At 45.0% G+C, this 121896-nt stretch overlaps 2 protein-coding genes and 2 long non-coding RNA genes across 6 annotated transcripts; 1 reads left to right on the top strand and 3 right to left on the bottom strand.

Moving 5' to 3' along the window:
* Positions 1 to 835: 835 nt before the first annotated feature.
* Positions 836 to 16849, top strand: CCSAP (centriole, cilia and spindle associated protein). Of its 2 annotated transcripts, XR_012659955.1 has the most exons (4): positions 836 to 1227; positions 10639 to 10922; positions 11174 to 11280; positions 12757 to 12846. XR_012659955.1 is itself a non-coding variant. In XM_075089508.1 (3 exons), the coding sequence occupies exons 1-3, from the start codon at positions 924 to 926 to the stop codon at positions 12928 to 12930; spliced, it is 762 nt and encodes a 253-aa protein (XP_074945609.1). In that variant the 5' UTR covers positions 836 to 923; the 3' UTR covers positions 12931 to 16849. The 2 variants fall into 2 exon arrangements, 1 of the variants encoding a protein (XP_074945609.1); XM_075089508.1 differs by lacking the exon at positions 11174 to 11280 and having other exon boundaries at positions 12757 to 16849.
* Positions 16850 to 17922: 1073 nt separating this feature from the next.
* On the bottom strand, positions 17923 to 37308 carry RAB4A (RAB4A, member RAS oncogene family). Its single transcript, XM_075089509.1, has 8 exons — positions 37063 to 37308; positions 28977 to 29057; positions 27643 to 27757; positions 27160 to 27222; positions 25789 to 25943; positions 24760 to 24855; positions 22632 to 22792; positions 17923 to 21279 (listed from the first exon to the last, which is right to left on the bottom strand). The coding sequence occupies exons 1-7, from the start codon at positions 37091 to 37093 to the stop codon at positions 22677 to 22679; spliced, it is 657 nt and encodes a 218-aa protein (XP_074945610.1). The 5' UTR covers positions 37094 to 37308; the 3' UTR covers positions 17923 to 21279; positions 22632 to 22676.
* A 19161-nt stretch (positions 37309 to 56469) lies between these two features.
* Positions 56470 to 65680, bottom strand: LOC142055833 (uncharacterized). The gene is made up of 3 exons (XR_012660080.1): positions 65512 to 65680; positions 65226 to 65398; positions 56470 to 59153 (listed from the first exon to the last, which is right to left on the bottom strand). It is a non-coding gene; the product is annotated as an uncharacterized LOC142055833 (long non-coding RNA).
* An 823-nt stretch (positions 65681 to 66503) lies between these two features.
* On the bottom strand, positions 66504 to 80261 carry LOC142055493 (uncharacterized). Of its 2 annotated transcripts, XR_012659953.1 has the most exons (4): positions 80157 to 80261; positions 67790 to 67961; positions 67496 to 67657; positions 66504 to 67002 (listed from the first exon to the last, which is right to left on the bottom strand). It is a non-coding gene; the product is annotated as an uncharacterized LOC142055493 (long non-coding RNA). The 2 variants fall into 2 exon arrangements; XR_012659954.1 differs by lacking the exon at positions 67790 to 67961.
* Between the last annotated feature and the right edge of the window lie 41635 nt (positions 80262 to 121896).

The raw sequence follows: 121896 nt of genomic DNA, 5'->3' as shown, positions 1-121896 counted from the left end.
CCTTCCCTTTCCCTTCCCCCTTCCCTTCCCCCTACCCTTCTCCCTTCCCTTTTCCCTTCCCTTTTCCCTTCCCTTCCCTTTTCCCTTCCCCTTCCCCTTCCCTTTTCCCTACCCTTTTCCCTTCCCTTTTCCCTACCCTTCTCCCTTCCCTTTTCCCTTCCCTTTTCCCTTCCCTTCCCTTTTCCCTTCCCCTTCCCCTTCCCTTTTCCCTACCCTTCTCCCTTCCCTTTTCCCTTCCCTTTTCCCTTCCCTTCCCTTTTCCCTTCCCCTTCCCCTTCCCTTCCCCCTTCCCTTCTCCCTTCCCTTTTCCCTTCCCTTTTCCCTTCCCTTTTCCCTACCCTTCTCCCTTCCCTTCTCCCTTCCCTTTCCCTTCTCCCTTCCCTTTTCCCTTCCCTTTTCCCTATCCTTTTCCCTTCCCTTTCCCTTCCCCCTTCCCTTCCCCCTTCCCTTCTCCCTTCCCTTCTCCCTTCCCTTTTCCCTTCCCTTTTCCCTACCCTTCTCCCTTCCCTTCTCTTCTCCCTTCCCTTTCCCTTTTCCCTTCCCTTCCCCCTTCCCCATTTATCTTTCCTTTTCCTTTATTTACCGTGTTTTCATCCCCCTTCATTTAATTCCGGTTCCCCGCCCCTCTCCCCCCGCCCCCGCTCGGCGGCGCTGTGGCCGCTCGGGGCTGCGCAGCGCCCCCGCCCCCGCCCCCGCCCCCCTCCTTGGTCCCCCCCGCGTGACGGGCCCGCGCGCGCCGTGACGCCAGCCGGCTGGTGACGGTTGGGGAGGGGGCGGCGGCGGCGGCGGCGCGGCGCGATTGGCTCGGGGCGGGCGGGGGCGGGGCCGGGCGCCGCTGTTTGGATTTAAACGTTGCAGCGGGAGGGGGCGGCCTCGGCCCGCGGCGGCGGATCCCGGCGGTGCAGCCCGATCCCGGCCCCGCCATGGTGGTGCCGGCGCGGCGCGTGAAGACGGAGTACATGAAGCGGTTCAAGGAGCCCAAGTGGGAGTCGTGCGGCGCGTGCTACCTGGAGCTGCTGCGCTACCGCCTCAGCCGGCGGCTGCTGGAGCAGGCGCACCGGCCCTGGCTGTGGGACGGCTGGGAGCAGGACAGCGGCGGCAGCGGCGGCGGCAGCAGCACCGCCGGGTCACCCTCGCCACCGGCCGCCGGCAGCCCCGCGGCCGCGCAGGAGGAGGAGGAGGAGGCGGCGGCGGCGGCGCCGAGCGAGGCGGGACGGGCAAGCCCCGGTACGGAGCGTGGGTAATGGCGGGCGGGGGGGGAGACGACGCACGACCTGCTCGTTCGTTGCGCCCCCCAACCGAGGGGCGAGGGACAGCAGAGCCGCGGGGGCCCGGGGGTGAAGCCTCCCGTCGGCCGGAGCCCCGGCGCCGGCCCCCGGGGCTCGCTCCTCCTGGCGGCGCCGTTAGTCGGGCCTTGCTGGGCCGGCGGAGCAGCCGTGGCTGCGGCACCGGGGGCGTCTCTGCGAAGAGCCGAGCGGCGGTAGCTGTCACCCTGAGTCACGGCCGCTTATGTAAACCGTTGCCATGGCAGCGGAGCATCCCTGCCGTTATGTAAACAGGCCCTGTGGCGACAGCGGCCGGCGCGTGACGCCATCGCCGTCCTGGGTCTGCACGCGTGGTCGGCCTCGGCCCCGCACCTGCTCTTTAACGCTACCCGAGGCTTGGTCTTGCGTTTGCAGCTGGGTGCGGGCGGCTCCGTCGGCCTGAGCGGGTGCAGAGCTAATAGGATTTTGCGCTCTTCTAGTGTATCTCGCCTTTTTTGCTGTCTCGAGAATTAACTGTGCGGAGTGGGTAGACAGGCGACAACATTGTCAAGCTTCTAAAGTTGGTCATTTTTAATCCCATAGGATATTGTCCCTTCCCTATAATGAAAGAAATCTTTCTCTGGCAGCCACTGGTCAGTGTTTTGCAATGTATTTTGAATCAGCTGTTTATCTGTTGCATGCTAGCAGGGAAAATCCTTGAGAATTGCTCAGTTAAGCCTCATGCTGCCTGAGGACTGTTTTGGGGTTAGAGGTGCTTGTTTGGAGTGGGAGGACTAATCGGTTTCCATGTCCCTCAGGGCCTGAGCTTACCAGAGTGATCTGTATTCCCATATTCCAGGCCAGACTGCATCCATTGTCCCCAAGAATACAGTGTTGTACAAAAGCTCTAGCCATGCTGTTGTCTGCTCAAGAGGCCTGGTGCTCCAGAGCGTGCTGGTTACATGGGGTTTGCAGTGGGAGCTGTAGCCCTCGTGGCTGGGCAGGCCTGGGGTACCCAGACCCCAAATGGGGGTGCACACAGCTGCTGGCTGCTGCGGTAATGCACTCTCCCTCTCCAAAGCTGTGCAGTGATGGAAGCCCCCTCCCCAGTATGTAATGAAGTATTAGTGGCTCTCATCTTGCTTTCCTCACGCAGGCCTTGAGGAAGCTAGACTGGGGAGTGCATATGGAAGAAGTATGTATGTCACATCTGAGTGAGAAGCAGCACTAAGGAATTGCAGAAGAGGAGGGGATGGTTGCATGGGGAAAGGCAATATGTTCTGATGGGCAGTCTAAAGGCTTGGCTTCTAGTGAGAGGAGAGTGGAAGCTGTTGAAGCTGCACTCGGAACTTGGCTCTTCCACCTTTTCTAATGCAGTCTGAACACTTGCTGATCTTGGGCAGTTGTGGTAGGGGCCAGAATTTCCTCCTTCTGCTCACTGAGCCAGCGGGGTAGGTAGCCTGCTACACTCTAGTTGTGACCGGCAGTTGCTGAGGCTAGAGGCTGCTGGCCAGGGCACCCTGCTCAGCCCCATGCCTGCTCCCTGCTGCTCTCTCTCACTCATCTCTGCAAAGAGATCTGTCTGGTGTTATTTGGTAGCCTGATTCTGGTAGGACTGGTTTTGGCAATAGATAAAAGCTTGATGGTTGTGGATGTGCTGCTCATGCAGGCCCTTTCTGTGGTCAGCAAGGGCGTGTGACTCCAGTGTGTGCATGGTTGGGTCCTCACTTATTGTATCCCGGTGGCGAAGGGACTGTGCAGCAACAGTGGCCTGTCAATCTATGGGGTTTTGGGCAATTGTACCCCTATAACGGATGCAACTGTGCCATGGCTGCTGTAAGGGGATGCCTCATGTTCTATTAGGTCTTTGTTGTTTTACACTTAATGTGAGAAAAAATGTCTGCCTACCATGCATGTCTTTGCCAAGTGACTTAGGATAAATGTTTTTCTAAGTTACAGAATCACAGAATCCCAGAATGGTGGGGGTTGGAAGGGACCTCTGGGGTTCATCTTGTCCGGCACACCCAGAGCAGGGGGCACAGGCCCACGTCCAGGCGGGGGGTGAATGTCTCCAGGGAAGGGACCCCACAGCCTCTCTGGGCAGCCTGTGCCCCTGCTCTGGCACCCGCACAGGGAAGGGGTTTGTCCTCATGTTCAGGTGGGACTTCCCGTGTTCCAGCTTGTGCCCGTGGCCCCTTGGCCTGGCATTGGGCACCACTGAAAAGAGCCCGGCCCCATCGCCCTGACACCTGCCCTTCAGATATTTATAGGCATTGATGAGATCCCCCTCAGGCTTCTCTTCTCCAGGCTGAACAGACCCAGGTCTCTCAGCCTTTCCTCACAAGGGAGATGCTCCAGTCCCCTGATCATCTTGGTAGCTCTCTGCTGGACTTGCTCAAGTGGTTCTGCATCCTGCTCAAACTTGGGGGCCCAAAACTGGACACAGCACTCCAAACGTGGTCTCACCAGGGCACAGTAGAGGGGGAGGATAACCTCTCTTGATGTACTGCCAGTATTTAAGAGCTTTGTAAGTCCTTAGCAAAAGGACTGAAGACAACTCTGCTTAGGCAGCTGGATTAAGTGGAAATTTATTGTATACTAGTGTGCATGCTAATATGTAAGCAAGCAGCTCCTTCAGCATTGGACAATTATAAGGATGTATTTTTCTTTTGCTTAGCAGCTGGCTAATTAAAACATGCAGAGGAGATAACATAGAAGCTACCACTCTGTGAATCTTCCATTATTCAACTGCTTTTTTCCTGGAAGAACTTAATTACACTGAAGTGCTGTGGGGGGTAGCTGAGTGTGCTCATGTTGACAACACCTTTTGTCATCTTGAATCTGATTCCAACCCACACGCTGCGGCATCCCAGTTGTTACCTGGCTACTGCTGCTTCCCTCTGTTCTGTGGGGAACCTGATTTCTGGCTGGGTGGTATCGACAGCACTTGCGGCCATGTGTGTTTGGCCAGCTCTAATATTGCGTAGCACCTGAGGTAAAGCCAATCTGTAATGGTGTTTGTGGCCGCTGCTGCTTTGCCTTATCAAGGTGAGCCTGTGTGTGTTAGCAAAGCAGTTTGTAAATGCTTCTGGTGTGCATAGAGAAAGCTGACGTGAAGCTTGACTTTAAGGTTTAGTGGTGTTGGTCAAAAATACTACCAACATGAACATCTGAGCATGTAGTGACAAAATATTTGTCCTATCTTGTGCTTAAGGTATAGCTGAGTGACACTAAGGTGTGCTTGGTGGCAACTATGGGTTAATTCCTTATGGCCCTTCACTGGTAGCGACTGTTCGTGGGACTGAGCTGTAGAATGTGCCCAGGCACACACGTGCTTTAAACATAATCCAACAGAACCTTGACCTAAATCAACTGGTCTAGTTGACACATCCTCAAAACTGTCAACAGAACCCAGTGGGCTGGTTAAGTGAAAGACAGGAGCTCTTGGCAGCAGCACTGCTGTCAGACCTGTTGCTTGTGAAATGATACTGCTGCACACGCAGGATGAAGGCATCTTTCAATCCTTATTGCCATTTTGCCTTTGGCATTTTTGTGCAGAGATTTTAAATGACAGCAGTGACAAGCTGGTATCAAAGCAGTTGCCATACAGTAGTTGGAAAGTGACTGATCCGGATTAGTGCAACTCAGTAGAAGATCCAATCTCAAACTTGTTCCCAGTCTTGTCTGCTGTGATGTTGCAGGTGTGAACGTGGGAAGGAGTAGCTTGTGATGGAAGAAGGCAACAGTGACAGTTAAGGGTTTATTAGTAGTGATTCAAAGTTGCTCCAATCTTTTTAGCTGGAAAGAAGCTTTGCGATCATGTCAAGCCAGTCATTGCTTTCTGAGCTCTGCAGATGAAGCTTGTGTGAGTCTAAACTCTGAACTGCTGTGTTGTGGGTAGCTCCAATACTGCCTCATACAAGATCTGTCCTGAAGCAATGATGTTGCAATGTTTCAGCTGTAGTAACTATTTCAATTGCTACTTCAGGAGGCCTTGGACACTGGCCCTGTTTGGAGAGGTGTTTGCACTAAAGCAGAAAACTCTTCTGAGTTCTGCCCATGGCAGTTTAAGCACAAAGTGCTTCTGAACCTGAGGTAGTGCTGTAAGGAGCGAGCATCTCTATCGAGATAGTACTGTTGATCCCTAGGACCTGTGGGTCTAATCAGAAGGCTGTTGATATTTCTAGTAAGTCAGCAGAGCCTTCTGAAATGGGGTTCTGGTCTGCCCTGTAGAGCATGCAGTCTTGTGGGGGAGAGAGAAGGTCCCCTTGAGCTTTTCCTGCTTGAGCCCTGGAGGGGACCTGTTATGCAAGCTGGGCAATGCAGCAGGGTTAAGTGACCTCTTCTGGGCAGGAGCTTTCAACAGCCATATATTGGGTGGGCCTGGCAACCTTGTTTTGCCTGCTAAGCACTTAATCCCCTCTGTCCAGTATGCTCTGCTTAGCATCCATGATGCAGTTTTAAATGTTCCTAGCTTTTTTCCATCCCCCTCCTGTTTAATCCCTGTAATGCTGCAGCCAGTCAGTTTGGTTTCCTGTGCCTGCTGGAGCTGGCACACTGCATGGGAAGGAGGTGGGTTGGTGTTGCTGGTGGTTGGGCTCCCCTGAGCAGCTGGGTCTAACTCCTTCCCTGCTATCAACTGCTGCTTCTCTACCTCCCTGTGAAAAGGGGTGCCTAACCAAATGGCTTGGATGTAAACTATAGTTTTAAATAAAAGGCTTAAATAACTGTTTAAGATATCTGTCTTGTGCCTTCACCAGCTGAGTTCTGTATAAATGCACTGTAGGAGTGAATTAATGGAAATACCCGCTGTAATAACAGGCGCTTATAAGGTGCTATAGTACGCTCTGGCATACAGCACTTACTGTAAGACCGTGCACAGGACTCTGCGTGCCATTTACCCATATGCTTTTAGTGCTATTTTGGGACAAGCTGGCTTGATAATTTCTGCACCAGCTGGAACTATATCCTAGTGAGCAGCATCCCCAGGCAAGGCTGTTGCCTTGAAGTAGTATCTTAAAGCTAGAGTATCCATGCAACTGCAGAGTCCCCACTTCCCTGTATTTTTAAGTCCCTAAATGCCACCCCTGCTGCTCATGAACTCCATGTTGCTCCGTTCCCTTTTGTAGAGAAGGAAGACGCCATTTTCCCTTGAATGGAGGATGGAACAGCTTCCCAAATAAAAGCACTCCTGTTTCAGAATTCACAGTAATATGTTTCTGTCAGTGATTTAGTTTCTCAAAACAGTGTTTCCTTCTGATAATGCTGTCCCTTACACAGAAAGGCCAGCCCTTTCTTAGGCGTGGGCTGTGCAGGGAGATGCATGGATAATACTTTGCAAGGTGGTAGCTCTGTGCTGCCTGTGGCAGCTGTGATGAATGAGCTGCCTTGTTAGAGGTGAGGCTGTGTGTCACAGAGCCCAGGATGCTATGCAAAGCTGGTCTTTTACCATGCTGAGGTCACTGCTTTTTATGCAGCCTTGGCTATAGTGACTGAAGTGTTGGGCACCCAACACTTAGATATGTGAAATTTGTCTGGCCTTTCTTTTGTTCTCACTCTGCTCCTTTGGTCTCAACTACTCTTTGTTGTTTTGTGGGGACACTCGGCTGAGTTCTTAACAAATACAGCTCAAAATACTTTAACACTGCTGGCTGCTCTTAACCAACTACTCAGCTGTAGTGCAGTAGCATCTGTAGCTGAATGCTGCACCTGCATGGCTTAGAAGGCCTGTGTGTACAGGCTAGCCTGAACAGGGCCCAGCACCAGGGCCTCTGTGCTGGTTGGCAGCCAGTAGAAAACATGCTGGCAAGACTAACAGCTAGTAAGAGAGCATGAGGCTTCCCTTATGGGAATGCTGGGCACGGGGCAAGTTGTCGTGTCCTTGCCCTACAAGCTCAAAGTGAATGCAAGAGTAAATGGATGATTAACCAGTGTGCCAGGCGGGTACCTTCCATTTCATCAGAGCTGGATGGATGCAAAAACAAAATCAAAGCAGTGTCAGATTGGGCACGTACTTGCTTGACTAGCAAAATCATAGCAATTAGCAAGAATGATTGCTGTTGTGCAACAGGATTCGCAAGCCCTTCTGCTTTTAATGAAGGCACTTAGGTAAAATTTGTTCTAGTTACTTGTGGTCAGCCTCTCAATCTGTAAGCAAGCCTTAAACTAGATGAACCCCTTCACACTAGTGGAGGAATTCCCTCTGCACACACCAGCATATACTGGTGGTGGCTGAAAGCGCTGATACTTGGAACAGAGGTAGTTTGCAGCTGGTCCCTACCACAACCAGAAATAGATGGTGTGCCAGAAAACTTGCAAGTTCAACATGATTGTTCAGCAGAGTTTGAATGTACCACTGTGTGTCTACCAGAAGGCAGCATCTTATGCTTAAAGGTAGACTCTTGAAGAGAATCACTAAGACTGCTGTGCCGTTAGTTTAATAAGACCTTAGTTGCCTTTTAAATAAAAAAGGCATGGTTGGCCTAAAAGTCACGGACTTGAGATGACAATGTCTGCTTGTGCCCACAATGCTTAGGGGTCATGCTCAGTGTCTAGCATATACCTCCAACTTGTCCAAACTACTGTTGAAGATTTGCAGGATGGAGAACTAAAAGAGGGTTCTATGTATTTAATTTTTTCAAAGTCATATTCACTAATGTACTGTAAGCAGTGTATTTGATCAGAATCATGGACCTTTAAGTTCATCAAGTCCAACTGTAAACCTAACACTGTAGTTCACCACTAAACCATGGCCCTTAGCACCACATCTACAAGTCTTTTTAAACACCCCCAGGGATGGTGACTTGGCCACTTCCCTGGGCAGCCTGTGCCAATGCTTGACAACCCTTTTGCTGAAGAAATTTTCCCTAATATCCAGTCTAAACCTCCCCTGACACAGCTTGAGGCCATTTCCTCTTGTCCTATCACTAGTAACTTGGGAGAAGAGACCAACCCCCACCTCACTCCAGCCCCTTTCAGGCAGCTGCAGAGAGCGAGAAGGGCTCCCCTCAGCCCCCTCTTCTCCAGGCTAAACCCCCCCAGCTCCCTCAGCCGCCCCCCAGCACACTTGTGCTCCAGACCCTGCCCCAGCCCCGCTGCCCTTCTCTGGACACGCTCCAGCCCCTCAAGGGCCTTCTTGTCCCGAGGGGCCCAAACCTGAGCCCAGCATTCGAGGTGGGGCCTCCCCAGGGGCCCCATCCCTGCCCTGCTCCTGCTGGCCACACCAGGGCTGACACAAGCCCCGGGGGCTGGTGGCCTCCTTGGCCACCTGGGCACTGCTGGCTCATGCCCAGCCGGCTGTCAGCCAGCACCCCCAGGGCCTTCTCTGCTGGGCACTTCCCAGCCCCTCTGCCCCAGGCCTGGGGTGTTGCCTGGGGTTGGTGTGACCCAAGGGCAGGACCAGGCACTTGGTCTTGTTACACCTCACACAATTGGCCTCGGCCCATCGATCCAGCCTGTCCGGGGCCCTCTGCAGAACCTTCCCACCCTCAAGAGGATCAACACTCCTGCCCAACTTGGTGTCATCTGAAAACTGAGGGTGCACTTGATCCCCTTGTCCAGATCAATGATGAAGAGATTAGATTAGTATTAACAGAGTAGTTCAAGACCTCTTGTCACCAGTTTGTAACACCTTACAGTTCTCAAAGGTGGGAAAAATATTTGGCTGTTCTTTTCCAGTAAGTAACTGTTATCCATGGGCATTCACTTGACTATATTTAATGATGCTATAAACCAGACTTGTTCAAAAGAACTTATAACCTTTTCGTAAGGCTTGCTTACAGCCTTTCTTACCAGCCTTACCCTTGAATGTATGAAGTATCGCAGTGCTATACCAGATACTGGCTTCCCTCATCTGAAGCTGAAGGCCCAGACTTTTGTATGTAAGAACTAGCATGCAGGAAACATCAAGAACTGCTAACTGGGAGGCACCACAAACAAAGGAAAACTAGTTCCTTTATACCTCTATAATGCAAGAAGATTAGATCTTATGGAGCAGTTGTCTCCTGTTGTTTTTATTATTTAATGTATTATATAATGCTGATTCAGCCCTCAGTGTTGGTCTGTATCTGCAAATTAACAATGGTACAGACTTTGTTCTCTCTTACAAACCCTACTCTACGTACCCAATGCCTGGAGGACTGTTGTGGTTTAGCCCCAGTCAGTAACTTAGCACTATGCAGCTGCTTGCTCACTCCCCACCCCAGTGGGATGGGGGAGAGAATTGGAAGGGCCAAAGTGAAACTGGCAGGTTGAGATAAGAACAGTTTAATAATTAAAATAAAACAGTAATAATAATATAATGAAAAATGAGATTAACCCTTGGGAGGAGGAAAAAACCCAAACAACAAGTGATGCAACCGCTCACCTCCCACCCACTGATGCTGTTGGTCTCTGAGCTGTGATTGCTCCCTGCCCCTGGCCAGCTCCCCCAGTTACCGTACTGGGCATGACATCACATGATATGGAATATCCCTTTGGCTGATTTGAATCTGCTTTCTTAGCTGTGCCCCCTCCCGTCCCGGCTTCTTGTGGCCCCGGCAGAGCACGGGAGGCTGGAAAAGTCCTTGACTAATACAAGCCCTACTCAGCAACAACTAAAACATTGGTGTGTTATCAACGTTATTTCCATGTTAAGCCCAAAGCACAGCACTGCATCAGCTGCAGTGAAGAAAATTAACTCTGTCCCAGCTAAAACCATGACAAGGACAAGTGCTGGACCCATGTTACGGAAGGTTTAAAAAGTACGTGTGGGGGAAATGAGCCTCAGTGAGAATTGCCTGTGGAGTGTGGTACTTTAAATGTAAAACATGCTCACAGAACAGATAGCAAGGGTGGTGTCTATCACTTTGTCTTTGCTTCATACTCCCCTCTCCTCCATAAACAGAAAACCATAATCAAGATGTATGTATAATCAGGGAGCTTGAAAATGAATCACTTCTTTCTTTCAGTGGAAGCTTATAATATGAAGGATTTAGTATTGCACAGACTCTTATCAGACTTCATCTCTGACTGGCTGGCAGCGTCTACATGGCATTCAGCAGTCCATCTGTTTGCTGTCTGAAAGATGGGAGGATGAAATAGTGAAGACAGAAGATGACTGGAAACAGTCTTTAAAATACTGCCTAGAGCTACTGGTTATCCGTAGCCTCACTAGTGAAAGGCACGTTTAACTACGTGAAAGCTGATGTACAGAGGGATGGGCTAGGAAATATTGTAGCCACTAAAGAACGAATGAAGGCATTTAAGAAAGGTACACGTCTGTTGCTAAGGCAGTACTGACTACTTCCATTTCTAAAAAAAAGCACAGCTTCAATGATGTATTAAGAGAGGCTCTGTGAATCAGACATTAGTATCTTGTTATTGGGAGCTTAAAGCATACCTGTTTTTTCTTTAGAGAAGGAAAGAGAAGATCAAGAAAAGCAGCAGAAGGAAGAGCAAGAAAAAACTGTAGAAAACACTTCTGTAAAGGAAGCAGACAAAACCAGCCGTACAGGACGACGTCCAAGTCGAAGTGCCTTGTCCAGTCGTAATGATCGAAGATCAGCCAAAAGTCCTCAAAAGACAGATGCACCAAAGGAGAATAAACATCCATTTGCTCTGTATGGGTGGGGAGAAAGACAGACAGATACTGGAAGCCAGAAAACTCACAATGTCTGTGCTTCTGCTTCAGTGAATGAAGTAAGTAAAAGCCTCTTGTTAAAGGGCGGTGACTACTTAATGCCTGGATAAGACATATGGCTAACATCTAGGTAAAACTTCTCAGGGATGCCTTTATTTGAGTCCATGGAGATTCTAGCAATAAACCTCAAGAGGTTTGACGTGTCAAAATGAAATAGGTCTTGACTGTTAATTGCTTTTGAAACTACCCATGTTTGACTAATACTTGCAAGTTCTGATTAACTTGGCTATCTTGTTTCTGGCTGTTACAGTGCTACCAGCAAAACTGGCTGTTATAAATGTATTTCTGCATTCTGAACTTCATGAAAACAAGAGAAAAGCAGCAGGCAGTTAGCACCAGGCATCCCCCAGCAGGCAGGTATATATAAACACTGGGGTAGCACTTGGGCTGTAAGAGTGACTTTTCCTGGGGCACTCCCTAGGACTAGGAGCCTCGCTGAGAAGGTACGAATGCTTTGCTGCTAAAATGTCTGCCTGCCTAGCAGCTTGTTTCAGTGGGTTGCCAGCAGGGAACTTTTTGCTGACAGTAGAATGGTCTATTGGATGGCTGATGGATTGCGTGGTTGGTGTAAATATTAGCAAAGTAGCACAAATGAAATTCATGGACAGCACCATGCAGTAGTGGGGTTTGTTGCCTGGCTTAGCAAGAAACACTAAGGTTGGAGTGTTACAACAGATCCAATTCTATAACTCTCCTAGGTTGGTAAAACATGATCATTAATGTATCCCTGCCAGTGTCTTGTCTTTATCTTACTGCTAACGTAGAGTCTGAATCTATGGCCCAAGACACCTGAGGATTAAGGTGGGTGGTGTTCTTAATGTCGAAGATAGAGCTGGCTTCTGATGGGCTGTTGTGGAAGGGGCTTGAAGTCTTCTCCTTCCTGGACAGCTCAGTCCTTTGAGGGAAATGAGGAACTTGGGCCTTGCAGCTCTTGAAATAAGCTGCCCTTTCTGATAAGCTTTGGTCAGTGGTGGAAATACTTGACTGGTGCTTTACGCTGAAGCCTAATAGAGGTTGATGTCTGACTTGAGCAGAGATATTTATACTTTCTAAGACTTTAACATTCCTTTAAACACTTGTTATGCTAGAAACATTTACAGAACCCCTACGATCAGGTCTTGAGTTTGGAGTGAATGGGCAGCACGCTTCTGAAACATTTCCAGTTTTGTAGTGCTTTGTCACTAAGGATGTTTTTTTAACTGGGAACTGACTACGTACTGCCTGGCTAGGTCACTTTTCTTGAATGTTTAAAAGAGGGCTTACTTTCCCCTAACCGAGATGGGAGACAGGGTTTTAAATCCGGAGATAGAAGCAAGTGAACATAGAAGCTGGCTCTTAAGGTTAAATTTGGGGAAAAAAAAGATAATTGAGTCATATAAAAATGTATGTATGTGCGCCTGCAGCATGTTCTCAAAATTAAGTTCTTCAGCCTCTAGTAAGGGGTCTCTAGGGATTTGTCTTACTACTGCGGCTTTGGTTTTAAGGGATGCTTGGGCATACTGAGGGATGTTTAAGAATTTAAAATGGTAGAAATAGGAGATCTGAGGTTTGTATAATATGTCAGAGTAAGACTGAGAAACACCCAAGATTTTTTGGAATCTTTTAATAGCGTGAAGTGGGTAAGGTAATGCAGGATAGAGCTTGAGGCATTTTTAAACAAATATCTGTGCTTCCCTTCTGTTGGTAGTACAAATTAAAGAAGAAAACATAAACTTGCTAGCAAACCCTGTTTCTTTGGGATGGCTACTGGGACAAATACAAAGTGATCCTCAGCTTTCTTAGGGGGGTTCCTAGGCTGTTTTTTTGCTATAATACTAATTCTGGTCTTTTCAGATTCATGAATCTGCTCTACGAGCAAAGAACAGGAGACAAGTGGAGAAAAGGAAGCTTTCTCAGAGGCGAGTGCGATCAGCAGAAGCAGAGAAAGCTTGGCGAATAAAGCCCTCCCCACCAGATAACCCTTGGATGACAGAGTATATGAGATGCTACTCGGCAAGAGCTCGGTGAATTTGGATTCCCTTACGCATCTTCAAAAGAAGTTACGCATATCAGGACACTGGTGCAAGGAACCAGACTACTTATGCAAGGTTTTTATAGGGAGTTTCCAACTGTTAAAATATTTGTTACAATATTTTTATCTTGGCTACCTACCTCACAGTGGGGTGTATCGTTGGAGCCATAACATTTGAAGAGGCTTTTAGATATAGCTACCCAAGCTTTTAAACAATTCCCCTTTTGGGAATCTTTCTAATGCTTCAGTTGACTTGTTTTGGGCGTGGGAGGGGGGAACCTTAGCATTACAGGGAGTCAAAGCAAACACTTTCTTCATCTTGGTTACAAATAATCTGTTGTCCCTTCTTTTAAAAGCCTGAGTCATGGGGAGGTGGTGTTGGGGAAAGAATTTAAAGGTGTGATGGAGGTGCCTTTGCATTTATAGTACTATTTGATTTAATACTCCTACCAAAATAAGTACATTAAGACAGGCAACAGGAAAACCAGTGGATCTGGTAAACAGCACTAACAAATGTAGATGCTTTAGGCAGGTAAATACCAAGTATTGTCTGTATATTGAAACTTTCAAAAAAACCTTGTTTGATTAGTGAATCTGCTGATGCTAACTTTTATTGCTGTTTCTAAGGTCATTAGGAAAAAAATTACTAATTTTCAGGGCAAGGAACAGCTACAGGATTGTTTTGCTGTGTTGCTGTGCCTGTCGTACCAAATAACTGATGTAGACAATCATTATCTGAGAGCTGCTGCTCAATAAGCAGTTGCTTGTTCTACCCGTATCAAGTTGTACCACTGTATTAAGCTTGTGGTCACACTTTATGCTTAATCATGTAAACGCCAGTTTACTGAAGGAGAGGGCGGCTCCTGCCTAGTGAAGTCTGTTGTTAGCACTTAAGAATATCTGTTATGCTCAGCGGGGGTCAGAGCGCAATATGCATTCCATTTGGTGGTACTGTACAAGTATACTGTTCAAGGTTTTAAAGTTGAAGATCATGTTGACCAAACTTGTAGATGAGGTCCTGAGCAGCTTTCTGCCTCTCAAAATTGGTACAGAACTCACTGTGGGGGGTGAAGGCTAGGGGAAGAAGTAGTAACCCTTTAGTAAACAAGAATTTATAATGGCGTTTGAACACTCTCACCCTGTAGGTCCTACTTCCAAACAGTAAGACAGTCATTGTTTGTAAGATCCTCAGTGTGGTTTTTTTTCCCCTCTAAAGCTGCTGTAAATTAATTTTTTTTTTTTAGTTTGACAACTAAGCTTTAGGCAGATATTGCTGTAGTTGTGAGCTTCAAAGTTTTGCTCAGATGTGTTGCGTGTTAGTTACATGCATTGGCTATCTCAGTTTAACTGTTTTGAAGCTTGTGTTTTACAGACTGGACACCTTCCCACAGGAAGCACACTTGCACTTCTGCAGCAGAAGCCTGCACTAGTCTTAGCTTCATTCCACAATCTCAGCGAGTAAGCAGGACTCTAGAATTACTGCCACAGCTCAGAGTTAGATGCTTAGTGAAAATTTTGATTTGTAAGTATTACTGAAAGAAAGTAATCATGCAAAGGGACCAAGCACTGCTGCCTCCTAGCGTTAATTGCATTACATTGGTAAAGGTTTCATTACTCTCAGTTGTAATCTTACTAAGATGTCCTAGAATGCATGATATTATAATCTGATTTTTACCTGACTTTTAAGCATAAAGCTATAAAAATACAGACAACTCTTGTTCAGGCTACCTACTAGAGATCTCACAGCTTTTAAGTCTGGGAATGCAAAGTATGATTAAGTACGTTTTAAACATAGCAAAATTATTGTATTCCAACTTTTAAGTAAACCAAGGCTAGAACTTACTAAAACTTTAGGACAGTGGCCAAAACTGAGGCAGATGATTCCAGATGCCTTTATTCCATATGAGATTCTTCTGATTTCCTTTTATGCTGTTTTCCTCTTTAAATAGCTGCTGTAAATATGCTTAAGTTGCTTCTGATGCTGTTTCAATTCAGAAACCCACCCTAGCTTTGAACAACAGTATCAAAGCAGTAACTCAGTAGTGTTTAACAGCCTTATTCACTAAAAACTGCCTGTTCCTGTTGCCCACAGGCTTTGTAGGCTTTGTGTAACTACAGCAGATGGGCTGTGCCCTTAGTGCATTCTGTCACATTGAACAGTTTCCTTGACTGTCTAGGGCAATGCCTAGGCTTGTCTAGGACTCATCTTGCCATGCTTTCAGAGACAGCTTCTACAGTTCTCTCTTCCCAGTGAGAACGGAGGAGCCCAGATGACTATGTGCCTGCCTTAAGTACCCATTTTTGGATAAGATGGTTCTCCTGTTAGATGTTGGTCTTTCAAATAATTATAGAAGGCTTAAATGTCTTCTGCCTTGGGTACAGGGTACCAATCTTAAAACATCTCCAACAGGCTTGTTCAGGTGTTCTACAGAGCACGAGAATCTTCAACAGCATCAAGGCTGCTGTGTACTGAGGAAATGAGCTAGTTCCTATCCTTGTCTGGTCAAGCGCTGTTCCCCACTAAAAGTTTGTGAGAAGACAGCAGTTACACTAATCAGGTCATGTGAGTCACTGTCACGCTTTTTCAAATGGTCTGTAGCTAAAAATAATCCTGGGTGCTATGTTGATACTAGCTTGGTTTAAGAAATATAATGCCTGAAGTGAGGGGTAAATTATTCTGCAAATCAGGTAGCCTTCCTGCATTTGGGCATTATTTGACTAAAGGCTAGTAGGTTTGCTTAGGCCGTGTGAAATAGTATAGTTCTGATCGCTGCAAGTTGTATATGCAAAGTATTTGGCACGTGCCAAGCTGAAGTTTGGAAAACTTATTTTAGTGTGTTTGACGTTAACAAATGAAGAGCCCATTGACTTGGAAAGCAGAACTTCTCAAGTATAAAAGCTTTAACTATAGTCCATAGATTCCTACAGGAGGTGGCTGTTTTGCATCAAACTGGACTTGCTAAAAAATGGAAAACACAGTGAATGTTACCCTATCAATTAAGGAAGTTATAAATTTGTCTTGCATGGACTCTTGTATTCAGCCAAGCCATGAACACTTCTCACTCCTGTTTTAGAAGTAGAACTTTGTAAGAACACAGTAAATACTCAGTTGTCCAAAGTCTTCATTAAAATAATTGTTTATTCCTTTCTGTTTCTGAAAGTACTTAGCTAACTGAAACAAGACCTTTACAGTGTGTAATGCTGCAATTTAACTATAGTGTTGTGAAGAATAGTGTTTACAATGTAAAATGTTACAATGAAAACTGCATAAGATGTCCCTGTAAAATACAGTAGCATGCCTGTTCAGTCACTGCTGTCACATCTTTACAACTATGAATTACAAACTTTTTCACTGGAAGCTGAGAGAGTCAAGGTGATAGCTAAGCTTACAGCCAAACTTAACTTAACAGAAGTGAGGGACAGACCTGAATTTTTGGTAAGAATTTTTATCCAGGTAGCAAATGCACATTTTAAATTTTTAACATGTAGGCAAGTATATCTGTTCTTTTTTTATGGTATAATGCATTGCCACTGAACTATAAAGGCCTCTGACTTTTTTTTTACTGTGATAGGGACCAAAAGCTAGCAAGCTGAGGGCCTTATGTATGGTAACCTGGATGTTCCAGTTAGTTTTCCAGCTCAGTTAGTGCACTCAGCAGCAAAGCCATATATGGAGCCTGACTCAACACCTTGAGAGTGGCCCCTATAAGATTAGGGGTACAATTGAATGGGAAGCTGCCTCAGCTACTGTTAGCACTGAATTCACTTTAAAAACTATAGGGAAATACCATCTAAGCTTAAAGCAATATGTGTTTTTTAAAGTTTTTAAACAGTATTTGTTGTTAATGCTTCTGTATTGTCTATATTTAATAGTGTAGTGTCAACTTCTATATGGGAATAAAATGAGTGACACAAGGTGCCTTGACTGCTTGTACTGTGTTTTGGGGGTCTCAGGTTTTCTGCTACAGGGTGCTTTATTATCTACATGCAAACTGTGGCTTCTGCTTGCCCCATATATTCTCTTCGGGAAAGTGAGAAGTTTCTGTAATGACTGGGGTTGGGTAAAGGGATAGATTACAGTTACAAGCCCAGCTGAGAGCTGAGCTTGTCTCCTATGGTCTTCCTGTAATTCTCCCTAGCTCTCTGAAGTGCTGTGCATGCTGAAGCCTCTGGGAATCTTCATTTAGAACTTTGGAAAAAGAAGGTAACATGGGAAAAAAAAAACAAACAGGAAACTGCATCACTGAGAACAAATATAATCTTGCAAATGACACTATTAAAGGATAGAAACAAAGCTATCTGCTATTTTTATTCTCTGTGGATTTATAATATATTTCTTGATATTTTTATAGTGTTTAATTCTTTCAGCATATAGAATATAATGCAGATGCGTAAGTTACACAGAGTAATCAGCTTTTTTATAGCATTTGTTTTTTTTAAGGACTTATGGAAGCTGTGTACTTTTGCGCCATAAGGTACCCAGTTGAATACAAAGAATGGGCAAGAGATGGGTCAATGTGAACCGCTCAATAGCGTGGAGAAGCTGTATCAAAAAGTACATTCTGTATTTTCCCCTTGCTCTAGGTTTTTAAAGCACTAATTTCTAAAGCCACATTCTCTAAGAGACCTAGGTAATCATCTCAGCCATGAGGAAAGTGCACCTTGGCAGCTGTAACCTCTCAAGGGCACACAGAAGGCAAGTGATACACTCCTCTCTAAGAGGGGGTGGCAGCAGCAGCATTGCAGGGTTGGGGCCCTCCCAGGCCCTGGGCGAAGCTGCTACCAGAGTGTGCAGTGAGGGCCCTGCTCCTGGGAAGTACACTGAAGCATTCTGGCTCCCTCTGCAGCTGCTGCTTTCTTTGCTACATACTATGCAATTAATTTAGCAAAAGTGTTTTTTTCAGGACCTTCTAAGGCTTGTCATGTTATAGACTTCACTTAGCAGGCAAAACTTATACAAGTAAACAGGATTTGCTGTAAGACACCTAGAAAAATCAAGAAAGATTTTTATTATGTGGTGCTAGATACAAGCATTAAATGAAATAGTGTAGGCCAACAGACAGACTCATTAAAAGGCAAGACATGGGCTTTAACAAGACATTTAAATCTTATAAAGGTCTGAACAGCTGATGCTCCATATCCTGTAACTCCTATGATACAGGTACCCAGTATTAGTTCATATAAAACTCTAAGCCATCTTGCTTTGGTAAAGTAAGAATTTTACACTAAAAACATAACCTCTTTATCATTTATTCTTTAAGTGAGCTGTGTGAACTATAATGCTAAAGCTTAAAATCTACTCTAGGGCTGTTATTGGTCTGATGGTTATTCTCAGAAATGAAAAACCCTCAGCTGAGAAGCAGTAAGCAATATAGCTTGCACTGGTGAGAGCTTCTAACAGTATTCCCCTCAGGAGTTATTTTAGAAAGTTTCCTTTTAAAATGTCAGTGAGATGCAGCATAAAAGGTTGTGATACTACAAAACATGCACATTAACCTGATTAATGTGTATACAGTAAGAGTATGCATTAAAAAAATGGTAAAAATATGTAAAAACTTACTACAATGACACTATTCTTTCCTTCCAGGTGGGAAGGGGACAGCTTAAGACAGTTGGTTACAGAAAGAATAAAACTGTGCTTACTGCTTCTTAGCCACAAGACACTTGACCAAAATGATCGTAAGAACCAAGTGTACAAAAGTGGCCAACCTTGTAAAGGGAAAAGGACAGGAAGAAGTATAAGAAAATCCCTGCCAAACCCCTAAAGTTTCTATTTAAAACAGAATTGGCAACAGTGCCCCATTCCTTCAACTGCTACGGTAATAACAGAAATTAGTTTTGATCAACAGCCAGTGCCAGTTCAACCATTGTAACAGTAACAGGAGAGAGACTTTTAGATCTACTTGTGCTATGTCCAGCTGATAAATAAATAAGCGCTCAGCTTTCACTTTTGTCAGCGTGCAAAGAAACCTGATTAGACTGTGGCAAGGTAACAGACTCAAAATCTCATCTTTTCCTAGCATTCCAGAACTGGTCTGGGGTTTTGGAACCAATGCTCTCCCCTGCCCAACTCTGGCAGAAACACAAGACGTCAGTTAATAATATGCCATTTGGATTGGTGGAGGAGACAACGACATCCAACATTTACCTCCCAGGTAATTACTTCCAGTTCTGAATAGCAGAAGCCAAAATAAATTGAGTGAGGATTAAGACAGGTAAGTTTCTTTGGAGCTCTTTGCTGTTCTGGTAAATGCACAGTTAAGCTGCTTAAAAAATACTTTACACTCTTACCAGGAAGAGAATATACCTTGGGAATAATTGTTATCAGCTTCGTAACAAATCCAGTCCTAAATAAAACAAGATACACGGAGAGAGATGTAACATGGAAGTCTTTGGACCCAACAGCCTTTTTAACACTAAACCTAGGCTTTACAAGTACAAAGCAAACAATTCTTTTTAATTCAGAGATGACCTAATGCGTATAATTTTCAGAGAAAGATCCATTTTAACCAAAAATGTCAGGGCAAAGGGGATAGTTTTAAACACAATTCCAATTCCATGAAAGATGGTATACCTATGCGTAGCGTTCTTGCTTTGCTCTTGTGCTTTAATTGCTCTCTGAATTACAGCATCAGTTCAGTTTTCTGGTTTAGTTTTTAAAAGGCATTTGACAAGTGACCCTTAAATAGGAAAGAGTAACATATAGAAAATAAAGCATGTATGACCTTGGAATTTCAATACTGGGTTCTAATCTGATCAGCTATTTCGTGTTAATTTGCAGTTCCAATGAGAGATCGCATTTCTAGTTACACAAGTAAAAACATCACTATTGATTTCCATCAGTGCAAGTGAAATTGCCCCCTCAATTGATTGAATTCAGCTGCCTCCAGAAACACTAGGTTGGTTCTGCAGCTCCTCATCTGGCAGAACAAAAGCCACAGGTCTCTTACCTGATCAGTCATCCTGGCACTGTGAAAGTGATACGCAACACCCATGGTTCAGTCCTCCCTCTTGGACCCTCTACAAGTCTCTTCCTTTTCTGTCTCCAGCTGAGGAATGAGGGCAGGATTCCTAATCTCTTTCCCCATGCCTCTTCCCCACAATACCAAGAGGGCAGGAAAGAACGTCTGAATTGTGGGTTTTAACATAGAAAAAAAAATTAGTACCAAGGCTGAAATTGCCCTTGAGTTTCACTGGAAGCAGTGCACTTGGTTTTTTTTCCTCTCATCACAAGTCTCCTGGGGTAATGTGGACACCATTACATACAGTGCACTCATGTGAAGTTCAAAGGTAGGGCTCCAGCAAGACAGACTGGAGGTTCCCAACTTTAAAGTCTAATTTTAAAATTTAAGTTCTTAATTGTACTTTATGAATGCCTAAGAAAAAGAAATTAGTATTTTAAATGTCATATGTTCAGGATACTTCAGAAAAACCCATTTGGGTTCCGTTTGTATCGCCACAGCTGATTGCTCTGTTTGTGATAAAAGGTTAGGAGAACTCCTACTGTGATAATTCTCCACAGGCCCACGCCCCTGCCCTAGGACTGCAACACACACAGAAGATGCACAGTTCTGTTCACGTATACATTCCGCCTTCATGATGCCAGTGCTATACAAAACATCAGGACCAAGAGAAAAATTCGGGTCAGTCAACAGCCATTTGAGAGCGCGCCCTTTTTTCTAAACTTTTGAAGTTTGATAAAAGAGCTTCAGAAGTTATTTAAGAACTGTGATAAAATAGGATATGTGACCATCAGTAAAAATCACTCTTCCAACTTGACATATTAGTAAACATGCATATGGGTCCTAACCATATGCTGAGAATCAGTCATGCCAACAGCTCGTTAGAACATGGCAAACTAAGTAGGAAAAAATTAAACAACCACCCCTCACTGACAGTGCCAGTGGTTTTATAATTCAGGACATAAATATAAACTATTGTGCTCAAACAAACATGACAAAGCCTACCTCAGTTAAATTTTATATGATAAAAAAATAAAAGTAAACTGCTTGTAGTGCAACATTCTATCAGCATACGTAAGTATACCATGCTTTGTAAATTTACTGTTACATTATTTACAGTATATAGCAATGCTTTAAACTAGAAGTGAAAGAACAAAAAATAGGAAAATGTTTACATACAGGTATGAGTCTTAACATTGTCCACTGAATTATCAAGTTCGCTTTGCAGACTTGTGTGTCACGTGAACATTCCTGCCCCACACCACACGGTACACCTTTCTGTCAGCAGTGCTCTGCTCTGGTTGTAGACAGTGGAAAGATGTTTTTAAAAACTGCATAGCCTTTAAGCTTTTCTGTTTCTTCAAACACCATTTGCAAGGACAGCTGTAAAATACACAAGAACTTCCATCAATTATCTACAGCTCATCAATCTGAAAACTCAACTCCTGAAATAAGGTCAGTAACTACTTACTCCTGCAGAGCTGTACCAAAGCCGGACTAAATTAATGCCCTTTTCCAGCAGTCTCTTAAGGTGAAGGATGGAAAATAATGGACAAAGGCAGTTCAAGGATTCCTATCCATTATTTAGAGTTCTGAGCTCTAATTGGGAGCTAAGCTCCCGGAATACAGAACACAATATGAGAACGTAGAATTATCTGCTGCTTTATTTAACATTCTGCAAAGCTTCTGCCGGTGTGCACTGCTCAAACTGATGAAAAATGAATATAGTAAAAATGATGCAGTAACTACGCCTGCAGTACTTGTTTAATTTGATATTGCTGTCCTTGTGTTAGAGGAATAAGGATTAATGATATCAGAATAATTAACTACTCAGCAATTCCTTAATTACCCTCATTGCGTGAGGGAGAAAGGACTGTCATAACAAGCCACTTACATACTGCAAGGCATGAAGTCAAATCCACGAATACTGAAAGGTGTCTTGAGGACAACTGTTTATAAGAAAGACTAACCACAAAGCTGTTCTTGGGAGTAGCTTATGTGGCCTTTAGGTCTCTTCCCCTACTACTGCTAAAGGGAAAAGAATCTGTTCCTCACTTCCTGTGGAGAATGTCTTTGGAAGACTCCTAGAAGACCGCACACCTGTTGCATGGGCTGCCACAGCGCTAGAAGAGCTACTTTAGGTGACAACTCTGCTTAAGCAGCAAATACTACTGTTCTCTTGTTGACACTTCTGCTTACAGCAGGCAGGAATCAGAACCACTTTGGGCTGCTTTCAGGTGGCAGGGAGGGGCGCGAAGTGGAAGTTTGAAATCCAGTATTATCTTTAATTTTCAAGTCTTAGTCTTTAAATTTCATATTTTCAGAAAAGACTATGTAATAGCTTTGGACAAGGTACTGCACCATACATCTTGTGAATTCTTACTTCTAGTAATATTTCTCCACAATACAACAGAAATGATTCACCTTTTCTGCAGTACATTAGGTAACTATTAGGGCAATAATGCATTTCACGAACACAGAATTTTTCAATTTTTTCCACAGCATTACCCAGTAAGCAAAGACTATAAATACTTCAGTAAGAGTACTAGTCTGATTTTTCTTTTACCATCTGCCCACTAAAGCAAAAGTATATTAAAAAAAAACCATTCTACTGTGCATTATTTCACTTTATTCTATGTCACTTTACAGGCTAACTGCAAAAGCCAAGCACTTGATACAGCACATCTATGAAACATGGCAATTTACCCAACACCCTGAGATTTTTGTAACCTTACCTTCTGTATCTAAAGTCAGTATTTGGGATTTTGTGTTTCGTTTCTTTAACACCCACATTCTTGAGCACTTTGTGCTTGTGCTCTATGTGGTGATCGCAGCTGTCTCAGGGCAGCGTCTCCATACTGAATACCTGAGCCCATTCTTTCTGGATCCAATTCTCCTGATGAGAAACAAAATGGTCACAAGAAGATGGATAGCTTGCAAATTATACATTCCAATTTAACTGGTAACATTAGATAAAAATGCATGATATTCTGCTCTAGTTATGGAGAGGTCTATTCAATTCTATTTACTTTTAGGCAATTGCAAACCTGTAACATTTTCTGTAATTTCAACCATGTGCCCTTAATCATAATGACAAAGCAATTTGTCTCTGAGGCTGGTACAAGAAATGTATTTGCATTAACTACTTCTAACAAAGGAAATGTCAAAAATGTTTTCTGCAAGCACTGTTAAACACCTGCTTTCAGAGACTAGTATGCAAAGAAAGAAGTGCTGTAGACACCAAGCCAAACAAAAATGGATCAATCTGACAGTAGGACTCCATAATGCACTGCCCCCAGAGGAAGTGATATCAACATTCCCTGCTTCTGGTATCTGTTTCTGCCTGCTCTATACCCCGTGCCTTCAGAAATGTCCTTACAGCTGTATGGTGGACTAGCCAAGATTAGAAACATTAAGTTTATTTACAAAAAAAAAAAAAAAAAAGGAAGAATCCTTCTGAATAATTCAGACCACTTATTCAGGTTCATTGCACACACGTGTGCTCTCTGTAAGTCAGCAAATGACAGCATGTGGAGGGGACCCGTTGATAGCTCAAGGGTAGGGCTGCCATTCAGAAGAGAGCTTGGCTGAGCTAGAGCAACAGGCCAGCAGGAACCTCGTGCAATTCAGCAACTATACATGCAGAGCTCTGCCCCTGTGACGGAACAAGCCGAAGCACTGGCACAGGCTGGGGACTGACTAGGTATATAGCAGCAGCTGGTTAGCACTGGGACATGGCACCCAGAGGGGCTGTGGGACCTCTGTTCCTGGAGCATCAAAAAGTGTGCCTCAACAAGCCCTGGGCAACTTGCTCTCACTTTGAGCCTGAAGGTGATTTAAACAGGAGGTTGGACTAGAGACCTCCATAGTTTCTTTCCAGTCTCAATTTTTCCATGATTCAATGCTTGTGTGCTGGCACAAAGGAAACATGAGCTTCTCTCAGAAAACAGAACTTCTGTTATGGTAAAGCCTCTTTAAATCAGTCATGGAACCGCAGTATCGTAAGAAACTAGCTATACTTTGCTTTTTAGTTTGGGTTTGTTTGTTTAAAATGAAAGCCGCTGTTTGGCATTGATTTGATGCAGTAATCAGTAAATTCCTATGAAAATACTATATTCTTTCCTCTAAAAATTTGTGTTTGGCATTCAAAATATGTAATTAGAGTCTGAGACAGACTTTTCAATATGGGCAATACTTAAAACTTTGAATATATCAAACAACTAGAAGATAAGAGAGGAAAACTGGAATGCAAATTAGCTGTAATGACACTCTAACCACTTAGAAGCCTGTCTCTGATAGAAATCTGCCCACTTGTGCTGAGAAGCTTCTGGTATATTTCTAGATCTGCAAAAGCAAAAATGGTTTCAACTGAGAGGCAGAGAGGTCACTTCAGAGAAACACAGTTGCTAGGAAACATCCCTGAAATTTTCAGTATTATTGTTCAAATTTCTCTTGACTGTAAGCTACATATGAGAAGCAGAAGTTATGTCTGCCCTGATAGTAGGTGTTTATTCTGCATTGCTAAAAACTGCCTAATCTCAGGCTTTGTGTCTGCAGGGACACAGCAACCATCAGAATGCACAGCCTACACTCAGAGCTGGCTGGTAAGGTAATCTCTGTGTAAAAATCACCCGTAACTCACACCACCCCCGTTTTTAGATATACAGATCTGGCTTAGACGTCCATTCTTATTAAAACATATGGGAAGCAGTTATAAACCAAATGGGTTATTTTAGCACAGTGAAGTTTTGGTTCTCTGAGTTAATTCTATTAGAGAACTTTGAATGGTGGTATTTCCACAGGTACTTTCAGTTTTCAGAAAAAAAACCCCAAATCATTAAAATAATATAAATCTCAATTTACCCGATTCGATTTTGTTGAGTATTTTTCTTGCACACTGTACAAAGGCCTCTTCAACATTTTCCCCCGTTAGTGCACTTGTTTCCAAGAACATCAGCTCTGCATTTGACAACAGAAAAACAATCTCAAAACAAGTCTGGGTTATCTGATATGGTAATTCAAAGCATGAAAGCTAGCAACAATAAACATCTTTTTAAGGAGAACTATTGGCAAATATTATGGTCTGGAAAAATAGCTTTTGATGGCAAAACCACAGAAGACTTCCTCTGAAATTTATACATTAACCCTAGAAAGTTGGAATCCAAAGAAAAAAACCTGGGCTGTGCATGCAAAGTAGCTCATGAAACCCAAGAACTTCATATAGCTTCCCATTAATAGAAAGTTATATGCAAAAGGACAACCAGCAGCCACAGTTGGTAGAAAAGGCTATTTATAATTGATTTATACAAGCAAAGAGGTTTTACTGATGGCAGGACTGCAGCACGGAAGCTCAGACTGAGACTGGCTTGAGCTGCCAAAGAAACGTGTCCTCAGACTGGAAATTCTGAACGCTACAGTCGAGGTAATAGTCCTATGGATCCATGCCATGCACAGAACTCAGTTTCCCATGAGTAAAACTCATTGCTTCCAACTGCAGCACACCCCATCCAACCTTGTCTACGATCTATAGGATCTATAAGATGCTGAAAACTAGGAAATTGTGCTCTTTGTTTTCTCCTCAGTCCTTTGGAGGCAAGGCAATACCTGAAGCTGCATTACATTCCCTAGGGAATATCTCTCCACATAGAAGGTATTCTTTGTGGTATCCTTATGTAGCAGCTGCAACTGGAAGAATCACTGGTAATGAGACTTAAATAGTACGTGTAGTTCTCACTGCAGGCACTGCCCTCCCTCTATGCCTCGTGTACTGACAGAACTTGTTTCTGTAAATATTTGGCAAGGTACAGTGGGCAAAGCACTCCTAATTGCATGCACAAATATTTTAAGCATTAAGCACCTTTGAATGCTACATGAAGATTTTGTACCACTTACCATTTTCTTGTGCAAACCGGGATGCTTCTAAAAAAGTTACTTCACGATCTGCATCAAGATCCTTTTTGTTTCCACACAGTATTATAACAATATTTTGACTTGCTAACATTCTTGCATCCGCCAACCAATTAGTAAGTGCATTGTAGGTTTCCCGGCTATGTAGAAGATGACATCCTTTATTAGAACACACTCATTTCTAGTGAACAGATCACTGAACTAAAACTCAGAAGGCAAATCCGTGTTTGTGGCAAACCACGAACTGCTGCTAGTCAGGCAAGTCACCTACACATCTCCATATGCCAGCTATGAACTGAGAAGAGTATCAAGCTCCTTCATGAAACTATTTAAAGGCTTAGTTTTTAAAAACCAAAATTAAATCATCCACAATATATAAATCAATATACACAATTACGAAATACCCTGTTAATACGAAAAGCTAAAATTTTAAGCACTAATCTTAATTAAGCACTTCAGTCTTCTGTGCATGAGATTTTGGGATAACAGAATGGGTTATTAACATGGAATTCAACAGATACCTTAGTTTCAGGTGGGATTGTAAGAATTTACTACACTTGCGGAGAACTGCATGCCTGAACTTTCACATTTGTGTCAAGACTAATAATATCTCCAGCAGTTACCCTGCATGCACCATTAGTCATTGAAGGCTTTATCTCTGACCACCACTACAAGCAGTAAGACTGACAAATGAGTCCAAGCCGACCTTAAGCACAAAACACAGATTTCAAAGACAGCTCAGAGAACAGTCCACTCACAGGACAAAAAGCAACAGATCTAGTGAATCATCATTAAGCAACATGAAAATTATCTGACAGGTATCAGTCAACGGTGGCCAGGAAAAAATGTGACAATGTGTAATGGTAATTCTATTGGCTGCCTATAATATTAAAATATTAAAAGATGAAGAGATGAACAGAATTTTGGGCTACAGGTAAGGAATATGCAGGTAGAGCTAGCTTCTCCATAGGATGACCTGTTATACCAGCATACTAATAAGCAGTTTCCACAAATAGAGGTGTACCACCCTGGTTAGAAGTGGCTAAAGTCTGCTCTTAGTTTCTGCTGCAAGGCGTCCTGAGCCAGTGGTTGCATGTAGTCCACTGTGACTAGAAAAGCTACTGGTGGGCCAGTTCCCATGGATTTGTCTAACCCTTTGAGACTGTTTATGACATTCACGATATCTTATCTAAGCAAGTTCCAAAACTTAAATATGTGCTAAAACAGAAGCATTTTATGCTTATTTTCTTTTATTCCTGCCCATTCTCTGTTAGAGGATTAGGTGCTTCAGGATGAATCATTATGTGTTAATAGTATCTGCTAGTCTACAAACAGAAGAGTTGCTAGCTTTCTTACCTGGTTATATCATAGACTAGCAAAGCACCTGCAGCTCCTCTATAGTAACTCCTTGTAACAGACCTGAAACAGAATTACAAATGTACATTTCTGTAATATCGTCATTGTTTCAATCTGGGTTAATATAATGCAATCTATATTATGAAACAGAATTATAATTTACATTTTTAAAATACAATGTGTTTTTTAGACATTATGAGCTGTGCGGGAACAGACTATTTACAACTCAATTTTGATGAAGCACTTCCACTAAATATAGCTGTACAGGGATTCTCAAAGTCCATCATGACCTGTGAGCTGCTGAAGTCACCACATATTGCCATACTATACGGCTAGATACAACTGGGAGCTGAGGGTGGTATGAAAACAGCATAATTAACTTTCGTTTGAACTCTCAGCATTGAGGAGAGAATGAGCAAAGTACCCAACACCCACAGCAACAATATAATAACAAACACTTAATACAATGGTTGACAAGGGTACCTGAATCTCTCTTGTCCTGCTGTATCCCATATCTGCAATTTTACGTATTTACCACCAACATTTATGATCTTTGAACCAAATTCCACTCCTATAGTATGATTTGAGTCATCCTTGACTACAAAAAAAAAAAAAAGAAATAAAACCAGACTTATTTGGAGAATAGTTAGAGTGAATAATTAGTTTTTACATAATCCAACTTAGATATAATCACAACTCCTCAGTATTCAAATTACAAACTACTTCCTGAACCACCAAATCAGTGCCACCCATAAGGCTACCGCCACCATGCAGAAATAAACATTGTTACAATTTTTGAACAGTTTGTTAAATTCAAAATCATTACTAGAAAAGCCTGCCTTAATCAAATCATTCCCAGTTCACATTAATAAGCAGCAAGGTAACTTTTGTAGGCTTTTTTCCCCAACTATGTTTTTTAATACTTTGATGCAATTTAAAATTAAAACTCCTGGAAAAGCAGAACACAAACAGACACAGTCTTGACCGTCAATCAGCAAAAGCTGCTTCTTTAAAGTACGAAGTTAAGATACTCGCTCTAGGTACACTGTTCCTATCACAGATTCTCAGCAATATACAACTGCCCATACAAGAAGCAAGGTCACAGTTCAACCTCAGCCATGGGATCAGGCCATGTTCCTTAGTGATTACACATTATTATCCTAGAGCCATTCCTCAAGAGGTAAGGTGAATTACCACTTGGTTGAGAAAGATAGCAGTTCTAAAGTCATATTATTTTTGTTTACTCATGATGCTAAATGCACTACCTAAGAGGAAATTTTCTTTATATCATCTATTAATCTCTAAATAACATTTGCCATGGAGTTTCTACCGGTATTTATCATAGAATACAGTCCTTAATGAAGAACACGGAGTGCCTATTTATTCAGAAAGAGACTAAATGTTGGGAGATTTGAGTTCTGTCCAACAGGCTTTCAAAATCTACTCAAGCAGTTCAACTCTTCTTTCATCTGCTCAGTATTTTTTCTACAACATCCAAGTCTCTACTAGGTATATAGGGAAGCTTATAGCTGCAAGATATAATTCTTATGAAAAGTCTGTATTTTCATGGATATCCTGTTATGTTTATTTGAGAGTAAGAGAATACTGCTCAGTATCAGGCTTTTGATTAGAGGCAAACAGCGAGCAATAAAGACTCATAGCATGGTTCTGAAAATAATACTCAGTCAAAACCCTCATCTATACAAACAAGAGAATTACGGGAACTTCCATACAAAGAATAGATACCCATGTAGGCAGAGCCTTCATCTGTAGTACAAAGCAATGGAGAACTCTTTACTGTGCTCATATATACTTACATTTCTTTTCAATAAATTGGTGTAGTAAGCAGGATTTTCCAGTTCCAGCATTTCCTATGACCAAGAACTTAAACAGGAAATCTGAAGATTGAAAGGAAAAAAAAATTGCTGAATTTTACCATGCACTCACATTTTTGTCACAAGACCAAGTACACAAGCCAGCTATTCCCTAGTAGCTGTTTTTTTCAAGTAAAAGGGAATAAGTGACAAACTTAGCAAAATAACAATTAATCTGAAGAATATCCCAGTGTATCCAACCCTGATGTTACAAAGAGCTAAGATTGCTGTTTGTTTATGGAGACATAAGAATGACAAGAGGAGATGGAAATGAATGAATTTGAATTCAGTTAAAATAGACTGAATTACAGGTATACGGTTGGCTTGTATTCCAGCAACCTGTTTTAAGGCTATGTAAGCTATTAGCTATAGTCAGTACAAATGCCCTATATAATGATGTCATTTCTTAAAATCTATATGGTTTTGTACTTTTAAAAATTTTTGTATTTTTAAAATTTTATTCACATTACTTGGAACTCACACTTGATTTTAATACTTGTAAAGCTGGAACAACTACAATATTTTCCTAGAAAATTTACAGGCGAGTAGTAATTTTGATTCTGGGATGCCTGCTTTCACATTTCCTCCACGTAGTAAATTAATATACAGGTATTTCCGGCACTGTACCTATTTATGAGCTATTTACATCAGACTTCATTAGTAATACATGTATTCAAGATTTATGTTCCATTTGCATTGTTTTAACAGTTACATGTAATGCTTTAGTACTACCTCCTCCGCTGTGCTTCCAGTTTGGCTAAAGACTGAAGAAAGCTTCCTTGTCTTACCGCTCTCAAACGTACACACAGGTAAACAGTGATTAGAAAGTTTGCAATTGCTTCCTCTAATATACAGCCAGCAAGACAACCTTTAGTTTGTGCAAGATTCACTATTTATTTTTCTACCAGCAACAGCTTTTTTTTCCTTTTTTTTTTTTTACAGTCATCTTTACAACTTCATTGCACAGTTTCTCTTATAAATGTAGCAGGTCTCAAGAAGGCATCAGGTAAGCATGCAATGAAAAGGATTAAGTTTGCAATATCCACAAAAATAAAAACTTAAGATTAATTTCATGAACAGAGTTGTCAATTGGCTATTGGCCCAGGGCATGGCAGAATAAAAAAAAAAATTAGACTATGCTAAGCAAGTCAAAGCACTGATACATTACTCTTAGAACCTTGTTTAAGTCTTTAGTTTTACAAATTTGATTTAACATGCACACAAATCTACGTGCTCATTCCGTTTCATGCAGGAGTTGTTCTTTGTTATGGTACATCATAAACACCCCCTAGCAGTGGTAAAAGCAACAAGCGCGTTTCTCATACAGGAAGAAAATTCCTACTGTTGGAAAGTCAATAGCAAACCAGAGGGCTATGAATCTGGGAATATCTGCCATCCTTCGCCCTTACCTGTCTTTCAAATTTTATTCATATTTATTTTTACTAAGGATTTTTTGCTTTTTTACATTTTACCTTAGCATGATTCTTCTTGTTTCAAATGTTGCAACAAGCTTGGTATAGATTTGATATTCTACCCTTCTCAGAAAGAGATTGCTGTTTCTTGCTCACAAATATGACCATTTACATGCCAAAGACATTCTGTTCCAAACTCCTCTCATTCTTCACGCCCCCACCCAGCTGCTCATGCTTTCTGGATGAAAAATAGTTACAAGAAGGATTTTGCTTCAGAGGTTGCAAAAATTTTGTGTGTTACCTCCCATAAAGAAGGGCCCTTCAAGTCATCTCAAACTGCAAGACTCACTGAAGCTGAGAATGCTTCATTCTATCAAATCTTGACTGTTTGTAGATATCATAAATAGCCCCAAAGCATTAGGTTAAGAGAAAGCCAGCCAAGTTTCTCTTTTATGGGCCAAATATCACTAGTTAGCTGTCTTGTGTACATTTTTGTATATTTAAGCTGCTGTGGGTGTGTGTAATCTCACTGGTTTTATCACTTTCAGAGAGTTCCTCAAAATGTGAGATGTTCTGAGACATAGTCACAATCAAAATAATCTGTTTCTGGTCTCTGCAGTTTTCCAAAAATAAATCTGAAATCCAGTTAAAACTGGTTCTACGTATCTGGTGAGTGCTGTTTGTCAGACTTTCTTGTTAAAAACAACTAAAAAATTCAAGTCTACCTTCCTTTTTTCCATCGAAGACTCATACTATTGACAGTACTATAACAGCTACTGTCAAACTAAACCAGGAAAAGAATAAACCCAAATCTCTATTCCTACACTAATTTGCTCTGTGATTGTAAGCACTGGTTGTTACATGTGGTTCACAAAGCCATGCTCGTGCAACCCACAAAACCACATGGAACAGGACATTTAATACGCATCTCCGTTCTGTGCAGACAGGCTGTAGGTCAGTGAGAAACTGAACCAATGGTGTTGCTGCCAGGGACAGATCTGGAATAGCTTCAGAACAGCAGTGTGTTTTTCCTGAGGTGCTTTAAGTTGAAATGCTTTATATTTTGCTCTGAAAGCAAGAATGACATTTGGGGATTTATATTCATGGCTTTAATTTGATAACATATGCTAGCAGCACTTTATAATAGATTTCCAATTCCTATCAAGATTCTATTGTGCCAGACAGCCTTAAAAGGGAATCTTTCCTACAAATAAATCACTTAGATGCCGATTCAATACTTGCTTACTTAGCAGACAAAAAAGTCCATTTCCCTCTGGCAAAATAGCAAACAGGTTTTCTAAGGTGAAATTTGAAACTGCAGTTACAGTTCACTTGTTTACAGTATGAAAGTAAGAGAAATGTGCTTTGTTCTACCACAGAATGGAAATATTGCAATCTTGTAATAAAAAAATCAAAACCTTTCTGCACCGAAGGCAGCAATGTTTCCAAACACATGCGGACTGGTGGAGCGAATGGCACTTGGAAGTTACATTCACAAATGTTACTGTGCTTCTACCAGTTCAAACTCCAATTTTATGTAAATTGTTCTTTGACTTATGTTAACAGTTTATCCACAAGCACTGGATAACACATTTCAGGAAATATAGAATACTTTGCACAATCAACTGCAAGGAAGGACAAGAAAAGGGATTTGCCAGTACCAAAAGTCACAAATATCCATATTTAATGAGTTATTAGGTTCACAGCCTGGGTAGCGTATTGGTGAGTAAGGTCATACCAGGTAAGAGCAGGGAGAACATTTTTCGTTTTGTTATTCTGGAACTTCTTATAATGTCATTCTGTATGATAACAGGAACCACATCGATTCAACTTTTATAACTTTATTCCTTGATTTAGGACATGAAGTATCTTCTCTTTGAACTGTACAGATGCATCTAAAAATTTAGCACAGTTCAGAAACACAGAAGCTGAATGAGATTGGACAGATAGCTTCTTTTAGCCCATCTGTAACATTAGTGTGTACTCACACTCAGGAAGATATTTTTTGTATTCCTTCTTTGCAATTTCAGCAAACGCAACTCATGTTCTAGTGTTTGCACTACTGCTTAATTGCTTTAGTTTTTCTTTTTGGTGTCCTCCTCCCAGAGGAGTTAAGTCACTTCATTTCATAGCTTTTTTTTTCCCCTTCTGATCGACAAAGCAGCTCTGAGCTCCAACATTCCAGTTAGCTGCCAAGGCTGTCACCCTAGAGAAGTTTTTCTTTTGAATTCTGTTTTTCCTCCTTCACGGAAAAGCTAAAAAGCAACATCATTCAGACGTTACAAATGCTTACTACAATGCTGGCTACTGAAAAGGTCTAGAAAAGTTAAAGTACTTTGCCTGTAAATAAAATCAACATTATACAGAAAGGACTTAGGATGAAAACTGAACTCTGTGTCAAAAGGAAAAAGGGTTACAACACATGCACTAGAGAAAGGATAAAGAGATGAAGATAGCATAGCACGGCTGTTTAAGGAAATAAGGCAGTATAAAGAATCAGCTTACTCCTTCTGTGAGCTACAGATACCACTTGATCCCGAACTGGGTAGTGGGTACAGGGAACAAAACTTATTTTCTAGCATAGGTGAAAAGGAGTAAAACTATGGCTCCACCCCAAAGATGCAGCAGCAGCTACACTACATGTTGGGGAGGGAGGGGATGGGGGAAGCTGAGGGTAAAGGAGAAGGGAGACAATTGTGGGCTTGACTTAAGTACCAGCAAAAACAGATGGTTGATGTGGAAACCACACCCAGACACCCAACCTCCTCCTTTGACTGAAGTTTACTCCAGCAGAACAAATAACTGAACAGCTTCTCAGCTACTGCAGCTTAGTCTTTAAGACGTAATGAGAATCAAATTGTTTCTTATATGCTTGCTAATACAGAAGAAAAAAAAAAAAAGACTAAATTACAGCCTCAATCTCAGTTCAGACTTCTTCCAACTCCTTGATAAAAGAGCAGAACTTATATTCATGAATGCTGACCCTTTGGAAACTCTCATTCCCGCCATGAAAAAGCCTCTTCTAATAGCTAGACATCTTCCATTTTGCAGCAGTCTGCATAAGGAAAGAGTGCTCTGAAGCATTCCTACTGGCATGTGCTACCTCTACATGAGGGAAAAAGATAAGCTTATTCCTTTTTCTAGCAATAGAAGTTAACAAGAAAAGCAGGTAGAACACATAAACCCGGCTCTATTCCAATCTGCATAACAAACACTTGAAAGAGGGAAGATCTGCTTCCTTACAAGCAAAAGAGCTATGCCCTCTAAGAAATAAAATCAGATTTGAAATAAACTGAAGGCCAAGGTGATAAATGCAGAGACCACCAGATAAGGGGGTGGGGGGGATAGGAAGGAAAGAATGAATTTTCCAGTCCAAAAAGGAGTATTTTTACATTGACAGAAAGGCTTCACTTTATCTGACAATGATAGAAATCGATAAACTCGTGACAAGACTGGCAGTAGTAGATACTGGTAGAGAAACACACGGAAGTAGGGACTGAAGAGATTTTACTGGAATCTTACATGCCACATCTACTCACAGGTAGTAAAACCTTTCTTCAATCCTTCTACCATTAAAATCCAAAGGTTGCTTTGCATTTACCTGTTATAAGGGTAAGCAATTCTTAAGTCAGTCTACATTCACCGTAACACAAAACCCTGTACATTTAGCACTGGGAAGCAGGAGAAAGCATGCATGTGCTGTTACATCGTAACTATCTACAGAGGGGTCATTGGACCTCAGAAAACTCCAGTTAAAATAATTTCCCTATGAATAAGAAATTTGTTTCCCATGTTACAAGATAAACTTTTTAAAGAATGACCCTCCTCTTCCAAAAACAGCAGTAAAATATTCTTTCTAAACTTAGTCTCAAAATTCATGGAGTTTTCTTCTGTTCAAGACTGTTTTGGCACTTTGTAAGGGAAATAAATAGATCATGTAGGAAAGGGATAAACAGATTAGAAAGCTAAGAACAGAAGATGTACAACTGATGAAATAGATCTACAGGACAGAAGATATGGTTTGCGAACAAAGAATTTGTGCCAAGACTATGAGAGGCTGCAGACCTTGGTTTGAAAAAAGCCAAGAGATAAGAATCACAGCAAGGGACATAAAGAGTTGATGAGTCTGGATGAACAGAAAAGGTTCAAAGCATACAGAACTTGAGACAGAGAAAAGAACTCAGGGAGAAAGAGACATGTAAATTACCTGAGGTGGATAATGAAGTATTATAGGCAGAAAAGACAGATCAGAGGAAAGACTCTCTATTTCTCATAGGTTGAGTAAAAATACCCTCCCCCCTTCAAAGTGAAGAGAAGTTGAAACCCCACAGCAAAATTAAAGTAATGTAGAAGTCAGACAGCAAAATGACATTAAAAACAGAACAAGCAAAAAACCCAACCGCTTTCTAACAGAGCACACCCAAATTAGAGCGAGTTGTAGTCCAGGTGATAAGAAGAAAAATCCAACTCATGAATAAGCACCTACAAGGGCAGTAGCTACAGGGATTCCAGCACTGAGGCGATACAGGGGCCGCTGATCTCAGTCATGAGGGGGAAACTGCCCTAACACTTCTGTCATCCTTGATGATCACTGTAACAGCTGGTCAGAAACAAACCACTCTTTGTTAGGACAGTGAGCACATTAAATGCCAGAGAGTTCATCAAGCACAGAAGATCCATGATTTTATCACATCATACTGTTTACTTTGAATTGTCAATATGGGGTCAGGACACAGCAAAATTAGGTATTGGTTACTGTTATGGTCAGAGCCGGTATAGCCGTTGTTAAATTTTAAGTTATAATTTAGTTTTTATTCTTTTATCTACTCTAAACCTCTCAAGTATTCTAGCTCAGAATTTTTGTAGCTTGTGTATGAATAGAACAAACCTTGAAACTCAAAAGAGAAATCTACCAAACTAGAATTAAACAAATAAACAGAACAGACCACAACAACTGCAAACCTTTAATTTTAAGGGCTCATTTTCTATGACATCAAGACAATCGCAAAGTATCAACAGCTACAGTAGGCTTACAATTGCTATTTTGCATCACTGGAACAATGCAAAAATGTTGAAATGTACTTGTTTAAGATTCAATCATCTATTTAGCTTGCTTACATTACAGCATTACACGAGGAGCACTGCTGAAATTCTGTCATCTCTGGTTGTCTACCCACTCATTTGCTTAGAGGCCACCAATCCCACCATAAGCACAGCCAAAGTGATCCCAGTTCTTGATCACAAGAGTTCAGAGCATCAGGAATCATTTCAAACTCACATCTAAATCAACTGCTCTCTGGTTTCTATGTAAGTTTTACATATTCCAAGAAAGTATGGAAAAAACTAAGCAGGGTCTTGATATCCTAACATTTGCACTTCAAGGGCTGCCCCACACTCTTGCCTCATTTTGCTCCTTAGTTCTATGCATTTGCTGTACACCAAAGCACTGACAGGTGGGACAAAACATCTTAAGTGCTGGTGACCAGGGTACTGAAAATAAACTGAGTTACATAGCAGAAACAATCAGGTAAGTTAGCCTGCTAGTAAGAACTTCTGAGGGCGATCACAGTTAGCAGAGTTGGATTCAACTTTGCTGTAAATATCCAAACTATTCCTTATTTTCAAAAATCTGCTCTAAAAGCAAGAGGATGCAAGTCCAGCTCTGAAGCGTGAACAGCTACTGAAGATGTTGCAACAGACAAAGCCAGAAAATGACAAGTGAAAGGGTTTATCGCAGTATTCAGTTCTGGTCTTACTCTCCAGTAGCCCATCATATGTACTTTGAAAATGTTTACGTATATGATAGCACTTCTACACTGCAAAATATTACAAAACTCTACGTTACAGAAAGGAGAGGAAAAGAAAATTGATTTAAATAAAAATAATTCCTTCAAGCAAAGTTAGAAAGAAATGAATACTAACCAGCCACTTCCCATCTCCTCCACCTAGCCAGCAATACTAGCTCTGCAAACCTTTTCGACTCCTCACTTCTCTCTGATGCTTCCCGGTAAGGCACTGACACACCCTGCCAGTGCCAGCACTCATACTTACTCCTTCGGATGGTTTTTCTACTGGCAGTAGTTGGACATCCATGCCAACTCAGGGACGTATGAACATATTCACTGAGCTTTTCCCCTCGCTCACTCTCACAATCAGTTCTTTTTATCGCTTGCACATCTGAGAGGAGAGGACTGAAATCCTAACCTGAGCCGCGAAAGAACACAATCTCCAATTAAAGAGGCGGCCAGCTTCTCCCCGGGGACACGCACTGCAACTTTCCTTCCGAATTCACTGAACTATAACAAGTAGTGCCCGAACTCCGTCCCTTAGATTTCACTTACGAGTCAACACCTCCACACCATGAGAGATAACTGTGAGCCCTCATCGCCGTGTCAGCCCGGGGCAGGGGGTTGCAGTGCACGCAGCTCACAGGAACAGGCGAAAAAGGACAAGCACAGGGGTCGCGGGGAGAAACCCGCCTGCGGCCGGGGCCCGCCACGCCACGGCCCCCGCCACACGGGCTCGGCCCCCGCTCCTCAGGAGGTGACCACCCGCGCCCGCTCCCCGCGAGGGGAGGAGGAAGAGGACGGCCCTCCCGCCCCGCCCCCGGCTCCTACCGTAGGTCTCGGACATGGCAGTCTGCGACATTTCGGGAGCGGCGAGCCCCACACACACACACACCCTTCTCCTCCCCTGCCCGGAGACGGCGCTGACCGGCAGAGGCGCCCGGCCCGGCAGCGAAGCGGACAAGCTCCGGCCGCCCCGGCCCGCCTCAGCCCCGCCACCAAGGGCCGCGGCTGCGCACGCGCGCCCGGGCCGCCTCACCCTCGCGGCCGCGGCGGCAGGAGCGGAGGGGTGTGGGGAGCCCGTGAGACCCGCCTCCCCGCGCATGCGCAGCGGGCTGGCGGCCGGCGGCCACGCCTCCGCCCGGGGGCCGTTACCAAAACACGGCGCACGTGCGGAGCCGTTGGGGCGGGGCTGGGCTGTGAGGGGAGGTCGGCGGTTTGTCCCCGTCTCTGTCCCCGTCTCTGTCCCCGTCTCTGTCCCCGTCTCTGTCCCCGTCGTCTCCTTCACAAACCGCTCCCGAGCTGAACCGTGTTTGTGGGGTTAAAATGAGTCCCCCCTCACCGCCGCTCTTCCTGGGCGATGCCGGAGCTGGGGAGGCCGCTGCGGGGAGCGGGGCGCCCCTTCGCGGCCGCTGGTCAGGCCCCCCTCGGGAGGAGCAGTCCCTCGGTTCTGGTGCTAATGAGCACGCAAACGTAAAAAAAGTTTTACAGCGCAGAACCTCCGTGTGACAGTTCCTCCCGAAAACTATCTTACCGTCCAGCTAAAAGCTGGACAGTCCTAAAATGCCTACCTCAGATGCTCTGAAATTCCCTCCCCCAATCACCAGCATTTCAGCCAAAGGCGGAGCCTTTTGCAGCAAATCTTTTTGAAGGACATGGTATATATAACCTAACAGACTGGGATTTGGGTTGTGGGTTGGTTTTTTGGTTTTTTTTTGCGGAGCTCCTGACTGTCATTGCTGTTCTTACCTCCAAGATAAACCCCAAGGAAAGTCAATCGCTGAATAAACTTCCTGAGTGCAATAGCACTTCATTTATAGTATTGTTTCTTTGATGTGTTATTCACTCTGCTGTGATCCCCTTGAGTCTAGCAGCAAGGGGCACTAAGACTCCACCACAACAGCCTGTCCATCTTTGCCCATCCCCCAGACAATACTCCCTGTGTCCCGTCCACATTCATCTTTCTTCCAGTCCTTTTAAAAATTCCTCTTCTGTTGTTTCTGGGATTTAATCTTGTTGCTCACAACTTCTTATTCTTTCCACTTTTTCATCATCTCCCAAGCTGCAGGAAAAGCAGCCTCTGCATGTCCCAGCCATTTCCTTACCCAGTATATTGCTGGTCAAAGGTCAGCTTTTAAGTTCCTATCTCTATTCAGTGAAACAATACATGTTGAGCCGGCACCAAGAACCCCTCAGAAGATCTGCTGGTTATTTTTGATGTTGTGGATCCGTATAGACTTGCTACAGTTTTCAAAGAACCAACTACTTAATGAGTTCATGCTATTAACAGTAATTAGAGGTTATATACACAGGTTCCCAAAGTTATCATAGCCCTGATGCACAGAGGATATTGAGGTGAACATTTGTCTGGGGTATCTGCTCTCGAGAACACTGGAGGAAGCTGGGGGCTCTTCACATGAGCTGTGTGGATCCCAGTGCGTCACAGACCAGGGCTTTGAGGCTGAAAGCTGTCCTCCAAAGCGGTATATTTTGATGGTAAGGTTGGACCTTAAAGATGTTTGGCCTAATGTCACCAAATTCCTGATAGATGGTTACTTTTGCTCAAAAAAAAAAAGGCTAACCAAATGTGTTAGCAAAAAAGTCACCCAAGATTGGTTAACACAGAAGTAGACAGATTTTATTAGAGTACTAAAAATATGTCATGTTATATCAATAAGAGCACATGGAGATTTAGACATCTTGTACTGTATAAACACTACTTTAGGCTGAGAGACAAATTAGTCTTTTCAGATTTTGTTTTTTTTTATGTGCATTTGCAAGGTGAGCTTGCCTATATGGAGGTTATATTTGACAAATATGTCGCTACGCTAATGCCACGCTCCTCTGCCTCCTCCAACCACTCTCAACTGGTTTACATGCACATGCCAATGAAATACATTAAAATTGTAAAGATCTGTATAAAAGCTGTTGGTAATACTGAAGAGGAAGATGGAGGTTGGTAGAATGGTAAAGACAGGAGAACATGAGACATTAACAGGATTGGGTGTTTCAGTATTTCTGCCATACAGAGGGAATCAGAAATAATGAAGAAAGATTGCATTAGGTTAGAAAGTATATAGCTGATAGTGATTTGAGAATATAGGGTACTGTATGTTAAGAAGATCACTCTTTCTTGGTAATCAAATCATGAATAGCTAGAACTGACCTCCTCAGTGTCCATCTTGAGTATGAAGGTGAAGAAAACCAAAAGCCAAGTGTTTAATTCATCTTCTGATTGATGGTTTCTGCTGTTTATACCTGCTACAAACTTCTGGGTCATGTGAAAACTAATATATTATGTCAAATTCTATCTCCAGGTCAGGCTTTTAAATGATATCATTTGTTCCCCATATTAGTTTCACCACAATTATTATGCCTAGAATTGGTTGTGGTTGTGAGATTGCTGACCGGAAGGTCATGTTGACGTTTCTCTAAAAATGCTAATCTAACTTTTCACTAGTTTTTACTAACCCGTGTACCATAATATTAGTGTCTGACACCTTAGGAATGGAAGAGGACCCACAAGATCTGCTCAGAGCCAGAGTCAGGATGGGATATTGCATGAAAGCTTTCTTCCAAAATAAAACAACCCAACTCCTATGAATTTGCAGATTTGGACACGGCTTTAATGACCTAGCTTTGCAAGTGGCCAGATCCTTCTGTTTCCCTTTTCCATTTTGTAGGGAAACAGAGTTCAGCCTGTGTATGAAGTTGGTCCATATTTTGAATCCACCTTTGCTGTGGGCTCGGTGCTATTAAAGGTGGGGGGGGGGGGCTATTGAGAGAGTGATAGGGCATGCCTTGGTTTGGTCTGAAGGTGGCACTACAAGGCCATATGTGAAAGGCACTAGAGTAGCCCCGCACTACATGTTATGTTAGTTATGGCTGTGTGGCACACAGTCCAATCTGAGAGGCTGAGGTGAAATGGGGAATAAAGTATTCTGCCACAGAACACTGTTCCTGGTGTGGTGTGCTGAATAGGGAAAGCAACCCAGTGTAGGTGGAAGCTACAGACTTCCGCTGGATTTGAAGCAGCAATGAATTTGGCTCCAACAACCCAAATGGGATATGAAGACAGGTGATTGATGCTCTGAGAAACCTCTGAGATTTCTGTGAGCTCTGTGTACTTCGTGTCATTGGCCCACTGGCTTTATATGAAAACAACCAACATCATCTGAACACTGTCATCTTTGGGTTCCACAGAAGCTGCCCTCAACCTATGAACGCAGTTGTCAATTTAATTGCAGTTATGCGTGGAAATTTATGGATTGGATACTTCTAAAATCAGGGGTTCATCCCTCAGCTGTTGGCCCAGAGTGACGGGAGCTGGTGAAGAAGGTGTCTGCAAATGCCCATTGGTGCTGTAACTGAACTCCTTTATCCTGCCCCATGGTGAACTTTTCCAAGAATACATATGAAGCCCACAAGCTACAGTACTGCACTGGCAGCTGGTGACGGCTAGAGTCCGGCATGCTGTATGCTAGCTATCTGCTTTTTTCTTTTATCATGCTTTCTTCACCAGTAGTAGGGAGAAGGCAGTCACACTGGGTGACCTGGTATTCATGAAGAATCACCAGAAGCTGCGATAAGCTCATTTTAGGATAGCTTTATGCTATAATGCAGAAGTACAGATTTGCCCTGATGTGGAACTGAGTACCATCTCTTTTTGTCTTGCAGAACCCTCTATAATATTTTTAGACGTTTTGGCCAGGGAAGCATATTAATGAAATTTTACTAGCATGAAGGTTTATAGAAGCCCTATATTTAAAAAAAGAAATGCAGAGAATAGAAAGAAAAAAAAAATTTTAAAGGAAATCAGACTGTAGGCCATAGCCTTCGAAAACAGTGCTCTAATTTTGCAAGAATCATGTAGATAGAGTGAAGGGGCCTAAATACTTATTTCAGCATGTCAGGAGAGGCACAGAAAAACGAAGACAGCAGAAGTTTGCGACATGTTATAAAAGTACATTACTCATTGACAGTGTCTAGAACACGGACAGGTTTGTGTGACACTCACCTGTGGTTTATGAAGTTAGCCTCAGGGTGTCACCGATTAACTGCTCTGTTGGTGAAACACAGTGATAATGGGATGTAATTGGCTGCACTTGTCCACTTTTAACAATAGGGAATGGCTGCAGGTGTTGATATTTTTAATACCACATACTTGAACTAGAAGATTTGTTAATAGATCAGTCAGTGACCCTCAAGGCCATGTGAGTGTTCCCCCTTTCGAGCTCAAAGTGGTTCCCCTGCTTAGGAGAACTCACATATAATGAAAAGGTTGCTCATCTGGGTCCTCTTTCTCCAGCAAATATCCTCAAAGATGCAATAGAGCAGTTTTGATTCAATTCTGCAGCTTCAGTTGCTTTGAATGCAGCACCAGGAAGCGATCAAGGCTGGCTTTGGACACAGGTGTGAACCTTCATGGTTCACCTGGATGGCTCACAAGCAGTGCCTCCGTCTGGGTCAGTGTGTGAGCTGCATGCTTGAGGAGGAATTTGTCTTACATGTCCCATGTTACAGATAACCAAGTGGTGGATGCATGAACTTATGCTCACTGTGTGTTTGTCTCCGAGCCAGCTGAATCAGGGACTTGTCCAGAATGTACCACGATGCCTGTGCCTTGCTGTGGTGAGGGCTGCAAGCAGCAGCGCAGCCGGACCATGGCCATGGAAGTACTCCCATGTGCCTTGTTCAGGTGTAGCCTAAGCACACACCAGTCACCTGGACACCACCTGTATCAGTGCAGGATGAGAGGCACCTCCAAAGAGGGCTTCAGCCAGGATCATCATCATCCCTCTGAGGACAGTGTGGATCACCTTCTCTCTTTTAGCTCTGTTAGAGAGGGAGCCCAAGGTAGACTTCAAAAAAAAATCTTTTAGGCACCTAAAATTAGGAACTGTCAAACTCCACCCCAGGGGGTCTGTTTCCAGGCTTGCACAAATGCAGGAGGGACAGGGATGAGGCACCAGGTTGGGGGGTAAAACCACTGAATCCCCTGGGCCTGTGCCCTTTGGCTGTCCCCTGCCTTCCTGCCTCCCCAGTGACCCATTGCTGCCAGCAGACTCACAGCAGGCTCTGCCTGCAGCTGCTTTTGGAAGCAGCCAGGAGGTGTGTGCTGTCGGCTGATGGTATATAATTTTGCAGCTTCTAGGCTGCTACTGGCAGTCCATCATGCCATTGGAATTATAATGGGCAGCCTTTTGTTCAGGTTTGGCGATTAAAGCCAAATTTTAGTATGCTTATCTTCCTCTCTGAGCTGTTACACACTTTTAAACATGCAGCCTGTAGTGACTTCCTTGCCTCTGAGAGTGGCTTTCATTAAATAATCCTACCAGACTGTGAAGCTCCTGCAACAAGTTTGTTTAGTTCTGTGCACAGATGCGATGCGAGGGAGACCTGGTGAGACACAGGCTGGCAGTGCTAAGCTGTCCCCGGTGGAGAGAGCTCCCTGACCAGCAGAAGAGTCCTCTGGTCATGAGGTGCTGCAGTTTTCAGCCTCAGTGTTGGTAAAATGAGCTCCAATGCTTTCCCACTATTGCTGTCCCTGCTGAACATGGTGATATTATGCCAAATAAGAGGCCAGAAAAGGGCACACTGCATACCTGCAATGGCTGTAAGGAGATCTTGGCAGCTGGAAGAGGCCTGGGACAAGAGAAGGCTGCCATGCGTGAGGGGATGTCTCTAAGGCTAAAATCGTGATGTGGTTTTGCGTGAACATGGAGATGTGATCTGTGCCAAGATGGTTTGAGAAGGCCACTCTGCAGTAAGCGTTAAGCCTTTCACTGCTAAATATGTGCTAAATTTCTCTGAAGCCACAGAATATTTTTGTTTTAAAAGCTGCAAGATTAGCATGTTTCAACTTGCTATCATATAGTTATGAAGCATGCCACAAAAGAAAGACTTTTAGTAATTGGTCACCTATTAAGGGATCAGACTTTGGATTTTTTTTTTAGCCACACATAAAATTCAGAGCATCTGAGGTCTAAAGTTGCATTTTATGCACAATATTTTTGGTATAGAAGACAAGGAATTCACCTTGCAGTTTGCTGGGACAGAGGTGACTGAGCTGCCCCATGTGGATGAGGTGTGCAAGCTCCCTTGTGCTACAAGGCAGAATGCTAGATGTGTTCAAGAGTGCCTGAAGGAAGAATCTGAGCCTAAATATAATAATATCTGTGTAGCAAGTGAATCTCCATTCCCAAAATGCAATTCTGTCTCTGGCCATGCGCATCATTTTTCATGGCTGTGCTTCTGCCAGGTTCACCTTCACTTGGAGATAACCTTGTAGCTAGTTTTGCCTTGCAGCAATTCTTTTCTGTAGTATTTTTTAGAAAAGAAAAAGTTTGAAAATACTTGTGGTCTTTGAAGCAGCTTCCTTCCTTTCTTCTTTTTATTTTTTTTAAATTACGTCATCAAACTGACATGTTGATTGAAATGAACGGGCATGGATTTCCATCCAGCCTAGGATGCTAGTGACTGAATATTGTTATTGATGGCTTGTATAAAATGTGTTTGATGATCTTCTCTAGCTTCCTAGCTGTTGCTGTCACACAAAACCCACACAGATCTGTTATCACCAGTTAGAGGAGAGGTTGAAGACGAATGAGACAGATATGTTTTTCAACAGATGTTACACAATTTTTAAGTCTGTCAGAAGACTCGACCCTCACAGTTTCTCTCTCAAAGCCAGCTGAATGTTTTCGTTCCTTTTAGTCTTTCAGCTGCATTGTACCTACCGCACTGCCTACAGCTGGGTACATCAGAGGCACCAGCCCTTCACATGCCTCTTGCTGCCTCTTACAACTGCCCCAGAAGGGCAAATTCCCTTTCTCGGCTGTGAGTGCAGGTACACTCAGCAGGCAGCACCTCCTTCTGGTTAAAAGCATGCTTTAAGCCTGATTCTCACGAATTAAGGTCCCTTTGGACCACTCTGGCATTATACATGTCCCTGAGGCAGGTCCCTGGAGTGTGGAATTCAGCTCATAGCTTTTCTGCAGCTGCATACTGACTGGGATCAGGGACGGTGCCTCCCTTCAGCCACAGGCACAGAAATTCAGAACAGATGCTTGTTAAGGCACCCCCAAACAGGTACCCTGCCTACATTGACTTGGATGCTTGCACATGTGCCCATCTGTCAGGATGGCACTGGGCCTGGGCTGGTCGGGTCCTCATTGTAGGTGCTGGTGCTGTGCCAGGCAGGGTGTTTGGTACCTGACTTCCATAACCTGGCAAGTGACCTCCTAATGGCATGGTGGCCTCCTCAGACAGCTAACACATATGTATCCGAACAATGTTTTTTCACTCTTGACCACACTTCTTGACCTCCTCTTCAGCAGAGGAGGAACAAGGGGTCAGGGGTCATTTGCCAGATATGGGGTTGTCTTACAGTAGGCAGCTTGGAAGCTCTCACACGCTTCTCAAGGGACAGGGAGCGTACGCCAGCAAAGCTCTTGGGCTGTTCCATGGAAGGTCATGCCAATGTCAGTCCATGGGGATAGGAAGAAAATAAGTTTTTTTTTTAAAAAAGGAGAAAATCCTGCTGAGCTCAAAGCACAAATCGAGTGCTTCGCTTGCTGAGTGGATGAAGTGTTGCCTGAGAATATAGGATGCTCTCTGTATAAACAAAAGAAGAGAAGAGGTTTTCCGTGCTGGAACATAAAGTGAAAACGAAATGGACCCGAGCAAAATCCTAGTGGCAGTGGAGAATATCAGGTGCAATTGATTCTTTACAGGAACAACTCATCATCCTTTAAAGCTATACAAATACATATTTGCAGGCTTTTGTCCATTAAGCCATGAAAGCTCTGCTTGTGTGTTGATTTCAACATTGTCTAGATGGACAAAGTCAATCAAAGCAATTCAGTGTAACAGAAGCAGCGTAGGTCAGCTGCTTCTCGGAGACTGGAGAGGATAATTTTCTGACACCACTTAGCTAATGGGGTGATGCCCATACTTTGCAGATCACTGACTGTACTCAAAGTTTTGGCTCAGGATCAAGTTTTAATACAGCTGAGACATGCAATCCCTCTCTAAGTTCCAGAAATCAGATTTAGGTCTGCATAAGGTCATTAAATATACAGCCAATGTAAACAGCACAGGACTTAATGGAAATCCTATAAAAGTATAAATCCAGTGGATTTACTTCCTGAAGCAGTGGCGAGAGTTAGTTGTGCAGAAGCTACGATTGATCCAGCATGCCTGACTCTATATTTTTTAATGCTTCTTTTACAGCAGTGTTTAAGCACCTTGTACGTTGAGGAGATTCACACTGATTAAGACAGAAAAAGACTGTTTTCCCTCCCTCCTTTGGGGGCCCATGCAAGGTTGTTTTGGATGATCTTCTAGGTGGTTTCTGCTGCATACAATCAGCAAGATAATCTGCATCATGCTCTGAGGGTACACAGTGTAAACCCACTCTTATTTCTCATGGGAGAAAACTCCACAGCCCACGATGCTTTACACTGTGTTCTTCTTTCAGCTTCCACACCTTGTGCACGTTTGGGTACATTTCCTCTGCACGAGGGCTCAGAGTATTTTGGTGAGTTGTAACAAGAACGTCACTCCTCCTGAGATTGTAAAAGGAGATTTTAAAGGAGATTTTCCTACAGCCTGTCAACACTAAAGTTATATTCAAAGACTTGTAACAAGATGTAAGCTCTTGGGCCTAGGCTTCCAGTTGCAATCTTCTTCTAATGGAATAACTCAAATGATGCTTATGGTCCATGCTGATGGGAGAAGGCCCTGGGTCTGAATCAACAGTCTTAGATACTTAATTCCAGACACAAATCACTCAGAAGCCAAGAGGCAGGAGATCGAAGCTTTTTCTGTTGGAGACATTAACAAAGATAGCACAGGATTATCGTCAGATTAAAAACCAGCCAATTAACACTTCTTGCCTTTACCAGCTTCACTTCTGACCTAACATGTAAAAATTATTACAGAAACCCCAGGCATTCATTAAGACTGAAATATAGAGGTGATTTTCTTTATGGCTATCAGCAAAGCAGTGGTTTACCTGGGTTACCCCAACACAGCCAGGCAGCAGTATTGTGGTGGGCAGCCTAGAAGTGTCACCCTGAGGAGGGTTTATAAGAGCCCACCTCCTAAATATGCTGTTTAGGCCCTGCTTTCTCTATTTTACATTCTCCCTTTCTAATTCACTTTTAATCAAAGGAATTAATACCTTGTTGCTCTACAAATGGCTTCCACAAAACATAAATCATCTCTATATTTTCATATTATCTTGTCTTCATGACTAACCAAAAGGAATTCCAGTAAATTTATAAACCCAGCACATTTCCATTTTACTTCCTAACTAGGGAAAAACCTTCCTATGACCTTTCTGGGTAACATACTTACATGCCTACAGTGAAATTCACTGACATTAGGCAAACATCTCGCCTCTAAATACTCCCAACCTGTATTTCTGCAGAATTAGAGTATTCCCTCAGGGTTGGGAGAGACCTTCCTGGCTGGACTGATAACGAGATTACACGCTGATAGGCAGCCTTTCTTTGGAAAGAAATTTTAATACATCTTCAGTGTTTAATCTTGTTGGTAACAACTGTCGTCCTGTAATAGTAATCAGATTTCACTTGTGTCATGTCACTATTAATTTCTGTCGCTAGAAAGATTTCTGTTCAATCAGTTATTAATACAGCAAGCTAAATAATAGCCTATGCAGTTACAATACACTTAGAGATTACTAACATTTTCAATGAAATCTAACAGTAACTGCTGAACCTTTCTGTTGGCCTTTGTTGTATTTTAAACAATAAACACCCACGTGCTAATTATACATCCACTTGGGTGTTTTTCTTTGCCAGTTTTTTTGGGTACATAACACACACTGGACCAGAATTCTTCTAATTAATCTTTCTGATAACTGTTTTTCTCTTAGCTTGCACTGCTTACCTTACAGCTGTCACTGTAAACCCAGCACACCTATGGACAAAGTGAGGCTAGATAGCCATGTTTGTATCTTCCTGCTGTACACTTAAGGGAGGCACTGAATTCATCCTCAGTCTTATAGATGCTCATTTCAAAATGACCTGAAATGTCCGGTTGTGCATAAATAGCAGCATCTCATGAGTCGCACAGGTAAAAAGTCCAGAATGACACAGAAAGTGTCTTCTTGCCCTTGTTTAGATAAAGCATAAGGGCTGCTAAAATGCCAATAGTTCTTAAATTACGTGCTGCAACACCATGGCAAGTAATAAAACAGTGTGAGTATAATAATTTTAAAATTATTTAAATAATAATAAAACGAGAAAGGGATCTTTTATTCTTAAGTTGTAAAACTTTAGCATGTTATCTTAGCTATTATCAACTAAGTAAATTATTTCTTTCCCTATCCATTTATATTTGGCTGAATAATTATTCTAATCCCCTTTCATTAGTCAGATGATGTATTATAAACTGAATCCATTACAAGTTTGTCTTTTGTGGCTGATGCATTTTACGCATAGAACTTTGCCTATTCATCTGCATTTTCAGGTTCTTCTTAACCAGAAACATATACAACGGGTTCTGCTATCTAAAAATCTTTTAAAAGAAGTAAATCCTATACCTCAAAACTAAGCTAAAATGAGAATTTTACTCAGAGAGCATCCATGGGATGTCATGGTGGTTTTGCCTCAAAACATTCGTAGGGTTAAATGGAAACTCACTCCTCATCACACCATCCTATAATGAGTATCTTTTCCTGTTTCAGGCTTTTCAAGTATTTCCCAATTTACAGACTCTTAATACATGTTATCCATATTTGGCAAAACATAAGAAACCCCCACCCCTGCCCCAGCTCATGCTGAAAAAGTACATTCCAGATTGGTGAAACTTTTTTTTTCCCTTGGTGACTTTTTTCTTCACAGTATGATTGAAATTAATAAACTTAGAGAGGCTGCCCACTGCTTGCTTCAAGTAATCATCACAGAAATCCTTTGGGCTTCAACTTGCAAATCCTTATAACATTCTAAACCAACATCATTATTAAAAGAAAAATATTTCTTTATTTCATTCCTAACAAATTGTATAGAATTATAGCCTAATTTCACTGCTAAAGACTAAGCTTGCAGCAGCAATTCAGTCTTTAAAATTTCCACACCACCAGGCCAAGTGGCTATAAATCACAGTTGGTAGGGGCTGGTTGAGACAGCTTCTGGGGAGGCATTCTCCAACTGATACTATTTCAATTAATTAACATTGGAAACATTATCCACAACGTTCTTGCTTTTAATAGCCCTAATAGGATACACGTAAGTCTCATGTATTAACAGCTCAGTGAAATTCAATCATTTGTGGACAATTCAGACTTAAAACTACATAAACTAGTAACGTTACAATATCCCTAGCTTTCCAAGCATTCTCCCACAAAAATGTGTCAAAATAAATATTGCTTTGGCTTCCCCAGTTTAGCAGGTGTGCCCAAGTCGGTTTACAGCAACTGCAATTAATTATCTAACTCTCCCTGGACCAATGCCCTGTGCTTGCAGTCATTGGATTCCTCACCGTTGTTTTAATAATATGATTAATTTGATCCATCCTTCCAAAAAATAAAGCTCATAGAAAACAGTTAATTTCAACTGGGCTTCCGGTAGTTCCAGACATCTGGCCACTATGGTTGGAACCAGGAATCATCAGCGTCACCCCTAACGGAAAGTTCCTCAAATGCTCCTAAAAATGCTCCCAAAAATGCTCCCAAACTTTAGCTCTAGTGATGCCCCGGCTGGGGCCAGAAGCTGCTTTTAAAGACAAGGCTTGCCTCGTCTGTGTACAAAACACACAGATCTCCCCATGTGGATGCACATAATTATACATCTCTTCTACCCAGCACTTCATTTTCAAAGCTGATTGACAAATAGAGAAATAATAAATATATCATCATTCAAATAAACCCTCATAAGTATCCTAGTAAACTGGAAAACCTCTAATAGCATTACATTTATTAAGATCAAAAATGATGCTGCATCTATCTCTTATTAAACATAAATGCCTTAAACAGAATGTCCTTCACAAACCTGCTAGCTCTTGCTTTCTGAAAGGTTTATAGAAACTTAGCAAGCTTAAAGATATTTTTTGATCATACCAAATAAATTATATCTTCATGCGCAAGGAGAGAAAAAGCTTGAAATGAAACCTAAATCTTATTTCATGCAATTTTATTAATTAAGAGGAAGTTGTAAAACTCCTGGGAGCCAGTTTTTCTAGCCTTTGTGAAAGCATATACAGCATATATCATATTCACAAAGTGATTGTATTTAGTCAGTGTTAGTAATTCCCCAGAAGTGAGGCTGTGGGAAAGCACATGTACCCTGCTGCTCCAGCGTCCCCCTGCTCCCTGGCTGGCCAGCTGCCGAACGGTGGCCAGAAAGCAGGCTCGGAAAAGTAAAGAAGTAGCAGCTGCCACAGTGGAGGAGGGAAAAAACACAGCAATTGTCTAGGAGCAGCTAAATTGGGAAGTGTTAATTAGTAAAACAAAAGGCTGTGATTTTCTAGTGGTTATTTTCTGCTCTGCCATATGAGGGACCTGTTTCTGACTGCCCAAGGGGCACAGTCTTCTGCTCTGGGGACAGCGATGCCTTGCTCTCATGTGTGCCTGCAAGAGGTGTCACTGGGGGACAACAAGGCTCACTTCGGGATGCCGGTCGCTCTTGGGCACTGTAAGTGATCTGAATAATCCAGGCAGATAATTGGGGCAGAGTGTGGATCATTTACACCAAAGCTGAGGAAGAAATGCTGTGACTTGTGACAGATAACTGTTTCAAAGTCTGAGTTTGGGCCAGACAGGCAGCAAGGGCAAGCTTCCCATTTTGGAAGAGCTGTTTTCTGGTGGAAGTCGTGTTTTCTTAACCATGGCAAATGCAGAGCTTCTTACCCACTAGAAGAACCCAGCACCTTAGTGCATCTGCCACGCAGACGTCACCTGCCATCTGCTGATCTCGCTGGCATCAGGCCACCAGCACCTCTCTGAAATGTGGGTGTTTCTGTAGCAGGGCCTTTTCCAGAAGAAAGTAACAAGTGATGTCTCATCTTCTGTCTCAGGGGAGAAGACGCTGGTCCTTAGATGGTGTTTTTGTAACGGTTCTGGCATGTCTTGTAAATGTTTCAACAACTTTTTGAACAACTCTTTGAACAACTACCTCTCTTCAGCTGGCACCATGTAGCTGCTCTACCATTTTTCAACCTAGCTGAAGTTATTGGTCTGGGATAACTTGCTGCTGTGGATACACAATCTTTTTTAAGGAAGGTTTTTTCCATTTCCTACTCCATCCCATCTGACTTTTCTGTTGTATGCATTCTTATTTCTCATGCAGAGAATCAGGAATCATCATAGTAGCTTGCAGGAAAGGTAATTTGTCCGAGTAAAATCTGCTGCTAACATAAATGCCAGCTACACACTGGGGCAGGGGGGAGATGGATACGTTAGGAATGTCATAAGTTGTCTATTTCTCCTGTCTTGACCCAGCATCTCCTGGGAGGTTTGAGTTATATCAGAGCATAAATACTTGACGGGCTGGAGCCACAGGTTTCAGTTTTCTCTCATTCATGGTAGTGAGAGTCAAGATCCTTTCCTGCACTGTCTTTGATTCACTGCCCCAGCCTTGTGCCTGAATTACATACCTGAGCATCTGGTTTTCCAAGGCTCGCAGTTCCCACCTCCTGAAGAGGAGTGGAGGAGGCTTGGAAAACATTACTGTCCCAAAAATCTTGACAGCATACGAAGATAGACCCAGCCTTGTATTATCCCACTTTCTAGTGATGTAATGTAGGGCACAGAGCCAGCTGCAGGAGGAATTTTGCTCTGTGAAGTCACAGAGTCACGAAGCAGATATGTTTCCTTTTTGCTGAGGGTCTGGGAAGTCAGAGATGATGAACAGAGACGAGGCAAAGGCAGAAGATGGGCTCACAGACATATCTAGTGGAGCAGAGCTTGTGCTGGAGTCCTGAGCCCACCTGAAGGCTCTTACCTTGAGGAGGGGGAGCATGGGGCTGCAGACCATCCCCTCAGAGAGACCCTTCCTCAGGACGGAGAGGGATGCCAAAAGCCAGGAAAGGCGTTTTCTTCACATGGCCCGATGCTTTGCACGGCGGAGCTCCAGCTGCAGCTGGGGCCTCAGAGCACTATGGCAGTTGTCAAATAACGAGTCAGAATCATCATTTCCATATCCTATTCAATATAATGATTCCCCAGGAACACTTCACTGTGATGCAAGGAAATAAAACCCAATGTATCGTAGGAACTCAGGAGGGCTCTCTCAGAGAGGAGTGAGTGATGCACTGGCATTTGTGTCCAGCCACATTCAACCCAGCCAGTACGGAGCCACTGGACCACATCTATGCTCAGGTTCAATAGTGCATGCCCTCCATTTAGGTTTGTGTCCCAGGAAACAGGATTTGACCTCTCACTGCTCCAAAGAGGTTTCCTCACATTCTCCCATGGCTCTTACTCATGTTTCTCATATTTAGTATGGCCACACACTGGAAAAAAGCTCTTTCGGTCACATAAAACTCCTCCGTCCCCACTCCCTCTCTCCTCCCGGACTATGCAGGGCCACATATTTGGGTAAACTATGTGGAGGGGTTTTCTGTGTTTGCTTTCTGACATTCTCTGATGACAAAATCATGGATTAATAAAATGTACTTTCTGAGTATGTACACGTGCTGCTGACACAGTTGTTTTGGCCAGCAGCCCTTTTCCCATGACAAAGTTCGGGAGCTCGCTCTCTCTGGGAGGCGCCTCCTGAATTTTACTCGCTACCCTTTGCATGTCAAAAGCAGGAATGTTGGCTTCTGGGATGACAGGAACTAGCTCTCTTAAAACACAACCCAGAGCGGCTATGCTGAGCTACGATCCACATGATGACATACTCTTGTGTAATTTAGGGATAGGACAAATACTTCATTGACCTTTACTCTGATATCTGCTTATTTATCTGCACTAGCTGAACAGCCAACGGCTATATCTCACCCTCAGCAAACAGCAAGTTCTGTCAGCACCGCAAATACCATTTGTTGTTTTATTTTATGGCAAGGAAGGAAGATTACCTTTTTATTACTGCTTTCAGGGATGCCTCTCTGCGAGGCCTGCTTTTCTCCACCCTGGATGTTTGGAGCTTTCATACCCTGGGCCAGATCTTGCCCTCTGGCAAAATTCTGCCCTGTACAAGTTCTCGAGCATGTTGCATGTCTGATGAGACTGACAGCAGTCAGCTCCAGGCAGAAAAAGAGGATCCTTATCTAAACGTCTGTGAACTGGGTGGGGGGGAAGGCACTTTTGTCCAGGTCAAAGATGGAGTTTCTAGCAAGTTCCAGCTCAGTTTCTGTACGGCTGTTGTATTCTTGGTATAAGAAGAGGGAAAGAGTCAGCCTTTGACTAGACCTTTGCAAATTATACCTCCGTTATCATCTAAAATGCTAGTGTAGCTAGGCCTTTATTTTATTAGTTGCAGGGAGTATAAAGCAAGCTTGTCTTACGGAAGCAGCTTCTCGCCCCATCAGCACCAGCCTGGCATGAGAGGGGTGTCTCGTTTTTTATTTTCTTGGTTCAGTTAATGTGGCTTATTTCACACTCGGAAGAGCTAGATCCTGGAATTTAGCAGGGGAGAAATTTAATTTCAAGCTTGAACATGAAGTTTGGGATCTGGTGCATATTTCCAGTTTCCTTTAGCTTGTGCTCAGCACCAGTGACTAGATTACTGAAAGGACACCTTCCCTCAGTACTCCCCTTATTTATACTTAGGATAAATGTGAGACAGAATCCTGAACCCAAACGTCTCCCAAATTTTGAGGTAACTTGGACCTGGCTCCAACATTTTCAGAGATTCTTTCTCTAGGAATAAAACACTTCCCTCCAACCTGCATTTTGGAGAAGTTCATACCCCATTTAGCTTGATCCCTAACCTATCAGCCTGCCCTGACAGGGTGTCACTTCTCTACTGAGTTCTGCACGGTCCTTTTTCCAATCAGTGTTTTGTCTGCATTTTGTGACTGAGCCAAAGACCACAAAAGCCTTACAAGGGTGTCTTCGTGGGCTTCAGGGACAGCTGCGTTAAGCTACGACATGTGTTTCCCTGTGCCTTCAGTCGTAGGTTTTGGCAAAGTTGTGAAGAGATTTGGTTCTGTCTTGCTGAAAACAAGGAATCCTGGCGTTTATTTGAGTCACCCTTTGCTTCCTTCTTCCTGTGCTGAGATGTTCAATAACTTATGGACGTCTTCCTAAGCAGTGTTAACATTTGATCCAGAAACCTTTGGTGACAGGCTGATTGATATACAGCCGCAGGCTAAAAAAACCCCCACTTTTCCTGGACTCAGTCCAATAGCTTTGATCTAGAAACTGAAGAAATTTGAAAATGTTTTGTACTAGGAAAGAGAAAGACGTTTTCCAGAACCTTGAGGAGATGTTGTCCAAAATGAACTGTTACACACTAAGGTGGAGATGACATATAAAAGAGTAAATACACAGCAAGGCTGAATTACTCATGGAGAAAGGAAATTGGCTGCTTACCTTTGGGAATGGAAATCTGAATTAACCTAAGGTTTTAAAATGAAATAAGTTGGATGGTTTCAGCCCTCTCCCTGAAGTGTGATAACGTCAGCATCACATCTTGATCTCTTCTGGAAGTGTCCTTTCTTTCTCTCCTTTTCCTTCTCCCACAGCATATTGTTGCAGTATTGTTGTTGTCAGCTTGTCATTCTGATGGTGTTTTCTGCTTCTCCCAAACTTAAGGTGAGCAGAATTGCAATTGGGCAAGCATATATGGAGCGCTCCTGCTTGGTATTCAGTGGCAGGGACAGATGGCTACCGAGCGGCTGGTGGGCATAGATGTTCAATACCAATGCAGTCTGCACAGATTTATTTTCACGGTCTGTAATTCCGAGGTTTCCTAAGATGCTAAATGCAATTCTGAACATTTTCCTGTCACGCTGTGTGCATGTGTGTGCTCGTTGTTTGCTTGTGTGTGCATGTGTACGTGTGCATGCGTGCATGTGCACATGCTTGTGCTGGGGAGCCTCTGGGGTGCCTGGAATTTTCTTGCCTTGAAGGAGGGATCATCACTCCCCTCCTGTCTTCAGAAAATAAGATGGCACTGTGATGAGTCGATAGAGAAGTCCTGGTCTGCTGTGAGCATTTTTGGTCTCAAAACTGGTATGCAGATTCAAAGAGTACTTGAACTCATCTATATTTATTGTTCTTCCCTCTTTGCCATGGCTTCTATTCTCTCTTCTTCCTGACAACCCAAACAAACAATGTTTCACTCCACCTCCTCCCACTTCAGCTTGCACAGTAACAGATATATGGACCTAATTGCTAGCTTAGTTTCCTTCCTATCCTTGTCTCCTTCCTCTCCTCCCAGCTCAATTTCTGGCTTATTTAATCCACCTACTACCAGATGTTTCCAATGTGCAAAAGTAACTTCTAGATACCTGCATGGGAGGCTTGTCTCATTGCAGGGGGAAACCTGTTTGTTCAGGCAAAGGTATTAACTACACCGACATATGCGGCCATGTCTTTTAAAGCGTGGATATCTGCAAGCCACCACTCCGGAAGTCAGGTCTTCATTTTAGTCCTGCTTTCCCTGACAATCTACTGTCAAAAAGACAGCAGAGGATGACCACGCCAGACAAGCAACCCTAGCGTGGAGGGATGGGAAGGGCAATTGCATCTATTCCACCTGGAAATTCTATATTTAGAAAAATAATCCAGATTTCTGGGTACTGGAGATGAACAGAATGGCCCAAAGCAGCTACAACATGTCAGAATTTATCCCATAATAGAAGCTGAATGTCAAGAAGGATTAACCATTTAGGCAGATAATGAAAACTGTTACATTTGATAGGGTAATGGGAAATATAAATCACTGTGCTACATGACCTAAGGCAGCTTTTAACAGACCAGAGTTTGGAAAAGACTTTCCCCATGGGCAAAGGGACAGATTATTCTTCAGTTTTCCATAGCAGAAATTCTCATCTCAAACTCTGAAACATTTGCTACTAAAGGATATGGTTCCCTGAGATTTTAAGCTGGCCTGAGGCTGGACTGCAACAGGCTCCCACTTTCCACCCTTCCTACTTTTCCATGCAGGAGTGTCCATCAAACTGAAAATGAGGGAGTTTCATCCATGGGGACCCTCTGAAGGGTGAGTGGTGACTGGAAAAGGTAACATCCCAGGGGCTGAGGCTGTCCTTGGCACCCGTTCTGGGAAGCGCGTAAGCACCTATGTAACTTAAGGTAGATTTAAACACCTCTCTATTCAGCATCTAGATGCTGCTTTGCCCTTAATCCACACCTCTGGACTGTTGACAACCTTTCAAGCCTGTTTATATGGAATTTGAGCCTGTTCTAGTTGCCTAAGTAGGGCTGCTAGGTCTGGCCCAGTGCCTGAGTTTTGTTTTAATTAGGCCCTTAATCTGCCTGCTCTGCCGTGTGCTGTGCAGTTCCCCAGTGCCACCTCATGGCTCCTCCAGGTTTTATTTATTGACACTTGTCCTGTTTCACTCTGGATTCCCCCACCTGTGTCCTATAAGCCCCTTACCGCTTACCTACAGCTGGCTGGCGCCGGGGCACGGCTGCAGTCCCCAGGGCCCAGGGAGGGAGCCGCCAGCGTCAGTTGTCCCCACCGAGCGCTCACAGGAGCCAGGGGAGCACTTCTAGGCTCGGTGCACTCCTTGCACAACGTGTTTGCAGGCTCTGTAGGTGCCGGAGTATCTCAGAGAGGCTCAAAGAGGGGATCAAGCAGGTGACTACTCAAGGTGAAGAGAGAATTATGCCTCCCAAAGTAAGCATAAACTGACGTTACACCTAGTGTTAAGAGCATGAAGTTAAACACACACTTATGCATTTTGCTGAACTGGACACCTTACCATATCCAAATAGGGACTGTTTCTGCAACCCCTGTGTGTAGGAATAATGCACACACATATATGTATAAGATTAGCAGATACAAAACAACTGGGGGGGACAGCAGAGGAGGATGCTGGGGGAGCTCTAGCCCACTCCACAAGCCCACTTAATTCAGCCCATGCATACACATTCAAACGCTGCAGCAGGTAACGCACAGCTGTGTAGCCTTCTCCATCCTCAGGCCAGGTCCAGCCAGCACCAGCAGATTTTCCTTGTGCAGGGGAACCACTTAGGTGTCTTGCTCTCACTTTTTTGGGTGCCACGGCACACCAAATCTAAGTTCTGGGACTCCCACTTCATCTGTGTTAAAACGGGAGAAAACTGGTACAAACAAGCACACAAAAAAATCAGAGAGTTTATTACACCAGCCAGAGAAGACAATGGAGAAAACGTTCCTTTCTGTCCTGGTTTATACCTTTCCTTCCCCCTCCGATCACCCTGAACCAGCACTAGAGTGATTGTGTTGTGAGCTGGCTCTGAAAGCTAAACAGGCTGAAAGCTAACTGTCCAAAAAGCAAGAAGTGGTTTGTTTTCAGGCAGGATCATATGTGAAAAGGCCACCTTAGGCAGTCCTCAGGTCTTGCTGGGAGGGGAACCTCCACACCGACTTTGCTGGTAGGGCTGATGCGCGCGTTGCTGCAGTCTGGATGGACCCAGCTCCCACTGGATAAAGATCCCCAAGCTCTGCTCTTCCTAAGAAGTTTGGCTGCTTTGTGCTGAAGTCTTTTAGCCAGCAATAGAGACACGAAGAGTCTCAGTCCTGCTCTTCAGCCTGTAATGTAAACACTGCTAAACATGGGTCAGGTACAAAAAAAAAGTTCCTTTTGCAGAAGAGTTGGATAACCAAAGTATTATACACAGAAGCATTCCTATTAACCACAAAATCACAGCACCCATTTTAGCTGTCTGCTGTATATTAAAACCAATAATCATGCCAGAAGTTGCTCACTGGTTGTGTCCCTGATACAGAAGAGAGACGCTTCAGTTCTTGCTCAGAAGTTGTGGAAAATAAAGCAAGCCCCACTGCAGAATGCACTAGAGCCTCTAAGCACCGCTCAGAGCTCCGTTTTCCTGGCCCAGCAGCTCCGTCCATCTGCCTGCAGCTGCCCGGCCGAGAGGGCCTGAAAGGCGTTTCTACACTACTGCCCTTCCTCAAGGGAAATCCGTCTGTGGGGGACAGCTCTCCTTCGGAGTCATGGCCTCGGCATGCCGTGAGTGTCTGTCCAGTCCAGCTTTTCCCTGAAGCATTTCTGTGGAGTCAGGAAGAAGGAGGAATGATATTCTGGTGCCTCACACCTTCTCAAGAGAAGCCCGTGTATCCAACGCAATGGAGATACCAGGGTGAAATAGCAAATACCAGTATCTGGCTTTATAGCTCATTTTTTCTGGATGCCTAACCTGCAAAGGGAGAGTGCGTGCTGTCTTTGTAAAGCAGTAATGGGCATTATTAATGATTTTCAATTAAAAAATAACAACAATAATGTGGACAACAATGCCTCTGGGAGGGAGGCTGCTGTGCCATATGTTGGCAGGCAAACACCAGGGGAATCTCTACCAAGGGCACTGGGAGGCTGGCCTGGATTGTGCTCCTTGCTAAGCCGACGTGAGGTGGCAGTGTTTCAAAGTTCAGCTGCAGCACTAGCACTGCTTAAGCATTCCACTGTCATCCTCCTGTAGGGTAAAGATCATCAGTAATACTCTTCTGTAAGGAGTCATTTGCCTCCTGTTTGTTCTTAGGGTTTATTTAATAAACCCCTTCAAGGGAACAGCCTCTAAAATTTACAGGAGCTGATTCTGAGTCTCTATTTGAAATACTACTGTCTTGTTTGCATGTAAGATAGTGGCGCATGAAAATTTTTGGTATAATTTAAGGTGTAAGTTTATACCAGTCTAGCAATATAAGCTATTTTAATATGAGAAGCCCTATGCTGTTTTATCTTATGTCAAATTTGGAAGTACTTAAACTAAGCCAGATAAAGCCACTCTTACGCTGTTAAGATCGTTCAGCTGGAAGTCTCTAGTATATAAAGCATTGTCATAATGGGCAACTTGTCTTACGTTGACAGTTTTCTCATATCTGCACACAACCACAGTCGCAGAGAGATGCTGTAACACATTTGTTTACAGCATCACCTTATGTGCTCTATGAGATAGCACTGTATTGGGCATCACAGCGGGGGATACATCAGACAACTCCAGTGCAAAGGGATATGGGTCTCAGTTGTCCCTAAGGAGAGTGCTGGCTTGTAGGGTGATTTGCAGGGTGGCCCTTGCAATTGCAAGGCAGCACCTCTCTCTCTCTCCCCCTTCGTGACTGTACAGGAGCGAGATCAGTGTTGGCAGATCACATCAGCCCAGCCTGACGTACAAAGCCCTGCAGCGGGAGACAGGCTGTGTCGTGGGGCCTGTGAATGCACGAGCGGCATCCCCAGCCCCAGGGAGGTGTGAGGCTGGAGCCCACGGCATGCACTTCAACTGCTGGAACGCAAGTCTGTGCTCAGGGTCCAAAATCAGTCACAATGTTTTAGAGAGGCATGTTAGAGCAATGCATATGACATAGCGTGAAATGAGCAGGAGCCTTAAGTGCTGCAGAACTGGCCCCCACCTGCATGTAAGCCTTCATTTTAAAGACCCTGGCATCAGAGAGATTTTCCCAAGTAACTGCTGGTAAAGTAGAAATCGCCAGGTTAGAGGGTCAGAAGATTTGCTGAGTCTGGGGAAATTTGTTGCTGGGTAACTTTAAAAGGAGTTACATGAAGTCAGGGTACTTTAAGATGTCTTCTACAAAGGTCTAGGATCACAAATTTGAATCAAGTCTTGCTGTCTGAGAAAGCTGCTTGGCTCGTAAATCAGTCTCTGTTTACAGCTGCTGGTGACAGATCCCACGCTATTAAAGATGATGTCATTTTGTAGTGAAATATCTGTTTTTCCCATGGCAAAGATGGATCTGCCACCCCAGATCAGCCTTTTGGCTCATCACATCTTGATTTCTGCCTCCAGGGACGGACAGTGGATGGTGCTGTAAAAAACAGTAGTTCTCTTCACTCACACTTTAAAATTCATATATCCCCTGAAATGGCGCTACCTGTTTGCCTCATCGCCTGTACGTGCTCAACTAATGCCCTAATCCATTACACTTGACTACCTTTTCAGTGTCTTGCATCATGTCAGACCTTGCTGACAGTACAAAACATACTGAATTTGTATTTATTCAGCTGTACCACTGAAGATTTAGGTGCCTGATTCCCTGTTGTTCTCCAGTGCATATGCAGGGCTCTCCAGGAAACTGCAGCTAGGAATTTTTATTAGCAGCCTTTATAAAAATCGCTTCTGGCCCAATCGGTAAGCGTTTTCTAATAAGCATGTTCCAGAATGGGTAAAAGAAAGAATGGCTACACTTGATTTAGTCAATTGCTAATCACAGCATATTTCATTCACTCAAAGAAAGTATGCTATTAATGCACACACACGCACTGTTTATCTAATCATCTATCTATCTATCTATCTATCTATCTATCTATCTATCTATCTATCTATCTATCTATCTATCTACCTACCTTCCTACCTACCTACCTACCTACCTACCTACCTACCTACCTACCTACCTACCTACCTACCTACCTACCAGAGAACAGAAACAGGCACACATGAATAAAGTAAACGTGGATATCCTGCCCATCAGCTCTATCCACCCGAGTGGTCTGAGGCTGGAGGTTTGGGCTGGGCCCCGCAGCATGCCAGCAGCACACACCCTGCGCCTCCGTGCCTGCCTTCCCCCCACTGCTGGGAAGGGCGATGCGTGGCCGCTGGACGGACTGTGGTTCCTGAAATCTTAGAGTGCTGCTAGATCTTAGGCCGAGCAGCTACATTTTTTTTTTTCATACAAAAATTACCTCTGGAGGATCAAAGGGAAAAGATTTTTTTTACTTCTTGGCCTACAGACTTTACAGACGTTACTGTTGCTCGCACATAGAATCACTGCAAATGGCTGCCTCTGAACAGGCAGTGAAATGCCTGGTTTGTGAAGTGCCTTGTTTGATATTGTAAAGTGTCCAGGAATAAGAGTCACAGTGGGTCAGAACTGTAACTTCAGAGTCAGGCCAAACACATGGGAACTGGGAGGTGATCCTTCAATGAAGGATTTACAGTGTTCTGGCACTGGAAATGGGCCTTAAATATCTGTAGCCTCTGTAAGGTCTCTTTCCACCGCCAGACTGGTATAAAGAGGTTTTCGTGCAAATGAGAATTTGGCCCCTGGGAGTTCTGCCTGGTTAAAATCATTTGGATTTGGACATGAGTTACTATAAATCTAGGCTAACTGTTGTTCCTCCCTGTATTAAAAACTGATGTTCTAGCTGGTTCTAATGCTGACTAGCCACTCCCCCAGTCACAAAGGGACTTGCGCCTAGTGCTGCACATAAAAGACACACAGAATACTTTAGATAACTTTACAAGAAAGCCCTTTGCCCCAGCAAGGGAGCTCGGGGTTGGTATTTAGAGCAAAGAAAACCCTGACCACCACGAATTGGAAAACAATATGCAAATAACAGAATAAGCAAATTGAAAAAAGGGAAATGGAAGTGGCACTCCAAGGCAAAATCCTTTCAACGAGACAGCTGAAATGAACGCTCAGTGTCTTCTGGATGTAGCCAGCTGATAAAAACATTCACTGGTGAAAAATGTCATTACTCTGAAAAAGAAATAAAGATTAGTACTCAGAAATGAGGAAAAGGCTGGAAGTCCCTGGTGACTGAAAGACGAAGAACAGCATCGTTTAGGCTTTGCTCGTTGTTGTTGCTAACTCTCCAGGGAGACCAGGGCTGTGTGCTTCGTAAGCTTTATTGGGACTGCATTGGCATTAATCATGTGCCTGAAGGCAACATGGCATGTTGTTTGGCAAATGATGCTATGTGATATAATGGAAGGAAGGACTCTTTTTTCTCCTTTTAGTAATGGTTGCTGCACCTAGACTTGTTTCTGATCTCACACTGATTTTATATAGCGATTTCACTGATTTATACTGGCATGTAAAGCAAAGCAAGGCCAGGAGGTTGGGGTGGATACATATCCGATCAGTCGTCGTTCATCTGAAAGCGTTCCGTGAAGTGCAGCTGGGTAATACTAATGATTTTACGAATTGCAAAACTGGAAAATGCAGAAGAAAACAAAATGAAAAAAAATCTTCTTTTCCCTACATGTCTAGAGAAAAGAAACTTGCTTGTGCCACAGGAAAACAAGGCTTTATTATTGTTTCCTGTGTTCATGCTTTATTGTATTGGTTTACACCATTATGAAAGGAGATCTGGATTCAAGAAGTCTGTTAGAAAAAAGGAGGCATAACCTAAGTGCTCGTGCGAATAGTTTGCTTAGAGTTATGGATCTACCCAAGGTCTGACCTAGGATGTGGATGTCCCAGGTCATTCCCAACAGGCAGTTTGGAAGAAGCCATCCCATTTTCTTGGAAAGGAGAGTTTAGGCAGGCAGATGTGGGCTGCATTGCGCTGCTTGTCCGCAGTGCCAGAGAGCAGTCTTTGACCTATTTGTTTACTAATCTGGATACAGCCCTGGTGACCAACAGTTAGGGAAATAGTGCTATCTAAGTGGGATTCACTGAGTTTCTTCGGGGGACTGCACTATTGGTGTCTTTGTAGAATAAGCTGGGTGGCTCAGGGATGATGCAGGGCAAGACTTTTTCTTCAGTGCTGTAGAGGTAGGTTGCTGTGGTACAAGCCCAAGGATGGGGGCAGTCTAATTATCCTGAAAATTTAGATTATTTAAGGCTCGTTAACACTAACTGAGCAATTCACTGCTATCATTTTTTCCTGGATGACAGTCATTGGCATCGGCCAGCAGTTCAACAGGTCACGGCTAAAGCGGAAATGATATTACTACAACTCCTGCTCCCAAACTGTGGAGTCCAATGGCTGGAGTTGGACTCTGCTGCCTTTTGCCATTGCTGTCCATCCTTCAGCAGCAGGCGGTGTGTCTTGGCATACCTCACTCTGGGGAGGAGGCTAAGCCCTCTGTGGTTGCATTATGTACAGGCTCCTGAATTTTACAGGTGTTCCTGAATTGCTTATTTAGTCCTTGGTAGTGGACCTATTTCTAGCTCACAAGTTCTGCCGGTGCTGGGAAGGGAGAGAACACGCTCCTCTGCCATTAGGTATGATGTCTTACTGACTTAGCCCATTGGAAACAATCTTCTGAGCAGTGGGGTAGGGTGCATTGTGCCACCAAGGAAAGAAAATTAAAGGTTCTTGATGATTAGCCAGGGAAGCTGTCACTGAGCCCTGCCCAGAGCACCAGGAGACAGGGCTGGTCCCATTCTCATAGTCCCTGAGGATAATATAATCCCCTTGATGTGAGACACCTAAGTGGAGAGCAAGTTTTGTGCTGGAATGGTGCAGACCAGTGTGTCAGCATCCCCATTTTTTAGCATACCCAAACTTTCAGTGCACCAGGAACCGTGGCTGCTGTACACCAGAGCTGGTTTTGTTGTACTAAGCCTGATCCCAGCATACAGAAACATCTTCTCATTTTCTGTAGCAGCACTGTTGTGCTTCTTTCCAGCACCTCTCCTCTACACAACATTAATGCTGTATGAAAGTAAGATAATACAAATGTCAAGTCTGGAGTCCCTCTGGTCCTACAGTATGACCAAAGAAAACTTTGCTGCACTTAGAGGGATGTTTATGTCATGTTTTAAGGATCCTCTAAGGAGTTAAAAGGCACATAGTGGTGACATCTTTCATGTCCCTCCATCGGATGCCTTGGTTACCAAGAGGTCAATAGTGCAGGACTTTTCAAAAGATGGCAATCAGAGCACTAGTGTTGGACGCCTGGGAGGAGTTTGGGCCCCTTGGCATTTTGCCCTTGCCTGTTGCTCTGCCAGGCTTGGCTCTCCTCTTTCAGCCTTCTCTCTCTTGGGGAGGACCATCCTTGACACGGCTGCCAGGGAGGCAGCAGCGGGAGCAATAGCAGAGCAGCAAGGGGGAGAACCAGGCTGTCACAGGCTGGCGCCAGGGAAATCTCAGCAGGCTGCACGGGAGGCGCAGGAGACAAAACCTCAAATTGTGCCTAGATGTTCGATAGGACGATGGGTAAAGGCAAAGGTTTGGAGTCATCTTTTCAACAAATTGAACTAGCGTGACTGTGATGTAGAGATTAGAGCTCTGTCAGTTGCTCCATGCAGACAAAAAGGTGTGTGTATATAGCTTCAGCCTTGCCAGATGAAGATATTTGTTGGGTTTTACCTGATTTATTGGGGGGGGGGCAGGGGAGGGTTTGGTTCGGTTTGGTTTGGGGGCAGGGGGAGTTTGAGCCTTTGGGCCATATTTTAAAGATTTCCCCCATAAAACACAAGAACTGCAAACTTCCTGCTTGCAAGAAATGAAAGCCCTGATTCTGATATACTCACAGGGCTCCAAGTGAAAGGGCTTCAAGTGGAACAAAGAATATTATAAGATTTATAAGATTCAGAATTAAATTACAAGTACTGTAAATATTGGAATTGCATCTTTCTCTAGTTCAGTAAATAAGAAACCTCTGCTTGTCTCATTCAAGTGGTATTAGTAAGTAGTTGGAAGACATGAACGCTACAGCCTCCTCCTGGTAGCCAGAACACCTATCTGCTAGGTGCTTCTCAGGAACATTTACCTTCTAAACTCTTTCCAAGGAAGTTATTAGCATTTATTTCAACGTACCTTCCAGTACACAGTGGTGATGCTTTTTCTCTAATAGAACTTTATTGTTTGCCTCTTTGCTCACACAGCTTTTTTGCTTATACGCATTTGTCCTAATAGCAAGCTGCAGATGCATCAGAGGGCAGCAGCCATAAGTTACCCATATATTGCGTTCCCCTTTTTCAGCACTCTCTGGGTTTATACTAAGCTGAATGAAATGTAATATTCTTAATAAATAAATCACTCAGTGAAAGATATGTGGGGAGGCAGGAACAAAGGGAGAAAAAGCCCTGTCTGCTTTTGGCTGGCAAACTTCAGAGCATGCTGGCCTACCGTCTTTCATCGTTGCAGAATCATACAGCAGCTTCTCAACCCTTTATACACAGGCAGGCTTGTATTTGTGGTTGCAAAGAAAATCCTTTCAAGTGCAAACAGCACTTAAACTCCTTGCTGTCTAAGAATATCTCTTAGAGGTGCAAGCTCTCTCTGTGCTTACTGCCAGGATATTAGCTCTGAATCTTAGCACTGACACAGCCAGAAATATGAACATCTCTAATAAGTGCATGCTAGTTGCTAGGTCTCTGAGCTCTTTTCAAACAAAACCAAAGTGTCACATCTATTGGACCTGATACATCTGTGGGCCCTGACCAAGGGAAAAAGTGCATGTCTGTGTATGTACTTTCCTAGCTCTGCATTTGTTTTCAGAAGTGCTGAGCATCCATAGTGCAGGGAGGCTTCTCCCCAGGGTATAGCAAAAACGGGTTGCTCAGAAGGCTTTTTTCTCCACGTGAGCTCCAGCCTAGTGCAGTGTGTGCTGCAGGCCAGGAGACAGGGAGCAGTCGTGCCGCAGCACGCTGCCCTGGCAATGTTGCTGTCACTGTCACAGAGCTCCTGCGAGTGAGCTCCAGCAGGAGCAGCAGGTTCTTGACAACGCCAGGCATCCTGGCTGCTTGGTGGGCATGAGTGGTACTCACTGGTGAAGTGGTGCATGGGCATCATTTCAGAACAGGGCTTTCACAGAGCTGCTCTTGGCATTTCCACAGTAGAGCTTTCACCACGTGAAGGAGAATGATTTTGGGAAGAGGAGCAATAAGGTCTAAAAGCAAGAAAATGAAACCCTTAGACCAGCTGATCTGTGTTCTGCTGATGTGCAGTTTCATCAACCAGCGACAGCAAAATACTGCTCCATGTCACAGCAGGCTTGGAGAAGGGTATGTTCTTACTGCCCCACAGAAAGCAGTGATAATATTCCTGATCCTTTTCCTCCAAACAGATCCTGTGTGAATCTGATCTAAAACCTGATGCACAGGGAACAGCTGCCTTTTGGGCTAGACCTAAAACTGCATTCTGCCTTTTTGCGTGGCTCAAACTCTCAAACACTCAAAAGGCGAGCCTTTTGCATGGCTCACCTGGAAAGTGAAGGTGAGCCCTGTGTTTCTGGGGTTTTCTCGCAGGCTCTGCACTCACGTCCTAGGTGTTCCTGTGTCTAGACTTCCCCATGCTGTTGTTTCAGAGGTGTCCACCTGCGCCTGGTGGGTTAAACAATCTTCTTCCTACCACTCCACCGAGTGCTTTGGGATTTCTGATGAAAAAGGGAGCAGCAGTGTCAGTTACTATTATTAGAGTGACATTTTTACGTTTATTGACATTTCCTTCAGTTTACCAGTATCCCAGAGCCAAGTCAAACAGCCCCACCTCCTCTTGCTGTTCTTGCTGACAGCTCTCCCTGGTTCACCTTGTGGTCATATGTTTCCAGGCAGCGCTGTGCTTTAGTTTCATCGGGCATTCATGCCGATAGTCCCTGTTAGAGGAGTCAGCCAGCCAGCTCCTCCACCCCAGCCCAGGCTGTTCTGCCTTTGTGCTCCTCTTTCTCATTACAACTGCCTCTGGCTGTGGTTAGACTTTGTCCCGTCAGCGGGAGGAGCAGCCAGAGGACGCTTGCACCATCACAGCCAACATTCTCAGAACATGCCTCCCTTATCACTCAGCTGGAGGGCACGGAGTCCCTGGGTGGGACAGTACAGCAAAGCTGACCTGAGAAGCCATTTAAAAACATCTGCTTCTCCTTCTCTGCAACATCTGAGATGCCAACCCTTTCTCCCATCGCAGGGGTGGAAAACCACCCAGGCTCCACCAGCCGAAGCCTATGCAGCACAACCTGGGTATTTGCACCCTGGCTTCCAGTGACCCAGCTGGGTAAATCTGTTCTGACCGAAAGATGCACTTGTGTTGGCAGCCCGTGATGAAATGGTTTCATAGTCTCATCAAAATGTACGTTTTGCACAGAGGCTGAACTCCCAAGTGCCCCAGGTCTGCAGCCCCCAGCTTCCTTCGCTATCATCTGCTCTCGTGTTTTTCTTTTTTCGCTATAAATGAGAATGTAGCCTTTGAAGCTGGATGTAAAAGAGTTATTTTCTATTGGATCCTACAGGACTTTTCTGTAGGAGGAACAATAAGGCACTGTACAAAATGTGTAAATAGTTATATCACTCTGATTTATGTTGAAAGCATATGTTTTAGTTATAGCTACAGGAACTATAAAAGTCTGAAATAGTCTCAAGGCTTCCTTTCTTTCATGAGAAGAGTTTCACAACAAAAATAAAACACATATATTTGCTTGTATTTCATTGGGCATTTTCTAGAGAAGGGAGGAAGGTAGCATAAGTCACTGTGCAAGAGAAAGCAAATGTATGCAGATCTGGTTGTTGTCCAGAATTATATTTTGTGCCAAATGGAAGGTTATTTTCTCCAGGGCAATATTTTTTTATTAAAAATACTGTACTCTAAGAAACTGTAAAAAAAATTACAGTCTATATCTACTTCATTACCTTCTTTTACTTTTCCCTGTCCTTAAACTCTTACTTGAGTCCTTATGGAAAAGTCCTACACAACTGTTAAAAAATCTGTAGGAACCATTAGAAGTGACTCTAATTTTAATAGCTAACGTAGAGTAAGATGCATTTAATATCTTGTAAACCGTGCTGTCTTCTACCCTTTTATAGAAAGGCACATCTGCAACGAGTGTTTAACCTTCACTGAAGCTCACAGAAGTATCTGAGGACTGATGGTAGATTGCTGATCACAACTCAGGAGACCTGTTCTTCCTCTAGGTCTTTTTCTCTAGCTTTTCACCAAGTCCTCGTTGTCAGGATTAAATTCAGCTCAGCTGGACTATGGACAGGTTATCTGCAAAAGAAAACAAATCCTACAGGCATTACATGAGCAGGGCAGATGGAGACGGTGGAAGGAGCCGAGGTAAGAGCAAAGTGCACAGATTGATGATGGATAAGGAGAACGTGAGGCCGCAAGGTAAAATGCAAGAGGGAAATGGGGAGTCCAGGTGAGCAACGGTGCTATTGGGCACCTGAGTCTGCGTTTGCTGTAGACGGAAACCAGCTCCGTGCCAGTAACGTATTGCAGTGATTGGCTTGCAGGTCTAGTGACTCTGTCCCACTAGAAATGGTGCTGAGATGAGGCAGGGGTGATTGACGGTCTTTGTGAATACTGTGCCAGGACCAGGGGTGGGTGCAGCAGCCACAGTGTAGTTGGGGAAAGGGGGCTGCCCCTGTAACAAGAGGTCTAGAGCAGGCTTTGTATGCAGGCAAGGGAGAGAATGCAGTCCCTGCAAAACCACACTGGGACATGATGTAAAGAGAGGATCATACAGATCCATACAGACCTCATATATGTGAAGATGAAGGAGTGGGGCACCGCTGAGCTTTGCATTGTGAACCTGGCACCTTCCCATATTCAGCAGGGAGGACCGCCAGTGCAGGAGGCTCTGCGGCAGGGCAAGAGCACCTTGCCATGGCACTCCTTCTCCGCCTTCCTTTCTCCTTCCCTGAGAGAGATGTAAGAGAGGAAATGGTGAACGTGAGGGGAACTTCTTAGCTGGCAGGAAAACATGGCCCTTTGGCACAACAGAGATGGAGGTCGGCATTACCAGAGCACCAACACACAGCCAAGTCATTACCAGCCTTTGGCGGTGATGGTGGTGTGAGCTCCAAAGAGGGGTGAGGCAGCCCCATCGGCAAACCAGGACAAGGACTTTCCCGTGAGAGCTTGCAGGAGGCAAGGCTACAGCTGCTGGGGCCAGGAGCGCAGTGGTAATCCAGAATCCAGGTGAAAAAGGCTGGAAGGAAAATCTTGGAATAAGAGCAGAGAGGAAAGGTTAGGTCCTTAAAATGGTCTGGAAAGAAGAAGGGTGTGCTAGCATGAGAGCTGAGCTCCAGCCGGCGCCAGACTGAGGGTCTGGTGGGCAGTGTGGGCTCTGCTGCTTGCCGGAGGGATGTGGAAGGATGGAGAGGGGAGGCGGTGAGGAGGAGGTTCAAGGGTCCAGTGGTGGCCAGGCTGGGTGTCAGCCGGTATCAGCAAGGAGATGTCAGATATTAATGCAAAACTAAGCTACTGGAGGCCCAAGTAAATTTACCTTTGGCTAAAATTTAGGGTGGCAGCTTTGCAGCTCCAGGAGTGCAACCAGAAAGCAGAGGGTCCAGGCAGGCCCTGGGCCAACTCCTGTTTCCTGGCTGAGGCCAAAGACATAGCTCCCTCTGACTTCTCTGGCAACTAGGACTTTACTTCAAAAGAGGAGGGAGCGGAGTGCTTGGCTGAAGAAAGACAGAAGTGCTGGGTGGTGCTGGAGGAGTGCCTCTCGCCCTCCCTGCCGCCACCTCCCTCCCACCCCAGCGTTTGAGTTGGAGCTGCTCCTGGCTGAGTCAGTGCAAGGCACTCGCTGGTGTCAGGCACTGGGAGTCACTGCTTGATGCATGACTTCAGCCTAAGGGGAAGGAGGGGGGCAGCAAGAGCAAACACGGCTTGAATATTAAGTCAGAGGGATGAACGTGCATTTGCTCTTAGGCAAAAGCCACAAACCCCAGACCCCCCCTTAAGGCTTTCACTTGAGAAAACCACAAAAAAAGTGACAGACAAATTTGTATGGCTGCAATTTTACCTTAGGATTTGCCATCGTTAACTCGGGTGCAGCCACTTAGTCGACCTGCTGCAAATGGCCAGCAGCATCCCGCCTGCTGCCTGCCACCGGGCCGGCAGAGGATGCGCCTGTGCCACAACTGCGGCATTTTGATGGGGCAGCACAGCATCTCTTCTCACCCGCTTACAGGATCTAGTCACTAAACATCTGGCTTTTCTGCCCAAGTGGCAGAAAAGTCTTAGAATGTCTGTTACTCCTGTCTAAAGAGATAGTATTGCTTTTTCTATCTTTAATCTCAGGAAGAAAGGAAACAATTACATGGTCTAAAGTCTTACATAATAGCCTGTAACTCAGACACTCTTCTCAGTGATTGCAGCTAATGTCACGGCCCTCTAGAAATACCCTTAGATGAGAAACAGGGCACCCATTTAATTTTTACATCTCTCCATGTATTTTCTTGCATTTTTTAAAATCAAGTCTCAGCTGGTTTATTAAAAAGGCAACAACACAAAGTAAAGGCCAGAAGAAATCCTTGCTAAGATGCTCTGGTACTAGGAAATGTGCACGTCCACCACAGCAACCCTTTGAAGGGCAAGAGGCAGGAGAGGACCTTTTGCTCTCAAGGGGCTGTAGCAGGGGTTAAAAAGGAGGAAATCAATGCACTGAGTTATAAAAGGGCTTAGCAGAGGAGCTGGTTGAGATCATGCAGGTGAGCCAGTCATGGTAAACTAAGCGTTGGAAAAAGGGACTGTCTGCAGAGTGGGACCTTCATCAGAGGTAACTCATTAATTGGTGCCTGCAGTCGGCTGGTACTCTGCGTGCCGCCCATCGCGCGCTGGTCCGCTCGCTGAGCAGGGATCTGCTCTTGCACATGCAGACACTATTCATGGGGCAATGGAAGACATTTTTGCTTTTTAGAGCGGTGCCTGTTCCATCCTTTGCACGCTGATTGCTTCCTGCAGTGATTACATTGCAGCCATTTGTACTATTGTGAGCACTGTAATAATTCAGAGCCATGGTTAGACCTTGGTCAGGAAATGTTGGATTTTTCTTAATTCCCATTGTATAAATCTTCAAGCCTCCATTTTGCTGTTTGTACGTATGGCATCTTCAGTACAGAGGTGCATGCATAAGGAGCACATACGTGTACGTATGCATTTCTGTGTTCAAACAACCAAGACGTGTGTAACAACCATAAGCAATCACTTAATCTAATGTTGCAAGCTTTCTTTCTGTCTCTCTGTTTCCGTATTTGTGTTCTTTATGTACGCTACATCTTTGCTGTCAGCCTTCAAAGCCAGGGAATTGTGTCTCCTCCTATCTGCAAAAAAGCACCTACCGTGTTTCAGAACCGTGTGCCAATAAATAAATCAAATAACAGCCTGCACCGGAGATCTGGGAGTCTCCAGAATCGTTTTTATCTTCAAGTGAATGATGTGGTGGAGAAAGCTGCTGAGCTTGCAGCTGCGAAGATTGAAGTCCTTTATTTACCCACTGAATAGATAAAACAAGGGTGACAGGAGAGCAAACTTCCTTGCGTTGCCCCATGCAGACTAGGGTGAACCCCTTCCAGCAACAACTCAATCTCCCAGCTCCGTTTTTGGTATCGCGCCAGCTGTGACAGTGGCTTTTTGTGACAGCAGCTTCTTATCACCAAAAACTGGCCACGACAGAGTCTGTCTCCCAAAGGTCAACAAACAGATGTGCATAAAAAGGAAACCTTACAAATGTTTGAGTAGTTCCTGATGTTTGATCGTACCTGAGGGTTGCACCATTGGTGTCAAGCATGTGTTCCCTTTCCCATAGCAGCACAAGCGGATTAACCACGCGAGGGCCACGTGCAACACCCTGACCGACTGAAACAGGGCAACATGATTAATGTCTGACTGTGCTTATTAAACATGTTGACCTGGATGCAACCACCAGCTCAGTAAGGCCTGCGGTCACCGTGGCTGTAGCCTGGAGACGTCACCTGCAGAGACTGCTTGGGTCCTCCGTGCCTTCCCTAGATGCCTGCGCCCAGCCAGGTCATGGCCGGTATGTGGGGCTGGCTGTCCCTCCAGCCTGGCCCGGGGCCTCCCTGCCCTGCAGGGTGCAAGATGGCATCTCAAACAATTTTCATAATCTGCAGAGCAGCCTTTATTCTATACACCTAGTTCAGCTAGGAGGTACCTCCTTTGCCTGTAATGCTTTTGGTGAAATAACCTTGCTAAACCAAAGAGGTGCCTGATCCAGCCCTCCAGCTTGGCACAGGGTGTCCTTGTCAAGCTCGGGCAGTGTTACACCTTAATACCTGGGAGTAAAATGTATGTTTGACTGTTTCACTGCACAGGGAGGAACTGCACAGGGAGGAACTACACAGGGAGTTCAGACCTTGTTGCCAGCCAGCAGAACAATAAAATCAAGGCCAGAAAACAGAAAGGGGGCTGAAAGAGGACAAACTTTTATTGAATGAAAGCATTTTGCGAAGAAAAATGGAATGATTTCAGTAAATTAGAGGGAAGGACACGCACATATAACAAAAAAAGAAAATTCCTGGAGAGCATTTCTTTCCAGAGGGATGAAATTCTCCTTTATGCCCTCTGGTGATCAATGGTAAAGCCACAGTGTATTTCAGTGGGAACAGCAAAGTGTGCCTGAAGACCTTCCCAAGAGAAAACAATAATCTTTAACAATTTGCAGTGCAGCAGCAGAGAAGGTCACTCTCCCTCTGTGCAGGCTGGGGGAAATGTGAGGGTAGGTCAGGTACAGGTCACGGATTTCTGTTTAAACAGATCCAGGAGCGCCTGTACCCTGCAAAAATGGTGGTAAATAACAGCCAAAATATACCTGTTATTCCAGCTCACAAGTTCCAGTGAGTAAGTAAGTGTATTACCTTGGTTGTCTGTCAGCTCTACAGTCTGTTCACGCCAAAGCCTGATTTTGTGGGGTCAGGAGATTTTCCATGTTTGAGCTGTACTCCAAACTCACCAGCGTCAATGGGGTTTGGGGGTTGAATTCAACTTTGAATTAATGACCTTTCTGTCACACGTTGCTTCTGGTTCTTCTCTTTGTTTCATTTTAAAATGCCAGAGAAATGAATAACCAAAGCTGGGTTAACAAAAGATTAAAATCTACCATTTTTACTGGATTTGCAACCCTTCTGAGAAGACTCATTGCAATTGTGCTATATCTCTACTGCTTAATAATACATCTCACAGCTGCGTACCATGATATCTGACTATGGGACCATATAATGGTCTCCATCTTCTCAGGCTTAACAAATTTATTCACAGAAAAAAGACAAATCATGCGCAGAATTTCCCCTTTCTGAAATAAAACTCCTTAGAAAAAAGACTATGTGTTTCTCTAAAGCTTTTCTTTCGGAATGACGCTTAATACTAATTTTTGTTAGCAAGCAAGGTAAATTTCACCAATTTGACTTCTGATGACAAATCTGATCTTGCAACTTTCTACATATTTAGAAGTGACAGCTTCTCTGTTAACCTAACTCGATTTTCTGCTGTGATTGAACCTTTTTTCATGTAATTCAGTCACAGGGCTCTTTTAAAATTGGAGCCTGGCATGCCCTTTCTTTGTTTTGAATCCTGTAGGATAAATTGTGCTGCCTCTATGTCCTCATGCTCTTTGGGCTCACATTCTTACCCCATCTAGAGGCTGGGGTTATATTTTCCCTTACCCACATTTTTTAATGCTCACCTGTTATTGTGAAGTTTTTGTGAAAATTAGATGTTTTTCTTTAAGTGAGAATGGATAAAGAGGGTGAGGGACATTCATGTGAGTGCTCTTGAGCACTGTGGAAGCCCAGTGAGGCTAAGCCTTGCCAGACCAATGGTCCCAACCCACAGGGCCCTGACCCCTGTCTGGGGCTGATCTAGCTGAGCCATAGCAATCAGCCTGGCGCTCCTCCCTGCTCGCTCCCAGGCCCTTGCTGCGCTTATGGGGCAGCTCCAGACCTTCACACGTTGAGGTTATTTGGGGAATTATCTCCAGTTACCTTTTTAAAAAAAAAAACAAAACTGAAATTAGAACCAAATCCTTTAAGACATACAGAACCATCAGCCTTTAACTTAAGAAAGTTTATTCTCAAGCAGTTATTCAATCCCAGTGATCTAAAATGCTATGGCTTACAACCTTGAAGCCATGGAAATTTCTGTTTGGATAGTAGCCCAGATCAAACAGTTTTCTGGTGAACCCCTCCCCACCTCCCAGCTGAAGATAGTTTTGTTCCTAGTGAAATAATTAAAGGCTTTTTGATTTTGGTTTATAACCAATGGCATGGTAACAAAAGGGCTGTGGCTGTGCTGGACAGTTTTGAAGGACAGTGCTGCAAGGATGTGCAAGCTCCCCTGTGAAATTTTGGGCTCTCGGTGTGAAGGAACAAGGTATATTTATAAGTGCAGCAGCCAGTACTTGGCATTTTTGCAGCTCTTTTTACAAGAAGTCGGACAGCATTGAGCAGGATTGCCTAGGAGACAGAGCAGCAGAATTACTGGGCTGGCTCCGGGTTCCTGGACGGGAACTGAACAAACTCAACAAAGAGTGCCCGGCAAGTTTGTTTTCAAGTCTAATGATGAATAAACATCTCCAAATGCAAATCCTATGAGCCTCTGAACACAACAACAGAAGGAGGGAAAAATATATAACTTTTTGCGCTTCAGGGACTAGCAGAAAAATAAGAAATTTAAGGACTGGTAAATTCAATGTGCATGCGTCTAGTATGCTTTTCTTTTCCCTGTCAATCTACATGAAGGGATGTTTCAGGCCCCAAACTCTCTTTGGGCCCAATTAGGCAGTGATAATTTACTTGCTGCCACTGCTGTCACTTTCATTTTGATGCTCTTGTAAATAAATTCCTTAAAAAAAGGGCAGTGATTATTTATCCAAGCCTGAAATTTTTAGAGCTCTTGCTTTATGGCAAAAAAATCAAACATCAAGCTCTGACCTGACTTGGCACTCCATATATTTACGTACTAAAACACACATGTTCATATGTAGAATTAAAAACAGTTATTAGAGAAGGGGTCCAGGCACCATGCTGGACCCTGGCCAAGTCAGGAAACTGTGACAAGAGGGGGTGTCTTCCCCTGGGCCTGACACAGCATCATCACTGCTCAGTGCTGCAACAGGACGCTGGCCGGAAGGTGCAGTAAATTCTGGGAGAAAAAGTCCTTCCAGCCCCTATATTTGCTGAATATGTTTGTGATGGGCAACTCCTGCAGGTACTGAAGGTGATAGCAGCTTGTGACTTTGGTATCTGCTTTTCAGGTGGGGAATTTAAAATTAATCCTATTTCCATTCATTTACTGGTGCCAGTTTTCAGAACTGAGGGCCCTCATGAAACAGCTAGGACCGTGATTTGAGTACAGCCTGTGCCGACCATTTGTCATCTCAGATTGCTCCTATTTACTGATATGTCCCCCCATCGCAGTAGATCCAGGCGCTTCAGAGCTGTGCCAGTGTGTTCTTCCTGAAAGCACCCAGTGAAATGAAATCTTGTTCATTTTCCAAGGGGTTTCCACAGGGATGAAGCAGTTCTGGATACACAACAGTTGACAGCCCTGGGATGCTCACAACCTGATCCCCATCCCCGTGGCTGCCCGCATGCTCTGATGTAAGATGCTGCAGCTGGCGTTCCGCTGCCATGCCAGCGCTCACTTGCATGCGCCTGCTGTGGTCACATACCTGTGCAGCAAAGCTACCTGTGCTGCAGGGGGAGCAGAAGCCTCAAATGCCAACTCCTAAGCAAGATGCCTAACTACAGCGTTGTCTTTCCACTCCCAAGTCCTGCCTCCGTAGGCTAATGTTCTCTGAAACCTGGGTCCTTAAGTCCTACATACGAAACGATGTGTTATCTATGCACCATGACCAGACAGGATGATTAAACAGTGGATGGACTGCATTCGTGGTAACACATCATATATAAAGGGCAAAAAGAGAAACCTGTCCGGCGTAACAGGAAATGCTTCCCAAACGACTTTTAATAACTGAAAGTGCCAACGAGCTTTTAAACAGAGCAACCTCAATGTGATGCCTTTGCCGCAGCCTTTCATGCCAGCTGACATTGTCCTGGAGACATCTTTAGCTGTCTAGTCATACCGTAGGGACATTGGAATTAGGTTATTCAGGATGTTCCCAATTATCTCCATTACTCTTTTTCTCTACCATTAGGGCAGCTCAGGGAGCTCTACAAAAATAGAACCAGGAAAAAAAAATATAAATGGGAGCAAATTAACTGCAGAAGATGCAGCTTTGTCCTTCAAGATGACCAATTAGAGGTTTCTGTTTTATCATTGCATTTTGATTTGCTTGCATATCTGTCCCATTTATCTTGTCCAGCTATCTAAATAAAAGATGAAGACAACAAACAGTCGAAGAAAGCTTTTTTCTTTGAGGTACACAATGCCTTCTAGCCTGCTTTGGCTACTTTTCTCATTTGATACACATCTCATGTTATTGCAGTTGGCCTTCTACTCCCTGTGCTACAGGGGCTTTAAAATCTAGGCCTGAAAGCAGGATCCCTCTCTATTATGAATGTTCCTGGATATGCCACCACGTAAATTTTGTAAAGTTTGGGGGTGTATGTAAGGTTTGTCTTTGCCTTTCTGCGATTGGGCAGCGCATATGGTTTATGTCAGCATTTGTAAGGTTATCGCAAAGGTTATCTTGGCTAAATTATAGCCCTTTGTTTATCCACGTGGTTGGGTATGGTGCAAACAGCTGCACTGTCAGTAAAATCTTTCTGCTGCCCTCAACCCTGACCTGGAGGTACCAGACTCTGAGAAGTTACATGGCTCCATATGAAAGTAGCTTTGAAGGGGCACTGAATTAAAGCTGACACTTTACCTGAAATACCTGCCCCCAAATTAGCTGTGAAAAATCAGGTAACCAACAGAAGATGCCAGTACGTCTTTGTCTAGCAGCTCACTGTGGTCAGCAAAGCTTCTCTTTGCCCTAGGAATTCGTGCGTAACCTGACCTAAAGATAAGAAAAAACGCAGTTGAAAGGGAATAACTGGAAGCACTGCAAGAGGGTTGGGGGAAAAAAGCTGTTCTGCAGTATATGAGCATGATCTGGGCCTCCTGAAAGCTAGGGACCGTGCTCTACTCCAGCAGTCCTGAAATCACACTGCGGTGGCCTTTTATGCACTTCCCACTAAATACCTGCCATCCATCCCTCTCTTTTGTTCTCCTTTGTCCACATACGAATGTGAAATAGCAAAGTTCATGCTTGCAAACAACCACATTTAACATCCTCTTCCTGAACATGCGTTCTATCAAAGATGGGGGATTCAGTTCTACCTGAGGCAGAACCTGGTTTTGTTCTTGCTTCTTCTCAAATTATCCTTAAATCACCTGCTAGATAAATTATCAGCACCTCTTTTCCTGACCCACTGCATATCACCCTGCATTTTGTGGCGAGAATTCAGTTTCGTATCCAAAATTTCTGACTTGGACTCGCTCTTTCACTGGATTTGTGAGGCTTTGTTCTGATCCTGTTTGTGCCAGTGTGTCTCAGGCGTGAAATCACTGAAGTAAAGTGGTGCCAATCTCCTGTGCATCCCGAATCTGGCTTGCTGCGTATATGCGCATGTGCTCTTGTGTACGTACATATGAGCACGTGCATGTATGTGTGTAATCTAGGCGAAAAGAGGTTCTAATTAGAGCTAACCAAATACTGGAAGCAATTTTTTTTTAATAAATTATTTAATGCATTTTGTCTTTGTTCATCTCATAAATTATTCAACAAATAGTATTTGAGTGGTGCTAGAGCTGGTAGGCTACTGCAGAAGTGATTAGTCAAACAGCATATTTGGTAAAGATCATCAACATTTGCTAAATAATGTATTTGGCAAATAGTATTCATCCACCTCTAGTTCTAACTGATCCAACGAGAAATGCAGGCAGCACATGGTACTCATTCATGGCTTGGCAAGTGCTCAGGGAGCCGATCCTTTCTGCTCTTCCTCCTTCTCCCGATACAAATAAACATACAGTTTCCTGTTGGTATCATCGTGCGAGACCCAGCTGGGCACACACCTCACGCGCCTGGGTTGCTGGTACACCCCACACATGCTTTCCCTTCCAAGTCACGGGCAAGGCAACAGCCTCTGGGCAAGTGTCCCACAGCTAGAGGCAGATATCCAGACCTCGGCATGCTGTGGTGGGCTGCCGAAACGAGCCCGTCGTCTTGCAAGCTCATAGACTCCTCTTTTACTTTCTTGCATGTAGTTAGTGTCAGGCGTGTGGGGAGAACCTCTACCAACACAGAAGGCTGACATTTTTCCTGCTACTTTGTCCTCAAATTGTGTGGTGGCAAGGCCCATTGTTTTGAACTAGCATAAAAGGAAGAAAAAACAACCACCACCCCCCCTGTCATTTACTAGACTGGAAAGACACAGGCATACAAATAATTATTGGAAAAGGAGGAGAACCTTATTTGCTGCAGGACCTGATTTCAGGGACATGGATTAATAGAGTTTTTGTGGTAATTTTATGCCAGACACTATGGAGACATGCTACATCTTTCTTAAATTCTAAGTTTGATTTTTTTTTTGTTTCCTTTCACCATCCTCACTTCTTCCTTTTTATGAAAATAAACCCCAAACAAAACCAAACTCCTCCTTACCACATGACATTTCTTTCTGTGCAGCCTTTCATCAGAAAAGAACTGTTTTCCTTGGAAATGTCGAGCTAAGCCTTTGAAAAAATTAGATGTCATTGGCTGTGTGAAATGTCTTCCTTTTTTTTCAAAGCCAAACCTCAAGGATATCTTGTTTAGAAACTTCACATCTGCTTTACTTAACAATACCCAGGGCCATACAATTCAAATTAGATTTTTGTTGTATTTTGATGGTACTATTATTAATAGAAAAATATAAGTCACCTAAAAGATCAATGCAGCGTGCCAGACGCTTTGCATAGTTGCTTATCTCTGAAATAGGTCTGTTGACTGGGACCCTTTGTAGGCTCAGGTACTACTCATTGTGTCTTCCCGTCTCAGGATCTGTCCCTTTCTTTCTAACCTTTGCACACACATATACGTGCATTTTGTGTACACTTACATATACACGACAGCTCAGCAGCCCGCCAATGTTTGAAATTCTTTTGACTTTATTTATAAGGAAAGCTAAGAGTGGGAATTTTCAAGGCTAGGCCTTTCCTGTGTTTCGTGTTGTAGAAAAAGGGACGCAAGCAGCAGGCAGATGCTTAAGTAGAGAAGTTAACTGAATAAAAACTGCACACTGATTTCTCAGTCAGTAAAGAGGATTTGCTGGATTTTCCTATCTTCATCTGCAGGCAAAGCACTGTCCCCTCACAGCAAGCCCAGTCTGGCTCAAGGCTCCTCAGCAGTGTGATTTTGCCATCCCTAATGGTGAGGGATGTGGGCCACCAGTGCCATCGCAGCTATTCAACGATAAGCCAAACTGCTTTTGGTCTGAAGTCACCGCAGTTACTCATGACGAAAGCAAGCAGAAATGTGGTGTTGCAGCTAAAATTAGGTTGTAATCAATTTTATGCAGCATTAATCACTCTTGTAAATAAGCCCCTCCAGCCATGTTTAAATCAAGCTGTAAGACCTGAACCAGCACAACAAAAGGCTCCATAAAATCAGTCCGAGTTATCCCCCCATGGTGACTAATTACGTTAATTAATTCAAAGCCTGATTAAACAAAATTATGCTGAAAGAGAATCATCTCCGTGAGTCTTCAGAAATGCTGCTCTTATAAATGAGGAATGAAGCATTTACAGCCATGGAAATTGGGGGTTTGTACATGCAGTGTTGTGTTTCTTTTTTTTAAATTTAATATAAAATTTGACTACCTCATTTCTGATTTCATAACAAAGCTTGTGGCCTCAGGGCTTGCCTATCACGTGTTGTGGTAATAGCTGGTTTATTCCTGAAATAGCACATAGCTGCCCTGGCCTTTCCTCGCAGCAGTGACCGAACAGACGTTGCTGAAAACGGGGAGCTCCAGAGATGACTCAGAAAAACCCTTACGCCTGAATTTCCCCGCAGTTTTGGAAAACTTGGCAAAGGCATCTTGAACATTGAGGCTTGGTCATCCAAGCTAAAAATAAACACCCTCATCTACCAGGGATCTACAGAACTGTTTTTTAACTCGCTTCAGCGGAAATTAAGAAACTTGTTTGGGTGTTGCTAACCCCAGGACAGGCTAATGCAGCTCTACAATGCTTCCACGTGAAATTTAGAGAGGCCTCACCGACACAGCCCGGATGGGAACCCAGGGGCCGGGCGCACCCCTCAGCTGGGGCTGATTTCTGCAGCTGGAAGCAGGGGGAGCAGGGCAGCCTCACAACAGGGACGCTGCTCTCAGGCCGTGCTGCAGCCACCCGTTACAGGCCAGAAGAATAATACTCATGCAGCTGTGAGAAGAGGAGCGAGCAGGCTCGCTGTTGGGGCACAGCCAGGCTGCAGGGGAGCTGCAGGGGAGCCCCGCCGGCGGCACCGCCATTACAAGATGGCTCCCGGGCCGGTTCGCCGCCCTGCCGCCCTGCCTGTGGGGAAGCAGTGCACCTCCCGGGAGGGCTGCCATGACGTTAATTAATCAACAGCGTTATAAAAAAATAAAATTTTCTTCAAGGCAGGTTAATGCGGCCCCACCCTGCCCAGGGCCCAGGAGCCCATCTCAGCCCTGTGAGGCTGTCAGCCCCTGCCCCAGCGACGCCGCAGTAGGGGCTGTGACCAAAAATGACAGATCTGCATTTTGAGCTAGACTTAACTATTTTGGATAGCAGAGGTTCAACTGAGGGAAATGAAAATACTGAGCTGCAGTGTAAAATTGTTCAACATGAAACTATTATAAAATAGTAAACAATATGGTAACTAAATAACAAAAATAATTGAATGTTAGTGATCAGTCACTGATGTGGTTTATCTCCTCTGTCGTTCTCTAAGCAGAATAAGTGTTATTTTCAGTCCTGTCTCCCTGGGACTGACTACACTCACATTTTAAAACGCAGAAGATGATAACTACCTCAGATCCTGGATCAGAGGTATGGTGAAAGCAGTGCATAAAACTATTCTCTTCTCTCTGGTGTATAACCAGTGGAATAGAAAGGAGAGAGGCTGCAGGAAATAGTAACTGAGACACATGAAATGTAGGAAACTGCTCATGGAAGCTACAGGTATCGGGAAAAAAGCAAATTAAGAGCAAAGAAGTTTGCTCTTAGAGAAAGAAAAGAGCCTCTGGTGATGGGATAAGTGATTAGGTGGGGATGAGGATATTGTCAGGGATGGAGATGCATTGGATAAATATTTCTGTTTTGCAGCTGGAAACAAATGATTTATATTCTCATTTTAAATGAGGATAGAAAATACATTCCATTAGTAAGCAGAGTGACTGTTGAATAACCTTGGAGAGAGAAAAAAAAATTTATATCCATACCTCCAGCGAAGTTATGGTCAGGGCCTCTGAAGGACCTGGCTGCAGGGACCATGAGCCCACTGGTACTAATGCTGAGCAGTTCCCGGATGCTGGAAGTCCCCTGGGAAACTGGGCAAAGGCTAGTTTTATGCCAGTAATTCCAAAAAGGGGAGTGGATGAGTTGGGTTTCTCTATGCTGATTAGCCTGACATCAGTCTGGAGAGAAATAATGGAAAAGCAGATATGTGATTCAGCTGATAAGAACAGAAGAAGGAGGGAAGTGTAGTTCATACACTCAACATGTGGAAAACCCAAACGGGAAGAGCATATACTTTTAGTGTCCATGCTTTAAAATTCATGTTGAGAAAATTGGAGTGTGGAGAAAGCAGTTACAAAATGATTCACAGGCCGGAGGAAATGCCTTCCAGGGAGAGACTCAGAGGTTAGCTTGTCAGAAGGGAGATGAAATGGTGCCTGAATTAAAATTTATAAGTAACTTTACAGGGATAAAATGGCAGACCCTAAAGGGTTACTTAACTCAGCAAAGCAAGGCAAAATGAGAAACAATGGCTGTGAATCAAAGCCAAATCAATGCACCTGACATAAGGCTCACATTTTTAACAGAGAAGATGATTAATGGATGTGATGGATTCTCCATGTTTTGATGGCTCCAGATCAAGCCTGAGCTGCCTTTTGAATACACAAGCTCTTGGGTCTAGTGCAGGGAAGAGTAGTTAAAATTAAATGATCTGTTATATATATGCAAGGTGTCAGACCAAACAGTCTGTCTGATAGTCCCTTCTGGCCTCAAACCATAGGCAATGCAAAACTGAAAATAAATCTGGTCCTGTGTTGTTTTTATAGGTAAGTACGTGTGGTGGCTTAGCCCCAGTCAGCAACCAAGCACCACACAGCCACTTGCTCAGCCGTCCCAGCAAAAACCAGGAGAGTATCTTAATATTTTTCTTTTTTATTTTCCATGAAAACAAAGATTGCAGGGGTGTGCAGTATCCCCAGCTGGGTGGGTTACCCACTGGGGACGGGAAGGTGTGTGCCAAGGCACCCCTCTGACGGTGTGGCCCATCACACAAGCCACCCATGTGGGTTGACCTCCGCACACACAGGAGGCCTGATGCCACATATTTTGCAGTGTTTATATGCACACAGAAGCCCCTTGCCTAAGCTGCCTCCAGGGAGCCATTCATTGACAAAATACTGAATCCACCCCATAATCCCTGTGGGTCTCCTGGGAAGGAAAAGCAGCGAGGGACAGGTTTAAGTTTGATTAAGCTGTCATAGCAGGCCCTCTCACCCCCAAGGAACTCCTTATCCATTGCAACTTCTTGTCTGGAAAAGACATGTTTTAAAGGCACCCTAGAAGTTGCACTACAGTATAGGAATTTGCCCCTGTATCAAGCCAAAAGCACCTCAGAGCCCTTGATGCTGTAGAAACCCATTAGGCATTTCTTTTGGCAATAGATAAAAGGAAGCAGAAGGAAGAATTACATCCATGCATGTACCCTGACCCAGGCAGGGAGAGAGCAGATGACACTGGAGGACAGCACAGCCCCAGTGGGCCAGATCCTGGGCGTTTTGCCGTCTGAATGACCCTGCTGATTTGAGCAGAGCTGCAGAAGGTGCAGTCCATAAACGTGGCCCCCTGCATAGCACAGTCGCTCCAGTGTGCAGGCAGAGTAATGCTCAGTATCCTGTTGTTACAACAGATAGTGTGTTGTCACGGTTTGTCTGCTCCCGCCTAAGAGACTAAATAGAAACCTCAATGGCCTTCTCAGACTCTCTGCACTGCCAGAAACAAATGTTCCACTGCAAACTCATAAGCTGTCTGTTGCACAGCTCTGTGAAATACTTTGGATGGTAAAAGGTGCCTGAGAGGGAAGATTATGTGAAATGAGTATTTGAGCAGAGGTGACTGCTCCCTGCAATTGACGGTTGATAGGAGAGGTTAACTGCAAAAAGGTTTGATGTATGTAAAGCAAAGTGATCTGTCCTTTGCAGTTTGCCATTGCTGCCGCAGTTAAAGTAGTACAATTTTTTCCACTGTAATCCCGTGCTCTGTTGTTTGCTCATGTGTGAGACATTTTCCTCAGCCCGAATTCTCTGCCTTCCTGAATCTCTTTAATATCACTTTACAAATCCCATTCAGAGCTTCTTTTGGGTACAGTGTGGCAAATATTATTTACTATTATTCTACTGTGCTAGGTACTGTACAAACATATATTGAACTAGTAGGAATGTTCTTATGACATTTTCTCAATCATATTCCAGCTACAATGCTAGAGGCAAGAAGAAGATTTTATGGAGAGAAATAACTTTCCCACAGGCAGTTTTTCTTATTTTTCCCCCCACCTCCACTGTTTTGCACCTCTTGCAGCCATTTACACCTGACTGAAGAGAAAGTGAAGTAAGTGTAAAATGCCACCCACTTTGCACAGATGGAAATGACTGCATTAATGGAGAAGGCGGTGAAGGAATCAGGCGACAGGGAGGGAGGTATCGCCCATGTGTAGTTAACCTAAAGGGCTCCAAGATGTGCAGATGTGAAAGTGCTAGCGAAGGCTTCTGGAGGAACTGCTATTGAGACTGCAGAGCTCAATCTGTGCTCATGCAATTACACCCCGTCCCATTTCACTTCTGTGGTACTATTTTTTACGAGTTTCATAAACTGTCAGCCTGGAAGGGACAACTGTGATTTTATTATTATTTAACAGTGGTGGTATTCTTTGTCCCAGCAATTTTGATTCTGAGCATGAAAATTATGCTTCAGGTACACTTTCAAGTTCTGTGTCCTGGAAAGTTGCTCAGTCCTGATCCAAAGATGCAAACTGACCAGCTCATGGTGCTTGCTGGTGACATAATCGGTGATCCTTGTTCTCAAGCACAAAATCTTATTCACTTCACATTGTGATCTTTGCAGTTTCCATCAATCGGGTTTTGTTAGTTTTTTGTTGGCGTTGTTTAAGAATTATCCCCACTGCAATCTGAGGCATTACTGCAGCCTAAACCTAGTGTAATTCAGTAGTAAATCATGCCTGTGGAGCAAGAAAGGATGTGTCTATCACGCTAATATTGTTTTGCTCTGTCATTCACTGCCACTTTAATGTTCCCTTCACATGTTGTTTAGATATTGCCATGTTTTTACAACATCACACTATTAATGCTAGAGGGAAGAATAAGATAGCGCACCCATTTTATAACTTGGTTAATTCCTCGTTGAAGAGCTTGACATAATTGGGAATGACTGCAGATCTGTTGTTATAATTAGAATTTGGTCTTTAGCCCTAGGCTTTTCCCCTTCAGGGGGGTTGATTGGAGGCCTGGGAGGCCTCACATCTCAGCATGCTATTTCCTGAAGCCTCTTTCATCCCTGCTGCTAAGTGTATAGTGAGTGACTTGGAGGGTAAAGAATGAAGCTGTACAGTTTCTGCAGAAGCAGAGCAAATAAGTAATTTGTGCTGTGGTAGAGACAGACCAAACCAAGCTTTCCACAGGCAGTGGAACAGCCACGAGTTTCTGTCACAAAGTGGCACCAGCATCTTCTGCTGAACATTGTGGTAAACCTCTAGTTAGGATCTACTGGGCAAATATGACGGGAACAAGAGAGGAAGGCAAGGAAAGCAGAAAATATTATGGGGAAGACACAGCCTTCTGTGGTCTGCGGGGAGGAGAGCTTTCTGTGTGTGCAAAGGATTTCTCAGACTCATTTTTCTAGGGTTGGCCAGAGCAAATCCATGTGGGCCAAAGTGCTGCCAGAATTATCACCAGTGTGTCAGGGTCGGCTGCACCTGGACTGCAGGAGGGAAGCGGGGGGAGAAGGCTGTAGCACAGCCATGCTACCATCTCCTCGGTATGTTAGCAAAAGCATCACTGCTGTGAGCCACCTGGTTAGTCCCCTCCTAGAGGACCGGGGCTTTTTGCACCACAGCTGAACTTGAGAAACCATCTTTTTATAGGGTCTTGTTTTGGGCTGGGAGACACTGAGGCAAATTCTCAGCTGCTGTAAATTAGCACCGCTGCATGGTCTTCCGTTACGCCAGCTGGGGGCTAGGCCCTTATCAGAGTTTATTTACAGAAATGGGCGCAATCTTTGAGAGCAGTTGCACTGCTGGAATAGGCAGCGGAGTGACAAAAGATGTGGCTGGAAATGTGGTATGGTCTTTCTCCTCTGCTGAAGCGCACACAGGCAGTGCAGGTATCCATCAGTGGTCTCTGAATCATCAGGTACCTCCACATGCTGTTGTCAGAAACACAGCTGCAAAACCTATTTGTCCCAGGGACTTCAGTGGGTCCAAATGCTATTATATGTGTGTGCAACAAGCTCCCCACAGTGTGCCATGCATGCCTTTGTGCTTGCAACACAGGCTTATGCACGTGTGTGTCCAGTTTCCTATACCCACCCAACCTGGATCTGCAAAGCCTCTCAGCTTCACAGAAGTATAGTTCCACTATACTTCTGAAATTAGAGAGCAGAAGCATTTACAATGGACTCTCTAGAATGTCTTGATCCAGAACAAAACTGCTTCAGGCACTTCAAAATGTTTTCTGGCTGAACACATCACCCCCTCTCTGCTCTTCTCCTTTCTTGCACAAACACATGCATAACTTTTTGGCGACTTTGCTATAAAAATCCCGCCACCCCTCCCCAAGAAGTCTAGACTCTGCAGAGTTGGAATGTGCCTTATTGATCTGTCAAGCCATTATATCTGGCCATTAGATTCACACATACTCTTCTAAGATTAGCTAAATCACTCTGCAAACTGCTAATAGGCAATTTCACAGACCCAGCTGTCCAAAGATAACAAGAAAAGTTCAGAAAACAGAGCTTAGGTAACTGATCTGTGACTGCTGAGGGCTTGTAAAGCTTTCAAAATAGGCTGTGAGTGAAGGCAATTGGTGAGGAGCGGAGGCAACCCAGATCTCTCAGGATATAGTCCTTACACCTATTCTGTTGATTATGTGTCACTCACTGCAATAACCTGGTATTATTTGCTTGACCTTTGTTCTCTGGCCAAAGGCAGGGATGGGGCAAGTCCAGCAGGAACTGTCCTGTACCTCCATGTGAAATTGCTGGATAAAGATTCATGAGGAGCTGCAGGGCTGAGCAAAATATCTTCACTTCCTGTGGTGAAGCCTGGAGGCTGAATTTCAGAGAATGACTGACATTTCCAGCAGCCCTCTGGGATCTCTGGGGATCCCTGGAAGCAAAAGTCTGCCGAGCCATATGCTTCTCCAGGAAGCGGCCCAGGTCATGGTCTGTTAAAGAGAGAAGCATTGTCCATTGTGATTACCTACGCTCTCAGCTGCACTTTGGAAACTGGCAGGAGTGAAAATGTCAAACCCGAGCACTGATGGGGAAACAGATGCCTCTCTCCATTTAAATATGAGTTCATCTTTTGGGAGAGCAATATGTGAATCTCTGAGCAACACATGCATCCAGAGGTGGACCCTGAACTAGGATCTTGCCCTCTGCAGGCAGCTCTGAGGCAGACCTCCTGAAAATGTCTAGGAGCAGCAGAAATCCCAGGCTGCCTGGGGTAGGCACCCTGTGAACGCCACCACTAGGCCAGGATAACTGTGGGGAGTCAGCAGGCTGTAACTGTGCTAGAGTGTGAAGGTGCATCCTCAGCTCGTGCAGATGCATGGAGGTTACATATGAACTACGTGGTGGTCACAGCAACGTGGAGTTCAGTGGTAGCCAAGGACCAAAGAGTTTCTGCTTGCATTCTGCAGCTGGCTTGGAGCCGCGCTGACAGAGATGGGAGTGCCTGAGCTACCTAATTTCACTCCAGCTGAGAATGTGTGTATGAAATACAGTGATGCCTTTCAGACATACCCCATTGCGTGCCTGGGTGCTGTGGTGCCCATGCTGCTAATTTCTCCTCTGGGGTCAAATGGGTAGCAAACACCCGTGCTTACGACACAGACTCATAGATAGGGAGAATTTGCCAAGCCTAAACTGAAGTCCAGGGTCACATAGCTCCATCTACCCTTTAATTCTCCAGGGAAGTCTGTTTGCCTCTAACTGTCATTGCCTCTGGAGAGCTGCCAAAACATATTTCTTGGCAAGGCTTGGATCTTCCCACCAAAAGGTCGTTGTCTTTTCATAAGAATAAAGGGGTGTGCAAAACTCCCCAATTCCTTGGCAAATAAACGGGCCTCCCTCAGAGACTTACTCATCATAAGGCCAGAAAGGCAGGCAAAGAAGAAGCCTTGAAAGATTTTTTTTTTCCCCTAACTTATAGCACAATTTGTCTCCACAGCCTCCTTTCCTCATAAGCTGAGGCTCAGAAGGGTGGCTAAAGCAAAGGGGAAGGTTGCCTTAGTGGCAGGATAGCCTCTACATTGTCCTGTCTTGTGTATCTTGTTCATGTTCCTGGGGTCAAGCTGACCTCTGCAATTGCCCTTTTAGGTCAAGTGGGGAGGTACCACTGGTTGTTGGATTTATTTTCCCCTGTTCCCTTTGTAACATGAGGCCTGGCCAATTTCCAAAGCTCATCCGAGAGTTTTACAGTGGGGACTGAGGACAGTGGGGGTGCCTGCGGTTGCTACTACTCTCTTCCTGTGGCACACAAAAGCTGTGGCTTTTGTTCTTTGTTGTTGGTCTCAAGCTTGTTACAGAGCCCCAGGGAGCATTTTGTGGCCACAGGCTGTGGGGTGGATGCTCTGGAGATGTGTCTGAACTAACCGTCTGCCTGTGGTTGTGGTGGACTGAGCTTGTCCCTTGACCCTTCTAATTCCAGCTTTGCTGTCTGGCATGACCCCTGGTGTAATGCAGACCACAGTATTTTACCCAGTAATTTCCACCAGAAGGAACTAGTCTTCTTTGCTTTAGCAACAATCATACAGAGCCCCAGCATAAGGACTCCAAGGGAGTGCTTCCTTGCACTAAGTATTTTTGCTCCTTCCCTATTTCATTAAGAGGATGAGAAGTGCAGTCTGATGGAGATCAGCCTCTCTCCCACTGCCTGAAGGAAAGCAACATAGAAGTGTGGCCCTCCTGGGCAAGAGGAGAAGGCTGGGCTGTGCCAAGGGATGCAGGGGGCTGGTGGGGCTCTTCAGTCCAGCTCACCCTAAATATCACATGTGGGATCCCAGACAGGTTATTTACACCATAGTTGCACATACATCTTCTGGGAACTTGGTGGGCCACGTGCTGACGCCTGGTTTTCCCACCTGCTGGGAGCTCTGCAGGGTCACTGGCTTCTGCCTGGGGCATAGGAGTCTGTGGTAGGTGGTGTAAATTTTGCTCCCACCAGTTCAGCTGTACTTCCTCCAGCCTCCTCATATCTAGCCTTCCCCAGGAAATGAGGGCTTAGAAACAGAGGCAGGTGAATCCCTGTCAACCAGAGATCCCGCGAGTGCTTTTTAATGCCTCACTATACCCTCACGAGGCCTCCTTTCATCCTCTGCCCTTCAGTTCCTGCTCCCTGTGAGGACATGGAGGCTATGCAGACTGCCCATCCCACACAGCTCGTCCCCACATCCCTCTCGCATGTACTGGCGGGATGTGACATCTGCCTTCCAGGGGCTTTCCCTGGTGGGCAGCAGAAGGGTAGAGGAGCAGTACGTGGTGGTGTTCAGACAGGAACTGGTAACAACAAAACACAGGGGAATTCAGAACCAGGGGGCTGCAGCTCTGATGTTAACTCTTCCTAGCAGGTGTCGCTGCGTTAGCTGGAACCTGCTATTTTTAGAGCTGCTTTTTCATTTCCTGTGTTGCTTGAGTTCCAGCCTAGCACTGCCACTGAGAAGTAAAACCACAGGCTGGGGCTGCTGCTGAAAATCAGGAATTGTCCTCAGAGCAGCCAACCATATCTTCAGCTAGCGTCCGTCACTGACTTGTCACGGTTACACCAGCTGACAGTCGTGCCCAGTAGCCTGGGTCCAAACCCGTGATATGGGGCTGGGAGTTAAGGGCTGCCCATTTTGTTGGAGAGACAGCTGAGACTGCAGCCAGGACGGACTCCTACATGCCCAGGCACTTGGGGCAAGATGAAGGTGGCAAAGGACACCCTTGCCCCCAGCGAGCTCAGGTCCTGTTGTTGGATGAGGTTTGACTGAACCCAAGGATCAAAACCGGCTGAGTAACATTAGTATTGAATGATCGACTGTGCATGGGAGGATGGGAAACTTTGCCCACTGTTGTATGAACAGAGGATAGGTGAGAATAGGGAGAAAGAACAGTAGAGAAAGGCTGAATGCTTTTTTTTTTGTTTTTTTTTTTGGTCAGGTTTGACCCCTCAGATGCCTTTGTGTGACTCCATCTGCCTTTGGTGGGAGTGATAGGCGTGGTTTTGTGAGAAAAAATTGCATCATTAGATATCATCTGAAATGGCCTAAAGTAAAGACAGATAAAAGCTTATCATTGTCCAGATAAACAATAAAAAGCTCCCATGGGTTGAAGACAAATATGTACTTATACAGATTTGAGGATGGGGCCTTATTCTGCAGAAGCAAGTTCTGTTCCCACTTAGCCCAAAGGTATTTGGGAGTCAGTGTGATGCTCCACATATCTGCTTTTGTGCAAACAGATAATTTCACTGTCTGCCCTTTCAGTGAAGGTGCTGGAAGTTCTCCTCTACCTCATGGTGGTCCCTGTCAGCTCCATTGGGGCTGGAGATATCAATGCCACTGACACAGGCTGAGAACCAAGGGCATGCTGGCTTACCTACGCAGCTTTGGTCAGGCAAGGTTTGTGGAAAGCAGTAGATCTTGGGACTTGCTAGACCACCTAGTGAGAAAGTGTGAGACAAGACACTTTGGAGACAATAGCCTGGCCCCCTGCCAGCACGGCATTGCTCTTACAGGGACGTGGGTGCTCCATGGACTCTACACCTCCACTCCTGCGTTAGCAGGAAGGACAGCTAGCCATGCAGCCAGATGTACCTGCTCCCTCTGGTTCCACTTGGACTCTGTTTTCATGTGTGTGGCCCCCGGTGGTCAGGAAACCGTGCTCCTCATTCCCTCTGCAGACATCCACATTGCCTCTTATAGGACCATTGTCTGGCAAAAGCCCTCCAGAAAATGGAGATGCCAAAATAGAGAGGCATGCACCAAAGTGCAAATGGCATCCTAGTACCACACTGTACTTTTGCTGATTTTCTTTCTGGAGTAGTTGCAGATGCTGGAAAACAGAAAGGTGCACTCTTTGGGGAGCTGCCTAGAGATGTCCCACAAAGCAGCCGCTGTGAAGCAGAGTGAGAGGCAGGATGCCGTCCAATCTGCCCTTGTACCAGCCTACGGTGCGCCTAGACATAAACAGTGGAGGTGTCTTCTGGTTAATTCAACAAAACAAAAACACTATTGTGTGCTTACACGGGATCCACATCAAATCCAGAGAGCTGGTGGGACACAGTCTGGATTCCCCACCTTGGAAGGCTGCATAATAGTGGTAGCTCAGGGACCCTGAGAGCTTTGAGGAATTGTTGTGTGGTGACTGTGTTCTCAGTAAAAGGATTAGCTATAATTAAATTACACTAGATTTATTAATGAAATGGCTCTGTTCATGTGTTTTGGTGCAGGATTTTCAAAAGTGCTCAGCCTTTCCCTGACTCTGCTCTTACAAAAGGTAGTCTGGAGCTGTACCAGCACCTTCAAGCACAACAAAAACCTTTCAGACTGAACTTACCTTCAGTCTGAAACCCTTTAGCTGCTATGATGAGAAGATGCAATGGGTCCTGGATCCCAATGAAACTCATGGGATATTTGCAGGCGCACAGGCCCCATCTGCTCTCCCTACATGAAGCAAAGTCGGCTTTGGGGCACAGCTAGACAGGAGAGCCCTAGGAAACAGCAGAGGTGTATGGGAGGATGGAGGTTTCTGTAGCTGGGCTGCTCCCCAGGGAGCCAGTACTCCAGGAAGGGCGCATGGGAAGGACGCTCCATCTTTAACATATACTGCATGAAAAGTGTGCTAGGGTGTGTATGACATTAAAGATCTCTTCATGCCTGCATCCTGTCCCGCTTCCAGTTTGCTTAATCCTGTCCTGCTTTTTTGAAATGTCACCTGCCATCCCAGTCAATGCACAGTCCTTCCTCACTTCCTATCCTAAATTGTTCCAGAGCTTTGCTATACCCCGGTAAAGTGACACTGCAGTTTGTCCCAGAGATGTGGAGGACCTTTCTTCCCTATCATTTCTTCCATGAGCAAAAGGTCAAAGCTATCACTTTTGTGCCTGGGTAGGAGGGACAGCTGTGAGTTGAGTCATCCCGCAGGCACATATGGTGCAGGGTATCCTATAGATCCACTATTGTCTTGGGAGGGCAGTGAAATCCAGCCCAGCAACCCCAGGCCTGACACAGCTTTTCCAGTGCTGTTGATATTTAAGACAAGTGATTATTATTTCAGAAAAGAGGAGGTGATTTCTACTCCCTCTGTGTATCAGGAAGGCTGACATTAAAAAGCCAGAGGTGGCTGGCGATTGTTCCTGAACTGGGAGTGGCCTTTCAGAATTATGGCTGAATTATTCTCTGCCCTGCCTGCCATGTCGTGGCACCCCATTGAATTCACTATTTTTCAAGGTCGAATCTAGCCTGACAGCCTTCCCACAAAGGCTATGGAGAAAACAGATCTGCCCCTTTTTTTTTAAGACTCTCTCACAACATAGGATCTTGATGAAGTTAACAGCTGGCAAATGCAGAACGTGGAAAAGGAAATACTGCTTCAGGCAGCGCTGTCACTGTAACCCTTGGAATTCAGGGCTGCAGGAGGCTCTTGCAGCTAGATGTTTTTTCAAGGACAGCAGCACAACAAATGCGACAGTCGGTAACAAAAGCTCAGAGAGGAAAGCCAGATCCAGCAGGGGACAGGGAGGAATTGCTTTCCAAGCATGGCATTGAGTGACTGATGTGGGAGGTTATCTTTTACTAAAGTATTCACGAATCCTCTGGGAAAGGGAGGCAACACAAAATGGCCAATTTATAGTTTTGTATTATCTATCTGGTCAAAACCGGATAATTTGGCTCTCTGGAGCCAAAAAAGAGAACGTGGGCCAATTTCTGATCCTTTTTATGTTCTGATAGAGATTTCCATCACATATGCAACTAATCCTACAGGGTCACACCCTCTGACAATGTATGTCCTCATACTTTGGGTTATATCAGCTAAATATGCAGCCTTTTTATTTTTGCCTGCTTCCCTAACAAAGCAAAGCTTATGTGATTACATTTCTCTCCAATTCTCGAACAATTTGTCTCTCTTGTCCCCTTCCCACAAGAAACTTTGAGCCCATTGACTAACCTAGAGACCAAAAAGGCGTTGCATTCCTACAAGTTCTGTGGAAACTGATGGCTATTCAGAAGGCACTGAGTATCCTATGGCATACTTAAAATCAGTGCCTCTGGTGAAGAAAAAGCTGCAGCATGATTTCGGTGTTGTCCGTTCAGCTCTGCCTGCTGAGTGGATGTGGTCAGGATCTGTCCAGTCAACTGGGATCAACCAAAGCACATGTTGCCCCATGGCCTCACAGTGGTTGGGGTACATGCAAGATGCTGCAGAGGAGCTTGGACTTGTCTGTGTGAGCATGGAGCAGGAGTGGAAGCATTCTGGAGGTGGGAAAGATCAAAGAGAACCTGACAGAGGGGTCCAGAGGTTACTGAAGTGAAGAAGTATGGCCACAAGGCATTTATCTGTAAGAAACTGGATTATGTCAGTCCTGCTGCTCACCGAGCAACCCACTTTGCTTTCTGGATAACACAGCCCACAGAAGAATGTTCCTTCCACAGAGTAGTTGGTTTGTTTGCTAACGTATACACAATTCTTGATACGAAAGGGACACTTGTCTGAGTACCATAATCTTTGTCCTCTGCAGGGCTGTATTTAATCACAAAGACCTGATGTAAATGGCAGGTGTGTGGAATGAATGGGACGCCATTTTGGCACACTGGTAATTTAAACTGCTATTGCTTCTGCCTGTGTGAGTGCCATTCTGACGTACGGTTTCATTCTGATTTTAAGTTGGCTTCCCATCTATGTAATGTATTGATTTCAGTGAAATTATCCCTGTATTACACCAGGGACTTGGGCTCAGTATTCAGACCTTTCACTTAAACTCATTTCAGTAGAAACCATGTATAAATTCATCTGAGTCTGTGGGCTGTTGCCTTGGGTCGGTGGTTGTAGGCAGGAGGCATTCGCTTTTGGAGTAGCGACTACTTTGTGCTCACCGCAGGCAGATGCAAATAATGGGTCACAGCAGGCTGAGAGCAGAATCAGGTCTGATATCTCAATTTTCTTACCTAAAAATGGAGAACTGAGTTGGATTTCGGACACGCCATTGTCATGTAACACAGTGGGGCACACAGAAAGGCTAGTCAGTCCATGTACATGGCTAGCACGACACAGGGTCCTGGGAGCGCTGTACTCCAGTGGTCTTCCAGTTTGTTATACCTTGCTTTGCAACAGGACTATTTTGCTCCAAGTGCAGTTCTGCACTGGCATAGCCATGCTGCTTGCACAGGGACCTGGTGTGGCTTTCCTGAGAGCGTGCGAGGGAGGGAGGGGAGGAAGAAGGCAGCTCTTCCAGCCCTTAAGCTGTCCCCGTACACTGCAGATCACACCACTTTTCTGAGAGACAACAAAAAGTAATATACACAGCACTTAACTGCCCGAAACATGGCTTGCATTGAGCGCTCTGCTGTGCACGAGAGTTGCCAGGTTGCCTGTAACTGTACAAAATTTACTTTTTTTGTAGGAACCAGATAGAAATGGGTAATTACTCACAGAATGTGGTCATAATTGCCTTTGCTAACAAGTAAGGGCAGAAACTGGTGCCTCTAGCCCCACTTTAAAAGGACAAAGTAAAGAGCAGTTGGCAGGAGGAAGAGGTGGAGCCTGCCAGAAGAATTTCCCATAAAGAAGAGGTGTTCGGTGTTTGGCAGGGTAATTGAATGTTTAGAGGAACAGGCTGACATGAAAACACATTTTCTTTTGTGTGGCTCGGGAAGGCAGATCTTTGAAAACAGCAGAAGAGGAAGGATGGAGGACCGGCAGGAGCTGGCCCAGGGATACAGTGTAGCCAAAGCTCTCATTTGGATTTTGGATGCTACCTCTTCCCGGGGGGCTGAGACGTCCACCTGGAGCTCCCTGGCAGAAATATCCAGGGCTCAGGACAGGTGCCTTTTTATATCTTGATTATAAAATAAGATGGACATTGACGACCCTTTGGATAAAGCTCCTTCCCAGCCTGCCTCCATTATGTCCCGTCCAATGGTCTTTGTTCTGAGCGGTTTAGTGTCTCTGAATCCCACAGTCCTGTTGAGCAATGAGGTGTTCTGAGTCTGTTCCTTCACATGGTCTCCAAAGGGCCTTGTAATTCAGTGTGCAACCACTCTCATTGTCAGCAGAGCACAGAGTGAAAGAAGCATGCGTGAGAGGAGAAGGGGAGTTTTTCACACAGGAAGGACACGGATCAGCAGAGGTGGCCTCCCTCAGACCACCTGGGGAGTGGTGGAGCTGGCCTCCTTGGGACACTTCTGTTCCCTTCAGGCAGGAAGGAAAGTTTTGCATTTGAAGCTCCCCATAACGGGGTGGTTTTAAGTCATGGCCTTGTCCCACGCCCTGCTCCCCTCCTCTCTCAGTATTCCCCCATCTCATGTCTTGTGGATTAAGGGATATTGCTAAGTCCTCTTCCTGGCATTTAGATAAAATGCCCCAGATTTGTCTCTTTGCAGCAGGTCTTTCAAATGTTTCATTGCCCCATAGCTCAGGCAGTGCAAGGTATTTACATAAAGAGTCCGCTAGCCCTGGAGAGACGTTACGTCTTGCCAAGCTGCTTTTGTTTTGAATTTTGCATGGAGGGGGACTGTATTGTCAACCCATTAATTATCACAAAGTTAATGGCTTTGGATCTAGAGGCCACAGGCTGAAGTTTCTGGGAATGTGATTTACTGCAGACTATCACATGAGGATACTGTGACAATCTGGTTGAAGCGTAAGAAGAACAATCCTATTAGGCTGAATTGCCAATCGGGATCAAAGCTCTCTTCCCTCTTATACAAATGCCTTGGAAGCAAACTGATCACTGTCCAGGTCTATCAGACCATGAAACTAGATTAGCAAACTGGTGCCTCTGTTGCCAAATAACAGAGCAGCTGAGGGGCTGGCTGTACATGTGGGAAGAGAGAGGGAGGAGAGGTTATGTAAATATGTGGCAAATAACTCACTTTATGGAATATAATTAGATAAGACTGAGGTGCAGCAACACTACCAGCTGAATGCAAACTCTCTCTCTACTGTAGCAAAGGACACATTCAATGTCGTGGCCAGGAGAACCACCTCAGGGATGAAGACCATCCAAAAATTTGTCTTCACAGCTACAGGCTTGTGTACAGTGCTGGGGCACTTTCTTTTAGTGTACAAGGAGCAGAATGTAAACCCTTCCCTGCCAGGTATGTGCCATAGGCACTTTGAAACACCTGGCTTTTTGTTAGAGTTTAGGAAATAAACTGAGCTGGAGAGAGGAGGAAGAATGGTGATTGATGGTTTATATGTGCCTCACGGTGGGTGCTAACCACATCTTTAATATGACTCTATAGTGGTCTGAATTATTGTTAGGACTATGGGAGCAGGGCTTTCTGGTGCTAGGTTCTGTGCAACAAAAACAAACCATGGGTTCTGTGCCAACAAACGTTCTGGTTTAACCCCATACACCCTGAAGGATGCTTCAAGCTGATAGCCGGCTGGTGGCTTATGTGGAAGAGATGATGACTTGTATTCCCTTGGAGGGGGACCGGTAGCTAGCATTCAGCTCCTCTGCTCCTGAATTAACACTGTTTTACAGAAAAGTCCAAGACAAAATGTAATCCCGCGGCATATTAAACATTTTGTAAGGAGGCAGAGCCCAGTGTCTCCTCTCAGATGAAAAGGCTGGGGCAAACTGTCCTGCTGGCCCACCACCTACTGGGGTTGCAGTAAGTCATAGGGTTAGCAGGGGGCAAGGACTGAACAGACTTCCACATTCAGCTAGCTCCATTTTGGTCCCTCTGTGGATCAGACTAGGTCTAGAAATGTGGCCTAGTTAATGAAGTAATGTAGGCAAGTAATACAGTTGACATTTTTTGATAGCTCTCTGAGTTGAGAGGTAGTGTTTGGATAGCTATGTATAATTGGCCAGGTAATATGAAATTCATTTGTTGGGTAGATACTCTGAGGTTAAAATTGAGCTTGCCCAGGTTGTGTTGACAAGTAGGATATTCCTGGTAAGTATGAGCAGAGTATTTGCAAGAGGTCTGTATTTCACTCTGCAAGGCAGAGTTTTGCCCTGTGCTCCTTATTATTCCTTCTTGCAAATATACCTTAGACCACAGATTTTGATAAAAACTTTAGCTCTTCTTCTTACACTTTCAAATGCACTGTCTTTGCACTGAAGTATACAGGATGTGCCTTAAGCTGGGTGAGAATTCTTCAATGGTTTTAGTCCCTTAAATCAGCCTGGCAGTATGACTGGCAGATCACAGGCATTTCTCCTTGGCGAGACAGTTTGCTTACTTGATAATTCACTGGAGCTGGAATTTCCTTCCCTTCCAGGTCTCGCCCACAGCCCAACCTTGCAGCCACAGCATGTGCCTTTAGCAAAGGGAACTTTGCTCCTCATTTCACTTCTGACATTTGATGTTTCTTACTGTGAGCCAAGAATACAAATCTTTGGTACTCACAGAAATGAGGGAGGTACTCAGAGGAAACTATAGACAAAAGTTAGTGCCCAAGACAACGATGTGTAGAATTACTAGTCAATACCCTCTACAGAACAACCACAACCAACATTGCATTTATTGATTACGTCTTATATGACAAGTTTCTGAGTAGTGTTAGTAAGATTTTCCAGCACAGTAGTTATTAGCCTGTCTTTCTCTCTCCTTTTTTGTTTTGATTTGTTTCTGATCTAATCCAGACTTGTAGTAAGCCTTATTCACAGTTCTGACAGCAATTCCTGCCCACAAGATTTGGGAAATACATTCTGTAATCTCAATATGGGTTTGCCTTCGATGGTTTTGCCTTAAAATGGATCTGAATTGGAACCCAAAATTTGAATGACACGTTACTCTGGGTAAATGCAGGTTCTGATTATAATGCTAGTCCAAATCTGTATTTCAGGACTTGACAAGAAAAATAGTAGTAGTAAATAGTATCTGAAACAGCAGGAACAATAACAACATCAATAAAGGCAATAAAAACAATCATATCCATGCATTAGAGCTGCTATGCTCATAAAGAATGCATTTATGAGAGCTCTTAAAACTCTACATACAGAGATCTTTCATCTACAATCGTAGCGCGCACATTTTTGGTGTGCAACACAGCAACAGCAGGACTCCAGCACAATCTTTAGGGGGGGAAGCAAAAAAATAAGATCAAATAGTGTCACAACTGAGACAGAGGGGACCATTCAAGCAACATATAATTAACCCAGCTGGAATTTGGTCAGGATGTCCAGGTTAACACCTCATCCAGTTAGTGGGCTCTCTAGTAAATTGTTGAATATTGTTGTTCAAAAGTCAAATAATTTACTGAGCTCTTTTCATGTGTGGAATATACAAGAAGGTCAACTGCCTTTTTAACATCTGGTAGCAGAACCCTGGTGATTTACCTGCACGCTGGTGATTGTAGATAGCCAAGTGATGGATGACTTTGCTAGAAAGCTTTGTGTTAACTCATACAAGCCCACAAGGAGCCTGATAGCTCTGCTTTGTGGAAACATTAAAGGCTTTATCTGCAGCTTGTGTAGACTGACAAAGCACCATAGATGTCAGTGGGAGTCTGCTGGTTTGCGCATGCTTTGGGTACATGTCTAAATCGGAAGGCCAGTCACTACTCTTCCTTGAAAAAAAAAAAACAGGAAAATAAGTAAAATAGAAAGTACTTTTACTAATTAATTATTTATTTAAAAACATTTTATTCTGACTTTCAAATTACCTTTCAGGTCAAATCTAGGATTTGTGCATAGCCTGGATGGGAAGAAGCCTCAATGGGATGATGCCACGTTCACCGTAATTGCTTTGTTGCCTGACACTGGTGGCTGTAAGAAGGCCACCAAGAGAATTACAGAAACAGCAAGCAGAGTGGTAGATGGTCTTAAGGAGGATCAGAAAACTGATTCGGGGTTAAATCTTCCCTCAGCCTAAAGAACCATGCAGAGGGGAGACCGCCTGCATCTCTTTGTCCCTTTCTGGCTTCCTACAGCTCATGTCAGTTTAAGCAGAGCCAAACCACACCAATTCTGCTGATCCTGTAGAGCTGACCTTCCTCTCTTTAGAGACATCTCTTTGATCAGCATATCTGTATTCTGAGAGAGTCTGAGTGCTTTGCATTGACTGAGAAAAGCTAGTTTTCAGTATTGCTGGCAAGAGGACGCTAATACAGTTAGGGAAAAGCAAGGTGAGTTCACTCTGCTTTCTGCCTTATCAGCAAAACTGTCAGTCTGCAGTCACAGCGTTGCAGCTGCTGGAAACTGAAGAGGCAGGAAGGGCAGAGAACTGCTTAATTTCTTCCCTCTCCCCAGGCCGAATATGTAGGGCTGGCAATTAGAAAATTCATCTTATGGCTTGAAACTTCTGCTTCAGTTTCATCCCGGACTTCGGCAGGCATGGCGCTCAGCAGGGCTTCTCCACTGGGGCTGACTTGGAGGCGGTGTGGAGAGGATGAGCGTCAGACATACCAAGGGTAGTAGTTTCATAGCACAGTCCCCCTCCAGATTGCTCGTTTCCACAGATCTCCAGATCATGGAGAGATGTTCTACCCCCACTGATTTACTGTCCTGGCAAATATCATGCAGAGCACAATCCATGCTGTATGTTGCAACGAGGCTAACGGCAGCTGAATGAGGGTAATGTTTACAGTCAGGACTTTCCTTTGCAAACACTGAATCATGCTGTTGTGAAAGGAGGACGAGGACGGAGTGATGAATGACTCACTGTTGGCAGCACACACTGCCCTATCAGTAGGCTCTGTTCAGGGGAAGGGGGGGGCTGGTGTTTGATACCATCTCTGCGCTCCCAGCTCCCAGCATGCTAATGAGTACCGTACACTGTGGCCTGTATTGATCTGTGATTTGCTTATTCAGGAGGCTCTGCACAAAGACACCCGGATTTCTGGAAGTCCTGTTATTCACCAACACAAAGATGTTGCTTTGGGGATGTTTAAAAACGTCTCTCTTGTTTGGCTCTGATGTTTTCAGCTTGGACCGGTCTTTTTATTGTGGTTTTTTTTTTTTTTTTTAGGATGAATGCTTTGCAGCAGTAAAATACAAAACTTCATTCGTAAGGGACAGAATAAGCATGCCTAGAAGAGTCAAAGAAATGACAGCAAGATACAGACCCTTGAGCCAGTGGTTCAAAGTCAGCCCCCGCTGGTTATGAGATAAGGGGCACATCCCCTTTTTGGGTGCAGGTGATTATGTCATATGACCCACTGTGGAGGCTGGAGCGGTCCTGCCTGTTGGCACAGTGCTGGGAATGGGTAAACTGCCAGGCTATGCCTCAAGAAAGGGAGAGGGGAAAATGTTGTCCTTAGTGAAAAGGCATGAAGCTGCTTGTTCTGCAGACTGTTTCTAAGGTATGGCACAGATTAACTTCCCAAAGACTCCCTTCAGGATGTGGGGAAAGGGTCTGCATCCTGGGAAACCCAGGGTTGAGAACGGTATTACAGGAGGTTTCCAGACTTAACCTGTGATGATAAATACCCCTACTGCCTAAACCAGCACTGCAGCCACTTTTTACTGATACTCCTAGCATAAGGGTTGCAATCCCAGAAAGTTTATAAATTGATCTGGCTTTTCAAGATGAAAGAAAATGTTCACAAATCACCAGTGAGGCATAGGGAAGGTTGGCCTGCCCCTGCCAACTATCTGGGATTAAACAGGAGACTTCAGTCACCAGTTGCTGCTGCTGGGTCTGTAAGCAAGGCTCCCACTAACTTAAGCAGACTACAGATCAGGCTGTGAATAAGCACCGTGTTCACTCAAAAAGACTGAGAGGAATTTAGAAGATGGGAGATAGCAGCTCTTCCCAGGACAGGGCAGGAGCAGAGAGCCTGGTTCCCTTCGCAGACACGTCCTGTACTAATAAGGGTCCAGTACTTGCATCAAGGATGGGTGAGGCAAACACGCCGGAGTATTTTTCTGCAGCTACAGAGGGCAGAGTGTGGTTGCAGACCAAGGTCTAGGGACGTGGCAGGCCTGTCTCTCCATTAAACAACTGCGAGTTAGTTTAAGAGAGACAAGTCCTGTTTTTCCACAAATAAGGTAGCTAAATTAATCAAGAAGACATACGCACCCAAGCTCTGAAGCAGTTTTTTCTGACTACAGTCCCCTCCCTGCGAATCTCTGCCATGTGGCGGTATGAGTATGGGCTAAACTACAGTTAAGGCTGAGTGAACAACATGATTTCAAAAGTAATTGGGAAAGGGAGTGTGGAAATTGAATGAAGCCCAGAAATATGTTCTGAATCCCCACCCCAATCACACTGCAGGAGGAACTTGCCGTTGCTCTAAATCAAAATGCATGTTTAAAGCCTTTTTATAGTTTCTGCAGAGCATTCTCCCGGGGCCCAAGACTGCTGTGATAGCCAAGAATGCATTACACTGAAGCATCGCAGGTCCTGGAAAATCCTATCAAATTTTATGGAAAACGATAACATTCCTGCAAGCTTAATGAACCCTTGTTTCAAGGTTCTTAGGAGCGGTACGCCCACTACTGAAATATATGGATGGTGCATGCAACCTTGGAGAACAGATAAAACCCTCTAACAGTCCTGTGGTGTTAGACGGGCTAAACTTCCTTTCATCTCCAACAGCCGTGCACCAATATTCACTCCTAACATGGTCCTATAAATATGCCGATCCTCTACCGAAACCTACTGGCTTCAGCCCCACTCTGCTCTGTAGGGCTTTCCTGAAAGGCTTTATGGCTTTACTAATAAGGTAGACCCCAGATTAACCACCGTTCTTCGATTTTTTCCTTTTAAAAGTCCCTGCAATGGGCTTGGGAAAGCAGGCAGCAAAATAATGACTAGCTTGAAACCTCCACCCTGCACAGAGGTCTCTGCCCAAATCATGGGCTCGTTCGTTTTCCTCGGGAGCGCGCGGGCTCTGGGAAGGGGAGCTTTGGCATGGAGCTGCTTTGGGAAGAGGTGGGTGTGGGTGTGAAGCCAGCCCGCTCAGGAGGAGAAGCGTGGAGCGGGTGCAGAACCAGACAGAGGTGGATGCCTGAGCACACACAGTGTGTGGCCCTGGGAAAAGCCCACAGAGAGGGGGCTTTTGGGTGGGGGGCTTGGCCGAAACAGCAGGGGAAGCTGGGAACAGAGACACCCTCTCCTGTGGCTTGACTCCTGCTGTGTCACACAGGAGTTTCTCTCTCTTTTGTAAATAAACAAAGCTGCTTTCAAAAAACTACCTAAGCCCTGCACTGACTTTTCTTCCTGACTGGAATGTCCTACAAGATTGTGAATTTTAGATAGCCCCATGGGTAGAAGAGGAACAGCAGGGGTTCTGTGCAGACAGACAGCCTAGCAATACAGACGAAGGCGCATATTTAAAGGGATCTGCAGCAGAAATGAACAGAAGAGATGAAGGGGAGAGGAGGCAACATTCAGTAGGATTCATGAGATCCTCTCCCTTTGTGAAGAAATGGTCTCTGATCTAGATATTCAAGTAGGACATTTCCCAGTTTCAATTCCTGATTGTAAGTACAGGCAAATTCTTACGCTGCCTCATTTTCTTCTGTTCATGCACCACATTAATGGGGAAGTGTTTGTGTTTCTTTAAGCAGTTAGGCAGTGGGTTACCACTAGCTTCCTTAATCCAGGTACCTTGTTATCTTAATTAAAAACCAAAATCAGCTTTGATCTCCTACAACTTCATTGCATAACCAGTTTCATTATACTATTGTTTAAGCTCAGTTAACTTTCCATGATGAAAAGAATTTGTATTTCACACTGGGCAGGAAGTCCTACTTAAATGTTTCCTGGTTTTGATCTCCTAAAAGGGAATTAAATTATGTTCCCGCTTCAAAAAAATGCATGGCAAACAGATTACTGAGTCGCTAGACTTGCCATACTATGAGCCAACAGGGCAGCAAGCTGGACACACGGAGGCTGAAATTGCTCTGTTTTCTTGCTTCACATGAAAAAGGGCTGTGGAGAAGGCTCAGATTTGGTTTTTGATCCCCTTTTGCTGCAGCCCTTGATGTCTGTCAGGTCTGGCCCCTGGCAAGTTGAAGCAGCCCTTTTTCCTTTCACACCCTACTCCCCCCTGGGAACAGGAGCAGGGCTAGCAGCAACAACTCTGGTCCAAAGGTGGGGTCTGGGAGACTGTGACCACCCCTTCCTTCTCCCTGACAAAATGAGTCTCGGAGGGGCTCTTTTGACTGTTTTTGTTGCTGTAACACAGATGGTGGGAACTACCAGGCTGGAGCAGCCCAAGGGCTGTGTCAGTTTCTGCATCCCCCGTTCTTCCTCCGAGGGCAGCTCCGGTGCTGTGCCCTACCTGCCCTCACCCTCCTCGGCGCTGGCACGCCCGGGAGCTGTGCCGCACAGCTGTGATCTGACCGGGAAGGTCTTCTCAGCACCTTGCAGCCTCCTGAATGGGCAGAGCACCAGCCTCTGGGCCACGGTGGCACAGCCGGGCTCCTCCGGAGAGGAACCAAAATCTGTGTTAAGCTGATCTGCTGCTTTCCCCAAGGGACGGAAGGGAGCAAGTGAGTTTGCTCCGGATGGCCCAGAAAACAAGCTTTCTAGGTTGCTGAGTGGCATTTTAGATCATTTAAGAACAATTCTCTTTGCCCTGCTCTCCAGACATGCTCCAGACTGTATCCCAGAACCTATGCTTCATTCTGGATGGGATCTGGGGACATTTACTTGTTGCCAGGTACTCTCACTCACAGCATGGCAAAGCCCAGTAAAGCCAATAGGACTAACATATTTTCTCACTATGCGTACAATAAAAATCCAAGAAACTGGCTGCCACATAAAGCACTCAGCTGCCTGTCTCGGGCAGCAGAGGGGATTGAATTGCTTTAATTCTCCTCCGTCTTTGCCCTGAGGCAGGTAAGGACCAGCTTTTGTGATGGGAGGTGCTCCTGGTTTCCTGCTGCTGCCTAGCAAGAGCTTTTGGCATTTGTGGGGGTGACCCAGGCACCCCCGGTGCAGGGCGAAGGCAAGCTGAGCTCTCAGGGTCTGAAGCGTTCTTGCTTCTCATCTTACCACTCAAAGGAAGCAGGAAAGAAAATGGTGACACATTCTCCCCACCAGTTGCCCTACACAAAAACAGAGTTATCTGCTTAAACAGTTACAGAGTGGCAGAAGTTTGCAATGGGTTGTCTGCAAGTTAATCCCCCGTGTCTCCACCAATAGATGTCACGGGAGTTTACAAGCCAGAAAGAGACAATGGGTAAAATCTAGCCACTTAAAATGAAAGTGAAATAAATACCTAGTTTGACTGTTGTAATTTTACAGGTTTTGCTTCCGTTATACCCTCCCCTGCTTAGTAATCAATAATCTTTGCCTGCTGTTTCCCTCCTCTCTCACCCCATCAGGAGCCTGACCCTCATAACTTTCCCCAAAAGGGCTTTTCCTTGTGCACATAGAGTTTATGCTCTCTTTCTTCCCTGCAAACCCTCCCATTTTCATGCTGCTTTACATGCAGTTAGGATAGCAGTGCTCCTGAAGCAGCTCTGGCATGCCAGTGCCCTTGGAGATGCTCTGGATCGCACTGCAAGCCTCCTGAGGCACATTAGTGCATGGCTGAGCTTTAGTGGGTTAATGAAGCCCAAGCCCCATTTATGGAGCAAGTTCTTCCCAAAATCACTGCCCACCAGTGCAGGCTGTTTGACCTTGGGGAGATTAATGGGGGGTAACCAGGGGCAAGCAGTGCCTTGGGTGACCCTGGACAGGCTCCAAGCCATGAGCTAGTCCTGTCTTAGGCGTAATTTTGGCTGTTTTGGCCTGCTCCCTGCCTTACTTTAATGAGACCTTGCAAGTCCCAAGGCCCTGTACAATTGCCCTGAGTGTTCATCCTTGAAACCAGCCCTAAGCACAATTTGGAGTAGAGTTGGGCCCTTAGGGGCAAATATTTGGCTCCTGTCTCCCTCCTGTGATGAGTTCAGATGATGTGACTGCACTTCTTAATCCCGTGAGAGCAGTACAGTCCAGCACGCCTGCAAGAGTGACCTTTTGGCTAAACAGAGCAGGAAAAGCAAGAGCATATACAGCAGTTACGTCTGCCTATACAGCCTACGCAAATGCTACGGGCCAGCTGGACATGATTGCACGCAAATAAGAAATTTGCACAGTTATCTACCTGGCTCGCAGACTCAGACAAGTATCTGCACGTACAAGTTCATGTGCGTGTGGCAGACAATCCAAGCCAAACATGAAGTATTCCACTAACTCCAATGGGACAAGATTTGTTTGTGCAGTTTCAGAGGCCGGTCTTAAAACTTGGAAAGAATATTTTCCAGGCATTTGACCAGTTTCTGGGTAATCTGAAAAACGGTATCCTTTGCAGAGAATTATATAGCTATAGACATACTCTTGCATACATACATGTATGCATTTGATAGCTTTTTGCTTGCTTTTTCAGTCGTTCTACTCCAATGCTACTCTAATTGTGAATGTGGAATTTGAGGATTAAGGAAAGCTAACCTGAATTTTTCAGAGAAGAGTTTTTGGGCCACAAAATGAGTAGGAGGGTTTTTGGGGGAAGGGAGGACCTATTTTGTTTCCTACATATACTTAGTGTCAGCAGTCTTTAGTTCTACTTAAATGTAAAGGAAATATGTTAGCAAGGAGGGAAGTGCCTTGCATTTTTTGAAGCCTATTATTAAAATATAACAGAAATCAGACAAAAGTTTGCTTTGCGATCCACTGAAAGATCCGTGTCTTTTGGACTGCTGTTGGCATGAAAAAGTAATTTCTCCCATATGGTTGGGGTAACTCCACTGTGCTAGGGCTCCTGAAGTGGCAGCTCACATTCCTTGTGCTTGTTTTCTTGTGGGATGGCAAATTGCCCGGCTCCTGAAGGCAGCTTGCCGCGGCACCGTCACCTAGGGGCCGGAGCATGTGGCTGTTGCCTGCAGCTGTCCTGTTGCCACCTGAACGGCGGATTGAAAGAACGTTCTTGCTGCTTGGAGGACACAAGATGGGCGTCCTTTCTTCTCACAAAGCTCCTGCGGCCTTGGGTTGGCAACGTGTGTGTGCTTGGGTGGGATGCCCTCTGTGTTGTGGGTTTTTTCCCCACCCTAATCTGGCTAGCCGGTGCTCCCAGCTAATGGAAAACAGCAGAGGTCCTTTGAAGCAAGGCAGATTTTCACCAGCAAGGAAGCTGCCCTCCCAAGGTAATGTGGTATATCCCAGCCATCGAAGTGTCCACGCACACGCCTTGTTTACCTTTCTCACCTCACCTCCAGTTATCAAAGAAAACAGGACGTGACAGTACAACGCACTCCTGTTGGAAATACCGGAGTAAAATCAAGGCTTCTGGAGACAGCTCCTCAAAGGGGAGATTTGAAAGAGCTTCTGTGCTCCCTTCCAGATGCTTTTATCTCTGACTCACCACATGAAAATGCAAGATACCGTCGGAAAAAATCCTTCCTTCTTTCCATGCATTGTTTGCTTGCTTGTTTCTATGTAAATGGGGTTAGGTTAGAGGGCTGGGTAACAGAGGGCATCCCTCTACTGTGCTCCACCGTGTTCCCACCTCTTCTTGCCCAAGTCCATGGAAAGGGTAAATATATCTCCTCACTCATCCTGCTATTTATGTGTTAGAGTTAATGCAGTCATCTTGACTTGAAAGCTGAGATATTAAGAAATTGATTGTAGGAGCAAAGCACGGCTTAATGCACTGGCCACTGATTTACAGGTCAGGGGTTGAACTCCAGCTGTGGTTACTCATGAGTGACAGTTACCACCACCTGACATGGCTTTTGGGAGCTGAAAAAGCCCCGCTGGGCACAGCAAGACCTGGGTCCGGGGCGGCTCCTGTTGAACATGGGGCAGTCTGCTGGCCTCAGCACTGCTCCATTGGCTGATGAGCCACAGCCAGAGCCCAGCAAAGCTGAGTGTCAGTGCACGTTGGTCGTTTGAGCTAAAGAAGTCGATGTAGGAAGGGAGAAGGTTGTAAGAAGCAGCTTAAAAAGACATAAGTAATATAGCTTACTGGGGTTTTAATTAAGAAGGACCAGTAAATATATTGGGTGAGTTCAAATCAATAAAATATCAGGGAGGGTGCTTTCTTTTTCCTCTCACTTTTCTGTTTATTTTCCTCTTTTTACTTTCCTCAGCTCCATCTGGCAGAGTGGAAAAACAGATGACTGACACAGGAGAAAAAGAAGGCACAAGGGGTGCAAAATCAGAATTTTTAAGGGGAGAAAATACCTAAAAGCTGGTCAGAGGGCAATTACCCAGAAATTCTTTTTTTAAAATAAGCACCATTTGTTATGAAAAAAAAGAAGAAAAAGAGAAAAGCATAACAAATAGTTGCAGCCACAAAATGAGATAGCAGAGCTGTGGTGGTTTGGCTTTGCTTAATGCCTTTTGCGCCCAGAAGCACATTCTTGGGTGAGAAAAGGAGGAATTCTTGGCCCAGAGGTACTTGAGCCTACCTGCAGAAGTCAGAGCTGGTGGGTGGATAATCACTGGATTCATGTGCGGTTGTGAACACTCAGTCTTTCGTACCTGCACCAAGGGCTTTGGATGTGCACTCGGCAAGACTACAGGAACTCATGGGATGCTGTCCTTGCTGCAGTGTCATAATATAAACACAGATTTTCGGGTAGCATTTGCAGGTGAGTGATGGGGTAGGTCTGTGACCCTTCTCCTGAGAGGTAACACAAGTAATGCTATATGCTTGCATCCACTCGGAGGTCCGAGAGGATTTGGTGACCTCCTCCGGGCAGAATGACAGATAACCTCCTTCAGCCTGAGGAGAGCCACTGCTACGTCTCGCTGTCACAGCATGCCGTCAAGCATTGGCAGCCGGTCCTGCTGATAGCAAAGATAAACAATGGCCAGTTCATTACTGTAGCAAAAGTGTCCTACAAAGACTAGAGCAAAATAAAGTAAAGCATTAGGGTCTCACTTTCTACAGTATTAGCGCTATAATGAATGTAAAATCTAATCCCTACTGGCATCACCAGTACCAAAGAAGACAGTGCTATGTGTTAAGGAAGTGTCATCAGAGCCCCTCAGGAATTGTATGCGGCGATCAGAAAATCTTGTGTCTTTTTCCCTCTCCTCACCAGATGTCTCTGCTTACAGGAGGTCACCTCATTTCCCATCAGTGATGGACCAGAAGTACAATCGCAGGCATATATTGAAGAAGCAAGCAAAGATTTTTCTTCAGAATTATTCTGGGAGTGAGCAGTTACTTGAAAGCAGAGAAACTCATGTTTGAATAGCTGCTCCCAGAACAGCCGCTCTGCTCAGATGGATTTATAATAGACACTTTAACCAGTGCCAGGAAGACACTGAACTTCTAATGAATAATTTTTCCACATCTGTGAATAAGTTAGGATGAACTTCAGGTATGCACATTTTTTTTTTTAGATATAACAACCACAGCAAAGCCTTGAACCCCTCCAGTTTTACCCACAAGGAGTGGCTATGCTCATCTTTCTTGGATGAATATACTTGAAACTTTCTGTATTCTGCACAGGGGAGGCTAAGAGATGTTATCTGGAAGAGCACTGGCTTTGGGTTTTCTGTCTCTGCATACCTCTGCACCCAAATTCAACTCTGGTGTAAGGAAAAGCATTGCCATTGACAAGCGGTACCAGCACTGGACAGCTTGAAGCAGATGTAACCTGCAGGACTTCACGTGCTGCTGAGGCTAACAGCCAAGCTTGCTGCATATGCCACAGCCTTCTTGAATTCCTTTTTTCCTACCTATAATTTCTCCCATAAATATGTGCATGGGCTCTCTGTGCCTCCAGTGCTTCCCCTGTCTCTATGCCTTTCCCCACATGCTTACTTCAGCTAAAAGTTACCCTTGTCTTCGTGTCAAGGAAAAAGTTGCCCCAAGGTGCGCCCCAGTTTCCTCTACCTCTTCCCTTCCCCTTTTTGAGCCTTTCTAAATTTTATCCCTCTTTTCTCATTTTTCTTTTCTTCCTCCTTCAGGGAGACAGACATTCAGGCAACACTCGATTTGATGGGTACTGTCTGGGATGTGTGGGCCACCACCACCCGATAGCTCTGGAGGTGGCTGTGCCTGTTTGCTCTTGTGTCTCTCTTATACCCACTGGGCTTTGCTAATTCTCACCAAAACCAATGGGGGGGGTAGAACAGCTCCTGAAACTTTGGCAGTGGTGCAGCAAAGTGTGTCGAAGCTCTGCTTTAACATCCTAACTACACTGCCAAACTGAGCGCAACGTTTGCAAACTCTGACAGGTAGACCTTTACAGTAGTAAATATGGCAGAGGTTTTGCTGAAGCTAGGAGGTCTCTTTTTCACATCAGGCCTTCTTGCCATGCACTCAAAGAAATGAGAACAGGCAAACTGGTTTAGATAAAGCAAGAACCACTTTTAAACTGTCACTGGAGCTTTCTTGTGGCCCAAAGATTTTTTTTTTCCATTTAGCGTTAGAAAAGCTGCTGTTAACTTTCATTGCTTTTTCTGGTTTCATACACCTGCGGCTTTGCTGTGCATCCTGAAGGATAAGGATCAAACTATCAGCAGCAGGACGCTGCTTGTTGTAGTTCAGGCCTGCCCTGACACAGGTGGGGAGGAAACCTTTCGATAGAGGCACTTTTTTGGTATAGTACTTGTAGCTGTGGTTTAGCTTTTGGGCTTGGGGGCGACCTTCTGGGTGGACCTCCCAGACTTTCTGGGGTCGCTGGGGTGGTGCACACCAGGCACTGGAGGCCATCAGCAGCGGGACGCAAGGATGAAGAGATAACCTTCAGCTCCCTGTTTCTGCCCTGGTTTGTCCGTATTTCATGGCCTATCTCCTTCTGATCTATACATTCCTGGTAGCATACCTCGCTGAAAAAGTATACCTTCATTTGTTTTGTGCTGCGCTTTTGAGGAGGATCCTCCTTACTTAGCGAGAGCAGCGGCTGCAGCCGGGCAGGGGGGAGGCACACGCTGTGCTTTCCCAGCCGCCCTGCTTGGGCCGTTCCTGGGTTTCTGCCATCGCCCAGAAGGAAAGGGCGCGCTTTGCTCTGCCAGCGTCGGGGCCAGGCTGCTGGCAGCCAGAACCGGCAGCTGACACCATCCCGGTGACTGTAAATATGCCACGCATCTTTTTATTGGTGTGTCATAATCACAATCTTCCTTTAATGTAGTTTGTTTAACTGGATGGCTTTGGTGCTAAAAATAAGTGGATCTTGCTGTTTCCAGGACAACCGCTATCCCAGCGGCTTATCTCGGCGCCTCTCCTCTGTCAAAAGGATGTTCTAAACAGAGCTGGCCATGAATATTAAAAATGAAGCATGCACACAATAAAGCATTCCCTGGGAAGAGCCCCATGTTTTAATGTTATACGTTATGCTAATAGGACAGTTGCCTCTCAGAGAGGTGCTTAATTCAAAGGCTGCACAGTGTGGGATCAGATTGCAAGTAAGCAGGGATGTAATGTGTGTTTCTTTCTTCTTTTTCTTTTTTAAATTCAATCTCTTGCTGGTGGTTGGAGTGGCTCACTAGGCAGCACTTTCTGCCTCTAGGCCAGAAAGCCATAAATTGAAACCTTGCACGTGTGTCCTCAGCCCCCACAGTGGGATGGCTGCAGGGGGACGGAGAGCTGCTGCCTGGCAGGTGGCACCCAGTGGCAGGGGACACCCTGGCTGCCCCGTCAGCGCCGGAGTGCTGCTGCCTCTTCCACTGAGCCGGGGCAGAGCCACCTTCCCGCAAACGATGCTGGGTTTTCCTGAAACCTCGGCTGAGTGAAGCTCAGCCACTCTTCCTGACCGGAGTAGAGATGGATTGCTCATTTGGAGGAGTCAAGATTTAGAAAACCCTCCTAGCAAGGAAATGGTTGCATTAATAGGTGTCTGCATTCCTCCAGCTTTTTATTCCCTATCCCCCTTCTTTAACTCCTTCCTTCTCAAATAAAACAAAAACCTTTAAGAAAAATTTCAGAAGAAGCCTTAGGAAACCAGAGGGATAGTTTTTAACCGCTGCAACTGGACAAAAAGGAGGAGATAATTTAGCCAGTGTGATTGGCTTTCTAGTCCAGGCTGAGTGGAGGCTGACTGCTGAGCGGCGGCGCGCTCGCAAGAGCTGGTGAGACCCATCTCCAGCTCTTATGGCTTGAGTGAAGCAATTAGGTCACTATTAAACAAACTGTTTGATTCCATGATTACAAAGAAATGTTTAGTGTCACTGATGCAATATAGCAAGGTCTTGTACAAAGAGAGCAACCTCACCAAAAGCAGCCTCACTTCCTCTAGTAGTATTTACTGAAATAAAATATTGAATGAATTTGAACACATTGCTCACTTATTTCTATCTCTGCAGTTATATTTTTAACAAAACTTTCTACTTAATTGAAGGCACATTTATGTAATAATTCGGATGAGTGCAGTGGGCAAGATGTTATAAACTGGCTAGGTTTCATTGTCCAGAATTTAATTTTAATCAGATGAGGATCAGGCCCGTTGTTAGGAGACGTTCTGAAAGCTGTCGGTGGTTTATGAGAGCTGACAGCAAATTTAACTGTTTAACCCTTACACGCTGAACCTAGAAATTTTCAAGGTGACTGGCTTGGCTGTAGGACAGCTGCCATTTTGTGAAGGTGGTACAGAAGGCTTCAGAAGAGAAGTGGATCCTGAGCTCCCACTGAGACTTATTTTCTACTTCTTAATATTTTGTTGTTATTTTTTTCTCTCAAAACTGATTCTGGCTCCCTATGGGTATTTAATTTTCTTTATGAAAATAATGTAGCAGAAATACCTGCCCCCCTTTGGTCTGCAAATTTGGACTGTAAATCTCGTATAAACAAAGAGACTGTCTTTTCCTGATGTATTTAAGCACTTGCATTTCTAGCCCCAACCAGAGCTCAAAAAGCCAAGATACGTGAAAAATTATGCTACCTGGATGGTTTAACATCTCAGAAATGGCTCTGTTGTAGTGGTGTTTGGCACATAAAATTCCAGGGAGGTGCAAAGTCCTCTGGAGGTAATGCGTATCTCACCTCACTGAAAATATCTTATCCTGGCAGGTTGTGTCATGTCAGAGTAAATAATGCCGAAACGCATTAAAGAACCTGGAGACTGGATCTGTCTTCAATATGGAAGATCTGTATCACGCCACTATTTCCACTTATCTGCATCGTTGCATTAGAGGGTAATTCTTCTGAAAGCCTCAGAAATGCATGTCTGGGGACCCTAACAGAGGCAGTTCTGGGGGGAGGGTCCTGAGGGGCGACGGTTGCTGCAGCCCAGGCTGAGAGGGAGCTCACCTCCACTCTCTGAATTGCCATTCCAGGTGGTTTGGGGAGTTGGGTAGGGGTAAGGGAAGGAGGAGTATTGACATGTTGTGGGTGATGGTGGTAGGAGGGTACAACTGTGTGGGCATAAAACTGTTTTTTAACATGCAGGCAAAAATTTCTGGTGCAATTTCCATTGATTCCAGTGAACTACAGTCACCTCAAATTAAGGGGGAGTTTGACCCTCTGGTTCTATTGCAGCAGCAGGACCATGGCAAAAAGAGGTATGTGCACAGGCGCACACACACGTATACAGGTGTATATATATGAATATTTCTATACCCATACAGGGGGAAGTCCCAGCAAGGCTGTGAGAACCAGTCAGCTTCACGAGGGACCAAGCAAGTGAAAGAAATGAAGGAGAAGACAGAGGAGGAGACAACATTACAGCTATTTCTGCCCCTTCTGCCCCTTCCCAGGATTCAGCCAGACTCGAGGCAGCCCACGTTCCCCCCTCACTGAGAGAACGCCCTGTTCCTTCAGCTGAGGTACTAACAAAGCTAACTTGCTTTTTTGGAATTAAGGAAAGAAAAGCAGATGTTGAGCTGAACTGACAGCCCTTCAGGAAGTCTTAAAATCCCCCCAAATTTTTTGAAGAGGAAACAAGGTTTGCAATTAGTGAACTACAGCAGGTTAAATGGTCCAACTGCTATTAATGCAATTATAGTCAAGGTTGTGATAGCTCTAGTGTCTTCTTGAAAACTCAGGCCTCCACTTCATTAAGCCATTCAGTGCTTTTTTAATACTGCTTCTAGCATTTAGCAAAAGGAAACGTAAATTGTGGATTGAAAATCCTGCATGGATGGCCCATATGCTCTGAAGTGTGAGTGTAGATGGGTCTGGGGTGGGACTGAGGAACGTTTTGGCATGTCCTGGAGAGCACATAGCTTGGTGCAACAGAGCAACAGCTTCAGCAAAGCCACTGTAGCGACTCTGCTGAGCAAATTAGTGCCTACACACAGATGCTGGGTTACTGCAGGAGTAGTGTATAATAGCAAGAATATGAGGATTCCTTAGTACTGGTGTCTTCGCTGCTTGCGCTGCAAGAACGCACATTGTCCCTCTGCTCCGTCCATATGGCAGACACTTTAAAAAATCCAGTGATTTAACAAGTTCCACTGTTTCCATCTCAATTCCCCTTCTCCAGGGTAAGGGGTGGCCCTTTCAATCTTTTAGCTGCAAATATCAACGAGCAAATTGGTGCCTGCCTCATGCTCCAGCCTTACCCTCTAGGCAAGCAGCACTTTGAGTCCTTTCCATCCAGCCACCTGTTTCCAGAAAACACGTAGGACTTAAGCTCTCTAAGACCTGGGTTAAGCTGGGCTCAAGTGGGCTTATGGGTATGACGCTTACAGGCAGAAAGGCAGATGAGCAGAAAATGGTGAGCTTTGCCATTAATTACAAGAACTACTGGCATACAACATCTTTATTTCTCAGCCTTTGCCAGTAAGTATTAGGGTGTTTTGCTCCTTGTGAGGTTTAGGCCAGGCTCAACATCCATTACTTCTTCACACCCACTGTCCTTTACAGCAAAATAAGCCCAGAGAAGCACTCTCAGTGGGTGGTTAATATTTGGGCCTAGGGCTCCAGTGCATTTGGGGTTTGGATCCTCCCTGTGTTGCTGACATGATTTATGGTGTCTGCTGTTCAGTTTGAAATACAAAAGACATCTATCAAGCTGTACAAAAAAGCCCATTCCATCCTTTTCTCCCTCCAAAGCATGTCTGAAGAGGTGTTTTTGGCTGCCAAGTGTACCAACCAACACGCTGCTTATCTAAAAAAAACAGGGACTCCATCCATGAAAAAGAGGATCATTAAGATTATTGAGATCACAGCCCATACATCATAAATAGCAGGCTGTCTTTCTTACAAAATGCAAAAGAAGCACCACATACATTTATTTTGTTTTATTAATCTCAGTTGACTTTTGTAATGAAACTTTTCCTGTAGGGAGTTCAATCCTTTTTTAATGTCTTTACTTGTGCAACATTTTATCATAGTGCAGTCAGTCAGAGAGGTAGAAAGAAGAATTGATTTTTTTTCTTTGTATTTTTATTAGTAAGTAAAGGCATAAATGGACAAAATCATCATTGAAATAGAGACGCAAACAGTCTTTCCCAAGCTAAATGCAAAGAGAAGCCAGCACATCTGCACTTCAAGCATGTCAGAGAAATTACTCTGGAAGGACTGCTCTAATTCTCATTCCTGTGAAAAGGCAAAATGGAAATTGCTGTTTTGCTATTCACGTCCGTCACCTAGCACAGCAGGATCGCGGTCCTCACTTAGACATTCTCAAAGGCTACCAAGCAAATAAATATTCTTTGCCATTTCTATTCATTTTCATGAAACATGTTTCATCCAAAGGCTTTCAAGGGCTACGTCCAAATGGTGTAGCAGAAGCATCTCTCAGGGAAGGTGCTCCAGGCGTCCAGTGCCTCAAACATCTGGACTGGGAGGTGGACAAAATGTGGAGCAGCTGTCTAACTGATGTGTTTCAGCTAGGTGCCTATGGTGAGGGGTGGGCTGGCTGACCTGGCTGCTCCTGTTGTGGCTGTCTAGCTGGGAACGGCAGATGTAAGGGGTGTGCTTTCTGTGTGCTGCTGCAGATCTTGTTGCCCAGAAATGACCTGAGGTCATGACTCTGACCCTTATCCTTCTGACTTAAATTTGGTCTTGATTTGGCCAGTTTTCAAATCCAGAACAGCACCACTGATGAAAAGGCTTTCTATGGACAAAATTCCTCAGGTTTGACTGTAACTTCAGGGTGCAGTATGGCGTAAGTATAGATAGACACCCCCAAACACCTCCAAATACAGCATAGTGCCTGCTGTAAGATTGAAGGGACAACTTGCTAACAAAAGATTTGTATCGCATTGCTAACAAAACCCCATTTTTCTTTAAAAGTTGCAAGGCACAGAAACCCATTGCATAATGGAATCTGGAGGGTGCTCTTTTGAAATGCCAAAGCTTTTTGTCCCCTGCATACAGCTACCTGGCCATTCTGCCTTAGAAGCCAGCGCTGTAAACTTCCCAACAGAAATCAACTTATACCAAGCCAGGCAGGATAATATAGCCATGACAGCACAGCCATGTAACCACAAAAACATTGAGGGGCAAGGGAGAGCATCCCCTTTCCTCGTCCTCCCTGGGTCTGCAATGGCGGAGCAGGATGTGGATGTCGGCACCTGATGCTCCCATGATGCTGGCAGCTGCATCTCGCTGCTGGGGCTGGCACGCTGGAGGAGGGCCGTGAGAGAGCATGAGCTGGGAGTCATGCTGAAGACATGCAGGCCCTTAATGGTGTGGTGGGGGAGCAAAGCCAGGAGCTGGTGGTGTGTTAAAGACCTGACATGCTCCTGGTATGCTTGGTCCTGGAGCTGGGAAACCAGAGTGTGCGCTCAGGCTGTCGTCACAGCCTACAGAGGAGCAGTGCGATGAGGTAATGGGAAAAACCATCCTTAAGAAATGTCTTAAAAATATGCCCTGAGAGCACATGAGAGTCCCTCAGTCTTCCCTGAAAGCCTGGGCTTCCCTTTCGAGCAACATTTATGGGTTCATATCCAGGGCTGTGTTGGTGATGCCCTACTGCACATGCTGTCTCTACGTCAAAAGGGAGATGTGGAGGGGAAGGCGAGTGGTGTGCTTTGTCATTCCAAGGGATGTGTGAGATTTCACTTACTCACAAGCGGCGCACATGAAAATGGAGGGTATAGGCATGCCTGTGGTGTGTTCAGGACTATTGGCAATCGATTTGGGAAAATACACGTTTCCAGATGTCTGCAAGTTCTGGTATGTGTGCTGTAAAGCAAAGGTGCAATAGTGGATGAGGCGTCTCCTCTTAATGCAAATATTTTTTCTACTTGTATTGTGCCAGGATGCTTTACTAGCTTTAATCACCACTAGGTAGAAGGCAAGTGATTAAAGTCTTGTAACTTTATTGGGTTGCCTGAAATTGAAAGAAAAGAAAATGTAGCCGATCAAAACCATTTAATCTGAAGCAAAGTTAAGGGGACAAGTTAGCGAAAAAAAGGCAGTTGTTTAAAGGTGTGAAATTGCTGAAGAGAGCCAAGTTACAAGGGGTTATCCATAGATGTGGCCAAGTTAAACAAGACCAGCTGGTGACTCAGGGAGGCCCCCGCTCCGGTGTCATTCATGATCCCAGCCTGTCCCTGGACAGCCACAGCAGCTTTGATTGTGTCCTGTTTACCTTGGCCATCGGGTGACAAATCCTTCTGAAAGGTGGCTTTTTTGGTATGTATCACACCTTAAAACATCTGACCTTCTTTTACAGATGCAAGGTACTCTTTTATTTCATTTCTTTGTGCTGCCAGCCTGCATTGTTGGGTTTGGGCTGGTTCTACCAGGGTCAGGCATGTTTCTTTCTTGTAGAAGGCAGTAGATCCAGCAGTGACTAAGCTGCCAGACAGACTTGGAGAAAATAACCTGGAAGTCCCAAAGGGTTCATCTCCTCCTTTGTAGCCTGAGGGCTTTAGCCGGATTTTGGAAGAGAGTGGCAGAAAATTCCCAAAAAAATACAGGGGGGAGTCCAATTGCAGAACTGAGATCCAGACACCAAGGCCTCGAAGCTCGTGCCAGCGGATATCCTTGGGGAAGGTTGTTTTGCAATGTTTTGATAGCTGTATAGAACAAGTAGTGTTGAATGTCATCAGCATCTGAGAAGTTGTTTTCCCCCACAAAATTACGTGATGAAAATGAAGCTATTTCATTTTCAATGAGATTTTCCATCAGTTTTATGGGGAGAGAGATTCTATTAAAAACAAACCAAAAAGCACTTTCAGGAGCTCAGCACCAGAACTGTGCTACTCCCAGAGCTCGCAGAGTCCTGTTTTTAGCTTCCTCAATTTTTTAACCAAACTGAGAAAAACAAGGATGAACTTTAGAGTAGCAACCCTGAAACTTGCATTGGATGTTGCTGTTTTAGGAGCAGATTTTCACCTCCCTAGGGTGGCTGCTCAGGCTCCTGGATATCTGTACCCGGGGAAAATCCACTAGAGCCTTAGACCGAAGGTGCTGAGCCACAGCTCTTGGCACTGCCGGTAGGGTGGACCATGCCATTCCACTGCCACTAACAGCTTAGGACTTGATTGACTGTGACCTGGTAGCTCAGTGGTATCTGTCAGGTAGGTACTAATTTAGCCAGTAAGTTGTCTTAGCCCTCTGCTACATGCCTTAATTTAAATTGCCATGGCAGTGAGAGGAATTATCTTTGATCCACCTGGATCCTGGGTTTAGAAACATCCAGTGGCTTGATTTATATCAGCATGGTGGCAGGGTTCAGGGGTGCTTGGGGTGACCTCCAAGGCAGCCCTGCCTGCTGAAGGCAAGTCCTCTTCAGGCTCCTGCTCCTTCCTTTGCCCTCCTGAGGACAACTGTAGGCTGTAAGGCGACTTAGGATCTCCCCATGCAAGATATTCCTTTCTTAGGGGTCTGATGTAGCCTTCCCGTCCAGCACCAGGTGCAAAAAGTTCCCTTTGTTCTGGGACAAGGGGAGCACAGGAGCTGAAAGCCACCACTGCAGAAATGCACCGATCGGTGAAGCATCGCCGGCCACCCCTCAATGCGCCGGCGGAGTGAGAAATAATGACGGCCTCTGTGCAGCCCCATTCTTCAACGGGGGCTGGGACACTGCTTGCTCATAATGCCATCGTTTTGGGAGGGCCAGCCTCTATCATGCTAATGGCAGGCAGTGTCCACCCTGGCTTGCAGCTAAACCCGCGAAGGGTGACATCATGCAGGAGGCACTTTGAGGTGCAGCTTGCCGGCGGCACATGGGATTAAGCTGCTTACTGGAGAGGAGCAGCAGGAGCAGCTAAGGGCCCCCCCGGGGCTGACTCGATAAGATGAAGAATATATTCCCCCATGATAAATGGAAAGCTCTCGGCCGCCTTCGACTTGGTGTCACGAGCTCCGTGCTGGAAGTGGCACAACGGTGAGATAAACTACAGCCATATCAAGGGCTCTGTCAGAGCCTGCAGAGCCCAGTCTGAAGGCTGCCTGGTGGCCTTGAAGCAACCTGGTATTTATGCTACGAGCAGACAGACACAGAAAGCACGTGAAAGCCCAGGACCATGCTGGGGATTGCGGGGGAAGCAGTTGCCCCAGGCTGAACCACCCTTGCTGTGGGGAAGGGTGCGAATGGCCCCGGTCCTGCCCTGAAGTCCAGCTTGCCTGCCCTGGTTCCTGGTTTGGGCCATACTCTGCATGCAACTCCCCTCTTCCACCCTTCTCCCATGACGATTTCCAGATCCCTCTTTCTACTGCTTATCAGCATGGGTGCCACTCTTGGCTGGGAGATCCCGTCTACTGCAGGGTGTTCCTGTGGCCGGAAAGCTTGAGGACAGTGTCTCCCTGCAGCCCTTCCCCTGTGTCACCTTCACATCCCCCAGGCCACGGGATTTTCAGAGTTACGGTGCTCAAGAGCCCACTGAGGACCAAGAAGGGCTGAGAGCTCAGCTGCTCTGGAAAACAAGTCCCCGTGCTGCCCATGCCAGCGGCCGCCCTTTGGCAGAGGAGGGACCCACGCTGCGCTGAGGGGGGGCCTGCTGTGGGCGCAGGAATGAAAGGACAGCAGTATCTCAGGCAGTCTGGGAGGCAGCCGTCCAAAACCCCAAGAATCAAACCAAAAGAAAACAAGCAAATAAAAAACCATTGCTTTGGCCTCAGCCAGGAACCCAGGACAGTAAACAGAGGAGACTGGAAAGCCAATATATTCTGCCCTTGAGGGGACTGGCTTTACTTGAGCCAAAGAGAGAAGAAATGCATATAAAGCGCAAAGATGAAAGCTGTATATCCCAAGCAAAAACTATCACAGACATGATTGGCAGTTTACATATTACATTTTATAGCGTCCCTCTTCCCCTCCCTCCATATTTTCTTTCTCCCCATTTCTCTGCTGACAGCTCATACGCATGCCTTGCGCTGCACAAATAAGTGCTCTGCTCCTCCCTTGCATCCTGCTCAGACTTTGAGCCAGTCTTGTCCCGGGTTCACACCCCACCCCACCACCCCGGCTGCATACGGAGGGGACGGCAGGTCAAGGTCTGAGGTATCACAAGTCCACCAAAAAGATTTCCTGTCTTGTGCAAAAAAACCCCCAGCCCCTCTCCTCTGGCTTATTTGCTTTTTATTGAATTCAGTCAAATAATGATTTCCCCCTCCTCTTTCATTTCAATAAACAATCAGCCCCGTGTCGACTTGATTACGAGCTGCTGATGCAGCATTGTTGAATCCAAGCCCTGAGTGTATGTTTTGGCAAAAACAGTGCTATTTTCAGCTAGGCATACGAGGTGGCTTGCCAAGAGGCTCAGCTTTCTCAGCAGACCCGAGGTGGGTTGCAGGCAGTGCTCCCGCTGGCTGCCCAGGCAGCAGGACCAGGTCCCAGCTCTGCACGGCTCAGCACCAGCACTTCTGGCAGGGTGCGCAGCACCTTGCTGCTCCTCCTACTGCCTGCACCTCTGCTTTGCTTTCCTCTCCCCAAATAATGGACTAACCCGGGTGGAGAGGTGTCTGGAAAAAGCTGCCTTTCCTCAAGCAGGACCGTGCTGAGAATCTGCTGAGGCTTCTTGGTCCCAATAGTTAAACTTGCCTTGCTTTAAAAAAGTACCGCTGTGGTTTTACAGCCTGTGAGTACCAACGGACCATGTTATGAATGCTCATGTGTGTTGAGATGCCTCTCCAAGGCAAGGGCTGTGGTCCTTCCGTGTTAGGAACAGAACTGACCCAGAGCAGGGTCTCAGCAGGATCAGATACGTTCAGCGGGGGTGCTTTACACTAGCTCCGCACCAGGGCGAGTGCCCTCCAGGCTGGCTTTTGTACACTCAGACAGCACAGCCTTCATGTCATCCCTTTGTTTAAAGGGTATTTATTTCTTCCCAGAGCAACCGCGTTTCCCTGTTCCCCATTCTCCTCTTGGCCCACTTATGTTTTGGGGTCTATTTTTTCCTCTTGCTGCTTTATATCTCTATATACTCTGTTTCACATGGATTCAGTGGACGTGGGGGCCAGGTGCGTGACACACAACAGTGAAGGCACAGACACGCAAATTAAGCGGACTGCAATTTAAGCAAAGCAACTTCCTACTTCTCTCATGACTGCCCTCTTGCAGAAGTCTCTTCCCCAGGTGGAACGAAAAACTTCTTCCCTAATACTTTAATAACACACAGGATTTGCAAACTGGCTGTCTTTATAATTCTTTTTGCTTTTTAACCAAATCCCCCCCTTTTTTTGCCCAAAGGGGTGCTGTAGGGACAGGGCACATGGGGTGGTTTGCAGCGGGCAGGGCTGGCAGCAGGAAGGTGTGGGCAAGGGCAGACCCTGCTGATGGGGGGTGCTGCCCTCAGCAGACCTGTGCAGGGGTGGTACACGTGCACGTGCACGCGTGTACCTGCATGCGAGCGCCTGGCTATGGCGGAGACCGCCTGTGCCTGTGCCTGCACCTCCTCTTGCTGAATTCCAGAGGCGTTACGTGTCCTGTGGAGAGGAGTAACTATTTATGCCACAGGCATAAATAAATCCACCGAGCATTTGCAATAACGCAGGTTGCTCAGGGCCTGAACTCAATCCTGCTCTGGCCATGGACAAAAACCCCCGCTGCCTTTGGTGGGAGCTGGGTGCGGACCCCGGCGCGGTGGTGCTGCAGGGAGGGATGTGAGGGAGAGCTGAAGGGACCACGGCGGGGTGCTGTGGGGCTGCTCCCTGTACACCCCGCAGGTCCTCAGCCATGCTGGGTGCAGGGGGAGGTATGTGACAAAAAGTGGCAGCACAGACTGAAGCCCCCTTATGCTGCACAGCAAACATCCTCCTGCACCCTCCTGCAGGCCTGACTCACCCAGGAGAGAGGCATCACCTTCCCTGGCACAGCCACGCTTGAGGACACATGGGTGGAGGTCGGCGTCCTGACACAAGCCTGATGGTACTTGGCTTTTGGCCCCTCTCCCCTTGCGTCTCGCCCATAGCTCTGCCCAGCAGAGCACCCACCTCCCAGAGGTACTGCCTGGGACAAGGATCCCCCATGCCCAGTGGGGTGCTGCCCTACCTCCTGAGAGACCTCACACCTCCACCCTGCTTGTGGCAGCCAGGCTGCCTTCCTTTGCTGGGCGCTTCCCAGGGTGTCTTTGGCCAGCCATCGGCTCCTCAAGGATAGCGGCTTTGCCCACATGACAGCAGCACGATGACTTGCCTTCAGCATGGGTATGGAGGCTGCCCCAGCTGCCTCCACCCAACAGGAGCTTGTTCTGACACCTGCCTCAGCTTCCCTTCTCCCAGCGTACTGCCATGCGTCATACCCCAACCGGTACTGCGGAGACTGAGCTTTGAAGGCAATTTCAACTGAGCTGTAGTTTTCCATCCTTTGGACGCAACTCCTAACAACATAAGCTCACTTATTTCTATGATTCACGTTCCAATTTTAAATATAGATCTGGGTATGATAGCTTGCAAGGAACGCTTTATTCACTGAATGCTGCCTCTTTTCCTCTTGCAGATTATTTTTAACAAATGTCTATTTCTTATTATGCAGCACGCAATGCTGTTTCCCTCTGCTGCTTGACTTTACATACCTGTGTCCCTTGGTTATACACAAGATGTCTGCCATCTCCTTATTAAGTGATAGGTTGTATTATTTGCTAGTGACGGCTGGCACAAGCCACAGGGTGTATTTCTGCCTCCTGATGACACGAGAAGCTTGAGCCAGTGCATGTTTGTACCCGACTGAGGCAAACACACCGGCACCTCTTCTTGTGTGCAAGCTTAGCTGCGTAGAAAGCAGTGGCTTATTGGCTCAAGGGAGGCATGTGAAGCAATTATGACCGCTACCAAAATGAATGTTTAAAAAATATAGTTACTACACATTTTAAAATAAACATTTTTTCCCCATATTTTAAAGAACGGGTATGGCACCACTGCTGTTAGCACTTGCCACAGGATACCACCAAGCAACACCTGGACCAAGCTGATGTGGCTTGGTAGCTGGTGTCTTCCTTTAGAAATACATCCCTGGTGTGATTTACTCATTGACCTTTAGATACATGTAATGTAAGTATCCAACAGCTAAGCTACAGTCAGTGGAGGGAAACAGGCATTTCTGTGCGCGGGTCACCTTGAGCACCTCTAACATTAGGCAGGTGCATCGCATTTTACATCTCTTGACTCTGAAGGGCCCCCTGAAGTCAAACCCAGACATAACATTGCCAATCTGAAAATGTGAGTGAAGTGACTTTATTCCTGGTCTTTCCTGGAAGACTTTGATGACCAGAAACCTGTGACATTCAAAACCTCCCTCATTTTTCAAATCTGCCTGGTTTTTTTTTTTCCCTTCTTTGCTGGCTGAGTGACATTCTCGTGTTCTGGCTGATTCACCACTCCCCTGGATATTTCCCAGCATGAAATTGCTCTCAGCGAGTGATGAATGAGTGCTCTGCCTTAACTCTGCCAGAGCAAAGGGCACGGCTACCATACACACCACAACTTTCAGACTATGATGGATATGAGCTTTTACAGAAATCTTTATTATCTCACCTTCCTCGCCCTTGGAAGTGAACTTCTCTCAAGCAAATTTCAATTTAATTTACTTTCTTAAAGAGAAAAAGCCAGTGGCAAATGATGGCTGATTCTGTTTCAGTGACTTTAAGTTGGTGTAAAACCCAGTGGCGGGGTAAGACAGGCTGCTGAGCCAGGCAGGGTATCGGAGCATCACTGGATGAGCAGGGCAGGCAATGGCATTCCTGTGCTTCTGTCAGCAATGACCTTCAGACTGCTTTAGGTACAGCCGTAGGGCTGCTTCCATGGCAAAGGCTGTTCTGAAAACAAGCTGTTTTTACAACTGCTGTAAGCATTTGCTCTTCACTGGGACATGGTACACAAAAACTGGCACGATTTTTTAAAAACAAGCAAAATTAAAAAAAAAAACAAACTGGTCTTGTTTTTTATTGTTGTAACAACAACAGAACCTAGTAAAACAAAGGAAACAAAGTCCTCTAGTGTTTAGTGACAACAGCTCCTGTACAAACTCTGGGTGAGACTGTTGCCCTTCAAAGTTGGACGGCAGGGCTAGGGTGAGAGGAAAGCAGCTGAAGAAGGCAGATGCAGAGGAAAGGCATGACCAGGCTAAAGCTTTTGAAGATGTCAGCTCAGTTCTTGGCACAGCTGCCAATATTGTATGTGACGGTGGTCCTCATCTGTGAAGGGGAAAAAAATTTTTAAGCTCTTTAGGGTGGCTGACCTGAAGTCAGAGACAGATCTGCGTGTGTTTGCATGGAGAAAACCTGATCCTGGAGGAAGGTACTGTAATATAGCCAGTTCCTGTGGCTGAGG

The sequence above is a fragment of the Phalacrocorax aristotelis genome, chromosome 3 (genome assembly GCF_949628215.1).
Source record: "Phalacrocorax aristotelis chromosome 3, bGulAri2.1, whole genome shotgun sequence".
NCBI lineage: Eukaryota > Metazoa > Chordata > Aves > Suliformes > Phalacrocoracidae > Phalacrocorax > Phalacrocorax aristotelis.
The sequence above is the reverse complement of the archived record's forward strand: the minus strand, read 5'-3'. Positions and strand labels throughout refer to the sequence as shown.

What these genes read in the sequence shown, in the direction of transcription:
- CCSAP (XM_075089508.1), top strand. Translation starts at nt 924, where the DNA reads ATGGTGGTGCCGGCGCGGCGCGTGAAGACGGAGTACATGAAGCGGTTC. An exon ending in GGCGGGACGGGCAAGCCCCG is followed by an intron (nt 1,228 to 10,638) that starts GTACGGAGCGTG and finishes TTTTTTCTTTAG; the next exon opens with AGAAGGAAAGAGAAGATCAA. An exon ending in CTTCTGCTTCAGTGAATGAA is followed by an intron (nt 10,923 to 12,756) that starts GTAAGTAAAAGC and finishes TGGTCTTTTCAG; the next exon opens with ATTCATGAATCTGCTCTACG.
- RAB4A (XM_075089509.1), bottom strand. Translation starts at nt 37,093, where the DNA reads ATGTCGCAGACTGCCATGTCCGAGACCTACG. An exon ending in TGCCATGTCCGAGACCTACG is followed by an intron (nt 29,058 to 37,062) that starts GTAGGAGCCGGG and finishes TTCAATCTTCAG; the next exon opens with ATTTCCTGTTTAAGTTCTTG. An exon ending in CCAATTTATTGAAAAGAAAT is followed by an intron (nt 27,758 to 28,976) that starts GTAAGTATATAT and finishes TTTTTTTTGTAG; the next exon opens with TCAAGGATGACTCAAATCAT.